Source organism: Triticum aestivum, chromosome 3B, assembly GCF_018294505.1.
Source record: "Triticum aestivum cultivar Chinese Spring chromosome 3B, IWGSC CS RefSeq v2.1, whole genome shotgun sequence".
Classification (NCBI taxonomy): domain Eukaryota; kingdom Viridiplantae; phylum Streptophyta; class Magnoliopsida; order Poales; family Poaceae; genus Triticum; species Triticum aestivum.
In genome coordinates, this window is record NC_057801.1 from 343,443,495 (window position 1) to 343,587,673 (window position 144,179).

Here is a 144,179-nt window from a genome sequence, read left to right on the forward strand (position 1 = left end):
CAAATCTGCAATGTTAAAAGTGGGACTAACCCCAAAATCTGCAGGCAGCTCAAGTTTATATGCATTATCATTTATTTGCTCCAACACCTTAAAGGGACCATCAACACGTGGCATTAGCTTTGATTTGCGCAAATCAGGAAATCTATCCTGACGCAAATGTAACCAAACAAGATCTCCAGGTGCAAACACAACATGTTTTCTACCCTTATCTCCAACAAGTTTATATTTAGCATTCATACGCTCAATGTTTTCCTTAGTTAACTCATGAATTTTTAAAATCAATTCAGCAAGTTGTTTAGCATCAAAATTAACCTTCTCCGGAGATGGAAGAGGCAACCAATCAATAGGTGCACGAGGTAGGAAACCATACACAACTTCAAAAGGGCACATCTTAGTAGTAGAATGCAATTAATGATTATATGCAAATTCAATATGAGGCAAGCATTCCTCCCACATTTTCTTATTATTCTTCAAAACAGCCCTAAGCATAGTAGACAATGTTCTATTGACTACTTCAGTTTGTCCATCAGTTTGGGGGTGACAAGTAGTACTAAAAAGCAGTTTAGTCCCCAACTTAGCCCATAAACATCTCCAAAAGTGGCTAAGAAATTTAGTATCACGTTCTGAAACAATAGTATTTGGCACACCATGCAAGCGAATAATTTCATGAAAAACAAATCAGCAACATTAACAACATCATCGCTTTTATGACATGGTATAAAGTGTGCCATTTTCGAGAATCTATCCATGACAACAAATATGCTATCCCTCCCCTTCTTTGTTCTAGGTAAACCTAAAACAATGTCCATATATATATCCTCCCAAGGAACACTAGGTACAGGCAAAGGCATATATAAACCATGAGGATTGAGTCGTGACTTAGCTTTTTAACATGTAGTGCAGCGAGCAATAAAACGCTCAACATCTCGTCTCATCTTTGGCCAAAAGAAATGTGTAGCAAGTACGTCCTCTGTCTTCTTCATGCCAAAGTGTCCCATTAGTCCTCCTCCATGCGCCTCCTGCAACAACAAAAGATGAACAGAGCTAGCAGGAATGCATAGCTTGTTAGCACGGAACACAAAGCCATCATTAATAATGAACTTGTTCCATGTTCTTCCTTCTTTACAATTCTGCATTACATCTTTAAAATTAGCATCATGCACATATTGATCTTTGATGGTCTCCAAACCAAATATTTTGAGGTCAAGTTGTGAAAGCATAGTATAGCGACGAGACAATGCATCAGCAATAACATTTTCTTTACCCTTCTTGTGTTTAATGACATAAGGGAAAGTCTCAATGAATTCAACCCATTTAGCATGTCTACGATTCAGTTTAGCTTGAATTTCAATATGTTTCAAAGATTCATGATCAGAATGTATAACAAATTCTTTGGGCCATAAATAATGTTGCCGTGTTTCTAAAGTCCGAACAAGAGCATATAATTCTTTATCATAAGTAGAATAATTCAGACTAGGCCCACTCAATTTTTCAGAAAAGTATGGAACAGGTTTGCCATCTTGTAATAACACACCTCCTAATCCAATTCCACTAGCATCACATCCAAGCTCAAAAGTCTTATTAAAATCAGGAAGTTGGAGTAAAGGAGCATATGTCAACTTATCTTTCAATACCGTGAAGGCTTCTTCCTGTGCGGTACCCCAAACAAAAGGCACGTCCTTCTTTGTAAGCTCGTTGAGAGGTGCAGCAATGGTGCTGAAATCTCTCACAAAACGCCTATAGAATCCAGCGAGGCCAAGAAAACTCCTCACTTGTGTGACCATTTTGGGCTGCGGCCAACTCTCAATAGCTTCAATCTTGGCTTTGTCAACTTCAATTCCTTGTGGAGTAACAACATAGCCAAGAAAAGATACTCGGTCGGTGCAAAAGGTGCACTTCCCAAGGTTACCAAACAAACGTGCATCACGTAGAGCAATAAAAACAACACGTAAATGTTCCAAATGTTCTTCCAAAGATCTGCTATAAATCAATATGTCATCAAAGTAAACTACCACAAATCGTCCAATGAAAGCATGTAAAACTTCGTTCACTAATCTCATGAAAGTACTAGGTGCATTAGTTAACCCAAAAGGCATGACTAACCACTCATATAATCCAAACTTAGTTTTAAATGTTGTTTTCCGTTCATCTCCCAATTTCATACGAATTTGATGGTATCCACTACGCAAATCAACTTTGGAGAATATTGTAGAGCCACTCAATTCATCAAGCATATCATCTAGCCTAGGAATAGGATGACGATAACGAATAGTAATATTATTAATGCCTCTACAATCAACACACATACGTGATGTACCATCCTTTTTCAGCACTAGAATAATAGGAACAGCACAAGGACTAAGGGATTCGCGTATATAACCTTTGTCGAGAAGCTCCTGTACTTGACGCATAATCTCCTTCGTCTCCTCTGGATTGGTACGGTATGGTGCACGGTTGGGTAATGATGCACCGGGAATTAAGCCAATCTAATGCTCAATCCATCGAATGGGAGGTAATTCCGGTGCCACGTCTTGTGGAAAGACGTCAGCGAACTCCTGCAAAATGTTAGTGACAGCAGGAGGCAAAGAGGAAGGCACGTCCTCGAATGAAAATAATGCCTCTTTGCACACAAAACATAGCAAATAGATTTGCTGAAATCTAGCTCATCAATATCAGATTTAGTGGCAAGTAAACATGCACTTTTCAATTTAATTTCAGAAGCAACACTAGATGGTTTACTATTAGGCGTCATTTGTTGCTCAAATTCTTTTGCCACAATCTAATTTTCACTCTTATTTTTCTCCTATTTTGCTTTATTAGATCTATTAATATCATCTTTCAAAATGGAATCAGGAGTCATAGGAAGCAAAGTAATATTTTTTTCCTGATGAACAAGAGTATACTGATTATTTCTACCATGGTGTACAGAATTTTTATCAAATTGCCATGGTCGACCAAGTAATAAGGACATGATTGCATAGGTACCACATCACAATCAACATAATCAGCATATGTAGAGATACTAAAATGCACACGAACAGTACGTGTTACCTTAACCTTGCCGTTGTTGTTGAACCATTGGATGTAGTAAGGATGTGGATGTGGCCTTGTGGTGAGAGATAGCTTCTCCACCATCTCCATGCTAGCCAAGTTGTTGTAGCTCCCTCCGTCTATGATGACGCGCACAGAATGTTCCTTCACAACTCCCTTTGTATGGAACAAATTGTGCCTCTGATTTTGCTCAGCTTGTGTGACCTGCACACTCAAAACACGTTGAGCAACTAAACATTCATACCTGTCAGCGTCTTCAGGAGCCATGTATTGCGTCTCATGATCAGAATCATCTCCACCATGTTCTTCACGTGTAATAAGAGCCAAAGTCTCCTCATCATAGTCACTAGCGGACTCATACCCACCATCCTCAGTAGCAATCATCACATGCTGAGATTTGTATTCTCTCGCATAATGACCTCTTCCCTTACAACGACGACAAATAATATCACTTGTGTGCCCTGTTGATGCCATGGAAGTAGAAGAACTCTGTGGAGGCCCGGCAGGTGCGCTCTTGGCAGATAATGGTGGTTGTGCCTGCTTTCTTGTATCACGGCTGGAGGTGGCACCTGATGGAGGTGCTGGTGCAATTGAAGTAGAAGATGCACTCGGTGTCCGTGATGAAGGTCGGCCTGCAGAAAAGTTAGTTCGCGCCAATGCTTGTCGATCCTGCACTTCACGTTCAGCTTTACAAGCAAGATGGAATAAACGACTGATATTAGTATACTCCTTATAGTCTAGAATGGTCTGAATCTCTCTATTTAATCCACCCATAAAACGTGCAATCATAGCTTCATTCTCCTCAACAATACCACATCTAATCATGCCAGTTTGTAATTCCTGATAATATTCTTCTACATAATTTTTCCCTTGTCTTAAGCGCTGCAATTTTTGAAGCAATTCACGTTGATAATATCGTGGAACCCAACGAGTACGCATAGCAGTTTTCAAAGCAGCCCAAGTAGTTGGAATAGGACATAATCTACAATGTTCAGACCACCATACACATGCAAAACTAGTGAAAGCACAAACAGCAGCGGCAACCCGTCTCTCCTCGGGATATTGTAAACATGTAAATCGTTGTTCAGTTTCTAACTCCCAAGTAAGATATATATCAGGAACATATCTACCCTCAAATGGTGAAATATTCAATTTCAGTTTAGGAAGATGGTCATGATCTCATACCTAAGGGAGAGCCCTACCATTGTGATTATTTGCATGTGGACGGCCTGGTGGTTGTGGTGCAGGTGGTTGCACGTAGTTCTGATTTTGATCAACCTCATCCCCGTAATCTCCCACATAATCATCCTCCTCCACATCAGCAGCAGGAGCCATAGAAGTATCAACAGCAGCACCAATAGTTTGGCCAAACGAAAGAGGGACACGGCTCGCTCGGCGGAGGGCTGTTTCGCGACGTGGAGGTAGTCGTCGTTGTTGTTGTTGTTGTTGTAGAGGTGCGTTAGGTGCAGCGGGTGGTGGTGGTGGAAGACGCGCGCGCAATTCATTAAACTTGTTATCGAGCTTTGTTTCGAACGTCTTCTCCATGCCATCTATCTTCTCCATGGCCTCTTCAAATCTGATTAGCACATCTTGCACCTGTCCACTCATCATTTGCTGAAATTTATCAATGAACTCCTTATTCGTCATGTTCTCCCAGTCAGTCTCGTCGGCTTGTGATCCTGGCATGGTTAGTAGCAATAGAAACACACAAGAATATGATCCTACAGACTACTAACAAGAGGTGGTGGTGGGTGTCACAAATCCGTCAAGCAAATCTGAAATTCTTACTAGTTCTTACCCAGCAGCAGGCGGTGATCGGCAACCATTGTAGTCAAAACTCTCAAAGCTTGGATAGAGTGATTTCCAGGGAAAGTCAAACGCACGACGTAGATGTATGTGGAGCTGGGAAGGCTTATAATATGGTAGCCAAAAGGGTCAGCAATAATCAATTCAGAGATGCAAAGTTGAATAAACGCTCAACGACGGTACGGTGCTGGTCCTAGGCTAGACTGTGCTAGCGACGCGAGCCTAGAACACCAACAAAATCACGGCGCGGCACGTAAACAAGGGAGGAGCACACTCTAAATTTTTTTTCTCTTTTTTCCCTTTTTGTTGCACTTTTTTTCCTCTTTTTTTTTTGCTCCGCAACAACTTTTTTTCGAAAAAGTCTACAAATGGTCTAGAAACTGCCTAGCCAGAATTTTCTAGACTTAGTTTTTTTTTGGAGTTTGGAACTATTTCTCTACTGCGGGTGGCACGGAAGTTGGGGAGTCCTTCTCTATCACGACTCGGAGTATGGCGTGATCTAGAAATCCAAAACAGAGTAACAAAATACTGGACTCAGAATAGGACTGGTGGCGGAGATGAAACTGGTGGAACTCGGACTGGTGGCGGAGATGAATCTGGCGGAACTCGGACTGGTGGCGGATATATGTTGCAGGTGGACTCGGATTGGCGTGATGGCGGCGGATATGTGGTGGCGTATATGGACTCGGATTGGCGGTGAATATGTGGTGGTGGTATATGGCAGCAGCGACGATGATGATGCAGTGGTGATATATGGCAGCGGTGACGTGACAACCTGTGAACAGAACTCGAAACTCTAAAGGACTAGACGCTAAGACCAGCAACTTGACACGACGATGCAACCACAAATTCAACAAAGCAAATACAGAAAAGATTTTGCAAAGGCTCAGATTGGTTCGGATGGGATGAACTAACCCTAATTTTTTGGCTTTTTCGTGGACTATAGGTATGAAGAACAGACTCGATCTAAACTACGAAAAACTGTAAAATCTCACCGAGCAACCTGCAAATCTAATATCACTTGATACGGGCAAAGGTGTCCCGATGTTTCGATGATATAGCAATCGTTTTCTGTGGGAGTCGACTTTGACGATCCGACTACGAACGTGCGAAGACGTCGCGCCTTAGCAATCGCTAAACCAACTTCCGAGGGGTTATTGACCACGCCGGAGCATGATCAACCTGACCACGAGGGTCTATTTCCTGCGAGCAAACAAAGAACAAGCAAGAAACTGAGATTGCAATCTGGATATTGCGAATAAAATAGGAAAGCTTTATTAATGAAGGTGGGGTTCTGTGACGTCTTGGTCTGGTCATTGAACACAAACAAAGTACGCAAAGTTGCAGCTATGGCGAACTTTTAATCTAAACAAAACCCAAAGTCTAAATGACGCCCGAAGGGATGTATATATGGAGGAAGAGGGGGGAATTTCGTGGCCCTTGGAGGAGGGGTCCGAAACCAACCCTAACTCTTGTTTCCCCACACATACGGACTCTAAAAACAGCCTATACTTAAGTATTTCGAAAATACATGGGCCTGGCCCAATAATAAGGTGACACAGCACCTAGAATTGCCTCTAGACGAAATTTATGAAGTGGCATCTTGTATATTTCGTCCAAGGCTTCATGCACTCCTTATGGGGGCTTCAAAGTCCTGAAATCATCACTTGTAACTCCGTTCTTGATCCCCTTGCGCATGCCATCAACTCCATGCGTGTTCTTGCTCCAATGTTCATCCTTCTCCAAGCTAGGCCCTTCATTTGTAAGCAAAACAAATGTATCCAATTTAGGCAGCATCATATTCTCATGAACATTAGAATCATTACCAAGAAATGAAAGTACCTGGTAATTTAATTGGCGTGCGCGAGCTCTAGTAACTGGTCCAGTATATGTAACAGTAGGGGTTGTGGGTGTAACAATGGTATTGATGTCATCATCACCTACAGTATGACAAGGCCAATGCATTAGATATTAATTTGAAGAAACGTGAAGGCAAAAGGTTAAAAAAGAGTAAACACACTGAACGGGCCAACAACTGTACTATGATACCATCAGACCAAACACACTAAACCCATCCATGCTAATTGGCGGTTCAAGGATGCCTTGGATCTGCCGCTTTTTCCGCATGTAATGCATCGAAGCGCTACGACGCTTCACCATCTGATGTGTGCACCATCATCATATTCCCATTTGCATCTAGTTCGGTTCTTTTGCCTGTTTTGTGCCATGTAATCTGTCTGGCCGTCTCTTCGACCATGAAAAGACTTTGAAGTCTTGGTACGATTGGCATATACCGAAGAACATTAACGGGGAATTTTGTCTGCGTCTTCTCACCCATACTGTTTTCTACCACAACATACCTGGATGACTTGCAAATGGGACAATAGTTCAAGTCCACATACTCAAGCCTAAATAAGGCACATCCTTTCTCACAGGCATGTATCTTATCATAGGGCATCTTAAGAGCACGAAGGATTTTGTCTGATTAGTACAGGTTTGCATGCAGTACATGGCCTTTGGGTAGAAAGCGTCCAAATATTGTCATCATCGCGTCATACCATTCTCTACCCAAGTTGAATTGATCCTTCAGAGCCATTATTTCTAAGATGGCATCCAGTTGACAAAGCTCAGCGTGCTCGTGGAGAGGACGTTTTGAAGACTCTAACATATCATTGAAGGCCTTTGCAGATTCCTCCATCTCATCTTCCGAATCCCGAGCATCATCAAAGTCTTCCATCATGTCTTCCATCTTGGTACCATGCTCGTCGGTGCGAGGACGAACCACCTCGGCTCTGGCACGTTGGGTAGACTCACCATGAAATGTCCGGACCGTATAAGAAAGCGTAAAACCCCACTTCTCCAGGTGTTTACTCATTTCAAGCTCGTTCCTCTTATGATAGTTGTCGCACCGGACACAGGGGCACCAGGTTTTTCTCTGGCCATTTGCAAATGCGGCTCTCACAAACCCCTTGGTTTTTGTTAACCATTCACCAGTCATGTCTTCCTGACTAGTGTGACCGGTATACATCCACGCATGATCACTCATATTGCCTGGCTACTGGACACACAAGAAATATTTACATAATTTAGCAAACCATATTCATCAGTTAATGGAGTTTGTCAGTTTTATTATGTCCATGCAACCTAGATGATAATAGGTAAAGATAGGTCCTAATCCCACCCGAGTATATGTAGATTGGGTTCGTTTTCCCATTCTGTGCTCCGGATCCGACGCAAAATTTGGCAGCACCTCGCCGCTTTTATCCTGATACACGTCTTGGCAATAAGCCCTGGAGAAATTCTACATCGGATCCGGAGCAGAGCATATGGGAAAATGAACTCAATCTACACATACCCGGGCTGTCCATGGATAACATTGGACAATAAGAAAGAATCATGGTTATAAATATGCAAATGCATGCATATTTATATATGTAACCCTTTCAAACGGGAGACGCATAGTGGTCACGCATACTGATGATTGAAGACACCTATAGCTAGCAAGTTTAATTGGCACGAAGATCGGAATAGAGCAAATGAAGGGGGGAGGACGAGATGTCATTTTTGCTCACCTACGAACGTAGGGGCGGAGCTCGTCAAACACTAGACCCTTGCAGTGAAGAAACCACTGCACATTTAAATCCAAAAATGAGTAACATAGCATTCTTGTTTTTGCCATCAACCTAACTAAATATTTACAACAGGATGCCACCGCCAAGTTGTAAAAAACCGATTCGTACTGCTCATTCCTCGACCCTTGACCCCTCGATCCACGACCCCTCGACCCCTCGGCGACCCTCGACCCCTTGGAGATCCTCCACCATCGACCCCTTGACCCTCAACCCCTCGGAAATCCTCGACCCTCGACCCCTCAACCATCGACCCCTCGACTCCTCGGCGTCCCCTTGACCCCTCGACGACCCTCGACCCTCGACCCCTCGGAGATCCTCTACCATCGACCCCTCGACCCCTCGACCCCTCAATGATCCTCGACACCTCGGCGATCATCGACCCCGCGGCGACCATCGACCCGTCGACCCTCGACCCCTTGACCTTCTTTTCTTTCCTTTTCATCTTCTTCTTCCTTTTTCATCTTCTTCTTCTACTTCTTCTTTTTTTCATCTTCTTCTTCCCTCTTTTCTTCTTCTTCCTTCTTTTCTTCTTCTTTTCTTATTATTTTTTTCATCTTTCTTCTTTCTTCTTAAAAAACAGGAAAAAAACTAAACTAAACCTAAACTAAATTAAATCTAAACCTAGACCTAAACTAAACTAAACTATATTAAACTAAACTAAACTAAATCTAAAAAACAGAAAAAAAAAATAGAGGGCTCACGTAGCTCCGGCGAGGTCGGCTAGTGGAGGCAGGCCACGGGGATGGGCGGTAGAGGAAGGTGGCGGGGAGGGGCGGCGCAGCGCGTCTCCAGCAATGGGGTGGGGAAGGGCGCCACCGCGGCCTGTGTCTGCTGGGCGGGGCGGGCCGGCAACTGGGCGTGCTCTGGATGGCGGGGCTGGCTTGCGGCGATTCGGGCTTCGGGGGTGGCGCAGGCCGGCGACGGCTCAGGCTACGGGGGTGGCGTGCGGGTGAGGTGAGGAGAGAGAGAGAGAGACAAAGGGGGAGAGAGGGTGGGTCAGGGCTGAGCATTAGGTAGGGTGCGGGAGGAACGACCATTAGCTAGGTTCCTCTTTGTCGTCCGCTGGCAGACGACAAAGAGGGGGTGGGCCATTACAATGCTGGCCTAAAATGAACCCCACTCATCTCTTTGCCATCAGCAAGCAAACGACAAAGATTCTTTATCGTCAGCTAGCAGACGGCCAAGAATTGGTTCATGGCAAATTGTATCTTTGCCATCATACAGTTCTTTGCCGTCCGTTTTTTGCAAGCAGACGGTAAACAACTGGCTGATGGCAAATTCCCTGATTCTAGTAGTGACATGTGTAGTGTTACCTTACATGCATCATAATTTCTCATTCAAATAAGTGGGCAAAATGGCTCGCCCTTTCCCAATTTTGGTACAACGCCAATTGGCACTCAACTCTAAATAATCTCCTTTCGAGGTGCTCTATGGCCATAGTCTTAGATACTTTGGCACCTCTCCTTTAGACACTTTGGCCCCTCCCGACTTGCAATAGTGGCTGGACTCGAGAGAGCTAATTCCTAAGTCAGTGCACCAAAACCTCTTGCGCACACAATATTGGATAAAACGCCAGGCAGATAAAAACGTACTGATCGTGTGTTTGTCATAGGTAATCATGTGGTCCTGAAGCTACAACCCTATGTGCAAGCTACAGTTTTCCATCAGGCAAATTACATACTGGCCTTCCAGTAATTTGAACCATTCTTGATCTCTTTTTTTCGGCTGGCAGGACAGTGGGAGAGGCTCCCACTGACTTATATTAGTATGAGTCAAAATAAGTTACAACTGTACATATGGAAGTTAGAGGGGGGGGGGGGGGGGAGGGGAGAGGAGAGTATCCAATCTAATACTCCCTTCGTTCCTTTATCTAAGGTGCAACTTTTTTGACAAAAATTTCACAATGTAGTCAAAAAGTTGGTAGCAAGACAATTACAGAGAGGCTATCCTTTGTCATGGACACCATCATGGACAAATCATCCATGAATATTTGCAACCAGGATCCATGAGATGGTGCAATCTCTCTGAAGTTAGGATTCTTTCTCTCCTTCCAAATCCCCCAAGTTGCAATGGACAAGATCTCCATGAAAAATAGTCTGGTCCAAGAGTTTTTACCATCATGAAGCAGTGCCAACCTACAATCATGATCTGGCCAAGTGAAGCAAATGGTATTCAAGCATTCTACCACAAACGGACATTTAAAGAACACGTGTGACACAGTTTCCTCACGTGGCTTGGGCACAATAGACAACTATAAATGTTATTAGCTATCACATAGTGGTGCGTGACATATTTCTAGTGTTCAGTCGACCGACCAACAACAACCAGACAAAAACCGTCCGTTTGTTGGTGCATTTTGACTTCCACCCGTGTGAAGGCTTCATCGACCCGCATATCCTTGAAGCAGAACTCATAATCCATTCTTCATCTTGGACAAGATCAGGGAAGTTGCTTACAAGTTACAGTTACCGAAATCCAGCACGATCCATCCCTTCTTCCATGCTTTGCGGCTCAAACAGTTTGTTTGCCCACACCATACGGTATCTGCCTCATTGTATTCCTCTGAAGCTCATCTGCGGTTAATTGTTCGGATACTACACTTCGTTAGCCCAGTCAAATAGACGTGTGTGTGTGTGTGTGCGTGCATGCGTGTGTGTGTGTGTATGTGTGGAAGTTGGTGGCTTCGGCCAACAGATATGTAGCTGCTCTGCTGTGTGGGAGCTTGGAAGGTAAAATCCATGGCGATGAACTGTACTTTGCATTAGAGATAAGAGAGTAGCTCATAGACGTAGACGGTGATGTGGCGGTCAAACCTGCCCAACGTGCCAACTTTTCGTAAAACCGTCCAAGCGGTACGAGGGACTAAACTTGTACGATTTGAAAAGACGAGGGTCTAAGATTTGTTGATTTTGAAGTGGAGGGACTGTTTCTACGCTATCTGGAGAGTCGAGGCACGAAAAATATACTTTTCCCTATAGAAAGAGGACTATTAGTTGTTCCACTAAAACTTACTTTTTGTTTTGTTTCTGATGAAGAACTTATCCATAATTTAGTTGGATAATCCAAACAAGTTTTTAGGCTGTTATAACGGATTTTAAGTTCAAATAGGACCGGTTGTCTAGAAACTACTCCCTCCGTTTAGAAATACTTGTCGGAGCAATGGATGTATCTAGATGTATTTTAGTTTTAAATACATATATTTTTGTGCAATTCTCCGACAAGTATTTTCGGACGGAGGTAGTAGTTGCTATCCAAACAACATGTAAAGCGAACCAACATGTGGTTGGATGGTTAGAGGGACTGTGGTATCACCAACCCACCAGGGTTCAAGTCGTGGTGCTCGCATTTATTCATGAATTTATTTCAGAATTTCTGACGACGCGCATTCAGTTGCAGGAGACGTTCTCGTCGACGACAAGGTGCCTACAGTGACTTCGTAAAATTCAAGATGATATATCGGCTCAGTCTTTCGAAGGTGCTCATAGGGATAGAGTGTGCGTGTTCATAAGGGTAGTGACGAAGCTACGTGAGGGCAAAAGGTGACCATGGCCCGCCCAGCCTAAGAGCAAAGCACTCGCACTTTGCTTGAAGTGATGGCCAGCTCAAGAGAAATTCCCTTCAGATTGGCCTGCCCGGCCCGCCCAGTTTTTCGCTTCAAGCTCCGCCACTGCATAGGGGTGAGTATATAGGCGTGTATATGAACGTTTGTGTTTGTACTGTGTTATAAAAAACCCTGTAAAGAAATACTCTGCACTGTCTATGGACCGTACATGAATGGCCGGCTCCCCTTGCGAGTGCATCATTACCGCCACATGCCCGCATGTTTGTAGAATGTAGTTAGGCACGAGTAATGAGATTGACACAAAGATTAGTGATTACACGGTTGAAAGTGGCAGCCATGCACGTAATAAAAACGAGCTTAATTATGCCTCTGTCTGTTCCTTTGCTGTGAATCCACACAAAGTTGAACAGCTCCGGGATCGAGCAAAAGAGGAAACCAAAATGCTCTCTAAATCCTGGACACTGAGATACGGCTGGGCCCACATGAGCGACTCCGAGAGCTTTGAATTAACTTTTGCGGAGCAAGAGGTGAGGATCCATATGATTACTGGAGTATAGTAGTGATCACTACTAGTAGAACAGCCACAGCTAAGAGGGCATTATCAAAAGTTTAAAGAAAACAAATACTCCTGCTCCTGCCATTCCATGCACGGTGGCACAGTTTCATGTAGTACAAGAATGAAGGAAGCAGCTCCCTAGGGGCTGGATTTGCTTGATACGCTGCAGGTCTGAGCTCTGACGACAGACTGAAACGGGAACTTTGAAATTATGTTTCACGCGTGTGCACACGGACTGGGTACATATACAAGATCTGCTGGATCCAAACTATCGGTGTACGCGTGTAGACATTGAAATTTCGTTTTGGTTTTGTCTGCACCGGCTTGGGTTTAATTTATGTTCTGATGCATTTTTTTCTGTTTGTATATTGTGATGGTCCGTTGTATATTTATGTTCTGATGTATTTCCTCATAGAGGAGAGTGGAGTTGTCACTGCGTAGTTGTGGTGTTTTTACATGCAGTGGCACAGCCAGGAATAAAATGTTCGGTGTGCACACTCCAATACAATTGATTGGGCTATTGACTAGCATGATTGGGGGCCATTTAAACGAATTAATTTGGCAGAATTCCTATATGGTAAAAAGTATACCTCAAAATTCTAGGTGTGCCACGGCACACCTGGCACATCTGTTGGCTACGCAACTGCTTACATGTTCAACAGTGGTGTCAACTGATGGTTGTTGTGTGAGCCTCTCGGGAGCTTATTTTTTTAATCATCTTAGAACCTCCTATTCTACATTGAAATCACGCAATTATTGCTATTACATTCATATGGTCAGCCCATGGAGCTATGGTTCGCTTAGCTTGGCTCCCTGCCCCACTCGCTCGCCTAGTTCGTTTTCGCTCGTTCCACACGCTAGATCATAAAAAGGCGGCTACCTTTTCTTATCTAAAAACGTTCGGTAAACCAGAATATGTTCACATATTTTTTACAAAAAATCTTGAATTTTTGAACCTTTGTAAATTAAAAACCATTACTTTTTAAAAAGACATAGATTTTAGAAAGGTAATTTTGAAATAAACTTAGCAAATTTTAAAATGTACGCAAACCTAAAGTTATTCATGAACTTTAAATTAAAGAATGATTTTCGCGCTGATTAACATGATCCACTTGAAAAGAAAATACCCCAGCTGTCCCACGGCTTCAAATCCTGGGAGCTTAGTAACTTATTAATTAGTAGATATCATAGGAATAGCAAAATAATAAAAATGAGGTGACACGGGCCGGTGATAGATCCACAGCAGCCCCCACCCCCGCGTCGAATCCTTTGAGGCGACTCAGGGGGTACCCTGGCCGCCGCCGCCCTCCTCCCTCCCCCTCCCTGCCCTCCGCCGCCGCCAGAGGTGTCCTCCGTCTTGCGCGCGCGACACCAATTAAGGTGGTGGCGGGGATCCGGCGGCTCCACCTTGTGTGGAGGGCCTCGGCAGCCGGGCCGGCGGCCCCGGGCGGTGCGTGCGGTGTGGCCCCTGCAGCGGGTCACGCCCGCAGGTGCTGGTGAGCCGTCAACCCTCGGTCCGGGCTTTGGTGAGCCGTCTTCCCTCGGTCCCCGCAGGCCTGCCGGCGTTCATGTGAAGCTACTCCTCCCTCTCACCCTGATATGTTCCTTCCCTCGCCGGATCCGGGCTCTGGTGGCGCTAGCCGCTGACTCCGAGTGCTGGATGCGGGATGCTGGTTGGGTGGGTATGGATCTGGGGGAAACCCTTGGCCAACGCGACGGCCACATCAAGGTCGACGCCTTGGGCGCCGTTCTCCTCCATGGGGGCTCTGGTGAGGATCCACACCCTCTCATCCCCACCCCCGCGAAACTATTTCGTGTTCCTTCTTGGAGGTCCGTTCGGGGATCGCAAGCATGGCGACGGAGCGGTGGTGGGTGTGGGGGTGGCGAGCGCCAGCTTGGTGTTTGTCTTCGGCATCTTTTCATGGGCTGCTAGTATGGAGGCTCCCTGCCAAGGTCGCCAGCGGATCGACGCCCTCGTTCTTGGGTGAGAGGGGATCGGGTCCCCCTCTGTGGCAACAACGATACGCTAGTTTGGTGGGAACTATCTGCTGCGACTAGTCCTGCTATTAGCCTCTGTTTGGTGCTATCTCTACGTTTAGGTCCCGATGCTTCTCTAACTTCGGTGACAGCTCTTGTCCGGTTATGTGACTGAGACGGAGACGACGAGGGTGCTCTTGAGTATTGTGGTTTGGGTTTGCAGGTTTTGTTCAAGTTTCTTCTCATTCACAACTTGGGTGTCATCTATCTGGGTTGTAGGGAGAACCGACATGTTGTCTACCGGTGCGGCACCCTCCGAACCAGCGTGAGAGGGTAGGGGCCTTCTGCGGCGACAGATCCAGATGATGGTCATGTCCATGTTTGGTCATTCGATGGTGGCTGCGGCATCAATTCAAGCACGACAGTGCATTCCTTGGTAGTCCTTAGTGTGTTCAGCTGGTGTAGATTGTACCATAGGGCAATAGCCATGGTGTAACGATGCTTCTGATTGCTTATACCGAGGCCTTTGAGCTATTGATTTGTGCACCTTGTATCAGCCGTGTGTTTTTTCCTTTTTTCTGTTTCGTTCTTGTAAGTTGTTGGCAGTTGTAATCCTGGCCAATTGATGGCTTTGTTAATTCAAAGTCGGGTACAACTTAAGTCTTCTTTCTAAACAAAATGAGGTGACACGTATCTCAATTACTATAGGGAAAAAGATGTCATTTGATGAATACACTACAAAAAATAAACTTCCGTGATGATACGTGTTTGTCATAGTAGGTCGCGTTTTTTGTCATGCATGTACATCTATGACGATTTTATGACAGAATCAAGATAGTCATACCCGTGCTGTCGTAGAAGTGTTCCATGACATTACCAAAATTATCATCACGGAAGTGTCCACTTCCATGACGATAAATCGCGCGTCACAGAAGTGCTTTCATCAAGGGTGACCGACACATGGCATCCACCGTAACGGAACGCCGTTAAGCTATCGGGTCGGGTTTTGGATCCAATAACCCGTTAACAGCCCCGACCAATGGGGATTTTCCACGTGTAAAATCATCATTGGCTGGAGGAAACACGTGTCGGCTCACTGTTGGGACAGATGTCATCCGCTCATTGGACCGAAGGCGCCTATGATACGGCGACACGTGGCACGACCCAACAGAAGCCCATTCCTATGAAAAGGCCGGCCCGCTTGACTTGGTCAACAGGTGGCAGGCCGGCCCACGGAAAGCCTGTTAACGGCTTGTTTGCATATAGCCCATTTACAATCCGCTAACCCAGGGCCTGTTATGCCCTATCCGAATTAGGCCCAGTAGCGTCATCCGGGCCATCCGATATGATTCATCCCGTTTTAACTTCCGGACCATGTGTGGCCCATGACTCTTTCGGTCCATATGAGGACCTTTGTAACTCTTGGCCCATTAACAACCCGTGGTGAAACTGGCCCGTAATGAACAGTGTATCACTTTATACCCATTAACGGACCATTATTCCATTGGGCCGTTTCCAGCCCAAGTTATCTTTCGGCCTTCTCGGGACCCATTGATTGTTGGGTTCATTTGCAGCATTCGGTTACATACGGCCCGTTACTGTCATTTTCTGCTTGTGGGCCAAATTCAGCCCGTCGTTACAGTCGGCCCGTTTGCGGACCGTTAATACGTTGGGCCATTTTCATGTCAAAAAAACCGGTTGGGCTGTTTTCATAGAGTTATCAAATACGGCCTATTAACGGCCCGTTATGGTCCACGAATAGTACGTCCCATGATTGGCGAAATGATGATACGCCCCGTAGAAGGCCCATGGATCCTACGGCCTGTATGAGGCCCATGGATAGTACGGCCCGTAGAAGGCCCATGGATTGTACGGCCCGTAGAAGGCCCATGGAACCTAAGGCCCGTATAGATGGCCGATGGATCCTACGGCCCGTATAGAAGGCCAATGGATCCTACGGCCGGACGAAGGCCCATGGATCATACGGCCTGCAGGAGGCCCATGGTTACAACAGTCCGTGTGTTGCCATGATTATTTTGGCCTAGTTACCAAAAATAGGCTATTGTGGCCACTAGAAAAAAAACAGAAAAAGAACTGGAATGACTACAAGCAAACAACTAAACAAGACAATAAGGAAATAAATAAGCAAGCAATTAACGCTAGCATATTACCGCTATTACACATACTACATCCACTGGGCATCAAAGTTCGCCACCAGTGCAAATATAGGGAACAAAGCAGCACATTACATACATTGGCCGTCAAAATTTGCCACGAGTGCAAATAAACGCGGCAGCAAAACAAGAGCATAACTGAAATAACTTCAGAAGAGCTCAAGAAACGTTATCCTGGGTATCCACCATGCTGGCAATAAGCTTAGCAAGCTGATTACCTTTGTCCTGTTTGGCGCTAAAATCCTCCAACGCTTGCTGTTGCACCAGAAAGTATGCATCTGAATGCTCTAGGGACTTCTGCAGTCCTTCCGCTTCTTGTTGCAGCACAACTGATCAATGTCTTTCAGCTTGTAGTTGAGACTCAAGAAACCGAACTGATTCAGACAGTAAGTTTGAATAGCTTGTGCAAGCGGTAGTGACCAGTAACTCGAACACTAAACCAAGACAGGACTTTGGGTTGTCTCGCTGTCTTCAAGATAGTCTTCCTTAGCTGTTTTATCAGCTTTGTTGGAGACCAACAAGGATATGTCACTATCCTGAACCTTATCTGCATTCCTTCCTTTACCATTACTTAATAAGGCACTCTTCCCCAATATTCCGTCAGCATTCTAAAAGAAGAAACAAGCAGACACATAACAAGTTTAGCATGTACTAGTATATGAAACTTATTTTGGTGAACCAATTCATTAGTAAGGTGGACAAGATTAAACTACCAAGTCTTCTATTGCCAAGTACTAGTACATAATAAAAGCATCAAAACATATGTCTATGTCCTATGGTCACTGCATTTTCTTGCCAAATCAAAATAGAGACACGGTTCAAATCATATCAGTTCAAGACAAAGTAGCAGTGAAAGAATACAAAGCGTGGGAAACTACACGGCACAACAAGATTTCAGATGGGTACCACGGGTCTACATGTACAACAACACTATTGGCTCTGTTGTGATGCTAGTAATGTGCATGATATGAAAGTCAATTGTATACACAATTGAAATTGAAATCAACAGAGCTATTGATAAGAGCAAACCTGTTAAAGAAACATGCTTGAACATACCTGATGTACCATTGGAGTTTCGATTGGATCCTTCAATTTAAAAATAATTTTGTATTAGTAAATACAATGATACAAGAGCAAAGCAATCATAGTTAAAAAAAGGCGCGCCTAGGCTCTAGGCGTTGGCAAAACGCATTGCGCATAACTACGCTTAATCTGTGCATAACTACGGATAAGCATGCGCTTTGGTTAGTAAAGCGCAAGGCGGTGGCAAAACGCACAATTAACGCCTAGCGCTTTTTTGAACTATGATAGCAATGGAATCTTAAATTAGAACAGTTGTTCTTTAGGTTTAGGCACTTGTACTACATGAACAGAGTACAGTAAGACGCAAGAATATAATACTTAAAAATAGAAAATGAGCTCATAGACCTTACCACATTCTTGGTTCGGGACCAGTACAGAACAAGGCGTTCCCAGTCATCGTCCAGTAAATGTGTCTCAGGAGAACGTAAGGAAATTTGAAGAGTTTCTTTACCGGTGAAGTATGTTTTCTTCAGGTAATTCCGATACTGCCACCAAGCATTCTTGAAGATAGTAGAGGTATTAGCATAGGTTACCTCATCCTAAGTTTCCAAATCGGTCCTTCTCTATAGAGAAAAATGGGAAATCTGCTGTATTATAACCATCATGGAGGTAGGATGTATGGGACGAAGCAAAGTAATTTCCATGAATAACATTACTTGCACATAACTCCTGGACAAACACCTGCAACTGGCATTTTCCATCATCTTCAGTATAATATTTCCAAGATGGGAAGATACGCACATACGATTTAACAACATCAAATGCGATAGATGCTAAACTATGACTAGCTGGTTGTGCTTCCTCCACAGTAATAGGCGTACTAACTGGTGGAGTTGGGGTTCGCCGTGATAGTACTGGCCCTTTGGGCACTAGAGCTGCCTTACTATCTGCTCTTGTTTGGGAGCTCTGTGGTGGAGATGGTGCTGTGTCAATAGGAACTGGGTTACTATCGTCTGGGGTTGGGGTTAGATTGGGTGAAGCTGGTTCTCTGTCCATCACGGTAGGGGTACAATCTGCGAGAGTTTGGGTTATATGTGGTAGGGCTGGTTCTTGTGCATGTACAACCAGGGTGCTATCTCCACCAAGAGGTAGCACTGTTTTATTTGAAGACCGTGTTTTTAGTCCTCTAGATACTGGCATCAACCGCTCCAATTCAAATGGTTGATAAACAGGAAACATGGTAGAATGTACAAACATTGTATGAGAGACATATGCAATAGATAGTGTGGAAAAAAGAGGGCATGAAATAGTTGACATGTATATTGTTTAACTAAAATGGATAGCATGACATAATTTCACATATATGATGTCTATCTAAACTGGATAGCATAGCATAACATAATTCAAAGATATGATGAATAACTAAACAGGATCGCATGACATAATTCACCTACATGTTATCTAAGTAATCAGGATCGCATCATTTAATTCACATATGTGATTTATATGCTAAACAGAGAGCATTCGATATGATGTCTGAACTAAGAACATGGTGTTGAATATTGTGTATATGATGTCTAAACTATGCAATGCAAGACACCGTATGCATGATATGAGCAGTATAACCGTGCCAAGTTAGAACATACACCTCAGTGGGGGAATAGGACTGGTCATCTGTCTTTGAATCCATCTCTGAGGATCTATCGGGACCCAACAAGAGATCTTCTTCGACAGGTAGCACTGTCTGCTCTGAAGGCCTTGTTTTCACTCTAGATTTTTCCATCTCCCACCCAAATGGCTGATTCACGAGAAGAGTAGTTTAATGTATAAACATTTCGACAAATGCAAATGTAATGAAGAAAAGTATGGGCAAGGTATCATTCAAATATATGATGCTTGGTTAAACAGGATGGCATTGCACATTTCACATATATTATGGCTGGCTAAAAGACATGAGACTGCATAATTCCCATATATGATATAGAAACTAAATAGGTGGCATTACAGAACATGTCTAAACTAAGCAGATGACATATATGATGTCAAAAGTAGGCACTGCAAGATAACATATGCATGATATGACTAACATCATCATGCCAAGGTAGAGCAAACACCTTAGGGGGTAAATAGGAGTGGTCAGCGGCGTCTGAATCAGCCTCAGAACAGATATCTTCCTCTGGATTACAATCTGGAGAGGGGTGGAGAGGGTTTGCCATTGAACCCACCATGGAGCAATGTCTGCATGACATTGTATTGCCGCGCAAAACTCTTCTCTTTTTCTCTACATGTTCAGCATGACTGTGTACAATATCTGACATGCTTATGAAAAAAATATGGTGAGATTATGTAAGGAGAGCATGCAGAAATTTAGAGTGATGGTAACAACCAGTGGATCGACGTTTTTCCGTTGAACCAAAATAGCCCTAATGGATCGACGTGAATGTATAGTAATAAGTGATGCAACAAGTGTACAACCTCTTTGCCGTAGCCGTGTCGACCTCAACATCATTGGGTTGGTCACTGAAGCAGTTGAGGCAGAGGTGGCTGTCGGAGGTGTGGAAGAAGATCTGAGGAATCTGTAGACGGCGTCCAGGGCACTGCTCTGTTGTGATGGATCATTCTATCGTTGGAGCAGCTCCGGTGAGCCGTAAGACGTCAAGGCTAAAGCAGCACAAGACATACATCGTCAATCTCAAGTGGGATTCTAATAGCATCTCCAATAGATGATGTAAAACGGGTGTAAAATTAACATCACCAAAAACCACCTGACTACAACAGATGAGGTAAAAACTGTTGACTCTGAACTTAACTGTCGAAATTAAAATTTACTATGGAATCTGAATGCTACTGTCGAAACTGAACGCAATGGTAGCAGAGAGGCACTTGACATGTAGTTTAGGGAGGGCCTGCAGTTCATCTTCAATCTGCACCCCCCCTGAGCCGCCAGCCACCACCGGCAGAATCGTCGGCCCCAGCGCCGCCTCGCCGCCCCGAAACAACTCGCCACCACCGCCCCGGCCAGCCCTCTAGCCCCCCCGCCCCTACCCTGAACCCTAAGATAGATAGTGGGGTACCTCTCCGGCGAGCCCGCGTCCCCGCTGCGGGTGGTTCTTCCTTAACTCCGGCGAGCCCCCCAACCCCTGAAAATCGATTGACCCAAAAGTCGATTCAGTCGACTGAAGTGTGGCTTAATCGGAGCAGAGCAGCAGCACGAGCGAGGGGGAGAGCAGCAGCAGCAGCTGGGAGAGCGAGGATCAAGCGAGAGCCGGAGCAACAACAGCAGCGTGAGCGAGCGAGCGAGAGCCGGAGCAGTAGCAGCAGATCCAGCTGGTATGGACGCCGCTGCCGAAGGGGCCTCGCACTGGGGGAGAGCCGCCGTGGAGATGTCGCCCGCGGCGCCGGCTTCAAGGTAGCAGCTCCATGGGGGTGCGGGGTGGATCACCGTCGGCGCCGGGAGGTCGAGTTAAGGAGAAGGTGCGATGCGATGAGTGTACAACCTCTTTGGTGGCGCCGAGTAGGTCTCGGCTTCTTCCGAGGAGTCGGTGAGGACGCTGCGGTTCCGATGGAGCAGGTTAAGGCGGCGCTGTGGGGATGGAGCAGCCGCGATAGACGAGGTGATCGTCGGAGCAGCTCCTTGGAGGTGGAGGACGGGGCGGCTGAACCAGCGGGACGGCGAGATGGACGACGGATCCTCATCCGGGGAGGTGGACGAGAGACGTTGAGCTGTTGCGGTGGACGACATCGTCGGGGAAGAGGCTCCGGCTGGGCAGCGGTGACGTGGCGGACGGAGAAGGGTGGGTTTCGCGGCTGGAGCAGAGAGGTTATGGCGGCCTGGGATTTCGACTGGCGAAAAGGGGGCGATGGGAGGGGGTGAAGCATGACTTAGGGACGCGCTTGTCCAAAATGTAGGGTGTGTTACAAAAGTACCCCCCACCGATTTGAACTAGCGGCCCTTTCGGCTCAGGGTTAGAAGGGGGATTTTGCTTGTCGGGATTTGGCAGTTGGAGGGAGTTTTCGCGCGTTGTAATTTCGGGATAGCAAGGCGCGAGTTGTGAAGGAGCCAGTTTTGGGAGCACGATGTCTGAATTTTTGGGATATAACAAGACGCGGGTTGAATTTTAGGGACAAGCCTAACGTGTAGTACTATTGTACTTGTACGTACCAAATCAATTTGCACTTCCCTCAACCAAAAAGAAAACGAAAAAAATAAAACTATTCACACCACACAGAGAGAGAGTCTTGCCCCATTCTACTATACAAATGCTATTCAAAGCTACTCCCTCCTTCCATCTATATAGGGCCTAATGCGTTTTTCGATGCTAACTTTGACCAAATATTAGAGCAATGATATATGACATGCAACTTACACAAAGCACATCGTTAAATTTGTCTGTGAAAGGTTCTATCAATGATATAATTTTCACATTGTGCATGTCATGTACTATTAATCTTGTCAATAGTCAAAGGCGGTCTTAAAAATCTCATTACGCCCTATATAGATGGAAGGAGGGAGTATGAATCCATGTTATGTCCGATTAAATTTTTTCGCTTGCTGTATAATGCATGTAACCTACTCATACCAACATTTTAGTGCATTCCAAATGTCTATACTACTGCTGCAATTCGAACTAAATTTGAATTCGTTTCTCTATTTCAATAAGAATCTACAATCATGATTGTTGCCAACTTCAACCATCATAGTTTCCTTGCTATCCGCCAGATATAAATCGGATGGCCTATAATGCAGGATGGCCGGCACACCATCATCAACAACTCCGTTTTTTATAAGAGTAGAGATAAAATATATTAAATGTAGTATAACATGTTCATGACCACACCATGTGTATCACCATTATATATATTCACACATGCGTCGGTTTAAAACACTATGATAAATTCTTCAAATATCCGAATTCGCTTTTTATAATGAAGTATATATGATCTCTATTCGTCTTTTACACCCACACAACCCTCTTATCTTTGTAGCTAGTGCTAACTTTCTCTTCTGCATGCACACGCCCACATCCCTCTCACCCTCCCTCGGCATTCTCTAGCTCCATCGCGCAAATTTGTCTTTTCACTTTAGGTCGTTCACCCACGGTGTGTAGGCCCCCCAGCTCCTTCTGTACGGCACACCTCGGTCGATATGCCTCTCTAGCCAGGTGTGCCTAGCACAAACACAAGCTTCCCCTCTTCTCTTGTCACCGTCCATGCCTCACTCCCGCCACTCGTTTCACCGTTCTCGTACTCGCACACTCCTCCCCCCTCGATATAGTATGCCTCTCGTACCACCTCCTACATGCATCCCTCTCTCTCTATCCTTCTCCTCGTGCCTCATTTGCTTCTAACACACACATGCATGTATACTGATCGATCTCCCAACATATACCTAGATCGACTTTAACTACCCCCCCCATCGATCGACGTACCTCAGAAGTTATGTCTCTCCTTTCTCTAACAAAGGGCGATTGATCTTCCTATGTAGTTAGGTCTGCTTACCACAGCCACATCGTTCCCCCTCATCATTCGTGCATGCCTCCTGACCCGTCTCTCACACGCACGTGCACAGACAACAAGCAGCCATCTCCTCTCCTATTGATATTGCGGGCATGCCCTTCATTTGTCTAGCAAGCCTATCCCACCATTTGTTAGAAGCAACACCACTACCACCCCCTCCAACACTCTAGCTCTGTCTTTCTCCCAACCTTATTCCTCTCCTGCACATATACATGGATTCCGATCGATCTCCCCTAATACATGAGGCAGATCGATCTCCTTAATACACGAGGTAGGCCTCTCTCCTCCTCCACACATATACCAGCCATTATACCTCTATAGTTAATTGGGCCTCCCTCTTCCCCCACCACACACCGATAGTCGAGCGCTGCAGGTAGGTATCCATGCCACAGAGACAAACTGCACATGTCCCCTCTCACGTTCCAGTAGGCCAGCCACTCAATATCTTTGACGTGGGCACCCACAAATTCGATGGCATTCTTTATCGATCGCGGGCGCACACACACACACATCATCCCTATCTTCGATTCTATGGACACCTCAAGCCGATGATACCTCCACTCTCTTCTCGTGGATCGCCCCCTCTATATATATGTTATATCCAGGACTCTATTTCACACACATTGCATATGTTACATTTTTTGATTGACCCCCCCCAAAGACTCTCAAGAACCCACACACTATATCTCTTGAGGTTTGTATCTCTCTCACACAATCCCATGTAGGTGGTGTACGTATACAAGAAGAGAATAGGTGCACCGTGCACATACTCACGCTTCGTGCCCAGCCACACCCGCGCGGGTACACGGTGGAGCTCATTTCTCTATGAAATGGCAGCCCACGTGCTAATTTGAACGCCTGTAGCGGTTGTTTACCTAGAAAGGTCGTGTACCAAGCGTGCACGAAACAAAGTTTGACTTGACCCATTGCTGCGATATTTTTAAATAAAGTTATAGCGCTCAATGGCACATACACAGAATATAAAATGATTTTTATGGAGAAAAAGGTAGTCCGCTACTATATACAATGGAGCCTGCCTGCCTGGTTTGTCGCTCTTCAGAGTATCTCACACAAGGCTACTGTGGCCTCTCTCTCTCTCTCTCACCGTTGGTCACTGATTCGGCCGCATCCCGTCCGCCGGGGGAAAGGGAGTGCGGTGGCCTCTCTCTCTCTCTCACCATTGGTCACTGATCCGGATGCATCCCGTCCGCCGGGGGAAAGGGAGGAAGTGCATCGTTTCTCCGTTCGACGGCGCCGAGGCAGCACGTCCCGATCTGTGGTACACGTCGTTCTCTCTGACCAAGCTCTGGTGCGGCAGGGCCTACGCCACCTGCTCACAGATTCCGCCCGCCGCTGCTCACCTAGTTACATCCCGATGACCTCCAGGTATCCCATCAGGCCTTGCTCCACTGCCCGTCTTCCCACATCGCTGCATGTGGATCTTCCATAGTTCTTTGCCCAAAACGTAGCTCATTCGGCGTACTTTCCATATTGCATTCTCATCCTCACACCGTTTTAGACAAACACAACCGTGTTGTTATCTTCCCTTAGGACAAGGAATATGCTTCTTTTTTGTCGTCGCATGTGTCACCAACTGTTATTGGCCAGTAATTGTTTCCTTTCTACCTCTTTTTTGCAAACAGGGCTATCCATTTCACCTCGTTGCTATTGCGACCTTTTGGTGAACTGCACAAATCACTTTTTTCTTAAGAGTGTTTTGTGCAGTTGTACTAAAATGTCACACGGGTAACGTCTCTACATTTCAGTGTGACTGCACAAAGGGAGATTGGTTTTGCTCTATCCTCCTCATCCAACTCCGAGCCTAATCTTCTCCAACTAGTTAGTCTTAAGAGAGACTGCAAAGGTGACCGGCTTCTATTTGTGTGTTTATTGTTTCATCAGCAGTCCTCTATTATCGTAATCACACTTAATATCTTTGGAACAGGGACGCTCAGCTCTATTTTAGTGGAACTGCACAAAATGATCGGAATGTTGCATGCTCCAGACAGCTACTTTTTTCCCAACATGCCTTGTTGATTTAGACAGAGCTGGGGGGACGTTGCTACCAATGAAAGCATGGATCAATTTTAATTTAACACCTTCTCACAACTCTGTCTTCAGTTGTGATGTAATTATTAGCTCTGATCTGCTAATAATTGACATGCATTTGCAAGGAAGTTAGTTTTTTATTGTTTCTGAAAGAGCATCGATGGCAAGACACGCGAAACAAAGGTGAAAGCTCACACCATTGTACAATTTCATGTCGCTGGAAAATTATTTGTATAGTACGTCAATTATGTAAACAAATGATGGAAGCTTGATAGCATTGCTAGAAGCCTCTTCATCATCCGGGTCCATGTGCCATGCACAAAATTATACTCCTTCGTTCCTAAATATTTGTCTTTTACAAATTTCAAACGGGCATATTTTAGAGTGTAGATTCACTCATTTTGCTTCGTATGTGTACTCCCTCCGTTCCTAAATATTCTATTGTCTTTCTAGAGATTTCAACAAGTGACTACATACGGAGCAAAATGAGTGAATCTACACTCTAAAATATGTCTATATACATCCGTATGTGCCAGTCCATTTGAAATCTCTAAAAAGACAAATGTTTGAGTAGTCACTCGTTGAAATCTCTAGAAAGACAAATACTCCGGGGTATATTTAAGAACTGAGGGGGTAGTGCACAACCGCATAGGAGACCCAGCCCGTTCGTTGCGCCACATTAATAGTGAGTAATGAGCAGTCAAATCATAAGCCCCACCTTTCCCACTGTAAGTTGCTCTGAAGAAGCAACCATCAATACACTCTTCTTTGAATCCGCTCATACTACTCCATCCATCACTGTTTATAGAACGCGCTTCAGAAAAAAGAAAAAAATCTGTGGGACCAAGGTGACTAGCAATCGGCCTGAAAAATAGCATTGGTAGTTATAGCACGACGTCTATTACTAGAGGGAATAATGCGTACACACATGCATGCAGTGCTTCCACCCCGGGTACACACATGCATGCACTTACTCCACCCCGTAGTAGTACAGTACATGGAGAGAAAATTGTGGACTTGATTGCGGTTACCACGCCCTAATTAATTGAGCAATAAACCAAACGCGTCTAAAGTCTCTCTGGTGGTGGAAATGCATTGAGAGAAATGCATCATAATGAAGCGCGCCGTGTAAACTGTGACGGAGGGAGGAGTAGTATGAAGGTGCAAAACCAAGTACGCGTATGGCCAGTCGGTCAACGCACCTCCTCTTGGCATATCACTGACATGTGGGACAGGAGTGTGAGCAAACCGATCTCAATTGACGGCAAAGAGCCAACCCACCCTTCCTTGAGAGAGACGAGGAGCGAGAACATATAGACGGGCTCGCACGGAGGCCAAGATATATTCGAGCATGGTTGGTTGATCGATATCATTCATTACATGTTGGGCTGCCATTTTCCGCCCTTCTCCGGAATAAACGTGTACTTTATGAGAGATAAAAAAATAAGAGTACAGACGCTCACCATGCAGTTCCAGTAGTAGTACTACTCGTACTACTGCGCTTGGCTCTTCGCCTCTTCGTGAAGTCGAACAATGATGGTACTCCGCATGTTGGGTACTACAGTGTATGCCTCTAACAATCTGACACCGAATGGACTGATGCATGTCCACCGAGGGTAGGTTGCATTAGTCAAAAGGCGTAAGCGAGCTTCACCTTGTCCTACAAGCTTCTCCTCGTTCTGCGAGTTGATAGGACACACCAAAAAGTAGTGCTAGTCCATACTCCCTCCTTTCCGGTTAATATGGCTTAATCTTTTTTGCGGGTAAATGAGAGAGCTTTATTCATATATAAGCATTCTTAGGACGATCATCCAAGACACTGATCACTAGGAAGCGAGGTACCCCGCAAAAAAAGAAGTAGGAAGCGAGGTGTTTCATCAAGCCAGCTCTCAGCCACATTCAAAGTGTAGTCTTCTCCTCATTCGGCAAGTTGACGGGACACAACAAAGTAATGCTAGTCCATACTGCCTCCTTTCCGGTTAATATGGCTTAATTTCAAATGAGATAAGTACACTGTCTGCCACTGTATATTTGTAAAAATACGGCCAGTGGACTTCATAATATGCTCATTGCGCTCAATATATATATTTTCCGGTGTTTATACGGTCACTAGCTCACCATGACTGAGTATGTGTGTGCATGCACATGTAGGTTGAGCACTTGAGCGTGACCGTGTGTGTTCCGTCGTGTGCTCGGACATGCATGCATTAGGGCGTCGCGCGCATTTTGGCATCCATGTGTACGTGCGACTGTTGCATACACGTAGGGGGAGTACGTGTAGGGGCCACTAAGGAGCAGTCAAATCACACAGTAAGTTAGTCGGAAGAAGCAACCATCATTTCACTCTTGAATGACATGTACGCAATATAAAATGGTTGATATGGAGAGCAAAAGAAAACCACTATATATACACTAGCAGGAGCCTGAGCTACAAGCCTGCTTGCTTAGGTTGCTCTCTTTACAAGCATAGAACGACGGGCCTGATCCCGTAGCTGGGGGAAGGGAACAATGTCTTGCGTAGATGCGGTCGACATCGGCGAGGGAGAAAACCCACAGTCGGTGCGTCCCAATCAGGGGTCACCGCGGTATGGGCCGATGCCGCGTCCCAACCGCCCTTCTAGCTACAACTCGATGTCCCAGGTAGTTCATCTTCCTTTTGGAGCCGGCTTGCTCTACTGCCATAGCTCCATCTCCATGTTGATCTTTCTCTACTTCTACCGGCTTTCTACTTGTGATGAGTTTATGTCTCATGAACTAGTGCCAGTACTATTATTCTAATCACACTTCTTCAATATCTTTGCCATCAGGGATGCTCATGTCGATTTTAGTGGAACTGCACAAAAGCATCGTATGATCCGAGGGTGCCAGCCGTCTTTCCTTCGAAGGGTTCTACCTGGCCAGGAAATTAAATCATGTTTAGGGTTTAGGATTTAAGTCGTAGTGACCCCATCAGTAGTTTTTCTTTCGTACACGCTCTCACAACTTTTTTATTTAGTTGTGAAGGAAATATTGGCTATGATCTGTGAATCATTGAGATGCATCAGCATGCATGTTAGTTTTCCTTTGTATTTTATGCAATGTTGTAACGGGCCAACCTTGGAATAGGAATGAAAATGGAGTGGAAAGTTTCCGTTTTTCCAAAGAAAAATGGAAACAGAGAGAAACCAACGTTTCATTTCGTGGATCACCCCATCGAGCAAAACCAACGTTTAAATCACGTCTGTCGTGTTCGTGTCTCACCCTCCTCCACGGCTCGACCCCACACGGTCGCTCGACATGCCACTCACCGCAAACCGAGTATACGATAACTTTCCCGCCTGCTTGTCGATGGATCGCGCCATTGAGTACTAGCACCACTGGAAGTGATTGACGAGTTGGGGGAGGACAGCTAGCTATAGCACGGACTCCCAAGAACTTTTTACATGCATGTTGTAGCCGACTATTGTGACCTTTGAACGCGGAGCAGCCGCGTGCACCCGGAAGCGGTGCGGGCGACGCTCTCTCGGCCGGCGCGCTGCTTCAATGCCGGTGCCAGTGAGAGGTCGCCTCCGCTCTGGCCGGGCATGAATGCGGCACTGACCGTTTCGGGCGGGAAGCACACACGGGTGATGAAGAGGGTTCGAGTTGGTCAGGACCGGCCGTGGCAGCGGTCCGGACATGCGCAAACAAGAGATGTTGTATGTTAATATTGCTGCGTATATAATTAACAATGTAAATAATGTGCCAGTTGGACAAATATGATTGGAGATGGAGATGGAAATGGAATTTTACGTAAACACGGATATGCATGTCTATGTCTATGTGTGTGTGCGCGACGCCTCTCGCGACCTGGAAGCGGGGGCGTGTTTTTTTATCGAGTTTTCTTTCTTGGTATGTTAGAAAATCAGTTTGTCTAATTCACATCTAGATGTTATTTAAGGATATCACATCTAAGCTCCCACAAGTATATAATGTAGCAACAAGAAACAAAAGAACTAGGAAAAAAAATAGGCCACAAACAGAGTGGACATCAACTTAGATGTGACATAACTATGTCACATCTTGGTGTATCCTAGACAGACCCTTAAAAAATTATCCGCCAGTTTTCGTTTCTTTTTTCCGGGAACACGCGTATTCTATTTAAAACCACTGCTATGGAGATTTTTTTTACTCCACTATAGCCTCTTGTTTGATAGAGTTTCTCGCATCTCACTCTCTCACCCTCTCGATATCAAAACAAGATGACAGTATCCACTCTATCTCTCTCCTCACCGGTGGTCACAGATCCGGCAGAATCCCGTCCGCTGCGGGAGGTGAGGAGGCACTACAAGAAATATGTCAACTTGTGACCACCACTATTGGTCACTGAAAGGTCACAAATTTTCATTTACGACCTTTTTGTGACCAAAAACAGAAGGTCAAAAGCTGGGCGTCGTAAACTAACTATAGCGACCTTTCTTCTGGAATGGTCAAAGACGTTTATGACCAAAATATTCCTACTGTGGCGTTTTGGTCACTAGCAACCTCCCCCAGGCCACGTAGGCATCCAGCGTGGCAAGCTGATGTGGCACAAGATTCAGCCCGGTCCAATTCGATTTTCTACATGGGTCGAGCCCAACAATTCAGCCTATTTGTGTTTTTTTTGTCTGTCAATTTTGGGTTGACTTCATGGGCCAAGCCCAACATTGCAGCCTTTTTATTTCCAGGGCGTGATCCTTTTTAGACCATTTATTTTTTGTGTCACATCTATTTCTCAATTGGGCCTCAGCCTTTTTACAGTCCATTTCCTTAATTTTTAGTTTTTTCCCTATGAATATTATTTGGAAAATGCCCATTTTAGATGCCAAATACTATTAGGCCCCACTTGTCAGGTTCTAATTAAAGACAAACCAGGTTTCAATTTCCACACAATTATTTCAGTCAGAACAGCAAAGAAATGAAAATTTTCAAACCACATGCCAATTTTGGCTAAGAGCACAATCTTTACATAATTCATTTCACCATCACCATTACATGTGATACTATCACAACATATAACTACTACAACTACACTCCTGACTTTTTCACTTTCACTTTTAGGCTGGAGCTTCTTAATTGAGAGGAAGCACCATTTCTCGATATGTTCATACACGCTGAACGAAGGCACCTACCAATAAATCAAAAGAGTTAGAAAAAAATAAAAAAATATAGAAAGCAGCTAGGGACTAAATCATGAAGCATCTCTACATATTCATTTTCAGAATGAGACATGTCATATGATTGGAATTTGGTACCAGAAATGACATCAAGAAATGCAAATAGATTTATGCACATAGTATCTTGTTGTATCTCAGTTGTAAGAATACGAACAGATTCATGCACAAAAGCTTTTGATCAAGCAAACAGCTAATTTACTCAAATATCAATGGCACGTATGCTGAAGAGCAATGGTATGAACAATGATATCATTAGTATTAGCTTTGATGTGCATTTGTTTGTCAATTGCAATTACACAAAACTGGATATAATGTTTCCTTGGTGCAGAACATACATGTTTTGCAAGGATAGAACTGGTCGACTACGAAATAAATAGGGAAACACAAACAAAGATGGCCCAGTAGGATACGAAGCAACTGGGCATTTTAACTGCTTAAAACCGGTTACGAGTTCGACAAGAAAAATATTAGCAGTGCCATTTCCTAATATAATCGGTGAACCACAATAGAGTGTAATTAATGGAGAGTGCTGGCTGTACTGAATGCAAAACATGCATGGTCGAATCGAAGATCCGCTGCAGCCACGACATCGATCAACCTTCATTCAGTTGAGAACAACCTTGTAAACTACTGAAATGAAAACATTCTGGAGCAGAAGCTTACTTGAAGGGCAAAGAACTCAGTGTTGAGGTTCTGGGAGTTCTACAGGATGTGCACCACTTGCAGCCACATCTCAGGGTTATTTTGCAGATCCCACAGTATCAGATCAGCGGCACTCCTCTGAAACAAAGCAGCCCATTTTCAGTCAACATAAACCACAACAGTAGTAACACAACAGCAACACTGCACACCCAGACCCATCTACGATAGCATGCAATCAGTTCCCAGGATGGAGAAGTAGAAACAATTGTTCAGAAAGGAAGCACATTTGACTGAAGTACCAACTTTCAGAGTTTGTGTAGCATCATGAACAGGCAACTGTATATCATATGTTACCACACTAGAATGCTATCTAGAAAGAAAGATACAAGGTAGGCGCCTATCATTTTGCACATAGACACACTAACAGAAATGAAACAAGCAGATTGGAAGGCTTGCTGCACATCCTGTGCAGGGGCATCACCGTAAACATAATTGTAGACAAACTAGGGTGGTGCTATTCTGTAGCAAACAAAATTATTGGATCCATACAAAGTAAAGTAATTAGGCAGCCTTGAGGAACCCAAGCACCTTGCTGCTGCCCATCGCACGGTAATTCATCTCAATTTTGTGGTCTGCGTAATGAACAAACAATCAAGCATCAGCATCTCTATACACTCAGCAAGCAACAATAATAAAAGCAACAAGGCCAAGCACGGGAAGAAGCCAACAGTAGCTGCCCAGGCCGGCCCCTTCAGCTGGGGTAGTGCACTGAATTTTGACCAGTACAACAGTAATTTTGCACAAGCATGTATGAATTGAACAGACATAGATTATAACTAAACCTTTGCCAATACAGCAGCACTTCTTCACAAAGATATATGAAGTAAACTGAACACACATAGATCCTAACTGAACTCTTGCCAGTACAGCAACATTAAGTTCTGAAGATGAATAGTATAGACGATCTCTCTATTTCTTCACCAGTGCACATCAAGAGCATGGAACGGAGCTTATAATTGCGGATGCGGGTGGCCGTGTAACCGCACGAGGAGCAGGTGCTCTTCTAGAGGTGGAAGCTACGACGGCCGTAGCGGATGCAGAGCGGGTGGGAGAGAGGGCCTCTCTGGGAGGGAGGGGAGGATCTTGGCGTAGCGGCGGGGGCCGGCTAGATCCAGTCGATGAGGTCGCAAGATCCGAGGCGGAGCTTCTGCTGGTGGCGTCCATGGCCTTGGCTAGAGCTGCTATTCATTCCCTGTGAGACACAGAGGCCGCAAGGTGACGGAGAGGGAAGGGAAAGGCAGAGGAGGAGGAGGAGGAGGAGGAGGGGATGGGGACAAGACGAACCTCGCCAAGAACGTCAGGGAAGAGACGGCATCCGCGGCGGCGGCTAGGGTTAGCCGCGTGCTGGTGGGTGGGTCGCGCGAGGAGCACCAAATCCGGTCGATGGAGATGGTGCAGTGGCCAGAGGAGAGCCCGGTGGAACTGCTCGATCTAGATGGGGAGACGGTACAGCGGGCAGAGGAGCTGCTCGATCAAGATAGGCGGCGGCGTCTCGGATCTCATGGTAGGAGGGGCTATGCGCCGCCCTGATCCTGGATCCGGCAGCCTCTAGCCTCGCCGTCGCCATCGCCGGTGGCTGCTCTGGCTCGCGCCATGGGTGGTGGATCGGGGAGAGGGAGGTGGAGGTGGCGGCGGCAGGGAGGAACGGAGCTCTAGGGTTCGGGCAAGAGGGAGAGAGGCTGGATGAATGGATCGATGGATGGATGCTTTCTGCGGTGGGCTGGATGAATTGATCGATGGATGGATGTTTGCCACGTCACTGATCCATGCCACACCAGATTCCACCAATCATCATTCAGCTTGTGTAATTTTGTTTTTTCTTTTGTTTTTTTATATTTTGTACCCTCTTATTCTAGGTAAACATTCAACATATTACCCGCTTATATTTTTTAAAATGACCCAATATTTTGCACAAGTGTGTATCTTGGGACGACAAACAATGTTGATTTTAGGGGTTTTCGTTTTCTTTGCACAAAAAATCATTTTTAATTTTTGGAGTGCCAATAATCGGGTTTTTTCTGAAGGATCTACCATATATTAGTTGCAAAATTAGACCAAATAATTTTTCTAAAATACTATGCCATATTTAATTCATAATTGACCAAATGATTGGTGTCAAAAGATTCGAGCAACCTCTAGTGAAAAAGACAAATTTCTGCCGATTTAGTTGGAAGCGGGTCAAATTTGAACTGCGGCTGCCTCATAGTTTGCTATTTATTTTTCACACAAATCATTTTAGGTACAAAAGTATCTATTTAATCAAAGAAACACCAAAAGTTTTCCAATATTCAACCACTAGCTAGGAACGGTCAAGCCCGCCGTTTTGACCATATTTTGAAACGGGCATAAAAAATTCCAAAAAAATCAAAAAATTTGTCACATTCATGGCATAGTTTGTTCAAATGATCTCATATTGTGCACAAGGGTGCATATTGGAATGGCAAACAATGTTGCCTAAGGAAGTTTTCATTTTCGTTGGACGAAAAAACCATTTTCCATTTTTCGAGTGCCTGAAATGAGGTTTTTTTGTGAAGGAACTACCAAATAATTGTTGCAAAATTGGACCAAATCATTTTTATAAAATACTAGGCCATATTTAATGGACAATTGACAAAATGGTTGGGTGTCAAAAATTTTGATCCACCTCTGGTGAAAAAGACAAATTCCTGCCGATTCAGTTGGAAGCGGGTCAAATTTGAACTGCAACTGCCTCATAGTTTGCTATTTATTTTTTCCAAAAATTATTTCTAGGTACATAAGTATCTATTTAATAAGAGAAACACCAAAAAAATTCCAATATTCAACCACTAGCTAGGAACGGTCAAGCCCGCCGTTTTGACCGCATTTTGAAACGGGCATAAAAAATTTAAAAAAAATCAAAAAATTGGAAAACCTTCGTATTGTGTCATTATATGTGAACAAGTTTCCAGGAAAAATAATAAACTTGTAATACGGAAATTATTTTAGAAAAGTGTTCTCAGAAATGAGCTATCAAGTGTGAAGATTCATGGCTTTCAAGCCAAATGATCAATCTTATGGCCACATTCATGGCATAGTTTGTTCAAATGATCTCATATTATGCACAAGGGTGCATATTGGAATGGCAAACAATGTTGCCTAAGGAAGTTTTCATTTTCGTTGGACGAAAAAAGCATTTTCCATTTTTCGAGTGCCCGAAATGAGGTTTTTTTGTGAAGGAACTACCAAATAATTGTTGCAAAATTGGACCAAATCATTTTTTATAAAATACTAGGCCATATTTAATGCACAATTGACAAAATGGTCTGGTGTAAAATTTTTGATCCACCTCTCGTGAAAAAGACAAATTCCCGCCGATTCAGTTGGAAGCGGGTCAAATTTGAACTGCAGCTGCCTCATAGTTTGCTATTTATTTTTTCCAAAAATCATTTCTAGGTACATAAGTATCTATTTAATCAGAGAAACACGAAAAAAATTCCAATATTCAACCACTAGCTAGGAACGGTCAAGCCCGCCGTTTTGACCGCATTTTGAAACGGGCATAAAAATTTAAAAAAAAATCAAAAAATTGGAAAACCTTCACATTGTGTCATTATATGTGAACAAGTTTCCAGGAAAAATAATAAAATTGTAATACGGTAATTATTTTAAAAAAGTGTTCTCAGAAATGAGCTATCAAGTGTGAAGATTCATGGCTTTCAAGCCAAATGATCAATCTTATGGCCACATTCATGGCATAGTTTGTTCAAATGATCTCATATTGTGCACAAGGGTGCATATTGGAATGGCAAACAATGTTGCCTAAGGAAGTTTTCATTTTCGTTGGACGAAAAAACCATTTTCCATTTTTCGAGTGCCCGAAAGGAGGTTTTTTTTGTGAAGGAACTACCAAATAATTGTTGCAAAATTGGACCAAATCATTTTTATAAAATACTAGGCCATATTTAATGCACAATTGACAAAATGGTCTGGTGTAAAAATTTTTGATCCACCTCTCGTGAAAAAGACAAATTTCTGCCGATTCAGTTGGAAGCGGGTCAAATTTGAACTGCAGCTGCCTCATAGTTTGCTATTTATTTTTTCCAAAAATCATTTCTAGTTACATAAGGACCTATTTAATCATAAATACATGGTTTGGTGGCGATACGTCGAGGTTTGGGCGGTGGCCGAGGGCCCCAACTCTAGAGCGCGTAAACTCGCATGCCCGCCGCATGGTCACCGCGTGACCGTGGCGTTGCCATGTGTTCTGGGCGGCCTAGGCATGTCTAGTGGGTTGGGCACTCCCCAGGTTGGTGCTAGGAAGAAAATTACAACATAAGATTCTCACGAGGAGACCAATCGATGCTCAAACATGAATTAGCAGCCAAGTGTTTGATTAGCAGTACGGGAAATGTACATGGCTAATGAGCGTGAGTTTTGGCTGAGGATGATCAGTTACTAAGAAGACTGTTTTCACAAATTTTCAGCTCAAAAGGAGGAGCCTAGGTGGTACTTTCTTCGCAAACCACCACACTGGACATAAATACGAATGTTGAAGCTCAGCTCAAAATAATGAATGGATTGAGCTAGAGTTTGGTGGAGGATGGTTATTTGGGCATAGGAAAGCACTGTAGAAAATGGATGCTATTTGGACATGCCAAAGTGGTACTTCCTTCACAAACTGTTACTCTAAATAGAATAGGAAAATGAATATTTCTGAATTATTTTTGAACTAGGCAAGGAAGGTTTTTACATATTTGATGAAGATATGACCCAAAGAATTTATGAGATTTTTTTGGGAATTTTGGGAATGACAGAAATATAGGTTGCTTCACAACCTAGGGCAAAAACTGCCACATGGACATGACACATAGGCAAAACTGATGAGGTGGCGCCTAGTCATAGCAACCCACCATAATTTACAAGGCTATGACCATCTATATTGGTCGTTAACAACTAGAAATAAGGCAGCGGACTAGTGCTGTTAGCTTTATGACCATTTCATATAAGGAAATTATGACCTTTCTGACCAAAATGGTCGCAATGGTTTCGGGTTTGGAGCCCCTCGAACAGCTTTTGACCAATTGGTCTCAAATGGTCATAAATCTATGACCAATTCTTCCAGGGTCACTGACAGAAGGTCATAAGTTGACATATTTCTTGTAGTGAGGTGCAGCGTTGACGTTGTCGCTGTCGGCGACAGAGGAAGCCGATGCACACCGTCCTATCGGAGCCAGCGCTGGCGCGGACAAAGATCCTCCGCACCCTTGTTCGCTGCCGTCGTGTGGGCAGATCCCGCCTGCCCGCCTAAACGACATCTCGCCCACCTGAGGTATAACTTCTTGTACTGGTTCAGCTCAACGGGTCGCTGCGTGCGGGTTTTCTTCTATGCGACTACTCCCCAGCTCCCCATGCATAGTAGCTAGGGTTCGTCGGCTGGTCCAACATCACCTACTAGTACTATTATAGAGGAAATGCCACTCGAAAAGTTGTCCTGATTTATGCCTCGGTGGAGGTATGCATGTTGTTTCGACAAAAAGTACATGGTAGTTGTGCGGTCATTGTCCATTTGGTGGTAGTACTATCACTAGTTAAATGAAGAAATGCTTTTTTTCTTGGGTATCCTGGTTTAGTTCCCATCAAGATATAATTATGATGCTTCTGTTTGTTGGTGTACTTTTCATTAATTCTTAGTGACAATTGAGATGTCGTTGCTAACCCTTTTTTATATTTTTGGAAACAGTGATGCGTGTCTCCATACCCGGGCAAGTCTTCCTCAATTTTAGTAGAACTGCACAAAATTGGATGGCCATTGTTGTTCCGCCTCACTGTCCTCTACCACGTGGTTCTTCCTTCCTCGAGCTTGATTACTGAGAAGAAACAGACCACAGTGAGGATTTGTCGAACTTCATAGGTGCCTCACCCAAACTTGATGCCAAATGGATGATGCATCACCACGATGACCTATCGATGCTCATGGTTGCGTCGGCTGGTGAAGCTGCTCGATTTTCAATGAAAAAAATGTTGTCTTCCATCAGTGCTCTTTGCTTGTTACGCACAAAGATGATATCCTTCGTCAGTTCACCTTGGTTGCATTGGAGACGCAGTCGTCTTTCACGTTGGTGCAATTTTATCACACAATTGGCTACGAACCAAATGTTTCCTCAAAGAAGGATCGACGTTGGTACTAAGAGCATAAGTTTTGTATTGATTTCTAAGCCTTCTCACAACTTTGTCTCCAGCTCCCCTGTAATTTTATTTGTCCAGCTATTAACTTTGATTTAAAAAATGATGTGGACTAAAAACCCAGATGGACGTAGTAGCCCTCCATTTTTATTTACTCCGCATATTAGATTTGACTGAAGTCAAACTTTGTAATACTCTCAAACCTTTCTGATAATTGAAATTAAAATTCTTTATCTATACACACTCTCACACGTTTCCGATAATTTGGTGCATTTGTGGTTGTTCACTTAAGGGAGGGTAGTGTAACACACGTGAAGGACAGGAAGTGCGACCAGGACGCGTGGGCGTGGATTGTTAGTTCATCGGAAGTAGTACTAGTTTTCTTCACTGTACATTAAATAAAGAGTTTTGTTTCGTACTTACACAATTTAAAATGATTGTTATGGAGATAATAAGAAAACCACTCCACTATATATTAGTCGTATACACGAGAGTACTATATGGATGCAGCTTCATTGACTTAGTGCACCTGCCTTTGGGTTTATGACAGGTGGGACCAAAATGTGGCTGGCTCACCTGTCATACAGCCAAAAGCAGGTGCAGTGAAGGCACCGGAGCTCAGTCCGTACTAAAGTAGTATATATATAAGCGGGAGCCTTAGCGCTTGTTCGCTAGGGTTTTCACTCTCCACACGCTCGCCGCACTACATATATGTCACACGAAGGAGGCTCAACGTTCATTTGCTAGGGTTTGCTATATTCACAGTCTCTCACCCTCTCTTCACCAGATCTAAACAAGACTGCTTCGACTTCTTGTCTCTCTCTCCCCCCTCACAGCTGGTGAAGGAGGCATCCGTATCCCGTCGCAACCCACTGCCGGCTGCGATGTTCTCTTTCACCTAGCGCCTGTGCGGGAGGGCCACCGCCCCCTTCTTCCTCGCTGCCGTACGTAGTGTGGGCAGATCCGCCCTCCCGCCATACGCCTTGCCACATCCCGACGACCCTAAGGTATAAGTTTCTTTGAAACAGTCGTTGCTCTAGCTGCATGTGGATCTTTTTCAATCTGTAGTCAAATATAGGTCTTGGTTCAAAGAGGAAAGAAGGGTGCGGTGGGTTAGAGCAAGAATCTAGGACGTGGTTCAATGAGGAAAGGAGGGGCGGAAAGTAGTATAGACTGGCTATCCAGCCGCTTTGTAGGTCGAAAAGGGAAAAAGGGGGTAACCCAGTACACACATATGTAAGGAACCAATCTCTTTGTTGAAAAGGGAAAGAAACTAGGGGGTCGGGTAGTTTTGTGCAGGACTAGATTTGCTGCCCTCACATAGGAAAAAGGTTCAGAGAGAACAAATATGGGACCAACGCATATATGCTGCTTGGCTACATACTCTGCATCACACATTTATACGTGTGGACACACATGGTGCTGGCATGTCCCATACAGCTATTTTGCTGTTGTTAATCTAAGAATGCCGCCGGAAAATTGAAGCAATGCCACAGTTAAAAGTAAATTACATTTTTTAACGAATGTTGTTTCAAGAGAATGTCTCTGTTAATATGAATCAATGCAACCGTTTTAGAAATGCTACTATCCTACTTTGTTTTCCATCAAAGATAAGTTAGATGCTTCTTTCTGTCACCGTTTGTTCCATCCTCCTTTATCGGCAAGTAATTGTTTCCTTTTTTGCCTCTATTAAAACAGGGGTATCGATTCAACTTGTTGCTATTGCGACATTTTGCTTCGCTACTCGAAACACTTATGTTTTAAGAGTGTTTTGTGCAGTTCAACTTGAATGTCACACCGGTGACTTTCCTTAATTTTTGTGGAACTGCACAAAAGGAGATTGAGATTTGTTTCCAGTCTTCGTGGCGAGTTGTTTCAAATCTTGGTCTCATCCACATGATGTGCAGTGTGCTTTGAGATGCTGTGCTACTTGTTTTGGTACTGTTTTAAATAAATGTTGAATTGAAGCTATTGTATTGCTGTCTTTTCCCATTAAGTAGTGAACAAAAATGGGACCAATCCAGACATGATGCTTGTTGCTTTGTTACAATAAATTCAACATCACCCCCTTTATTAGCCAGTAATTGATGCCAGTCTCAGAATTAACTACTGAATCTTATTTCAAAATTGCAACACTTGTTAGGGATTGGCGGGATTACCATTTTTGTGGCCGCATGTTTCATCCTCCTTTATTAGACAGTAATTGATTCCTTTTTTGCCTCTGTTTAAATAGGGATATCTATTCAACTTGTTGCTATTGCGACATTTTGCTTCGCTTCGCGAAACACTTTGCTTGATTTGAGTGCAACTGCACAAAACAAGATTGGATTTCCTATTCGTGTTGGCAGATTCGTATTTTATCCTGGTGGTCTCATGAAAGGTCAGTACAGGCCTTCATCCACATGATTGTGCAGTGTGCTTTGAGATGTTGTGCTACTTGTATTGGTATTGTTTTAAATAAATGTTGAATTGAAGCTATTGTATTGTTGTCTTTTCCCATTAAGTAGTGAACAAAAATGGGACCAACCCATACATGATGCTTGTTGCTTTGTTAAACCAAACTCTGCATCACCCCCTTTATAAGTAGATGGAAGCACATACTTTTGTTGCGCCCACTCTCCCTTGGAACTGTTTATGCTTTTCGTTAATCTAATGCCGCTGGTAAAATTAAGCAATGCCACTCTTAGAATTAATTAACTACTAAATCTTAGTTCAAAACTTCAACACTTGTTAGGAATGGTACTATCCTTCTTTGTAGTTCTTTCTACATGTTTAACCAAGGTATTGTTAAGATAATGTCTCTGTTAAAATGAATCAGTTGCATTTTTTAGGAATGGTACTTTTCTGCTTTGTCGTTCTTTATACATGTTGAAACAAGGCATTGTTAAGATAATGTCTCAGTCAATATGAATGAATCACACTGATGGAGAATTGCTAGTCTCCTGCTTTGTTTCCCATTAAGATAAAGTAGATCAGTAGATGCTTTTCTTCTGGGAGTACAAGTCATCAACCGTTATTTCTCAGTAATTGTTTCCCTTATACCTATTGTTGCTTACATGGATATCAAAATTAAAGCTCGGTTTTATTCCGACTTCGATTTTAGTTGAACTGCACAAAAGGAGCCAATGTGTCCAAGGCAAACTCCTGCATTACTGGGTCCAGTTGGTCGTTTCACTTTGCAGAAAGAAGCAGTCACTGTTTGCGCTACATTACAGAAGGAATGACCGAGAAGCTTTACAAAGTATTATTAGACATTGGTGACATGACTAGTCTGCAGAGAGCATTGGCAATTTAACAACACGTGGAGTGCCCTAGGCAAAAAGTGCCCAAACAAGTACAAGAAGCTACGACAGGACTCCAAGATCATAGGCATTACATATTTTGAATGGGAAAACTTGTCAAAGTTTAATCATTGATGTTAGCAAGAAGACATTAGTTTACTATATTGGAATTGGAAAACCTTGTCAAAATTTGCTCATTGATGTTAGCCAGAAGACATGCATTTGATATTTTTGAGTGGGATGCCCTTGCTGTGAGCAGTGTCGAGTGTTTTTTCCTATTCCTGTGTTCGGTTTAGAAGTAAATAGTTACTCTGCTGAGATATTCCTGTGTTAAGAGTTTGTTCTGAATATTGTCTATGTAATGCCAGGCCTTGTGTTTGATTGCAAAGTTGAGCTTGGAATGTTGTGGCATGCGGCATCACGAGCTGTTCACCGTGCCTCCTGAGAATAATGCTTCGTATTGTTTTGCATGTCGATATAATGCCAACGATTTGCTTGTTAAGAAGATCATCCTCTTATGTTATTTCCGTGCTTAAGAAGTTCATCGTCTGATGTTTCATTCATAGCCTATACGACAAGTCGGGTAGGTTAGACGTGAAACCATATGATCTTCCAACCAACTCGTGATATTAGGCCGTGATTGGATCGTCGTTTTCCAACCAAAACCGCTTGTAAAACTGACGCTTTTAAATTAAAGCAGATGGTCTCGGGCGAAGGCCCTTCATTGGTCGATTTCAACTAGTAAAATATCGGAAGTACTTCACACACGATAAAAACTCTGAACGAAACTCGGACGATTGCTAATCCAGCCGTTAGCTGATGTTTCAGCCTTGCCCATGGATGGCATGATACGCACGTCGTGCATGTATCGTCTGGTAATGTCGTCCATGTAGCAGTGCTCGTAAAATATACACTGGTCTCTCAAATTACACGCGTAGCCCGCTAGTTTTACTTACAGTCCTCGTTCCCTCGGTTTCATTACGCCTCTATTTTGTTGTTTCCGATGACGAGTAAATTACACTTGTATGTTAATACAGGTTTCAAATAAACCAGAGCTCCCAAGCGCGGCCTTATCATTTCATGCCGTCTCAATTTCTCGAAGGTGCTCATAGGTGTCCGATGATCCTGGCTTCCTGAATGAGCAGCAGGCACTGTATCAGACCATCCGTAGGGCCCGCGAGGCCCTCTCCGTTGTCCTTCGAGTTGTTGCGCTCGCCGTGGCGCCGAGCATTGTTAACATCGTCAACGAACATGAGGATTCAGGAGATGACTTTATTTTGACTGGATGACACTAGGGACCCACTAGGGCCATAGCCATACGTACGCAAGTGCCTCTTTATTATGTACAACTATATTTTTTTTGCTTTCTCCTGGTTTCCTGACATCACGGTCCCACACCATTGTCAACCTATGTAGTCAATATAAACGAGAGAATTGCACAAGGTGCGGCCGACAGCTCGAGCAGTATTTGTATTTTTTAGGTGTGAGCACTACAGAGTTTTTCTTGGCGATGATTTCGTTGTTGTTTAGAGGAGAGCAGGGTATTAACTGGGCGGGCTGTGACCCGTCTAGCCCAGGTCAGATATCCAGCCCAGATACTAATTTTTTCAAGATGAAAATGGCTAGCCCAGCTATACGTCTTTTTGAGGAATACCAAGGCAAGGTCAACTTGTTATTCTCCACCCCGCTGGGCTGCAAATCTTTCCTAGGAGGGATGCATTAGGCTTAACAGGAAAATGGGCTTTAAAAAATAATAAATGGGATGTAATTATAAAAACTAGGCAGTAACTATAAAAAAGGCACCAAACACGAAATTAGTTTATAAAATATTATTTATGGATATTGAAAATCTTAAAGTTTCATTGTTGCACGCGCAATGTTTCGTTGGATTTTTACGTAATAAAAATTTATATTTAATCCAACTAGAAATTTCGAGATAAAAATATTTCGGATCCCATCAAAATGTGGGAAATTTTATTGAATTCTGTCTTCAACGGTTGGTTGAAATTATTAATCGTTGTCCTAGCTAGAAAATGGGTTGTGCTTTTAACAAACTGTAAATGGGCTGTTGTAAATTCCATTAGAATTCAAAAATGGGTTGTACATTCTTACAAAACGCAAATGGGCTATAAGTTCTCTGCCACACACTTGTGGGCCTACTAAGTGACGCGTCCCCTAAAAAAATAAGTTGACGCATATGCAAGGCTTTGTCAACTTACTATAGTCAACACACGGTTCTAGCAGCAGTGGCCGTTGGATGTCTATCCAACGGATGTCGTGCTTCTTCTTCAATCTCGGATATTCTTAGCTTCGGCCGCCCAAAAAATGATTCCTCCCCCTGAAATCTGGGGCGCACCGTTTCGGAGGCTGACCTATGGGCCTACTAAGTTGGAGCGTACCAAGGGCTTTGTCAACTTAGTCAATATAAACGATTCTAGCTTCAGTGATCGTACGATGTCCATCCAATGGCCGTAGTGCTTGTTCAACCTCTGGTCTTCTTGGTCCAGCCGCCCAAAGCAGCGCCGGTCGTGCCGCTTGCTCCTGCCTCCCGTGGCCGGCTGTGCTGCTGCAGAGGCCTCACCGCCCCCATACTACTCACACCGTTGGCTAGGCCATCCCTCCACTCACCCACACCCCCTGTTATTCTGTGGCGACGGCAGCCTCACACCGCAGCCGAACCAGTGAACCTGCGTACCCCTCTCCGCGCGGGCTTCCACTGCCGCGTCTTCCCCGGCTCCGTGTCGTCCCCTTCCTAGGCCTCGCCATCGTCCACCGCCCAGTTGCTCTCGGCGCGGCGTGGTCAACGTGGTCAACGACCAACTTCCATCGGAAGAGTACTGTACGTGGAGAGGCTGACAGCTGGGTCCATGGCGGCCGCAAGGAAGTGCCTCCTTATTACGCGCAAAATAATTATTCCTCCACCTGACAGCAGGGACCCTCAGGACGGGCCACCTTATTTTGCGAAAAAAATGTTTCCCCCCTAACTGCTGGGACCCACCGGACGGGCCACCGTATTTCTCGAAAAAAAACATTTCCCCCGCTGTCAGCTCGGACCCACCGGAAGTGCCTCCTTATTACGCACAAAAAAAATGAATACTCCCCCTGCTATCTGGGACCCACCTTGGTGCGAGGCTGACTTGTGGGCCTACTAAGTTGACGGGGACGGAGGGCTTTGTCAACTTAGTTAATATGAATGATTCTAGCTCCAATGACCGTACGATGTCCATCCAACGGCCGTAGTGCTTCTTCAACCTCTGGTCTTCTTGCTCCAGCCGCCCAAAGTAGCACCGGTCGTGCCGCCTGCTCCTGCCTCCTGTGGCCGGTTGTGCTACCGCGGAGGCTTCACCGCCCCCTACTATTCCCACCGCTGGCCAGGCCCTGCGGCGACGACAGCCTCACACCGCAGCCGAACGAGTGAACCCTCATACTCCTCTCCGTGTGGGCATCCACTGCCGCGTCTTCACCGGCTCCGCATCATCCCCTTCCTAGGCCTCGCTGTCATCCACCGCCCTTGTGCTCTTAGCGCGGCGTGGTCAACGTGGTCAAGGAACGACTTCCGTTGGACGTGGACTGTACGTGGAGAGGCTGATAGCTGGGTCCACGGCCGCAGCAAGGAAGTGCCTCCTTATTACACGGAAAATAATGATTCCTGCACCTGACAGTAGGGACCCACCGGACGGGCCACCGTATTTCACGAAAAAACATTTCCCCCTGACTGCTGGGACCCACCAGCTACACCTTCGCACGCAAGGAAGTGCGTCTGGGCAAAAAAAATGATTCGCCTCCCTGATTGCTGGGACCCACCAGCTACATCTTCGCACACAAGGAAGTGCCTGACAGTTGGGACCCGCCTGGTCGAAGCGTACGTAGCGTTGTCATTCTGGTCGCGAATGTGTACGTACATATCTACTGGTCGATGTAGAGGCGCGCACGTGTCGTAGTAGAGGCGCGCATGTAGCATGTACACGTACGTACAGCGTCCAGGGTGCAAGAAAGAAAATACGGCCACGTACGTACATACGGGCAGGGTTTCGAACGCCTACTCGCGCATACGTACATGGCTGGGTAGGAAAGGAGAAACAGCTTCTTCGTCGTGTTCATGGGGAGCCAACCGGCTGGGTCGGAACGAAATGCGTGGTCGTGTTCGTCGGGAGGGCTTGGACGGATCAGACGATGGAAACGAGTCCTGGCGTACCGCAGAACGGAGGAAACGGACCTCCTACATTCGGAACGAGGTCCTGTTGATCGGGAGTGGTGTGGCGTACCGCAAAACGAAGGAATCGGACCTCCTACAGTCGAAATGGGGGTCCTGTTGATCGGGAAGTGTGTGGCGTACCGCAAAATGGACGAAATGGACCTCCTACGTACGGTTGAAATGGGGGTCCTGTTCATCGGGAGGTGTGTGGCGTGATACGTCCATTTTGCATCATGCTTTTATATCAATATTTATTGCATTATGGGCTGTTATTACACATTATATCTCAATACTTATGGCTATTCTCTCTTATTTTACTAGGTTTACCATGAAGAGGGGGATGCCGACAGCTGGAATTCTGGCTGGAAAAGGAGCAAACATTGGAAACCTATTCTGCATAGCTCCAAAAGTCCTGAAACTCCACGAAACAACCTTTTGGAATTAATAAGAATATCTGAGAAAAAGAAATACGCCAGGGGGGCCACACCCTGTCCAAGAGACAGGGGGCGCCCCCCCCCCTATAGGGCGCGCCCCCTATCTCCTGGGCCCCCTGGTGGGCCTCCGGCATCCATCTTCTGCTATATCATCACTTTTACCCTAGAAAAAAATCGTGGGCAAGCTTACGGGACGAAACTCCGCCGCCATGAGGCAGAACCTTGGCGGAATCAATCTAGGGCTCTGGCAGAGCTATTCTGCGGGGGACACTTCCTTCCGGGAGGGGGAAATCATCACTAACGTCATCACCAACGATCCTCTCATCAGGAGGGGGTTAATCTCCATCAACATCTTCACCAGCACCATCTCCTCTCAAAACCATAGTTCATCTCTTGTATCCAATCTTGTATCAAAACCACAAATTGGTACCTGTGAGTTGCTAGTAGTGTTGATTACTCCTTGTAGTTGATGCTAATTGGTTTACTTGGTGGAAGATCATATGTTCAGATACTTTATGCATATATTACTCCTCTGATTATGAACATGAATATGCTTTTTAAATAGTTACGTTTGTTCCTAAGGACATGGGTGAAGTCTTGCTATTAGTAGTCATGTGAATTTTGTATTTGTTCGATATTTTGATGAGATGTATGTTGTCTTTTCCTCTAGTGGTGTTATGTGAACGTCGACTACATGAAACTTCACCATTATTTGGGCCTAGAGGAAGGCATGGGGAAGTAATAAGTATATGATGGGTTGCTAGAGTGACAGAAGCTTAAACCCTAGTTTATGCGTTGCTTCGTTATGGGATGATATGGACCCATATGTTTAATGTTGTGGTTAGGTTTACCTTAATACTTCTTTTGTAGTTGCGGATGCTTGCAATAGGAGTTAATCATAAGTGGGATACTTGTCCATGTTAGGGCAGTACCCAAGTACCGGTCCACCCAATTATCAAATTATGAAAGTACCGAACGCGAATCATATGAACGTGATGAAAACTAGCTTGACGATAACTCCCAATGTGTCCTCGGGAGCTCCTTTATCATTATTAGAAATTGTCCAGGCTTATCCTTTGCTACATAAAGGATTGGGCCACCTTGCTGCACTCTTTTTACTTTATTTACTTGTTACTCGTTACTATTTATCTTATCACAAAACTATCTATCACCTACAATTTCAGTGCTTGCAGAGAAAACTTTACTGAAAACCGCTTATCATTTCCTTCTGCTCCTTGTTGGGTTCGACACTCTTAATTATCGAAAGGACTACGATTGATCCCCTACACTTGTGGGTCATCAAGACTCTTTTCTGGCACCGTTGCCGGGGAGTGTAGCGCTTTTGGTGAGTGGAACTTGGTAAGGAAACATTTATATTGTGTGCTGAAATTTTCTGGTACTTGTCACTATGGAAACTAATCCTTTGAGGGGCTTGTTTGGGGTATCTTCACCCCAACCAGAAGAGCAAAGAGTTTCTACTCAACCTACCGAACATTATGAAAATATTTACTTTGAGATTCCTTCGGGTATGATAGAGAAACCGCTAGCTAATCCATTTGCAGGAGAAGGAACATTGCATCCCGATTTACACCTTATCTTTGTGGATGAAGTTTGTGGATTATTTAAGCTTGTAGGTATTCCCAATGATGTTGTCAAAAGGAATGTCTTCCCTTTATCTTTGAAGGGAGATGCATTGACATGGTATAGGCTATGTGATGATACGAGATCTTGGAATTATAAGCGATTGAAGTTGGAATTTCACCAGAAGTTCTATCCTATGCATCTTGTTCATCGTGCTCGTAATTACATATATAATTTCTGGCCTCACGAAGGAGAAAGCATCGCTCAAGCTTGGGGGAGGCTTAAGTCAATGTTATATTCATGCCCCAATCATGAGCTCTCTCGGGAAATGACTATTCAGAACTTTTATGCTCGGCTTTCTCTTGATAATCGCAACCTGCTCGATACTTCCTGTGTTGGTTCTTATATGCTGTAGACTATTGATTTCAAATGGGACTTATTGGAAAGAATTAAACGCAACTCTGAAGATTGGGGTTCCGACGATGGTAAGGAGTCAGGTATGACACCTAAGTTCGATTGTGTTAAATCTTTTATGGATACCGATGCTTTCCGTGGATTTAGCTCTATGTATGGACTTGACTCTGAGATAGTAGCTACTTTTTGTGGATCTTTTGCTACTCACGTTGATCTCCCTAAAGATAAGTGGTTTAAATATAATCCTCGTGTTGAAGTGAAAGTAGTTGCACCTATTACAGTCGAAGAAAAGACTATTACCTATAGTTATCCAATTGTTCCTACTGCTTATGTTGAAAAACCTCCTTTTCCTGTTAGGATAAAGGATCATGCTAAAGCTTCGACTATTGTTCGTTAGAGTAATACTAGGACTTATATACCTCTTGAGCAAATTGATGTTGAACCTAGTATTGCTATGGTTAAAGATCTCTTGGATGAGGATTTAGATGGGCACGTTATTTCTTATTTGGGTGAGACTGCCAATATTGCTAGACCTGATACTAAGACATGTAGACCAGTCGTAGGCATGCCTGTTATTTCTGTTAAAATAGGAGATCATTGTTATCATGGCTTATGTGATATGGGTGCTAGTGCTAGTGCAATACCTTATAATTTATATCAAGAAATTATGCACGACATTGCACCCGTTGAATTAGAAGACATTGATGTTACTATTAAGCTTGCTAATAGGGATACCATTAAACCTATTGGGATTGCTAGAGATGTTAAAGTTTTGTGTGGGAAGGTTAAATACCCTGCTGATTTTCTTGTTCTTGGTTCCCCACAAGATGATTTTTGTCTCATTATTTTTGGTTGACCCTTCTTGAATACAGCTAGTGCTAAGATTAATTGTGAACAGAATATTGTCACTGTTGGCATAGATGGTATGTCTCATGAGTTTAATTTCGCTAAGTTTAGTAGAAAACCTCGTGAAAAGGAACCACCTAGTAAGGATGAGATTATTGGTCTTGATTCCATTGTTGTTCCTCCAACTGATCCGTTAGAACAATATTTGCTAGACCATGAAAACGATATGTTTATGAAGGAAAGGGAGGAAATAGATGAAGTGTTCCTTAAATAGGAACCTACGCTGAAACATAACCTTCCCGTTTAAATTCTTGGGGATCCCCCTCCACCCAAGGGTGATCCCGTGTTTGAACTTAAACCCTTACCTGATAATCTTAAGTATGCTTATCTTGATGTAAAATAAATATATCATGTTATTATTAGTGCTAACCTTTCAGAGAAAGAAGAAGAAAGATTATTGAAAACTCTGAAGAAGCACCGAGAAGCTATTGGATATACTCTGGATGATCTTAAGGGCATTAGTCCCACGTCATGCCAACACAAAATTACATTGGAGGACGATGCCAAACCAGTTAGAGATCCTCAAAGATGACTAAATCCCAAGATGAAGGAAGTGGTAAGAAAGGAGATACTAAAGCTCCTTGAGGCAGGTATTATTTATCTCGTTGCTGATAGTGAATGGGTAAGCCCTGTTCATTGTGTCCCTAAAAAGGGAGGTATTACCGTTGTTCCTAATGATAAAGATGAATTGATCCCGCGAAGAATTATTACAGGTTATAGGATGGTAATTGATTCCCGTAAGTTAAATAAAGCTACGAAGAAAGATCATTACCCTTTACCTTTTATTGATCAAATGCTAGAAAGACTATCCAAACACACACATTTTTGCTTTCTAGATGGTTATTCTGGCTTCTCTCAAATACCTATGTCCGCGAAGGATCAATCTAAAACTACTTTTACTTGCCCTTTTGGTACTTTTTCTTATAGACGTATGCCTTTTGGTTTATGTAATGCACCTACTACCTTTCAAAGATGCATGATGGCTATATTCTCTGATTTTTGTGAAATTATTTGTGAGGTATTCATGGATGACTTCTCAGTTTATGGATCCTCTTTTGATGATTGTTTGAGCAACCTTGATCAAGTTTTGCAGAGATGCGAAGACACTAGTCTCGTCTTGAATTGGGAAAAGTGTCACTTTATGGTTAATGAAGGCATTGTCTTGGGGCACAAGATCTCCGAGAGAGGTATTGAAGTTGATAAAGCCAAAGTTGATGCTATTGAAAAGATGCCATGTCCCAAGGACATAAAAGATATAAGAAGTTTCCTTGGTCACGCCGGTTTGTTTAGGAGGTTCATTAAGGACTTTTCTAAAATCTCTAGGCCTCTGACTAATTTATTGCAAAAAGATATTCCTTTTGTCTTTGATGATGATTGTGTAGAAGCATTTGAAGTACTTAAGAAAGCTTTGATCACTGCACCTATTGTTCAGCCGCCTGATTGGAATTTACCTTTTGAAATTATGTGCGATGCTAGTGATTATTCTGTAGGTGCTGTTTTAGGGCAAAGAGTCGATAAGAAATTGAATGTTATCAAGTATGCTAGTAAGACTCTTGATACTGCCCAGAGAAATTATGCTACTACTGAAAAAGAGTTCTTAGCAGTTGTGTTTGCATGTGATAAGTTTAGACCTTATATTGTTGATTCCAAAGTTACTATTCACACTGATCATGCTGTTATTCAATATCTTATGGAAAAGAAAGATGCTAAGCCTAGACTCATTAGATGGGTTCTCTTGCTCCAAGGGAGCTGAGAACCCCGTTGCAGATAACTTGTCTAGGTTAGAGAATGTTCTTGATGACCCACTGCCTATTAATGATAGCTTTCCTGATGAACAATTAGCGGTTGTCAATGCTTCTCGTACTGCTCCTTGGTATGCTGATTATGCTAATTACATTGTTGCTAAATTTATACCACCTAGTTTCACATACCAGCAAAAGAAAAAGTTCTTTTATGATTTAAGACATTACTTCTGGGATGATCTACACCTTTATAAAGAAGGACTAGATGGTGTTATTAGACGTTATGTGCCTGAGCATGAACATGAATAGATTCTACGCAAGTGTCACTCTGAATCTTATGGAGGACATCATGCTGGAGATAGAACTGCACACAAGGTACTACAATCTGGTTTTTATTGGCCTACTCTCTTCAAAGATGCTCGTAAGTTTGTCTTATCTTGTGATGAATGTTAAAGAATAGGTCACATTAGTAGACGTCAAGAAATGCCTATGAATTATTCTCTTGTTATTGAACCGTTTGATGTCTGGGGCTTTGATTATATGGGACCTTTTCCTGCCTCTAACGGTTATACACATATTTTAGTTGCTGTTGATTATGTTACTAAGTGGGTAGAAGCTATTCCAACTAGTAGTGCTGATCATAACACTTCTATTAAAATGCTTAAAGAAGTTATTTTTCCGAGGTTTGGAGTCCCTAGATATGTTATGACTGATGGTGGTTCACATTTTATTCATGGTGCTTTCCGTAAGATGCTTGCTAAGTATGATGTCAATCATAGAATAGCATCTCCTTATCATCCGCAGTCTAGTGGTCAAGTGGAGTTGAGCAATCGAGAGCTCAAATTAATTTTGCAAAAGACTGTGAATAGATCTAGAAAGAATTGGTCCAAAAAACTTGTTGATGCATTATGGGCCTATAGAACTGCATACAAAAATCCAATGGGTATGTCTCCATATAAGATGGTTTATGGAAAAGCGTGTCATTTACCCCTTGAACTTGAACATAAGAAATATTGGGCTATCAAAGAGCTCAATTATGACTTCAAACTTGCCGGTGAGAAGAGGTTGTTTGATATTAGCTCACTTGATGAATGGAGAACCCAAGCCTATGAGAATGCCAAGCTTTTCAAAGAAAAAGTCAAAAGCTGGCATGATAAGAGGATACAAAAGCGTGAGTTTAACGTAGGAGATTATGTGTTATTATTCAACTCTCGTTTAAGATTTTTGGCAGGAAAACTTCTCTCAAAATGGGAAGCCCCCTACGTTATCGAGGAGGTCTATCGTTCTGGTGTTATAAAAATCAACAACTTCGAAGGCACAAATCTAAGGGTGGTAAACGGTCAAAGAATTAAACACTATATTTCAGGTAATCCTATCAATGTTGAAACTAATATTATTGAAACCGTAACCCCTGAGGAATACATAAGGGACACTTTCCAGAATGTTCCAGACTCCGAAAAGGTATAGGTATGTGGTATGGAAAGTAAACCGACTCCAAAACAACTCTAATGGCAATTTCTATCAGTTTTGGATTATTTAAGAATTTTAGGAAGGAAGAAGTAGTCTGAAAGGGACACGAGGCTCCCAAGAGAATGGAGGGCGCCCCCCCTGTAGGGCGCGCCCCCCTGTCTCGTGGGCACCTTGTGTGCCTCTCGGACTCTGTTTTCTTGCACGTTACGTACTTTGGTCTGTAAAAATTCATTATATATAATCCCGAAGGTTTTGACCACTTTATCACGCAAATATCCTCTGTTTTCGTTTCGAGCTGTTCCTGTTGCAGATTTGGAGCAAGATGTCGTCCCAAGATTCAGAGGGAGAAAGCTATATGGCTGATTATATCGCAAATCCAAAAGCATATGGGGATGTGGAACATTGTGGCTGGACCACGGAGGAAGAAGAAGATTATGATCCCAAGGGGAAGGAGGAGACAAGCTCCGATGAAGAGGACGATCCACTACCTCAACCTGGCGATATGCATGTGGAGTTCAAGAAGTCAAGCCTCCCTAAGGTCCAATTTGTCCCACCACATTTTTTGCAGGACAAAAAGGCGTCATTATGCAAAAAGATAATGAAACTTGAGCTCGAGAATGAGGATCTCAGGGAGGAAAATTTTAGCCTCAGACAAAAGCTAGAGAAGAAAAATGCAACAACCCCACCATCACCACCTCCGAGTAAATAATCACATGGGTATGGGCACTCCCCTTGGCAACTGCCAAGCTTGGGGGAGGTGACCTGGTATCGTATCACCATCACACTCCTATCTTTACCACTTTATTTAGTTTGATACTTTTAGTAGTATCTTGATCTAGTAGATTGAAATTTAGATATCAAGTAGTTTCGAGTTTTAGTTTGTGATCTCTTTTTGTATTCGAGTCCGTGAGCTATCTATAATAAAGATTAGTGTGGAGTCAAGGGCTTTGCTATGTTGCTATGATCTTGAGAAAGTAGAAAAAAATAATGGAGTTCATATTGATCTTATGGATAATGATAACTTCACACATAGAAAGTATGAGGCATAAAAATTGTTGAGAGGTGATAAACTTAGCCTTGGCCATAGTTGCAATTAATAGGAAGTGATAAGGAAAGAGGGGTTCACATATAAATATATTATCCTGGACACCTTTTATAATTGGGAGCACTCATTAAGTATGACATGCTAGAAGACTTGATGTTGGACAAGGAAGACAAAGTAATGGTTTATGTTTTCCGACATCTCAGTTAAAGTATATTGTCATTGACCTTCCAAACATGTTGAGCTTTCCTTTCCCCCTCATGCTAGCCAAATTCCTTGCACCAAGTAGAGATACTACTTGTGCTTCCAAATATCCTTAAACCCAGTTTTGCCATGAGAGTCCACCATACCTACCTATGGATTGAGTAAGATCCTTCAAATAAGTTGTCATCGGTGCAAGCAATAAAAATTGCTCTCTAAATATGTATGACTTATTAGTGTAGAGAAAATAAGCTTTGTACGAACTTGTTGTGGAAGTAATAAAAGCGATGGACTGCATAATAAAGGTCCACATACAAGGGGCAATATAAAGTGACGTTCTTTTGCATTAAGATTTTGTGCATCAACCCTAAACGCACATGACAACCTCTGCTTCCCTCTGCGAAGGGCCTACCTTTCACTTTATGTTTTTACTTTATGCTTGAGTCAAGGTGATCCTCACCTTCCCCTTTTTCATTTTATCCTTTGGAAAGCTCCTCATGTGTGAGAAAAATATCCAATTGGATGTAAGTTAGCATGGGCTGTTATTGTTGACATCACCTAAAGGTGAATACATTGGGAGGCAACACAATAAGCCCCTATCTTTCTCAGTGTTCGGCTAAAACTCTATAACCACAAGTACTGCGTGAGTGTTAGCAATTGTAGGAGACTACGAGATAGTTGAGTAGGTGAGCTTGCTGAAAAGCTCTATTGTTGACACTTTCTGATGTTACGATAAATTGCAATTGCCTCAATGACTGAGATTATAGTTTGTTAGTTCCCAATGAAGTTTCTGAAGCATACTTGACATTGTGAATTGATTGTTACTTAAGCATAAGAAATCATATGACAAAATCTATATGTTACTGTTATTAGAATGATCATGATGCCCTCATGTCCGTATTTTATTTTTATCGACACATCTATCTCTAAACATATGGACATATTTTTCGATTTAGGCTTCCGCTTGAGGACAAGCGAGGTCTAAGCTTGGGGGTGTTGATACGTCCATTTTGCATCATGCTTTTATATCAATATTTATTGCATTATGGGATGTTATTACACATTATATCTCAATACGTATGGCTATTCTCTCTTATTTTACTAGGTTTACCATGAAGAGGGGGATGCCGGCAGCTGGAATTCTGGCTGGAAAGGAGCAAACGTTGCAAAGCTATTCTGCACAGCTCCAAAAGTCCTGAAACTCCACAAAACAACTTTTTGGAATTAATAAGAATTTCTGAGCAAAAGAAATACGCCAGGGGGCCCACACCCTGTTCAGGAGACATGGGCGTGCCCCCCCTATAGGGCGCGACCCCTATCGCCTGGGCCCCCTGGTGGGCCTCCGGCGTCCATATTCTGCTATATCATCACTTTTACCGTAAAAGAAATCATGGGCAAGCTTATGGGACGAAACTCCGCTGCCATGAGGCGGAACCTTGGCGGAATCAATCTAGGGCTCTGGCAGAGCTATTCTGCCAGGGACACTTCCCTCCGGGAGGGGGAAATCATCACCAATGTCATCACCAACGATCCTCTCATCGGGAGGGGGTCAATCTCCATCAACATCTTCACCAGCACCATCTCCTCTCAAAACCCTAGTTCATCTCTTGTATCCAATCTTGTATCAAAACCACAAATTGGTACCTGTCGGTTGCTAGTAGTGTTGATTACTGCTTGTAGTTGATGCTAATTGGTTTACTTGGTAGAAGATCATATGTTCAGATCCTTTATGCATATTATTACTCCTCTGATTATGAACATGAATATGCTTTGTGAGTAGTTACGTTTGTTCCTGAGGACATGGGTGAAGTCTTGCTATTAGTAGTCATGTGAATTTGGTATTCGTTCGATATTTTGATGAGATGTATGTTGTCTTTTCCTCTAGTAGTGTTATGTGAACATCGACTACATGACACTTCACCATTATTTGGGACTAGAGGAAGGCATGGGGAAGTAATAAGTAGATGATGGGTTGCTAGAGTGACAGAAGCTTAAACCCTAGTTTATGTGTTGCTTCGTTAGGGGATGATATGGACCCATATGTTTAATGTTGTGGTCAGGTTTACCTTAATACTTATTTTGTAGTTGCGGATGCTTGCAATAGGGGTTATTCATAAGTGGGATACTTGTCCAAGTTAGGGCAGTACCCAAGTACCGGTCCATCGACATATAAATTATCAATGTACCGAACGTGAATCATATGAACGTGATGAAAACTAGCTTGACGATAATTCCCAATGTGTCCTCGGGATCTCCTTTATTATCATTAGAAATTGTCCAGGCTTATCCTTTGCTACATAAAGGATTGGGCCACCTTGCTACACTTTATTTACTTCATTTACTTGTTAGTCATTATTATTTATCTTATCACAAAACTATCTATCACCTACTATTTCAGTGCTTGCAGAGAAAACCTTACTGAAAACCGCTTATCATTTCCTGCTGCTCCTCGTTGGGCTCGACACTCTTACTTATCGAAAGGACTACGATTGATCCCTACACTTGTGGGTCATCATGGCGTACCGCAAAATGGACGAAACGGACTTGTGTTGGAGCGCTACGGTCGAAACGGGGGTCCTGTTCATCGGGAGGGGTGTGGCGTACCGCAAAACGGGACTCCACGGGATACTGTTCATCTCCACCGTCGACCTCCTCCAGCATCCACTGGCTACCGTTGACCTCCTACAGCCTCCACGGGCTCCTGTTCATCCAGCCTCCACCGCGCGCTACTCCACTGGCTACTGTTCAACCACCCCTCCACGGGCACCCCCTCCACTGTCTACTGTTCATCCACCCCTCCACACCACGGGGTCCTGTTCATCCAGAGGCAATGCCACCGCTCACTGTTCATCCACCCCCCAACAATCATTGTTCATCCAATCGATCGGCTTCAGTTAGAAGCAGTAGCGAAGGAATCGCTCGATCGGGTTTAGTTAACAGCCATCGATCGATCGCTCGGGTTCAGTAACGCGTAGCTTGCAATGCAATCGCTCGGGTTCAGTTAGAGCCCAATGCCTCGCTCGGGTTCAGTTAGAGCCAACGCCTCGCACACACGCGTGTACATGTATGAGAGAAATGTGCATCGCTCATCCCCCGACCTCCCACCGTAACCGGGAACTCCCCGAAATTTTCCTCCCCCTCGCTTCTACCATGGTTTTTTCCGTCATGGATGGCCCAAAGAATGTCATGCAGCTGCGTCTCCGGCCCGCCCAGGACAAAAAGCCCATTTCCTATCATGATTTTTTGTCATAGAAGTAGGAGCCCACCACATCTATGATGATACCGGGTTTTGTCACAATTATCGTCATAGAAGTGTCATATGTATGACAGAAAAAAAAATTGTTCAACCCAAAATGTCACGGATGTGTCTTTTTGTCACACCCTAGCTAGTTCAGGCATTAGAGTGTTGCATCATGTCTATCCTTTCATCAGAAACTTGAAATGGGGATGTCAGAACCCCGAGCCCCCTCTGAAACCAACTAGGGTTTACTAAAAACTTTTTCAATGAACCTGAAATGCCCTTCTAAAATGTCCATCATTTTTGTCTTGGTTCAGAACCTCTGCCAAAAGTGTTGCACAATTTTCTAGGTCATCTTAGGGTCTTTGAATTAAATGATAAGTATTTGAATTTGGGCATTTTAAATTATATAAAATATTTCAAATCCTCAAATATTCCTAAACTGAAATGTTTCATGTTGGAAATAATCCAACTATGGACCAGAAGCAGTTTGGTGATTTTAGGAGTTGCCTAGGTATTTTTAAAAATTCAACAAAGTTGCAGAAAAATAGAAAAAGGAAAATAACAAAAAGACTTACCTGGCGCCCGCTAACCGGCCCACCTGCCGGCCCAGCCCTGCGCCGCGCCAGCGAGCTGCTTGCCCGGCCAGGCAGGCAGGCAGGTGCTCGACGGCGAGCACCGCATGGGTGCCACGCACCTGCTCGCCTCCTCGCCGCTCCACTCGCCCGGCTAACGCCGTGGATCGACCCCTCTCTCTCCCCCGAACCCCCCAAATGTCCCCTCTCCTCTCCAGCTCCTCCCCCTCGCGCTCCCCAGCCATGGCCGACGCCATCGCCGCCGCTCCATCGCTGTAGCCGCGCTCCCCGCCGCCCGTGCGTCGTCTCGTCGTGTCCAGGAGCTCCGCCGCCGTCCACTTCGTCGAGCTACCCGAGCCCCGTGTGCTCGCAAGGCCCGAGTCCACCGCACCGACCTCGCCCGAGTCCGCCGTCGCCGGAGATCCCCTTCAACGCCGTCGCCGCATCAGCTCGTCCCCGACACCGCCGGTGGCCTCTACGGGTGCTCTGTGAGCCTAGCTACCCCTCCTACTCTTCCTCTCTCGCCCCCGAGCCGTGTAGCCACCGCACGAAGATCACCCGCACGCACCGCCGTGGATCTCGTCGCCGACGTGCTCCCGGCCATCCTCCGGCCACCTCACGGTGTCCAACGCACTCACCACGTTGCGTTGGGTCCAACCGTGCACTCCCCGCACCTCACCGCACACCCTAGCCTCGAGTTCGTCCCCAATCGAACTCCGGTGGCCGCCTAGGTCGTCGCCGGCGCCAACTCCGGCCACCCCGACCCCAACTGACTCCACCAAGAGCCGCGGCTCGTCCACAGCTCCACCCCGATGCGCTCCGCGACCCATTTGGTGGCCGGAACGGCCAAAACCACTTCCGCCGCTGCGTCGGGCTCGCCGGCGGCTAAACGCCGGTGCAGCCGTGTTGACTTTGACCACGGGTGGGCCCTGGTTGACTCTGTTGAGTCAATGACAGGTGGGGCCCCCTTCTGCTAATTATCCAGATTAGTTTAAACTAAATTAAATTAGTTAATTAGCCACTGACACCCTGAACCCACGCGTCAGGTTTGACCTGGACCGGGTCTGTTGACTTGCTGAGGTCAGCATGACCTCATGCTGACGCAGTAAACCTTTTCTGGAATTAAAATAAATCTAAAATGATTTATAAATTTCAGAAAATAACCCAAACTTCAAAAATTCATATAAATTCAATCGTAGCTCCAAATCAAACAAATTATCTATGAAAAATGATCAGAAAAATCCAATCTATCCATCTGTACTAGTTTCATGCATGTTTAAACAAACTAACTTGAGGTTTAGTGCAGAACAAGATAAAACACTTTAAAGGGCCATTTATGAGTTTGAAATTTGAATCTTTGGTTCAAATTGATTCAAACCCATCTGGTTTTAGTTGCATTAGCCCAACACACTCATATTGCCATGCTTCATGCATGCATCATATTGTCGCACATTGTTTGGTGATAGTTGTGTATCGGTGTTCTTTGCGGCAGGTTCTGCCTCCGAGGAGTGCCGTGATTACCCCAGCGAAGAACCATATCCGTGCATCGATCCATCAGGCAAGCAACCAACCAGTTGATCATATCGATACAATCCCATGTTCTCGCTCTTGCTCTCTTTTACTGCATTAAGACAACGCGTTTCAAACTACTGTGTGCTACGGTAGTTGAACCCATTTCCTCTGCATGACCTGTCATTGCCATAGTAACTAGATGAAACCCACTAGCATGTGTAGGAGTTGATTGAGCCATATGTATGTGTTGTTCCTACCTTGCTATGCCTGCTATGCTTAGGGTCGTGTCAGGTCTGGTTCATCTGGGTGATGGGCTAGAGTGAAATGATCATGCCGGTATTGAGAGTGATGTGGTGAACATGATTTGGTAAAGGTATCGATGAGAGGCCATGTAGGAGTACATGGTGGGTTGTTTCATTGAAGCCGACCTTAAGCACTGAGATCTGTATGTGTGATTTAAGAATCAGCTACTACCATGCATTGGGCCCGAAACCAATGGACCCTCTCGGCTTCTTATTCACCCTAGTTCTCTGTCCAGGAGTTGCAAGTAGTTTCTGGTGTTTGTAGCCTACTGGAGGCCGTGGACAGCGCTGACCGTAGGGGTGGGCTGTGATGCGGTAGGTACGTGGCACGGTGTACCGGATACCCGTTAGGTATCTCGGAAACCCTGTACACATCGTTCGGGGCCGTATGGGAAACCTCGGCCGGACTCCCTGCGGATGGAACCTGGATAGGCGATAAATCTGGATTGGAGACTTAGGTGATTAGGTAGGTCGTGGCCGACACCCACGTTGGGCTTCCGCTTGAAGGTTGCCGAGTACATGTCGTGTAAACGACGGTAAGTGGTGAGAGCGTGTATGAAGAAGTACACCCCTGCAGGGTTAATCTAATCTATTCGAATAGCCGCGTCCGCGGTGAAGGACTACTTGGTTGCCTATACAGTTCATAGACAAGTAAACTGGAAACTACTAAAAGCTTCAAGATAAGCGTGAGTGCCGAGGATGGCCCTCCGTAGGAAGACGGAGGTGGATCCTCGGTGGTGTATTGAAGTTGTGAGTAGTGGACTCGTGTACGCAAAACCATTTCAAGTTGGAATCTCGTAGGATAGCTTAGCCAAGAGTCAAAGCTGGCTTGCTGCAATAACTCCACCAACCCTTCTTGATAATGTGCATGTATGTAGGATCTGACGTAAGTCTTGCTGGGTACCTTTGTACTCATGTTGCTATAATTTACATTTTACAGAAGACGCTGCAACCCCTTCTGATGGGTTCTTCGTAGACGTTGACATCGACGAGTAGGCTAAGGCCCAGGTGGTAATCCTGAGCTTGTGAAGGTCCACGTAGTATAGCTAGGCTTTCCAAGCCTCTTTTATTTTACTAGTTGTCTGTACTCAGACAAGTTACTTCCGCTGCTGGTTTGTATGACTGTATGACTTGAATGTGGATCGTGTGAGCCGTACTTGTATGTATGTTATGTATGGCTCTCTGAGCCTTTTAAATAAAGTACTTGTGTTGTAGAGTCATGTTGTGATGCCTTGTTGTATTTGCACATATCGAGCATATTGTGTGTATGATTGAAATGCTTGGTATGTGTGGGATCTGACTATCTAGTTGTTTACCTTTAGTAGCCTCTCTTACCGAGAAATGTCTCCTAGTGTTTCCATTGAGCATGGTAGCTTGCTACTGCTCCGGAACACTTAGGCTGGCCGGCATGTGTCCTTCTTCGTTCATGTGTCTCTCCCTTCGGGGAAATGTCACGCATTGAGTACCGGAGCCCTGTTAGCCCGCTACAGCCCGGTTTACCGGAGTCCTGCTAGCCCAATGCTACAGCCCGGACCCACTTGCTGATGAACGACACGTTCGATGCTGGGTCATGGATGCCCGTCCCTGTAAGTCTGTGCCACTTTGGGTTTACGACTAGTCATGTCAGCCCGGGCTCCTTATCATATGGATGCTAGCGACATCATCATATACGTGAGCCAAAAGGCGCAAACGGTCCCGGGCAAAGATAAGGCGACACCCGTGGGAATACCGTGCGTGAGGCCGCAAAGTGATATGAGGTGTTACAGGCTAGATCGATGTGACATTGAGTCGGGGTCCTGACAGCGTTGGTATCAGAGCCGGACTGCCTGCAGGTTCTCCAAGCCAAACTGGTCGATGTTGAGTCTAGAAATGCTTTAGTTATATGTAGGGGAATTGATTGTGGGATGGTACGTAAGGCTCTTTTTACTTATTTACCTCATGGCATTCTGATCTGAGTCAGTCCATTCTTCTACCGGGGATTAAGGATTAGGATCTTCTCTCTCTATCAGGTTCACGTGTTACGAATCAGTAGTACCTTATAGGTTTGATGACTACAAGCCTAGTTTAGTTCTACTACCTTGTTATGCTGATAAGTTGAACCCAGAACCTTGATATGATATTATTGGTGTCTATGCAATTTTTTTGATAAATGTCTCAAACCCTTCTTGAGCATTTACAGCCGTTATGCTGTCGAAATTTTGCTAGAAATTCTAATGCCTTTGCATTATGATTGTGATTTCAGATGGCCACTCGCGACCAAAATCAAGTGGTTCGCCTGACCCGATGCATTGGTGTGACCGGTCATACGGCCATGTTAGTCCGAGTGATGATCGAGACGGGTTACCGTTGGTATCCCGAATACACGGTCGAAGAGCAGTTTCGAGATTTTAACCAAAGCCAGTATCTTTGCACCGTCCGGATATTTCCCTCTTATCCCGGTTCTACCGAGGCTCTTCACTGTTCCTATGGGCTCGGTGTTACCATTGAGATGGTTGTGCAAGATGCGGCTTATTCTATGATGACCATCATGCAAGTCAGGACTGGCCTGCTTCGCAACACCGACTTTTGGTATATGCCAGCTTCACTTCCTGGAGCGCACGGTTATCTCCGGGCTATCTATGCTGACCCCAGTCAGGAGGACTCACTAACTCGCACCACTGCTGAGTTGCTCGAGGATAAGGACCGAGAGAATCGGGCCTTGAGAATGGAGCGTTTCAACACCCGCGCCGATCATTGGGCCACCTTGACTCGGTTTGCACCGGCTGTGCAAGCTGGATGCATGGATATGAGAGATCTGTATCCTGTTAGGTCTGCTCTGCCGGACATGATGGATTGGCGTGATGTGGGAGGCATCACCCCACCTCGTGGTCATCGCAGGCCACCGTTTGTTGGTCCAAGACCTCACCCTAGCCCTTTTGGTCCATAGGCTCCTCAGGACCATTTGTTTCCGGATGCTCACGTTGAACTTCCAGGCTATGGAGGAGACTTCTATGAGAACTACTACGGAGATGACTGAGATAGTAGTAGTTCCACTAGGTATTGTAATAGTTGTATTTCCACCGTCCTGCGTGACTTGTGGAATATGACTTAGCGTGTAGTAATTCCGGGGGTGTAAGAAAAATAATGTATAGGAGCTTGGGATGCCTCCGATGATATGTAATCCTCCTCTCACCGTAGTGGTACTTGTTGGTCTTGTACTAACCTCGTATGGTGTGTATGACGATGGAATAAAAGAAGTAGTTTCTGTATCTACCATGTCATACGGATGATCATCTTGCATTCTGAGTTGTCCATTACATTCTACATTCTATGTCGGAATCTTGTCATGTTGGACTAAACCATTGTCTTGTTTTTCCTAGGATGGTCAACACCCGCAACAACCCTGCTCCCCCAGAGCAGGCCGAAGGCAGCAGAGTTGGGGATACAAATCTGCCTCACCCTCCCTCTCTGGCAGAAGTTATGCTAGAGGCTGAGAGAAACAAGCGGGAGACCAACCGCTTGTTGGAGCGTATTGAATAGAACACAGCACACCATCATAGGACTAACTTGGTGTCACTCAGTGATTTCATCAAGTTACATCCACCCACGTTCCACCACTCCGTCGAGCCTCTCGACGCTGATGACTGGCTTCGCAGTATTTCTCACAAACTGCGTTCTGCGCTAGTAGCTGAGGCTGACAAGGTCACCTTTGCTGCATATCATCTCGAAGGCCCCGCCAGTCTGTGGTGGGAGAATTATGGAGCTATGCGCCCAGCGGACCATGTCACTACTTGGGCTGAATTCAGCGACGCTTTCTGTGAACATCACATTCCGGAGGGTCTCATGGACCGTAAACGTGAGGAGTTCTGTAGTTTCACTCAAGGTCGACTCTCTGTTGACGCTTACAGCAGGGAGTTTGGTAACCTTGCCCGTTATGCAACGGAGGAAGTTTCTACTGATGCCAAGAAGTAGGCAAGGTTCCGTAAGGGGCTTAGTCCTGAGCTTCGCCGCGACCTCCGTCTGCATGAGTGCACATCTTTTCAGAAGCTTGTTAACAAAGCCATCAGTACTGAGACTGGTCAGACTGATTATGAAGCAACACGCAAGCATGGCCGTGACTTGGGTTCCTCATCCGGTGTTGGTTCTCAGAAGCGCCGCGTATGGTTGCCTAACACTGCTCTGCCACCCAGGTTTACACCGAGGCCATCCTTCCAGGCGCCTCGCCCAGCTCAGCAATATGCACCAGCCAAGCCCTATGGTGGTCCAACCAACAATGCCCCTCCACGTACCAGTTCCATGACTTGTTTCAAGTGTGGGGAATCAGGCCACTATATGCGCGAGTGTCCCCAGACCAACCCCAACCAATCTGCAAAAGCTGTTGGCCGCGGCAAGCCGACAGGGAAAGTGTCCTACGCCAAGCCGGCCACCACTGCTCGTGGCCATGTTAATTGTGTTTCTGCGGAAGAGGCTCAAGAAGATCCCAACGTCGTTCTCGGTACGCTTCTTGTTAATTGCCACCCGGCATCTGTTCTTTTCGATACAGGAGCATCTCATTCATTTATATCCGAAAGCTATGCTCGTCTGCATAACACCACATTCTGTGAGATGCCCACCTCTATGGTAATTCAAACTCCGGGATCCAAATGGCAAACTTCTAGAGTAAGCCATGGAAATGAAATTCAAGTTAATAGACTTGTTTTTCTCGCATCTTTGATAGCCCTCAAATCTTCGGATATTAATATCATCTTGGGTATGGACTGGATGTCAGCCCATCATGCCAAAATTGATTGCTTCTCTAGGACTGTTCAACTCACCCATCCTTCGGGGAAGATACTCAATGTCTTGACCCGAATAGCCAAGCGACAGTTATATTCTCTTAACGCCAGCCCTTTGCCAGACCTTGAGGACGTTCCGGTAGTCCGTGATTTTCCGGATGTCTTCCCAGAGGAATTGCCAGGTGTTCCACCTGACAGAGATGTCGAATTCGTGATAGATCTCATTCCAGGAACTGTCCCGATTTCCAGAAGACCCTACAAGATGGCACCTTTTGAACTAGCCGAGCTTAAGAAACAACTCGAGGAGTCCTTGAAAAAGGGTTTCGTCCGACCTAGTTCATCTCCTTGGGCTTGCCCCGTCCTCTTCGTCAAGAAGAAGGATGGTACAGACCGGATGGTTGTAGATTATCGACCTGTCAACTTGGTCACAATTAAGAACAAGTATCCGCTCCCCAGGATCAACGACCTGTATGATCAGCTCGCTGGATCCTCAGTCTTCTCTAAAATGGATTTGAGGTTGGGCTACCATCAAATCAAAATCAGAAACGGGGACATTCCGAAAACGGCCTTTGTTACTCGTTATGGCCAATACGAGTACACCGTCATGTCCTTCGGTTTAACCAACGCTCCAGCCACCTTCTCTCGGCTGATGAACTCAATCTTCATGGAGTATTTGGATAAATTCGTCGTGGTTTACCTCGATGATATACTCATCTACTCCAAGAACGAGGAAGAACATGCCGAACACCTAAGGCTAGTGTTGAAGAAACTTCGAGAGCATCGCCTTTATGCCAAATTTTCTAAATGTGAATTCTGGTTGTCAGAAGTGACCTATCTTGGACATGTAATTTCTGGTAAAGGCATTGCTGTTAACCATGAGCGAGTTCAAGCCGTCCTTAATTGGACTCCACCTGAATCGGTCAAGCAAGTTCGCAGTTTTCTGGGCTTAGCGAGCTATTGTCGTCGCTTTGTCGAGAATTTCTCCAAAGTTGCCAAACCTCTAACTGAACTCCTCAAGAAAGATAAAAAGTTCGAATGGACTCCACAATGTGAGCACAGTTTCCAGGAATTGAAAAGACGTTTAACCTCTGCTCCTGTACTGGTACCACCGGATTTTTCCAAGGATTTTGTTATCTACTGCGACGCCTCACGACAAGGACTAGGCTGTATTCTCATGCAAGATCGACACGTAATTGCTTATGCTTCATGGCAATTACACCCACATGAGGAAAACTACCTCACTCATGATCTAGAGCTTGCAGCTGTAGTCCATGCACTCAAAACATGGCGACATTATCTTCTCGGTAATCGTTGCGAAATCTACACTGATCACCAAAGTCTGAAGTATATATTCACCCAACCGGATTTAAATCTCAGGCAAAGACGTTGGGTCGAGTTGATCACAGATTTCGACTTAGGAATAACTTACACCCCAGGGAAAGCCAACGTCATGGCTGATGCGCTAAGTCGTAAATCTTATTGTAACAACCTGATGTTACAACAAAGTCAACCGCTTCTCCATGAGGAATTTCAGAAGCTTAACCTTCACATTGTTCCTCAAGGATTTCTTTCCACCTTGGTGGCGAAACCTACCCTTACGGATCAGATCATCAAAGCACAGAAAGTAGATCCAGGAATTTCCCGCATCAAGAGAAACATCAAGAAAGGAGTTGCGAATTGTTTCTCCATCGATGATCAAGGAGTCGTATACTTTAGGAATCGGCTAGTGGTCCCCAAGGTGCGAAACCTGAGGCGATTGATCCTTAAGGAAGCTCATGAATCTCCTCTCACTATTCATCCCGGTAGCACTAAGATGTATCAGGACCTACGCCAGAGGCTCTGGTGGACTAGGATGAAGAGAGAAATTGCTCAGTATATTGCTAATTGCGACGTCTGCCGTCGTGTAAAAGCAGAGCATCAACGGCCTGCTGGCACCCTTCAACCCCTAGCTATTCCTAAATGGAAATGGGATAAAATTGGTATGGACTTCATTACCGGTTTTCCCAGGACCAAGAGAGGGAATAATGCTATCTTCGTCGTTGTCGATCGTCTTTCCAAAGTGGCCCATTTCTTACCTGTTCGTGAGAGTATAACTGCTAGTCAGTTAGCAGACTTGTACATCTCCCGAATAGTGTCTTTCCATGGTGTTCCTTTGGAAATTAACTCGGATCGAGGAAGTCTTTTCACCTCTCGATTTTGGGAAAGTTTCCAAAATGCTATGGGAACCCGCCTTTCTTTTAGTACCGCTTTCCACCCTCAATCAAGTGGTCAAGTAGAACGCGTCAACCAGATTCTAGAAGACATGCTTCGAGCTTTTGTTATCTCATTCGGAATGGAGTGGGAGAAATGCCTTCCATTTGCCGAATTTGCTTATAACAACAACTATCAATCCAGCTTGGGCAAAGCCCCTTTTGAAGTTCTCTATGGACGAAGGTGTCGAACGCCTCTTAACTGGTCAGAAACCGGGGAAAGACAATTCTTTGGCCCGGATATGATTCAGGAAGCAGAAGAGCAAATTTGCATCGTTCGTGAAAAGTTGAAAACAGCCCAATCTCGTCAAAAGAGTCAATATGACCGAAAACATAAGGCTATGACTTTTGAGGTTGACGAGAAGGCTTACCTTCGGGTTACTCCGCTGAAGGGAACCCATCGTTTCGGTATCAAAGGCAAATTGGCTCCTCGTTACATTGGACCCTTTCGCATTCTCGCAAAACGAGGAGAAGTTGCCTACCAATTGGAACTACCTCCGCATCTCTCCAGAGTCCACGATGTCTTCCACGTTTCTCAACTCAGGCGTTGCTTCTCGGATCCTATCCGTGGAGTAGACTACGAAACGCTTGATCTCCAAGATAATCTCACGTATCGAGAGTACCCCGTTCGTATCCTCGATCAAGCTGAGCGTACCACTCGACGTCATAATATCAAGTTTCTCAAGGTTCAATGGTCGCACCATTCTGAGAATGAAGCAACTTGGGAAAGGGAGGATCGTCTTCGACTCGAGTATCCCGCCTTCTTCCTGGAGGAACCCAAATCTCGGGACGAGATTCTTTTGAGTGGGGGTGAGTTGTCACACCCTAGCTAGTTCAGGCATTAGAGTGTTGCATCATGTCTATCCTTTCATCAGAAACTTGAAATGGGGATGTCAGAACCCCCAGCCCCCTCTGAAACCAACTAGGGTTTACTTAAAAGTTTTTCAATGAACCTGAAATGCCCTTCTAAAATGTCCATCATTTTTGTCTTGGTTCAGAACCTCTGCCAAAAGTGTTGCACAATTTTCTAGGTCATCTTAGGGTCTTTGAATTAAATGATAAGTATTTGAATTTGGGCATTTTAAATTATATAAAATATTTCAAATGCTCAAATATTCCTAAACTGAAATGTTTCATGTTGGAAATAATCCAACTATGGACCAGAAGCAGTTTGGTGATTTTAGGAGTTGCCTAGGTATTTTTAAAAATTCAACAAAGTTGCAGAAAAATAGAAAAAGGAAAATAACAGAAAGACTTACCTGGCGCCCGCTAACCGGCCCACCTGCCGGCCCAGCCCAGCGCCGCGCCAGCGAGCTGCTTGCCCGGCCAGGCAGGCAGGCAGGTGCTCGACGGCGAGCACCGCATGGGTGCCACGCACCTGCTCGCCGCCTCGCCGCTCCACTCGCCCGGCTAATGCCGTGGATCGATCCCTCTCTCTCCCCCGAACCCCCCAGACGTCCCCTCTCCTCTCCAGCTCCTCCCCCTCGCGCTCCCCAGCCATGGCCGACGCCACCGCCGCCGCTCCATCGCCGTAGCCGCGCTCCCCGCCGCCCGTGCGTCGTCTCGTCGTGTCCAGGAGCTCCGTCGCTGTCCACTTCGTCGAGCTACCCGAGCCCCGTGTGCTCGCAAGGCCCGAGTCCACCGCACCGACCTCGCCCGAGTCCGCCGTCGCCGGAGATCCCCTTCAACGCCGTCGCCGCATCAGCTCATCCCCGACCCCGCCGGTGGCCTCTACGGGTGCTCTGTGAGCCTAGCTACCCCTCCTACTCTTCCTCTCTCGCCCCCGAGACGTGTAGCCACCGCACGAAGATCACCCGCACGCACCACCGTGGATCTCGTCGCCGACGTGCTCCCGGCCATCCTCCGGCCACCTCACGGTGTCCAACGCACTCACCACGTTGCGTTGGGTCCAACCGTGCACTCCTCGCACCTCACCGCACACCCTAGCCTCGAGTTCGTCCCCAACCGAACTCCGATGGCCGCCTAGGTCGTCGCCGGCGCCAACTCCGGCCACCCCGACCCCAACTGACTCCACCAAGAGCCGCGGCTCGTCCTCAGCTCCACCCCGATGCCCTCCGCGACCCATTTGGTGGCCGGAACGGCCAAAACCACTTCCACCGCCGCGTCGGGCTCGCCGGCGGCTAAACGCCGGTGCAGCCGTGTTCGGCCCTGGTTGACTCTGTTGAGTCAATGACAGGTGAGGCCCCCTTCTGCTAATCATCCAGATTAGTTTAAACTAAATTAAATTAGTTAATTAGCCACTGACACCCTGGACCCACGCGTCAGGTTTGACCTGGAACGGGTCTGTTGACTTGCTGAGGTCAGCATGACCTCATGCTGATGCAGTAAACCCTTTCTGGAATTAAAATAAATCTAAAATGATTTATAAATTCCAGAAAATAACCCAAACTTCGAAAATTCATATAAATTCAACCGTAGCTCCAAATCAAACAAATTATATATGAAAAATGATCAGAAAAATCCAATCTATCCATCTGTACTAGTTTCATGCATGTTTAAACAAACTAACTTGAGGTTTAGTGCAGAACAAGATAAAACACTTTAAAGGGCCATTTATGAGTTTGAAATTTGAATCTTTGGTTCAAATTGATTCAAACCCATATGGTTTTAGTTGCATTAGCCCAACACACTCATATTGCCATGCTTCATGCATGCATCATATTGTCGCACATTGTTTGGTGATAGTTGTGTATCGGTGTTCTTTGCGGCAGGTTCTGCCTCCGAGGACTACCGTGATTACCCCAGTGAAGAACCGCATCCGTGCATAGATCCATCAGGCAAGCAACCAACCAGTTGATCATATCGATACAATCCCATGTTCTCGCTCTTGCTCTCTTTTACTGCATTAAGACAACGCGTTTCAAACTGCCGTGTGCTACGGTAGTTGAACCCATGTCCTCTACATGACCTGTCATTGCCACAGTAACTATATGAAACCCACTAGCATGTGTAGGAGTTGATTGAGCCATATGTATGTGTTGTTCCTACCTTGCTATGCCTGCTATGCTTAGAGTCGTGTCAGGTCTGGTTCATCTGGGTGATGGGCTAGAGTGAAATGATCATGCCGGTATTGAGAGTGATGTGGTGAACACGATTTGGTAAAGGTATCGATGAGAGGCCATGTAGGAGTACATGGTGGGTTGTTTCATTGAAGCCGACCTTAAGCACTGAGATCTGTATGTGTGATTTAAGAATCAGCTACTACCATGCATTGGGCCCGAAACCAATGGACCCTCTCGGCTTCTTATTCACCCTAGTTCTCTGTCCAGGAGTTGCAAGTAGTTTCTGGTGTTTGTAGCCTACTGGAGGCCGTGGACAGCGCTGACCGTAGGGGTGGGCTGTGACGCGGTAGGTACGTGGCACGGTGTACCGGATACCCGTTAGGTATCTCGGAAACCCTGTACAAATCATTCGGGGCCGTATGGGAAACCTCGGCCGGACTCCCTGCGGATGGAACCTGGATAGGTGATAAACCTGGATTGGAGACTTAGGTGATTAGGTAGGTCGTGGCCGACACCCACGTTGGGCTTCCGCTTGAAGGATGCCGAGTACATGTCGTGTAAATGGCGGTAAGTGGTGAGAGCGTGTATGAAGAAGTACACCCCTGCAGGGTTAACCTAATCTATTCGAATAGCCGCGTCCGCGGTGAAGGACTACTTGGTTGCCTATACAGTTCATAGACAAGTAAACTGGAAACTACTAAAAGCTTCAAGATAAGCGTGAGTGCCGAGGATGGCCCTCCGTAGGAAGACGGAGGTGGATCCTCGTTGGTGTATTGAAGTGGTGAGTAGTGGACTCGTGTATGCAAAACCATTTCAAGTTGGAGTCTCGTAGGATAGCTTAGCCAAGAGTCAAAGCTGGCTTGCTGCAATAACTCCACCAACCCTTCTTGATAATGTGCATGTATGTAGGATCTGACGTAAGTCTTGCTGGGTACCTTTGTACTCATGTTGCTATAATTTACATTTTACACAAGACGCTGCAACCCCTTCTGATGGGTTCTTCGTAGACGTTGACATCGACGAGTAGGCTAAGGCCCAGGTGGTAATCCTGAGCTTGTGAAGGTCCACGTAGTATAGCTAGGCTTTCCAAGCCTCTTTTATTTTACTAGTTGTCTGTACTCAGACAAGTTACTTCCGCTGCTGGTTTGTATGACTGTATGACTTGAATGTGGGTCGTGTGACCCGTACTTGTATGTATGTTATGTATGGCTCTCTGAGCCTTTTAAATAAAGTACTTGTGTTGTAGAGTCATGTTGTGATGCCTTGTTGTATTTGCACATATCGAGTATATTGTGTGTATGATTGAAATGCTTGGTATGTGTGGGATCTGACTATCTAGTTGTTTACCTTTAGTAGCCTCTCTTACCGGGAAATGTCTCCTAGTGTTTCCATTGAGCCATGGTAGCTTGCTACTGCTCCGGAACACATAGGCTGGCCGGCATGTGTCCTTCTTCGTTCCTGTGTCTGTCCCTTCGGGGAAATGTCACGCATTGAGTATCAGAGCCCTGTTAGCCCGCTACAGCCCGGTTTACCGGAGTCCTGCTAGCCCAGTGCTACAGCCCGGACCCACTTGCTGATGACTGACACGTTCGATGCTGGGTCATGGATACCTGTCCCTGTAAGTCTGTGCCACTTTGGGTTTACGACTAGTCATGTCAGCCCGGGCTCCTTATCATATGGATGCTAGCGACATCATCATATACGTGAGCCAAAAGGCGCAAACGGTCCCGGGCAAAGGTAAGGCGACACCCGTGGGAATACCGTGCGTGAGGCCGCAAAGTGATATGAGGTGTTACAGGCTAGATCGATGTGACATTGAGTCGGGGTCCTGACACTTTTTTTGTAGTGATAGGATATAAACCTTTTCACTGTGTCTAGGTTGATGTTTTTAGTGTTTTGAAATAAGAAGGATTGGTTGATTCCCATCCTACATAATAATAGAAATCCGTTCCTACTAATCAAATAGTTCCAAAGGATTTTTTATTCTTTGAAAATCCTATCTTCTAGATGTCCTACAAAGTTCGTACAAACCAAAGGAGGTCTTAAGCACAAAATTAATGCAAAACTTGCCACCAAGCTACCAATACTACTGCCCTTCTTCCTACACACTTTCTTTTTTGCAGGGATTCATCCTATATACTGTGCCGCATCAAGGCACAAAAAGTGACATGTTGGCAAGGTGGAGATGAAATTTGTCTGCTTGCAGATAAACCTCGTCGAAGCCTTTCTTTCGAATGTAGACTAGAAAACAAGTTAGTTGTACTACTCTATTAGCATTGTAGAGGTCCTAGGAAGCAATGAAAGCAAGGACATTGAGGACCACAAATCCATGCCTCATGCTACTATAGTAGCAGCACAAGAGACTTAACATTACTTTTTTTATTTGAGTCAAAGAGACTTACATTACTAATCACTACTAATGAAGCAGATGGAGCAGTTCGTAGCCTGGTACAGTTTATTTTCGTCCGGTTTTACTTCGTCCCACTTCCCACCAGCCCCTCCCACTGGTTTTTCTCCCTCCCATTAAAAACCAAATCCCATTAAAGGTAGATCTTGTTTCATGCTTCCTCTGGTAGGTGCTCATTCAATTCAATCATGTAAACAATAAGTAATTAAGATTTCAGAAATTGCACCACATATATGAGAGCACCTTCCTAAAAGACAGACATAATATTTTCTCGATAATCATCCATAATAAAATAAGACATTCCAAATACAAATCACTAATCCCGCGCGCTATGCTTGAAAATCACAAGTTTCATATGGGCGTACGCATCCGCGCGCCCCTGCGGAGGGACGTCATGCAGGACACCATGGAAGATATATTGGCTGGGCCTAACGGTCGAGAATGACAGGGCATGGATCACGGCGTCGAGGATAACCGTGGCGGGAGGCAGGTCGTCAGACCGCCATCTGGAAGCGGTCATATTATATTTTTTGTCAGTCAAACAAAGAACCAGACAGACTACATTCTCAAATCAAGTGTGTCCATTTAAATATCAAGAAATTTGTTAAGGGAATGTGTCCTACATTACTCGGTAGTCGTCGTCATAATCGTTTGTAGCAGTCATTCATGCAAAAATAATTTAGAAATTGAGCACTAAATCAATTTGGAAATCAAACCATTGATGCAATTTTTTTGCTAGACAGTTAATTACGTATGCAATTAATTCTTTCCATTTAAATAGAATTTTTTTTCTGCACCAAATCAATTTGGAAATCGAGTCTTTAATGCACTTGGTAGCCTGGTACGGTTTATTTTCATACGGTTTTTCTTTGTCCCACCTCCCACCACCCCCTCCCATTGGTTTTCCCCCTCTCATTAAAAAGCTAAATCCTATGAATGGTCAACTCGTTTTGTGCTTCCTTTGGTAGCTGTTGATTCAGTTCTATCACGTAAACATTAAGTAATTAAGAGTTCGGAAATTGCACCATATATGTGAGATCACTTCCCTAAAAGATAGACATAAGATTTTTCTCGATAACCTTCCATAATAAAATAAAATATTGCTTCATAACAAATTGTTAATCCCCCGTGCTTTGTCATTTATTATTATCATTATCTCTACTATTAATTGACAGTCACAAGCTTCTTATGGAAGTACGCATCCGCCCGCTCCTGCTAAGGGACGTCGTGCATGACACCATGGAAGATGTCGTGGCCGGGCCAAACCCTGGCGTGATGCTCGAGAATGACAGGGCATGGATCACGGTATCAAGGATGGCCGTGGTGGGAGATGGGTCGTCGGACCGCCATGCGGCCGCGGTCATATTACATTTCTTGTTGGTCAAATAGAGGGCCAAACGGCTACATTCTCAAATCAAGTATGTCCGTTTAATTGTCAAGAAATTCGTTAAGGGAATGTGTCCTACATTACTCAGTAGTCGTCGTCATAGTTGTTTGTAGAAGCCATTCATGCAAAAATAATTTAGAAATCAAGCACTGAATCAATTTGGAAATCAAACCACTGATGCAATTTATCGGCTAGATGGTTAATTACGTATGCAATTAATTAGGTCCATTTGAATAGGAATTGTTTCGCACCGAATCGGTTTAAAAATTAAGTCATTAATGCAATTAATTAATTTGTTAGAAAATTCTTTATGCCTACAGATAATTAGAAGTAGGGATTTTTTCCAGTTAGTCATTTTGAAAGCGCTCGTGGGCAATAACGATCAACAGTCTCTCAGCTACATGGCCAAGCATCAAGCACCGCTTGCCAACACGGACAACGGCCACGACGCACTCGTGACATGGGCGACCTAGCGTTCACCAAGACGGATGAAGTCTATTCTCCACGGGATGTCCACATGCTGACGGTTGCCAAAATGTTCGCAGGTGAGGACGACACGACACAACACTGGCCAGGTGGTTCGTGCTATAATAAAAAGGAAGAGTGTTCCAAGAACAAGAAGGAAAAAGAACTAAAGCCACCAAGTGGTGCATGGTGTTGGAGAAAGAAAGAGTGTTCCAAATAATAAGAGAAAAAAGAAAGAAATAGTATGCTAGGAAATAAGTAGGAACGAGAACTAAAGTTGGCGAGTGTCGGTGTTCTGGGAAAGGGGGTCCCTAGACTTGCCTACCTGCGGCCTGCAGCGTGGCTCAAAGGGGGCCCAGCATGGCCCATCTTCATCAACACAAGCTCAAGACCCTCGCGAGGGGCCAAGCCTCGCGGGGCGAACGACAGGGAGCTTCCTCAGGCACGGCCTCGTCGGGCTGGCTCACGAGGAGGCGGAGAGTTCAAGGCGGGGTACCTCATGAGGTTCCCATGACGCAAGCCATGACGACCAAGGGCGCCAGCCCGCGCAGTGTCCTTCTTTCCTCTTTGGTGCAAGGGGAGCAAGCGCAGGCGAGAGCATCAAGCAAAGGCATCCATTTCGGTGCAACAAGACCAAGACCAGTCCAACGGTAGGATGGAGGTCACCATGGAGCCCAAGTCGGCGTCACCACCAGAGCCTTTGACAGGCGAGGACCAACTTTAGTCAGGAGAAGTGTACTAGATGTTCCCCTTCAAAATGGCCAATTGTTGGCGCCCTTCCCGCTCAATATTTGGGAAGAGGCCCAGGGCCTTTGCCTATAAATAGGACTAGCCACCCACAGGGTAGAGGGATTTGGAGAGGAATCTGGAGATAAGATAGGCATCTGGAACCAACCCCTCCAAAGGGACAACACCACCACAAGAACAGACCCTCGCGAGGCTGTTCTTCCTTGTATTGTTCATCATCAGCCCAAGAGGCAACCCACCACGCCACACACTGGAGTAGGGTATTACACCACAATGGTGGCCTGAACCAGTATAAACCCTGTGTCTCTTGTGTTGTTCTTCTTGTAGTTTAGATCCTAGCGATTCGGCGAGGAACAGGTAGGTAGAAGGCGAAACCTCCGCGCGCACCCCAGCGTTCGAACCTCAAGGGTCTGCCGGAACCCTAGATCCGACAGCGAGGAAGGAAAAAGAAGAAGAAGAGGCGTCGATGACGAACACACTAATGTTGACTTGGTGCTGGTTGCCGCCAATGAAACGGGTTGGCAAAGAGGCAAGGAGTAGAAGAGTTAGGGAAAGACGAGGAAGAGAAGAACAACAATTATCCCTTCTAGTATATGTGGGATGGAGGTGGAGCTTGTTGGTGACTAGGAATACGTTCACGTTGCCACTTTCCTCCAATGTCAATTTGCATTTGCAAAGTTGAATAGACCTTTGAGAATGATCTCTGTAGTTATTTTTTGTTTTATGTCAATTGTATGTGTTAGTTTAACCCACTCTATTATATTGTAAACATGAAAATTTCATCCTTATTGCAGTGCACGGCGAAGATGAGGTGGATGTCATCTGCTTTTAAAGGAGGTGGCTCCAGCGAGAAAAATCTCTACTCCTAATGGAGCAGTTGGTAGTCTGAGACGGTTTATTTTCGTCCGGTTTTACTTCCTCCCAGCTCCCACCAGCCCCTCACTAGTTTTTCTCACTCCTAGTAAAAAACCAAATTCCATTAAAGGGAGATCTTATTTCGTGCTTCCTTTGGTAGGTGTTGATTCAATTCAATCATGTAAACAATAAGTAATTAAGAATTTCGAAATTGCACCATATATATGAGACCACCTTCCTAAAAGATAGACATAGATTTTTCTCGATAATCTTCCATAATAAAATAAGTCATTCCTTCATACAAATCACTAATCCCGCGCGCTATGCTTGACAATCACAAATTTCATATGGGCGTACGCACCACGTGCCCCTGCGGAGGGACATCATGCAGGACACCGTGGAACATGTATTGGCTGGGCCTAACGGTCGAGAATGACAGTGCATGGACCATGGCGCCGAGGACAACCGTGTCGGGAGGCAGGTCGTCAGACCGCCATGTGGACGCAGTCATATTATATTTTTTGTCATACAAACAAAGAACTAGACTAGCTACATTCTCAAATCAAGTGTGTCCATTTAAATGTCAAGAAATTTGTTATTGGAATCTGTCCTACATTACTCGGTAGTCGTCGTCATCATTGTTTGTAGCAGTCATTCATGCGAAAATAATTTAGAAATTGAGCACTAAATCAATTTGGAAATCAAACCTGTCGGGGAAACTGATCCACGAACACCTATGGGGCCGGCGGACCGAGCCCCTTTCGGTTCGGCAGGGGGGGGGGAGGTCGCACGAAGAGCGGATCGAGGCGAAGCACACGAGCAGTTTACCCAGCTTCGGAGCTCTCCGGAGAGATAATACTCCTACTGCTGCTTGTCTGATTGTATTATGTTCTTGCTCGAGAGTGAGCTAAGTGTTTCTCTGGCTTCAGAATCATCCGAACCCCCTCTATGTTGCGCATGGGCCTCCTCTTATACGCTCAAGGGGTCACCGACAGGTGGCAACGCGGAGAAGGGTAAAAAAAGTAAAAAGAGAGGTGGTTGGTACAGTTACTTGTACAGTTCACCCTACCTAACCCTGACGGCAGGGGACAAGGGCATTAAATGCCCGTCTGCGTCACCCAAACAGTGTAGAAAGGTACCGTCAAGGACGCCACCGCTTGCCACGATGGCAGTCTTGTCAGCTTCGCATGCCACTGCGCACCGCTGGCTGCACAGCCTTCTGCCACGCACGCCTGGAGAGGCCCCCAGAGCGACACGTTGGTGGATGCGCTGGAGTGTGAGCGCAGAGTGGCCGCCTGCCGCGACAAGCGCCTTGCCGCGGCCATTGTCTTGTCGGGTCCGGAAGCTTGTCGCTCACTGGGCCCTGATATGCCTTGGTTGGTCTTCTCGGCAAGCTCCTCTTGCCGGGCCTTGTTGCCTTGCCGGGACGCGTGGCGCGTCGCGGCAAGCTCCTTGGGATGCCTTGGTTGGCCTTCCCGGCAAGCTCCTCTTGCCGGGGCCTTGTCTTGAATACTTTGTTCTTGAATGGGTCCAAAGGAACCATGGAGGACCTTGGCGGTCGCCCGGCAAGCCTTGCCGCGGGGCGCTGCAGGTGCCCGTGCACAAGTTCGGGATACTAGGGTACCCCTATTCTAGTACACCAACAGGAGCCCCCGGGCCTGGGCCATACATGGTGCCGAGCGCTGTTGGGCCAGGCCCAAAACAGGGCACGGGCACACGCGGCCTGGCTTACACCGTATCTGACTCCGTATCCACCGCGCCCTCCCTAACGGCACGCGTCGAATGCGGCGTCGTGGGAGAGATCGTGGGTGGATTCTTTATTCGGAAGGACGAAACGTCCGCCTCCTCCCTCTTTATAAGCAGGGGAAACAGGGGCAGTTTGTTCCCCCCCCCCCGCTGGTTGCTACTACTCCATCTTCGCAAACCTCCGCCGCTCCCCCCTCTTCTCCAAGCCGAGAGAGAGCAGCGCTCCGCCCCCCATTGCCACCAGCATCACCAACGCCGTCGACCTCCCCCACCACCTCCGCCATGGCTCCAAAAGCCGACAAGGGGAAGGGCGTGAAGTCGGCCAGGCGTAGCGGCTCGCGGCGCTGCGGAAGGAGCGGGCGATCTTCTCCCCTCAGCTCGGTGTGCAGGAGCTGAGGGAGTACTACTACCTCTTCTGGTCGACGGAGACGCGAGCGCATCCGCACACGAGGGTACTCCCGGCCGCCGCTTCGGAACTGGCTCCAAACGGGTACCCATTGTTCGCACTGTTCTTCTATTGCGGGCTCTGCCCGCCCTTCTCAGAGTTCTTCTGCGACATAATGAACACCTATGGGCTCCGCCTCCTTGATTTCACCCCCAACGCCGTTCTGACCATGGCAGTTTTCGCACATTTGTGCGAAAACTTTGTCGGAGTCCACCCCAATGTAGCCCTTTTCCGCCACTTCTTCATGCCTCGGGGCGAGAGAGGAGAGCCGCTTGCCGGAGGGATCGCCTGGATCTCGAGAGTCAGCAAGAAGGAAGCATATCTGGAGGGTGAGCTTCGCAGCAAATGGGAGGAGTGGAGAGCGGAGTGGTGCTGGATCGTCGAGGAGAACCCGCAGCCGTTCACTGCCCTGCGCCAAGCCCCAATCGTGCGCGGCAATGATTGGAGCAACGTGGCCCCGGAAGACGACAGATTGAAGATCGCCGTCACCCGGATCCTTCGCCTGAGGCTTGCCGGGCTCACCGTAGGCGCCGTTGGCGCGGATTTCCTTCGCCGCCGCATCGCCCCCCTGCAGGAGAGGGGAGACCCGCCTGGGAGTTCAAGAACTCGGCGGATATAATGCGGCTGTGTCCGGGCCTCAACTTCAACTTCACCGTCGTGGAGTTGGATGCAATGCTTCTGGAGCTGTTCAAACGCGACCCCCAGCACCCATTAGTTTTGCCGAGGAGCGTCGTTCCATTGTGCAATAATTCATCGCTTGACCGGATCCGCGCCATGATGCCGTTGTGCGATTCCCACGAAATCGTTCCAACTTGGCAAGAGCCTGCGGATGACATCGTGCGGGCGTTCTTCGACAACTTGGAAGAAGTGCCGGTCCGCGCCGACGAGCAGAAGAGCCTCACCCATGACACCACCGACGCGGAGCTGCAGCGCATCGCCACCAGGACAGAGGAGGCTGCGGCAGCAGCTGCCGCGGGCGCGTTCGGGTTCACCGTAGAGGAGGCAGAGGCGGCAAGCCTTGACGAGCGCGAGGAGTTTGCCCGTGAGGAAGATCTTGCCGGCCCTGAAGCTGAGCCGAGCGAGGCCGGCGAGGAAGAGCCAGAGCCTTCAGATAGCTTACCGCAGGCGGAGCCCCCGGCCCCGCCAAGAAGGCGTCTCCGCAGGGCCGGGGACGTAGCGGGGTGGCAAACGAGCCAACAGCCGCCAAGCCGTGCGACACGCTCTACCGCGGCAAGCAATGTTGCCGCGGGAGCGCCCCACGCTGCTGCGGCAACTGGAGCGGGATCTTCCCGGTCCACCGCCACCGCCCCTGCCAAGCGGGCAAGGGATCCTACTCCTCCGCCTCGCCGCATCGGAGGGGAGCCGGACTTCGATCTCTCCGCGCTGAGCTCCGACGAGGAGGAAGAAGAGTAAGTTTCTTTGGTGCTCTTGTAGTTCTTCAATTCTTGCTATTTTTGTCTTGTATCTGACTTGCTTCGATCTGAATCCATTCCTTTTCAGGACGCTGGCCCAGAGAGCGGCGAAGATAGCCAAGGCCCCGGTGATTGTCATCGAAGATGATCCCACCGTGTCAGCAGGTGGTGTGTCTGAGACCACCTTGACGGACCCTGCAGCCACTCCCCAAAGCAGCCCCCAGCGCAGCCCCCAGCGTAAGTTTGTAGTTTACTTCCTGCTGTCGGGCGCGCATGGGTGCTCTTTTCTCTACTGATATCTTGCTTGTTGATTTGTGCAGGAGCAGAACAGCCTCAGCAGGAGGGCCCGGAAGCCACCCCCGAAGTTCCATCCGCTTCGACTACGCCGCCAAGGGAGGAGTCCCCGGCAAGGGAGCGCTCTCCGGCAAGGGAGAACTCCCCGGCAAGGGACAATTCTCCGGCAAGGGACGGCACCAGCGATCCTCCGGTGGTCGAGACCGCGACCGCAGATCCTAGCACGGGTAATCTTCTTGCCTGAAATCTTCCCTTGGTTTCTTCTTCTGAATTCCCTTTCTTGGATTTTTGCTTGATTTTTCTCCCTTCTTCGTTCTTCAGATCCATCTGCCGCGGAGCGAATGGAGACTGAAGACACCGGCGAGGAAGGCGCGTGCGGCAGCAACGACGACGCTGCCGCCAACGAAGAAGGGGCCGGGGCTGATGAGCCCGCTGGCGAAGAGGCCGCCAAGGCTGCCGCCGCAGAAGCTGGCGAGGGGTCCGGCGATCGTACTGACGGCCCTGAGGCCGCAGGAGCGCCAGGTGCTGCACCGACCGCCGATCCCTCCGCCGCTGCTGCGGAGCCAGGCTCTGAAGAGCCTCAGCCCGGCGCCTACTTGAAGGCCGGCGACGTCATCTTCATCAAGCTCCCCTGGGCATCGAGCTCCAGGGCGCCGGTCGAAGGAGAAACTTTCGATGAGGAGCTGCTCGCCTCCGCCGGGCTGTCGTTGGTCGACGCGCCAAGCAGCAGCAGTGGCGAGCCTGAGGAGGAGCAGCTGCTGCGGAAGCTGCTGTCACTCTACCGCGCATGACAAGCCAAGCTAGCTTCCCGGGAAGCGCTTGTCGCGAAGGCGGGAGTCGATATGGAGAAACGCGCGGAGGAGCTCCGGGGCCTCAATCAAGAAACTCTCTGGTCCCTGGCACAGGAGCGGGAGCGACTCACCGAGGAGCGTACAGCCTTCCTTCTCGAGAAGGCCGAAGCTGAGGAGGAACAAAGACTTGCTGCCGAGAAGCAGTCCGCGCGAGAAGGCGAGTTGGTGCAGCGGAAGGCCCACCTTGATAGCTACGAGCAGGAGCTTGTCGCGCGCGAGGAAACACTTGGCGAGGCTCTCAAGGAAGCAAAGGATGCTGACGCAACTACAGAGGCCGCCAAGAAGGAGCTGGAGGTGAAGGTGGCGCAGCTGGAGGCAGATCTCAAGGCGAGCGGCGAGGAGCTTGCCGTGCTCAAGCGCGAGCGCGAGAAGGACGCTGCCGCTCATGGCGAGCTGCAGGGTCTTCTCGCAGAGAGGAGCAAGGAGCTCAGCGCCGCCAAGGATTCCAAGGCGGATCTCGAGCTGAAGCTGGCCACGTTGACTCAGACGCTGGACGCCGCCAGGGAGCGAGAGGTGACCTTGTCGGAGAAGGTCAAGGCCGACGAGGCGCTGCTGGCGAATGCTACTGCCGCCCACGACGCCTTCAGGAAGACAGTGGAGCATTGGACTGAAGGTCTTGTGGATGCTGCCGCTGCCATAGACGGGGAGTTGGCGCAGCTGGTGATAGAGGATTTTGGGTATCCCTCCGACGAGCATCTCCAACCCAGCGCCAAGCTCAGCCTGTTCTTCAAGGGCGTGGCGACGACACTCCAGCGGCTCCGGGAGAGGATCCCAAAGCAGCTGGCCGACGAGTCGCGCAGGATTTGCACGGGGGCTCTCCAGAAGGTGCTGATGAAGGTGGCCTTCCGCAATCCAGGCCTCAACCTCACCAACGTCCTCAAGTCCTTGCCGCCGGATGCTGATCGGGATGCGCTCAAGGCCCTTGTCGCACCCATCGTGGACAAGGTGAGCGAGATCAAGAGGGTTGAGGGCGATCATGTAGACTAGGCCGCCCATTTCCTTTCCTCCTTGTCGCTGCTGGCCATATTATGAGATCAATCTGTTAGGCGCTGCGACAAGTTATCTTGTAATATAACTCTATTTCTGTTATCAATTGCTACGTTATTTCCTTTACTATATTCCTTCCTTTGTATGTTTTTACCCTACGCTTTTAGGGGACTTGTCGGCGCAGGCACCCGAGCTGCGAGCGCTGAGTGCGGGACATCAACAGCCTGCTGGCGGTGCCACTTCCGACAAGAAACCTTGTCACGACTAGTTGCAGCACACTTAAGTTGTTGAGCGGACTCGAAACAAAGTAAGGGCGCAACTAACTACGAGTTGGTTCCTCCGCGCACTGGTTTTCCATACAAAGCATGGTCGTTCAAGGAAGATAACTTAAAATTTTAAAACTGATTGCTCAAACTTTGGCAACTTAGCTTTTCTGTCGTTTGCTTCCCGGCAAGGTTTCCGTCAAGGCGAAACTTTCTTGAACGACGCCTGTTCCACATCATTATCTTCTCCTCCCCCCTGGCAAACTTGTGCGCGAGGGAATCTTCCTTCCTTTGAGAAAAAGAAAGAAGAGAAAATAATGATATGGAGCCTTACGGCTCGTTATTGCTTACCGGGGGTAGGTGCTGCACAAAGTGTCAGATAATGCATGCAAGAAAGAATATAATGCATGAAATTGACAAGATGTGCGGAGCACATGAGCTTTACTTATGCACGGGATCTGCGCCCGGCTTTGTACAAAGGATTACATGCAACATCGGCAAGACTTGTACAAAAGGTGGTTGCCGGAACAGGTTCCGGCAACCGCGCCCTATGGGTAAAACTTACGAAGATGCTCAATGTTCCAGGAGTTGCTCACCGGAATGCCATCTTCGGTCTCAAGGCGGACAGCGCCGGGCCTAGTGACTCGTTTCACCCGATAAGGGCCTTCCCACTTCGGCGTCAACTTGTTGGAATTCTTGGCGGACTGAACGCGCCGAAGAACAAGGTCGCCTTCCTCGAAGCTTCTGGCTCTAACTTTGCGGCTATGGTAGCGGCGCAAAGCTTGCTGGTATCGAGCAGCTCGTACAGCAGCCTGAAGACGATCTTCCTCAAGGAGCAGCGCGTCATCTTGTCGCAGCTGCTCTTGCTCAAGCTCATCATAAGCGAGCACTCGAGGTGACCCGTATACGAGTTCCGTGGGGAGAACTGCCTCCGCTCCATAGACTAGAGCGAAAGGTGTCTGGCCAGTGGCTCGATTTGGCGTCGTCCTGATCGACCAAAGAACCACCGGCAGCTCCTCGATCCAGTTTCTTCCGCACTTGTGCAGCCTATCGAAAGTTCTGGTCTTGAGCCCGCGCAGCACTTCAGCATTTGCCCTCTCCGCTTGACCGTTGCTTCTCGGATGAGCAACAGAAGCGAAGCAGACCTTGGCGCCAAGATCTTGGACGTACTGCATGAAGGTGCGGCTCGTGAATTGCGTGCCGTTGTCGGTGATGATCCTGTTAGGGATCCCGAAACGGCAAACAATCGACCTGAAGAACTTGATTGCTGACTGTGCTGTCACCTTCCTCACTGGTTCCACTTCCGGCCACTTTGTGAACTTGTCGATTGCTACGTACAAGTACTCAAAGCCCCCGACAGCTCGGGGGAAGGGGCCGAGGATATCGAGCCCCCAAACCGAAAATGGCCAGGACAAAGGGATCGTCTGGAGAGCTTGAGCTGGCTGGTGTATCTGCTTGGAATGAAACTGGCACGCTTCACACTTGGTTACTTGTGCAGTTGCATCCTGGAGGGCTGTCGGCCAAAAGAAACCTTGCCGGAAAGCTTTGCCGGCAAGTGCTCTTGCGCCAATGTGGTGACCACATATGCCTCCATGTATCTCTGCCAACAGCTTTTGTCCGTCTTCCCGGCAAATACACTTCAATTTCACACCGTTGAGTCTTCTTCTGTACAGTATGCTATCGACAAACTGGTACATACTTGACTGCCGGGCTACTTTTTCCGCTTCTTCTTGCTCTTCGGGAAGTTCTCCTCTCTGAAGGAAATGGACAATCTGCTGTGCCCATGCTGGAGCTTGTGGCTCGACAACAAGGACTAAAGGCACATCTGCTGCTGTGGGAACACCCGCTTCTACGGCGAGAACCTGCGGCTCTGCCGGAGCTTGATGTTCCCCGGCAAGCTTGCCGGAGCAAATCTTGTTGGGAGCGTCTGTTGCGACGGAACAAACCATAAGGCTTGCCGGAGCAGACTGCTCCTCAACATCCTTGGCGTTGATCTTGGGGACCTTCTTGGCGGCGGCTTCAGGGAGCTCTGCCGGAAAATAGTCACCAGAAATCTTCTTGTTCTGTCCAGTTGATGGCGTTACGGGCGGTCGAGTCAGCTTGAGCACAAAGATCCCTGGTTCCACAGGTAACTTTAGTGCGGCGCACTTCAACAGGCCATCAGCAATGTCATTCTGAGCTCTTGGAACATGCTCCATCTGTAGGCCGTCAAAGTGCTCTTCTAGCTTTCTCACTTCATCAACATATGCTTCCATCAATGGACTCTGATAGTTCTTGTTCACTTGGCGGACGACAAGCTGTGAGTCACCCCTGACAATGAGCTTCTTGATCCCAAGGTCCGCTGCGATCCTGAGACCGGCAAGCAATCCTTCATACTCTGCAGTATTGTTGGTTGCTTGCTCCTTGGGAAAGTGCATCTGGACTACGTACTTGAGGTGCTCTCCGGTGGGTGCGACAAGCAGCACGCCCGCACCGGCGCCTTGCAGCGAGAAGGCACCATCAAAGTACATCAGCCACTCTTTGCTCGCTTCCTTGACGGGGATGCTCGTCTCTGGAATTTCTTCATCTTGTGTCGGCGTCCACTCTGCTATGAATTCTGCCAATGCTCTGCTTTGGATAGTTGAAGTACTTTCAAACTTGAGGCCAAAGCTTGACAGTTCCAGCGCCCACTCGACAATCCTGCCTGTTGCTTCTGGATTTTGCAGTATCCTTTTCAACGGAAAGCGAGTGACAACTGTGATCTCATGTGCTTGGAAGTAATGGCGCAGCTTTCTCGAGGCCATGAGAAGGCCGAAAAGCAATTTCTGCACACCAGAGTACCTTGATCTAGCCCCCTGCAGAATGGAACTGACAAAGTAAACTGGGCGCTGCACCATTCTCTTCTGCATGTTGTCATGCTCCTGCGCAGATCCATCCTTGTCGGGACCAGAGCTTGTCGGCGAAGCCCCCTGCTTGTCGCTGGATGCATCTACCGTGGTTGCCGGCTCATCATCTGCCTTCCTCTCCGCCACTAACGCAGCACTAACCACTTGATTGGTTGCCGCTATATATAGCAGCAACTTCTCTTGTGGCCTAGGTGCGACAAGTGTTGGAGTGGAGGACAGGTATCTCTTCAAGTCCTGCAGCGCAGCCTCCGCCTCCGGAGTCCATTTCATTGGACCTGCCTTTTTCAAGATTTTGAAAAATGGCAGGGCGCGCTCAGCAGATCTAGAGATAAACCTGCTGAGAGCAGCCACGCAACCGGCAAGTCTTCGTACATCCTTGACGCGCTTCGGTGCTTCAATCTGCTCAATGGCCTTGATCTTGTCGGGATTGGCTTCAATTCCCCGCTGAGACACAAAGAACCCGAGAAGCTTGCCGGAAGGGACTCCAAACACGCACTTCTCGGGGTTAAGCTTGAGGTTGATCTTGCGCAGATTTGCAAATGTTTCGTCTAAATCTTGAATCAGGGTCGCCCTGTCCTTGCTCTTGACCACTATGTCATCCATGTAGGCTTCCACATTTCTGTGCATCTGTGGCTCAAAAGCGTGGTGGACTACCCTTGCAAATGTTGAACCAGCATTCTTCAAACCGAAAGGCATCCGTACGAAACAGTACGTGCCACACGGGGTGATGAATGCGGTCTTCTCCTCATCCTCTTCTGCCATGAAGATCTGATGGTATCCTGAGTATGCATCAAGAAATGAAAGCAAATCACATCCGGCCATGGAGTCAACAATCTGATCGATGCGCGGCAAGGGAAATGGGTCTTTGGGACAAGCTTTATTGACATCAGTGAAGTCGATACAAAGCCTCCATTTTCCGTTAGCCTTGCGCACAACTACAGGATTGGACAACCACGTAGGATGGAGCACTCCTCTGACAAGGCCTGCTGCTTCCAACTTCTTGATTTCTTCTGTGATGAATTCTTGGCGCTCCACTGCCTGTTTCCTGACTTTTTGCTTGACGGGCCGCGCATGAGGACAGATGGTAAGGTGGTTCTCAATTACTTTCCTGGGAACATCGGGGATGTCAGACGGTTGTCATGCAAACACGTCGACATTCGCCCGCAGGAAAGCAACGAGCGCGCTTTCCTATTTGGGGTCAAGAGTGGCACTGATGGTGAAGGTACCACTAGTGCTGTCCTCCTTGGCGGACACCCTCTTGGTCTCAGGTGGAGCTGCCATTGCCTTCTTACACTTGCCGGTGGAGCTCGATGGTGCGTCCTCGACGGTAGCGCAGCACTCCGAAGAGGTGCGCTTGCCGGAGTGGGCATCAGAGCTCTTGCCGGACTTGGTCTTCTTCTTCCCCCCTGGAGCTTCAGCGGCAAGTGACTTGCGATCTGTTGCGGCTGTTGCCTCCCGGTAGATCTTGTCGGCACAGATAAGAGCATCCTTCTTGTCGCCAGGGACAGAGATGACACTTATCGGGCCTGGCATCTTCAGTATGTTGTATGCATAGTGAGAGGCTGCCATGAATTTGGCGAGCGCTGGACGGCCGAGTATCCCATTGTAAGGCAATGGGAAGTCAGCAACGTCAAAAGTGACCCTCTCAGTCCTAAAGTTCAATTCGCTGCCGAATGTTACCGGCAATGTGATCTTTCCCTTTGGCTTGCTCCTACCCGGATTGATTCCTTGGAATGTACCGGTTTCTTCGAGCTCGCTGTCAGGGATCTGGAGTTTCTGGAGCACCGCGGAGGAGATCAGGTTCAAGCCGGCCCCGCCGTCAACTAACATCTTAGTGACCTTGAGGTTGCGGATAGTTGGTGAAACCAACATCGGCAAGCACCCGACCGCAGTTATGCGATCAGGGTGGTCCTCAATATCAAAGATGATAGGCGTGCTGGACCATTTCAGAGGCTTGCGTGACTCGACGGGTGGTTCTGCTGCATTAACTTCCTGCACCCATTGCTTGAGCTGGCGGTGCGAAGTATGCAGAGAAGCACCGCCGTCAATGCACAGGACCTCTGTGGCTTTCTGGAACTCCTGCTCATCAGTCTCCTCATCATCCATGTCTTCATCGTCGTCGTCATCTTCATCCTTGTCGCGGCCGCGAGGGGGTCTGTCTCCTTGCCGCTGCTTGGCCTTGCCGCGGCGTCCTCCTCGGCCGGGACGTTTCTTGCCGGATCCTCCAGCACCTTCCTGGGCCTTCTCCTTGTCGCGCCGCTCGTATTCAGCTTTCTGTTGCTCAACAAGCTGCTCGACTTTCTTGCAGCTCTGGAGATCGTGGCCCTTAGTGCGGTGGATCTTGCAATACTGCTTGCTGGTACCGTCCTGCTTGTCAGCAACTGCCACCTCTGCGGCAACCTCCTTGCCGGAGCTGCCAGCTTTGGGCGTCTTGCCGGACTGCTCAACGACCAGCACCTCTTTTCCTTTCTTCTTCCTATTGTTCCGCCGCCGGTTTTTCCTTGCCGGGGCTGCATCCTCACTGTCAGATCCTCCTGCTCCTATGTTCTCTCCGGGGAGTCTCCTCCCTTCCTCAGCACGCGCGCACTTGTCGGCCAGGGCATATAGCTCACTTACGTCTCTGATCTTGCACATCGCCATTTCCTCCCGCATCCTGCGGTTTCGCACGTTCTGATGGTACGCGCTGATCACCATGGCAGGGTGGATGTCTGGGATGTTGTGCTCTACACTGCTGAATCTCTGAATGTACTTGCGCAGGGGCTCTCCTTCCTTCTGGGCGAGCAGATGAAGGTCACTCTCTTGGCCATGAGGCTTGTGGCCGCCTGTGAAGGCGCCGACAAACTGATGGCATAGATCGGCCCAAGAGGATATGGATCTGACGTTGGGCTTGAGCACCAGCGGGAAGTAGTTGGCAAGGATCTTGTCATCCCGTCCCCCGGTAGCCTGCACTGCAATGGTGTAGATGCTGAGGAACTCCGACGGATGCGTCTTGCCGTCGTACTTCTCCGGTACGTCTGGCTTGAAGGTCTTCGTGCTGGGCCACTGGACTTGCCGCAGCTCACGAGTGAACGCAGGGCAACCTACCGCGTACGGCAAGTCGCCTGGTTCCCCTGGCACATGCATGTCGACAGAGGGCCCAGCGCGCTTGTCGGATTGACGTCGCGCTTCTCTGCGGCGCTCGATGCGAGTACGAGCATCTTCTTGCTGTCGATCATGAAGAACTTGGCGCTGATCGCGACGAGCTCGTGGATCCGACGAGGCGGTGGAGTCGCTATCGAGGTGGATCTGGCGAGTCAGCGATCTTGGCCTTCGGGGTGGTGATTGCATGGTTGTTGCACCCCCACCAGTTTCGTCGCCACCGGCTCGCGCGTGGCAACCCTGCCGCGGCAGCGACGCGCTCGGCTGCCGCGGAGTGTCGCCGTTGGCATAGCCGATGAGACTCTGAATGGTGGCCCTCCATTCGTCGATCTTGTCCGATGTTGGAGGGTAATCCAGGAGCAGTTGAGCTCGCGCCAAAGCTTCTGCCGGAGTGGTGGGTGGCAGTGGCGGACGGCGCGAGGAGCGGGATGTGCTCGGACTTCTAACTATGTTAGAAGGAGCATTATCCCGTCCGGGCGACCGTGTCTCGCTCATGCTGGTACGCTGGCGTGCATGCTGATCTTGAGCTCCCCGGGATCCACCAGCTCGATCTTGGCCCAACAAACGTATGGTACTGCGAGTACCATGACACTGTCGTTCCTGCGCCTCCTGAGATGGGCGCGGAACAAGCGCGGACGTCGAGGTCTGCGCCGCCTTGCCCTTGGACCTGGCAGCATCGTGAGCTTCCTCGTCGACGTCCGTCCTTCCGCCGACGTCTACCCCACCACCCGTTTGCTCCGGTGGCGGTGGGATCGACGTGGACGGAACAGCTGCCTCCGAAGCCTTCTTCGTCGGTGGCATGTTGATGAAGAAAATGAAGATCTAGCTCGTGTGGACGCCAGATCAGGTTCACGCAATCTCGACGCCCCCTACCTGGCGCGCCATAGATGTCGGGGAAACTGATCCATGAACACCTATGGGGCCGGCGGACTGAGCCCCTTTCGGTTCGGCGGGGGGCGGAGGTCGCACGAAGAGCGGATCGAGGCGAAGCACACGAGCAGTTTACCCAGCTTCGGAGCTCTCCGGAGAGATAATACTCCTACTGCTGCTTGTCTGATTGTATTATGTTCTTGCTCGAGAGTGAGCTAAGTGTTTCTCTGGCTTCCGAATCATCCGAACCCCCTCAACGTTGCGCATGGGCCTCCTCTTATATGCTCAAGGGGTCACCGACAGGTGGCAACGCGGAGAAGGGTAAAAAAGTAAAAAGAGAGGTGGTTGGTACAGTTACTTGTACAGTGCACCCTACCTAACCCTAACGACAGGGGACAAGGGCATTAAATGCCCGTCTGCATCGCCCAAACAGTGCAGAAAGCTACCGTCAGGGACGCCACCACTCGCCATGATGGCAGTCTTGTCAGCTTCGCATGCCACTGCGCACCGCTGGCTGCAAAGCCTTCCGCCACGCGCGCCTGGAGAGGCCCCCAGAGCGACACGTTGGTGGATGCGCTGGAGCGTGGGCGCAGAGTGGCCGCCTGCCGCGGCAAGCGCCTTGCCGCGGCCGTTGTCTTGTCGGGTCCGGAAGCTTGTCGCTCACCGGGCCCTAATATGCCTTGGTTGGTCTTCCCGGCAAGCTCCTCTTGCCGGGGCCTTGTCGCCTTGCCGGGACGTGTGGCGCGTCGCGGCAAGCTCCTTGGGATGCCTTGGTTGGCCTTCTTGGCAAGCTCCTCTTGGCGGGGCCTTGTCTTGAATACTTTGTTCTTGAATGGCTCCAAAGGAACCATGGAGGACCTTGGCGGTCGCCCGGCAAGCCTTGCCGGGGGGCGCTGCAACTGCCCGTGCACAAGTTCGGGATACTAGGGTACCCCTATTCTAGTACACCGACAAAACTTTGATGCAATTATTTAGCTAGAGTGTTAATTACATATGCAATTAATTATGTGCATTTAAATAGAATTTTTTTCCACAACAAATCAATTTGGAAATCGAGTCATTAATGCACTTGGTAGCCTGGTAAGGTTTTTATTTGTCCCACCTCCCACCACCCATTCGCACAGGTTTTCTTCCCTCTCATTAAAAAGCTAAATCCTATTAACGGGCATCTTGTTTCGTCGTTCCTTTGGTAGCTGTTGATTCAGTTCTATCACATAAACATTAAGTAATTAAGAATTTAGAAAGTGCACCATATATGTGAGATCACTTCCCTAAACGACAGACATAAGATTTTTCTCGATAACCTTCCATAATAAAGTAAGATATTGCTTCATAACAAATTGTTAATCCCCCGTGCTACGTCATTTATTATTATCATTATCTCTACTATTAGTTGACAGTCACAAGTTTCTTATGGGCATACGCATCCGCGCGCTCCTGCTAAGGGACGTCGTGCACAACACAATGGAAGATGTCGTGGCCAGGCCTAACCCTGGCATGATTCTCGAGAATGACAGGGCGTGGATCACGGCATCAAGGACGGCCGTGGTGGGAGATGGGTCGTCGGACCGCCATGCGGACGCGGTCATATGACATTTCTTGTTAGTCAAATAGAGAGTGAGATGGCTACATTCTCAAATCAAGTATGTTCGTTTAAATGTCAAGAAATTCATTAAGGGAATGTGTCCTACATTACTCACTATTCATCGTCATAGTTGTTTGTAGAAGCCATTCATGCGGAAATAATTCAGAAATCGAGCACCGAATCAATTTAGAAATCAAACCACTGATGCAATTTATCAGCTAGACAGTTAATTACTTATGCAATTAATTAGGTCCATTTGTATAGTAATTTTTTGCACCGAATCAATTTAAAAATTGAGTCATTAATGCAATTAATTAATTTGTTAGACAATTCTTTATGCCTACATATATTTAGAAGTAGGGATTGTTTCCAATTAGTCATTTTGAAAGCGCTCGTGGGCAAGAATGATTAACGGGCTCTTAGCTACATGGCCAATCATCGAGCATCGCTTCCGAACATGGAAAACAGCCACCACACGCTCGTGACATGGGTGACCTAGCGTTCACCAAGATGGATGAAGTCTATGCTATGCGGGATGTCCACACGCTAACAGTGGCCAAAATGTTCGCGAGTGAGGACAACACGACCCAACACTGGCCAGGTGGTTCATGTTACAATAAAAAGGAAGAGTATTCCAAGAACGAGAAAGAAAAAGAACTAAAGCCACCAAGTGGTGCATGGTGTTCGGGAAACAAAGAGTGTTTCAAGTAATAAGAGAAAAAAGAAAGAAAGAGTATGCTAGGAAATAAGTAGGAACGATAACTAATGTTGGCCAGGAAGGAGAAAGAAGAAGATGAGGCATCGTTGATGAACACACTAATGTTGACGTGGTGGCGTTGGCGCCAATTGAAACGGGTTGGTGAAGAGGCGAGGAGTAGAAGATGTAGAAAAAGACTAGGAAGAGAAGAATGACAATTATCGCTTCTAGCATATGTGGGATGGAGGTGGAACTTATTGGTGACTAGGAATACGTTCACGTTGCCACTTTCCTCCAATGTCAATTTGCATTTGCCTAGTTGAATGGACCTTTGAGAATGATCTCTGTAGTTATTTTTTGTTTTATGTCAATAGTTTGTATTAGTTTAACCCACTCTATTATATTGTAAACATGATTTTTTAATCCTTATTGCAGTGCACGGCGAAGATGAGGTGGACGTCATTTGCTTATAAAGGAGGTGGCTCCAGTGAGAAAAAAAACGAGAAATGTCCCACTACGGCGGAAAACTGATCGAGATTGTGAGGTTCCGACGGAAAATGGGAAGGTGTGTCATTGGATGGGGTTTCTGTGTTGAACCCGGGTGTTACATATATTGCAGATAGCCCATAGCAATGCACAGGCGTTCTGCTAGTAGTTGTAGTACTACTACTAGTAGTAGTAGTAGTAGTAGTAGTAGTAGTAGTAGTAGTAGTAGTAGTAGTAGCAGTAGTAGTAGTAGTAGTAGTAGTAGTAGTAGTAGTAGTAGTAGTAGTAGTAGTAGTAGTAGTAGTACGATTGAAGTGCAGGCATCTCAAGATTTACAAGTTCTAGATTAGCCACAGACGAATGTGTTGCTTGTTTGCCCTAGAACAACACAGTGGAAAACATTGAAAATAGGAAGGATAGCAACTGGTGTTGGAGAAGCGGCCATTTGGCTGCAGAGCTCATATGCTCCTGGCATTAACTGTTAAATAATGAAAATACTCGAAAAATTCAAAGAAATCTAAAGTTTTTATTTTTTGCCCGAAATATGCTTAGGTGTGTGAGGTTCACGTCAAATTTTAACTCGTTTGGACATCTAAGTAGCTCTCAGCAAAAAAGAAAAATTTAAGGTACATGAAACACTTTATTGTACATGTATTATTCTGACACATTTTTTTCAGTCAGCTACTCAGATGTCTCAACGACCTGAAAAGTTTGGCACATACCTCATGCACTGTTCACTAAGTAGAGCAGATGAGCCCGGACTCAGAAATAGATATTCTCTGGTGTTCCTTTGTTTCCCTACAATGATAACACATTATGCAAGTGTTGCAGGAAGAAGACATACTCATCCACCGATGGATACCGTTCCACACCCATGCCAGTGTTGTAGACATGATCCATCACGTTTGCAGATACAGATGATGTATGTATCTAGCCCTTGCAAATATAGATGATTTATTAAAATATGCCTTTGTCATAAGAGAACACCAAATAAAATCATGCATTCGCATGTCAATCTATCAGTAGTCACCACGAAGAAAGTAAAAGTGGAGATGCAAAATAACAGAAATCATGCCCACGTGAATCTCTTTAGGGCAAACTCTAATGTGGATAACCAAATTGCCCCTAAATGTTAGGACCTGACAGTTTGTATATTTTTGGTCATCCAGGTCGTCATATTTGACCTAAAAAGTCCGAACGACCAAAATTCCACTAACCAAAATCAAACTAAGGAAGTTTGAAGTCCTGATGTCCGCCATGTTGAACTCCGACAACTCGGGGCTACTGAAATATCCTATATATCCCTCCACCCCACATTCATGTCCATCATAGCCAACATGACATTCATGTTGGTTGATCAACGCGATATTCACACCAGGACAATAACTCAAAAGCCCACTCCAGCCATTGCCTACACTGAAGCAGCGTCGGTCCGCCTGCCCCGGCTATTTAAGCCAGCAGATCGCGGACGCAAACACTACACCAGCACACTGTCACCTCGCGTCTCCGCTCCTCTCCCAAATTTGCACACCTCTAGCATCGGCCGCCGCTATGGGCATATCTGATGCCTCAAAGTGCACTACTACATATTAAAATACTTCTGATCCCACATCACTCACCCACAAGCATGTATCAGGCAGAGATAAGCCTCATCCTTGACCAACCACGAAATGCGTGTCACTGGTGACTGTTTTGGACTAGTCATCACTGACCGACCAATTCGCGGCACCTCATCATTGGTCAATCGTTCCATATGAAGGGGGGTGTTGTTCCCACACTTTAAGAATTTTCCTACCCATCCCACAATGCCTAAAATGATCTAACCTACCAATTTTATGCCTGATGACCCAACAACCCACCACTGATACAGCGAGCACCTATACAAACGGTTTTAACCCCTTCCGCGATGACATTCTGAACCGTCGCCAAGTGAGTGTGTGCAATAGGGGGATCCTTCCCACATGACCCAGAAACCGTTGGGTATAGGCCCTCCGGTCACACAAGTTGGACAAAATGATATCACGTGCAATGGGCGAGCAATCAAATATAATTATACAAGCCCAATCAGTTTCGATCGTAAGTACATCCCACAGAGTCAGTCCTAAACAAATGTTCCCATTTGTTATGTACATTCCGCACAGTCAATCCAAGGAATATGCCGTTCTTATGTACATCCCACACAATCAATCCAAGAAGTACGTTTCCGTTTGTATATACATCCCACACAGTCAATCGAGGGAAAATGTTTTTGTTCGTATATACATCCCACACAGTTTTATGTATAGCCTCATGTGTGATAGGTGTAATGATCACACATGATCTGCCTCAGTTAACCGTTTGCTTTTATTCAACTACATCACACACAATTTGATGAAGAAAACTGTATGGCATTGGGCTATCCATCACAACCACTTTTACTGCTAGAACCACTTGCAAAGTTACATGACCCATTTAGCAGGTTTATTAGTTTACAATTAATAATTCCAGTATTATGCAAATTCACATTTCATATCGAACAATTCTTTGCCAATTTCATATCAGGCACATAAATAAATTTTAACATCACAATACAATATCTAAGTCGATGAGGGAGAACAATATTAGCTAGTTTTATCCCATATCAGGCACCGTTGATGAAGAAGAACAATATTGTTCTACCTTAAAACATCATATAGCTAGTTCACCTTCATAAGAACAATATTGGAACAATATATTCAATTCCCTAATCAAGGTCATCCAGGCTCATCTTATCCACCTCTGCTTTCAGTTTAGTAAGAAACTGTTTTGCACTGACCAACTGGGAAAGTGCCTCCTCCTTCCCCAACACCATCTTGGCAAAGTCTAATTTAAAAATCTGAGCTCATTCTCCATCTTCCTCTTTTCCCCACATCTTGAAATATTCTTCAGTGTTGACAACACTTTCTCTAAGCCTACCTCTGTTCTCTTCCTCATACATGCTCCAAATGTTTGCTAGGCACATCTTCAAAGACTGTGGCCACGGTTGATCAACCCACTCCAGATAAGAACACTTCCATTCATCCTATAATATTTAAAAGTAGATTAGTAACAATTGTAGGGGAAATGGGTTTCTAGCAACATAGAAAATCACCAAATAGATATTTTGAAAAATTGAAGAAACAGGTTAATTGTGACATATCTTCTCAAAACGATCAATATGCAAATGAATTAATTTCTATTGAGACAACAACCAAATTCTGAATGACATCAAACTGATACTAACAGGTGTATACATGCACAAATTTAGTAACATAGAACTAATAGCACTAAGATCGTCCATTATTTATGCCAAAACCGGTGTCAAGACAACTGTTGCTACATTTGGCACCGGTGCCCTGCACTGGCGAGCCGATGCAGTGGAAAAAAAATCAGGGAACCGGACTCTGGAGCACCTAGTTGCTCCGATGCCTAGTTCCTTCGTGCCATAAAGATTTAGTATTTTACTGCTTGGCTACGTGTATGTGTGGACAAAGTTGGCCGCACAAACTGCTGAAGCGGTGCCAAATAATTTTCTAATGGCACCACTGATGAGATGGCAACATTTTTAGATACTAGGTACAAACTGTGACACTGTATTAACATCCAGAATAACATAGCACAATGACAGTTTATGAATCACATCTAACAAATGATTTGTAACAACGAAAGTGGGGCTAACATTCTCTGCACATTCCAGAAACTTCCTCCCACTGTCCATAGATTCAAACGCAACCAACTTCACGCATGGAGATTGATGGTGACAACGAGTAGGCAGATCTTCAGCCACCTGCTCCATTCGTTGCAACTGATAGTCCTAGGGAGCTACAAAAGGAAGAAATGACTCAAATCGACCACCGACTTAAAATCCTTCATTCCAAGTCATAACCTGAGAGAGAGAGAGAGAAGAGAGGCATACCCGGGTGGTGAAAGAATCTTCCTCGGAGGAGGAACCGCTGGAGAAGAAGACCATGGAGATCGCGGCAGTAGGATGCGAGACGGCGAGAGCAAGGAAGCAAGGAGGAAGCGGATATAGCTTCAGAAGAAAGGAAGGAGGAAAAAGGGGAAATGTGAGTTGTGGTCGTGGAGAAAAGGGAGTGGGGAAGGGGGTATATATTTCGGCGGTAGGCCAAAATTTTCGAAATGTGGAGGGAAACTTTGCGCGCGGTGCCGCTGGACACCATTCACTTTGAACGAGTGTGTGCATCGCAAACGATTCTTCTGCTTTCCGCACATGGCATGAGTTTGATAATTCAAATTTTGGTGGAAATTTCCATAGGTACTTTCCTCATCCACATCATTGCATAATTAAACATCGGTTGCTAATTTGGACACAAAAAAGAGCGTACAACAGATATACCACACTGACTGAATCGAGCAATTTTAGTAATTAAACAGAGACAGTTGACCTAAACATTGCTCTAACAAAAGACTAGCATCATAAACAAAGCCTAAGTACGCATAATTTTAACAAAGCCGCCGCCGCACCTGCCTATGCATCGCCGGTGTGAGATGAGACGTCGATGACTTATCTTGGCAACATGCCGCTGTTGGTGGACTCCGCATCCCCCTGCTGAAGTTGACTGCGTCCTCGTACTCGTCCTCGGCGCCGCCCTCAAGGTTGTAGTACTCATAGTATTGGCTGCGCCAGAGCTCGCGTTGGTACTCAACCGCTGATTCCTCGACGGACAGACTCTTCTCTACCTCGACCTCGACCATGCGTAACTCCTCCTCCCGGCACTCATCAATCTCCTCCGCCTCTTGCATCTCTATCTCCCGCTCGGCGATCTCATGAGGATGCAGGTGCTCCATGGCCACTGCCACCTTTTTAGATGTGGGTTGCATGCTGGATTCTGAGGTGGCCTGGAATATTGTAACACCCCATATGTAGTCCTCCCAATTTTGTAATAAATCCAACTTGGTTTTCATCTAGTTCCATGTGGGTTCCTTCATTATGGCTTCATTTGTTTTGTTTCATTGTTTTACTTATTGCATTGCCATGCTCATCACTTGTCATTTTGCATTGATGCTATCATCATATCTGTAGATCTTTGGAACATGTTCGGTAAGGCAGTCTTGTTAAGTGCATTTAGTATAAGCTTGCCATGCTTATATTTGCCATGAAAAGCTCATGTTGCATGTAGTTTGCTAGATCGAAACATTGCATCCTAAATCTTTTTTCTGCCATGAATTGTGTTTTTAGCAAGTCTAAAATATGTACCACTTGTCAGTTTGCCATGCTATTTTCCTAATGATCTAAGAAGTCTTAGAAATAGTTCAGTAAGCATGTTTTGTAGTCAATCTTATGCACTATCAAGCCATGTCAGTTGTTCCCTTGTTTGAGTTATGCATCATATTTAAATGTTGCATTCGAATTGCCATGTTGCTGTTATGGACAGATTGGCATAGCATATTGTTTTACTTACCGTTTGAGCTCCGTGCATCCGTTTTCGATGATATTTATATCGATTTCAGCTGAAATTTTCCAATCTTTCCAGTGTCATTCTTGTTTATCAAGATTTTTCCCATATCCATTTTGTCTTCACGGTTTCCTTCCCGATGACGTATCCCTTGTTTTGGTAGAACCGTAGCTCCGTGCATAACGATCTTCATATGCATTCATGATAGAATTGCATGTAGTATATGTTCATTGACATGCCTTGTTTGTTTATTGCATGCTTGTTCTCTCTTGTGGGTATTTCTAGGAGATGAGTTCAAATCCAAGGACCATGTCGAGTACGTTCACGAGGAGCAAGGTTTCGATACCACTGAGAAAATTTCAGGCAAGATGCTCATTCCCCCGATATCACTACTATCTCTGCTTGCTAGTTGTTCGTTGCTATCGCTATGTTGAGCTACCTACCACTTGTTTATCAAGCCTCCTAAATTGCCATGATAAGCCTCTAACCTCACCTTCCTAGCAAACAGTTGTTTGGCTATGTTACCATCTTGCTCAGCCCCTCTTATAGCGTTTCTAGTTGCAGGTGCAGTCAGGTTGTTCCATGTTAGGATGTGGATCTCAGGGTATATCACAATATCTCTTATTGAATTAATGCATCAATATACTTGGTAAGGGGTGGAAGGATTGCCTTATTGCTTGGTGTTTTCTTCCACTCTTGCCGCCTTAGTTTTTGTCATACCGGTGTTATGTTTCTTGATTTTGCGTTCCTAACACGGTCGGGGTTTATGGCCCCCCTTGACAGTTCGCTATGAATAAAACTCTTCCAGCAAGGCCCAACTTTGGTTTTACCATTTGCCTAATAAAATTAAAATTTGCATAGGGAGTAATTAACCTGAGGATTCTTAACCAACAACCCGGGCCAGTGCTCCTCATGAGTGTTGGTGCGAAATAGAGTCGTTTGCGGCTTCCCCCGAGGAAACTCGGGCCTCAGTTGCTATATGCTGTGCTCATCCAATCGTGGCCTGATTTCGAGATACGCACTTCTCCAGTCGGGGTGTCAGCACATTGGGAGGTCTTGCTGGTTTTGTTGTACCATTGTCAAAATGTCTTGTGCACCGGGATCCCGAGTTTGATCGGGGTGTCCTGAGATGGAGATTTTCCTCCACGGATTGTGAGAGTTTATAAAGGACTAAGTTGGGGCACCCCTACAGGGTTAAATCTTTTGAGAGCCGTGCCCGCGGTTATGTGGCACATGGGAAATTTATGATATCCGGTTGTAGTGAACTTGACACGGTGGGGTTATGATTGCAACGTAAGTAGTTTAGGATCGCTTCTTGATCATTACTAGTTTGCGACCGTATGCATAGTCTCTCATCTTATTCTTGTATTCGTAAGTTAGCCACCATACAAATTCTTAGTGCTTGCTACAACCTCACCACTTAACCTTCCATACCCTCTTTGTTAGTCTTGACACCATGGGTAATGGAATTGCTGAGTCCCCATGGGTCATAGATTACTACAAACATAGTTGCAGGTACCACCGAGATAGACACATGAGATGCCACTGAGCTTAAGTGGGAGTTTGACGAGGATCGTGGGTGTTTCTACGTCTCGTTTCCGGACGATCAGTAGTGGCGCTAGTAGGGTTATCCAGGGATTGTAGCAGGGTGGTGTTTTCTCATTTATCTTGTCCTTAGTCAGATTCTATCTATATGTTATGGATGATTTGTATGATGATTGTTATATTTATGCTATTCTGGGGCAAGTATATGCCTTGATCTCGTATTTCTATCTATTCTTTGGTTGTATGTATATGTTTGCCACCTTGCTAAGCGATCCAGAACGGGATTCTGCCATGATCTCGAATTCATCACGAGACCGCGATAGAGTTTCGTCTTGGGAGTGACAAATATCTTGGTGTGCGCGTCCTCGATCTTGGCGTGGATGGCCTCGACCCGGGCCTAGGCGAAATTGGCGGCACGGACGGAAGCTCGAGAGATCTCGGCGTTTGCAGCCGCTGTCGCAACAGCCGTCTTGGCTGCTACGGCTGCCCTATCGGCTGCTGCAAATGCCCTCTCGGCAGATTCGGCCGCGCTCTCGGCGCAGGCGGCCATGCTCGGGGAGGCGAGCCTTCATGAAGCGTTTCCATGGTGTCGCCTTTGCAGGAAGGGGTTACGAGATTGGGGGATCGGGATTCGTGGATTTGGGGTTTGCCGACACTTAAGCAGACAAAATCGGAGAAGTTTAAGAGGAATAACTGAATAGGCCCATGAATTTTCGTCACAAACGGTTCCTACAAAAAACTGTGTGTGATGTTGTTGATATTTTTTATTAGTTGTGAAAGATGAATTTGGAGTAAAGTGGCAACAAATCTTGTTTGAAATGTACGAGAAAATTTGTAGTACTAATACAACTGTCATGTCAAAATTTGCAAATTTTCAGTGGTCATTTGACCTTTTAAGACATTTAAGTGATTTCTAGCCATTTAATGACCATAATTAAAATTTGAACTTCATGTACATGCAATAGCTAACCATAATGGTTTTAAAAGTCATATTTGTGTAGTTGTGTGCGAGTTAATTCCATCTGCAGTAAATTGGAAGAAATTTCCAAACATATTGGTCTCACGGCTATGACAGAAAGCATGGAGTGCCATGGCATTTAAATTCAAACAAATTAAAAAATGATTAGGAACACACGAAACCTTGCTTGACGTAATGGCATGGAAACAAGATGGTGTGGTAAAGAAATTGGCTTGTTTGATGGAAGTTTGGACACACAGCCCTCATCAACTGGAGCAACTCACTAGAAGGCTCGTGGTTCCGAGAGGGAACAATGCATGTTTGATGACGAGCGGGCGATAGATTCCTCTTATGGCCATTAAACAAAATTCTATAGTTAACATGCACTGATACAACTGTCATGTGAAAATTTGGAAAATTCCAGGGGTTATTTGACCTTTCTAGGACATTTAAGTGATCTTCTAGCCATTTAATGACCATAATTCAAATTCGAACTACATCTACCTGCAACATCTAATAACGGTTTGAAAAATCATATTTGTGTACTTGTGTGCGAGTTAATTCCATGTGCAGAAATTGGAAGGAATTTCCAAACATATTGCTCTCACGACCTAGACACATGCATAGAGGGCCATGGCATTTAAATTCCAAAAAATTAAAAAAAATAAGAAACACATGAAACCTTGCTTGATTTAATGTCATGCCACCAAGATAATGTGGTAAATTTTTTGGCATGTTTGACGAAACTTTGGACACACACCCCTCACAAACTGGACCAACTCCCTAGAAGGCTCGTGGTTCCAAGAGGGAACAATGCATGTTTGATGACGAGCGAGCAATAGCTTCCTCTTATGGCCTTCAAAAGTTTTGTACAGTTAATGTGCACTAATACAACAGCCATGTGAAAATTTGGAAAATTCCTGGGATCATTTTCCTTTTAAAGACATTTAAGTGATTTTTTAGCTATTTAATGACTGTAATTCAAATTTGAACTACATCTAGCTACATGCAATGGCTAACCATAACGGTTTGAAAAATCATATTTGTGTACTTGTGTGCGAGTTAATTCCATGTGCAGTAAATTGCAAGGAATTTTCAAACATATTGGTGTCATGGCCTGGACACATGCATGGAGTGCCGTGGCATTTGAATTCCAAACAAAATTAAAAATGATCAGAAACCCATGAAACCTTGCTTGATGTAATGTCGTGCCACCAAGATGATGGCATGTTTGACAAAAGTTCGGACACACACCCCTCACAAACTGGAGCAATTCACTTGAAGGCTCGTGGTTCCAAGAGGGAACAATGCATGTTTGATGACGAACGGGTGATAGCTTCCTCTTATGGCCTTCAATTTTTTTCAACATTTAACATGCACTAATACAACTGTCATGTGAAAATTTGGAATTTCCAGTGGTCATTTGAACTTTTAATACATTTAAGTGATTTTCTAGCCATTTAATGACCGTAATTCAAATTTGATCTACATCTACAAGAAACAGCTAACATAACGGTTTGAAAAGTCTTATTTGTGTACTTGTGTGTGATTTAATTCCATGCGCAGTAAATTGGAATGAATTTTCAACCATATTGGTGTCACAGCTTGGACACATGCATGGAGTGCCATGTCATTTAAATTCGAAAAAATAAAAAAATGATTAGAAACACACGAAACCTTGCTTAACCTAATGGCATGCCACCAAGATTATGTGGTAAAAAAATTGGCCTGTTTGATGAAAGTTTGGACACACACCCCTCACAAACCAGAGCAACTCAATAGAAGGCTCGTGGTTTCGAGAGGGAACAATACATGTTTGATGACGAATCGATGATAGCTACCTCTTATGGCCTTCAAAAAAATTCTAAAGTTGACGAGCACTAATACAACTATCATGTCAAAATTTGGAAATTTTCAGGGGTTATTTGACCTTTTTAAGACATTTAAGTGTTTTTCTAGCCATTGTAATGACCGTAATCCAAATTTGAACTACATCTACATGCAACGGCTAACCATAACGGTCTGAAAAATCATATCTGTGTACTTGTGTGCAAGTTAATTGGAACAAATTTTCAAACATATTGGTGTCACGGCTTGGACACGTGCATGGAGTGCCATGGCATTTAAATTCCAAAGAATTAAAAAATGATCAGACAATGTAAATATCTGGTGTTCAAAAAACAAAATGTAAAGATCTGGCAAGACAACCGAGCCCCACACGATTGGAGCTCTATTTCGCGCCTCGAGGTTTGGAAGGTGTTTGGCGCGGGTTATTAATCAGACCCGGCTGTATATTGGATACCATCCTCTATTAAGTTTGCACGCGGCTTTTGCTACGGGAATCGTGTGTAATTCGAACTACATTACTCGTAAATTCCGGCGACCGCCGAGTGTACTATTTCCGTCGATCTAGATTCTGGCCGCCAATAAATACTATCTTGCTCACGCTGTCCCACCTGCATTCTCATCTACATCCTCCCCTCTCTCTCTCTCTCTCAAATCTCTTCCATGGCACTCCGATCTGCCCACACATCGACGAGGAGGCGGAGCCCCCCGAGCAGCGACGAGGAGGACCCCTACACGCTGTCGGACGAGGTTGCGCTGGACCCCCCAACTTTGGAGTGGTTTTGGGGACAGTACAATCATGGTCTGTGGAAGTCGCTGCCGCCGGCTGAGAAAGCCTGGCAAGTGGCGTTCAAGAAGGAGATGGCGAAGGAGGAAGCCAGGTACCAGGTGGCATGTAAAGCCCGTGATGCCGCCTGAAAAAACGAGGCGGTGGAGCTTTGGTGGCGGGCGCGTCATCGTGCGGAGGAGGTGTACGAAGACAGTTACTTTGCAAGGAAGTTCAAACGCACTAGGCGCCTCATCACTGCATGGAGGTGGGCCAATAAGCTCCAACATGCCACCAACGAGGAGCTCCGGTGGGCACCGAACAAAATGGCAAGATCGTTTGCGCTCGTCCGCCAACAAGAGGCAGATCGACACGTCAAGCGTTGTGAGGCAGAGGAGGCAGAGTACTGCCTCCACGCTGGGAAGACGCCGCACACCAGGGAGCTGCTGGCGAGGGGCTATCAGAATAATGCCCCTAGGTGGGATTATTAGTTTTAGCATTGTTCGTTTTACATTTTATGCATTGTACCTACTAGTTAAGTATCATCACGTATATGTGATGATATTATATATATTCTGTGATGAACTAATGAACAATTAATTTATATTATGACTTCCATTTTCTATCTGTTTTCGTATACTAATTCGTATGCAGCTGTTATCATCCACATATACAAAATGGAAAGCGTATATACACACATTGAAACAGAACATATAAGAACAGAAAAAGAGTACACACGTTGAAACAGAGCAACAAAATAAAATGCATCCATGAGACCATGACCAGCAGCCCTTGCCTACGATAGCTCTTGGCTCTTCCTGAACTCATGCAAGCGTTCGTCCAAGCGGTCGACACGCTCATGTTACATCTGGAGCGCGATCTCGAGCTCCAAGTTGGCTATTTCATCAGAGATCACCAGCTCGAGGATGCGACGGGCATGTTCCTCTACCGCGCCCAGGTGGATACCTGGGCCAAGGAGGACGTTGAGCCTAGCGACCAGGGCGTTGGCATCGAGTAGACCGCGGACAAGGAGAACGGTGCAACCCATGCGAATGGCGCGGCGGGTGTCCGGTGCAAGTACGTCGTGGCCGACCTCTAGTGCAAGTACGGTGAAGATGGTATCTTCTCACTCCTGGCAAGAAATGGTGGTACTGATGGGACATGTACCCAGTTGCGATGCCCTGTCGACAGCAGGCAAGCACCGATGGATCCGCCTTTTGCTATGCGGCGTGCCGCGCCTCTTGCTCTGCCGCGCTCCAACGGTCTCGCTGTGCAGTGAGCCAAAGCCTATCGGTGTAGATGCGTCTAGCTTGCTATGCGGTGCACCATCGATCATGTTATGTGGCGAGCTATAGCCTCTCGGCGCTGACATGCCTATCTTGATCCGCAGCACTAAAGCGCCATGCGCCAAAGGGTCTGCTCAACCCTGTCGAGGATGCGCATCATGGTGTCGTCCATCGTGTTGCCGGGGAGTGCCTCGGCCTCGATGGGCCATGGCGTCTTCTCGTTTTCCTCGTCGAGGATGATGGCAGAGGCGACGGTTTTGTGGGTTGGCATGCTTGGAAAAGGTGGATGTGCTACAGGCTGTGCTTGTTGCCTCGATGCGTCACACGCCGCCTAGTTTTATGCGCAATATCGCTTGGTGGCGGCAGGAAACCGGAGAGCAAATGGCAGGAAATGGCGGCATGTTCATAAAACGCCATCAACTAATGGAAACTTAGCACAGAAGGAACATCGAGCTAGCACGACACGTGCGGGCACATTTCTCGCCCAAGGCTAATATCCATATACTTGTGTGCCTGACACAGGACACTATTCATAGTAAAGAATATTATTTCGTTTATCCTAGTAGAGCAGTGGCGGAAAGCGTCACAAGAAGTAGATGATCATTTATCCTAGTTAATTATGAATGTAATAGTTAACTTTGGTGTGTGGAAATGTCATGTGTGTACTAGCCACATATGTAATTAGATGTTTGTCACGTATCACACACATCTTGTTTACACGAAATGTTTCTGTTCCCTTGGTTAAACACAAACAGTTTATCGGAATGAACTATATGCCCTCCATTTTACACACCTTGATCTAGCTAAACCGTTTCGGTTGCATTGCCTAGTCGAAAATAGTTAAACTGAGTGAACCGTATGTCGTATATCGCACACACCTTGATCTGGCTGACCTTTTATTTTGTGTTGCCTAATCACAAACAATTCATTTGAGTGAACTGTATGCCATACATCGCACACACCTTCATCTGGCCACCCGTTTCTGTTGTTCCACCTCATCACAAATAGTTCATCCATTTGAAGTGTATGCCATCAATCGCAAACACCTTGATCCAGCTGACCGTTTTTGTTGTGTTTCCTAATAACAAACAGCTAATCCGAGTGAACTGTATGCTGTATATCACACACACCTTCATCTGGCTGCCCATTTCTGTTCTTCTGCCTTATCGCAAACAGTTCATTGAACTGAACCGTATACCCAGCATCGCAAACACAACTAAAATCTGAACCGTGTTTGATGTATCCGCCATCGCAAATGTTTTGCATCTTTGTTGACATTTTTTCATCACCGTTTGCGATTAATGCATCGGACACAGTTTCGTCGAAGGGTCTCTGATGGTAATGTCACGTTAGCAGCATCCTGCAGTAGTGAACCCCAATGCCCACCTCTCTCTTCCTCTCGCAGTGGCGATAGAGCCCACACCCCCATCACCATCTTCCCATGCCCTCACTTATCTCGTCATCATTACTTTTCCCTCCCTAGTTGTGGATCGTCCTATCCCCGACGATGGACATGGCTAGGTCCAAGTGATGGTGCCGACTAGCACAATGATAGGAGGATGGTGTCACTCCAGATATGACTGGAGGAGCACATAGGTCGGAGCACAGCAGTGCTCTCCATTAGTTACTGCTCCTCTCTCCCCTGAACAACAACACTCTTTCTCCCACTTTTCATAGGCAGAGAACGACACTGCCCTCACTTCCACCTCTCGTCATATCAAACTTTGTGAGGGCTTGAAAACATAAGGTTGGTGTTTCTTTCTGTGCGATCGATCTTCTACCATGGTCTAACGATGCCTTCTCCGTTGTTCCTGCGCAACTGCGTAGTCCAAATATGATGTTGGTTTAAGGAATCCCGCCCCCGCCGTGTAGCTATTTTAGCCACAACCAGGAGATGGTGCCACCGTCCCGCCCCCTCACCAGCCCAGGAACTAGCGGTGAGCGGTTGCTTTTAAGAAGGTGGAGTCGTCCACTTCAATAATCGCCAAGGCTTGCAACCACCTTAGCTACTACCTCGATCATTGTGGCTCGTGCTCCTCATTGGCAGTGGACAAACAAAATGTCTCCCTCTTAGCAATATAGGGGTAGGGTGGCGGTGCAAAAACCGATAGATCTTGAGTACGGGGTTCCAAGCTTGGTGATCAGAGCTAGATGGTAACAAGGAGAGTAGGAACACGATGTTTTACCTAGGTTCGGGTCCTCTTCATGAGGTAAAACCCTACTCATGCTTCTTATATATTGAATGTGATGGGGGTACAAAGTACAGATTGATCTACCTTGAGATCGTATAAGTTTGTCTAAGTTCTAACCCCGTGAATGAGTATGTGTGTCTATATGGACTAAATCCCATGGCTTACATAGACGCTGGAGGTACCTACGGTTTACAAATGTCCAGTTCAATCTTTAGAGATAGGCATGCCTATTTAAGTAAGCTTGAAGTTGTCGGGCGGTGATCTCCGAGACCGGGGTTCAAGCATACCGCGTTGTTAATTCAGCCAGGGGTAAAAACACGAAGTTAATCAACTCTAAAAGATCGTGAAGGAGAGCATGAACACATACAGATTTATACAGGTTCAATCCGCCCTCGTGGCGTAAAATCCTATGTCCTATTGATGTTTCATATAAGCTTGAGAATAAAAGTGTTGGGATGTACTGAAGAGGTGGTCGGGTTGAGATAAGTTGTGGTCGAGGTACTAGGTAGATTTCCCGAACACTCCTCTTTGCATGTCTACCTTCTCTCTTTTAACTATTGTTGAGCACGGAAGTAGAGTTGTTTGTGTGTGCAAAGTTGCTTGTCCTCTATTCGACCACGACCCTCCCCTTATGTCATGGTTTTGTCACAAGAGATGTCCTCGAAAAAGGACTTGGTCCTTAGGACATCGCAGCTAGGTAGTAGCTTGAATGGGGTTGATCGGAATCGAGAGACACGAGTTTACCTAGGCTAGGGTTCTCAATGCGGAGGTAAATTCCTACTTCCTGTTTGTTTGATTATTACATGAGATCTCGATTACAAGGGTGCGAATTTGGCTAACCTAGTAGTTGAGAGCTTGTAAGTTAGTTCTTTCTACCTCGAGGGCTCCCCTTTATATATAGGTCGAGGCCCCGAGGTTACAACAGAGTCTGGGTCGAACTACAATCTGTGCTCTATTTTACTTGTCCTCCAATTATTTTCCGTTACTCGGCCTTGTTGAGCTGGCCCGTTAGTTAAGCCGAATCTTAACTATTTTTCTTCTACGCCTTCATTATTAGGCCATCAGGATGAAATGACCCACGAACAAACATGTTCTGGGTCGGGTTAGTTTTGCTGTCAGGTTAAGATGTCAGGGAAATATACACCGTGCATGCTCTACGGGACGTGTGCAAGTAGTCCGCCACGTATGCTCGATGGGACGCGTGCGACCTGTCCACCGTGCAGGCTCGACGAGATGCGTGCAACCTGTCTGTCGTGCATGCTCACCTAGAAGCGAGCTCTTTTACCTCCATCCACCAGTCGCCCACTTCGCTCACAACTTCTCCATTAATGGCGGCCGAGCCGCTGTTTAACATGTGGTTAATTAAAGCACCTGGTCGGAGGGTGTTTGCTCATGATCCTATGCCCCGCTCAATGTTAGCATTTGCTTTGTTTGTGCCTCGCTGAAAATGTGATTTTATCTTGTTTTCAACTCATATTACAAATAATTTAAAATTCCACATGCGGCAACGAATATTATGACGATAAAATAAAATGGCAACGGAAAATACGAAGACAAATTTTCAATGGTGCGGATAATAATTGTCTTACATACTCCGGATAATTTCAAATGCCACATGCGGCCACGCTCGAAAGACACAGGGGCAAGAGAAGGAGGAAATCGCAGATAACGATCTGGGTCGCTACTGTCTCAACTCCTCGATGGATAGCTGGGCCACGAGTTCCTCCAGCTCCTTCTTCAAATCCTCATGAGTTTTCTTGACAGAAGCCATGAATTCCTCCATCTCCAGCGTGCGCTCGATGCAGAGATTCATCAAGTCACCCATAAGTTCCTCGACGACCACTTTCAGCATCATTGCCAAGGCACTGCTCTGCTCATGCAGCTTATTCTAGTCGGTGACCTCCTCCTCCATCTTGGAAAGCTCCTTGTGGCATTGCTAATCTCGTGTAGCTTCACCAAGCTGTCGACCAGCTCCTGCTGCTTAATTAGCCTAGTGTCACTGTTGTCATCCCTGGCAAAGGGCTTGTCGTGATTGACGATGCTGTGAGTGCGCTTGTGAGAGCCCTCGCCTAGTGATGAGAGCTCATTCGAGGGCTCCACGACACGCCAGGACATCATAGTTGCGGCTGCTCCGTAGCGGAGGGACCACTCTAGTGCTTACACGGCCTTGGTCTTTGCTCCCTGGTTATATGTCGACCCGAAACTCCTCCTACCGGTCATGCACAACGACTTGACAAGAAAGACCTGTTTTTTAGGTGATGAGGAGAGGAATTGTGAAGTAACTTTTGAGTGGGTAGTTTTTATAGCCCAGTGCTAAGTGGGAACACGTTTAGGTTTGATTGGTGTGAACAGATTTGCAATTATTTATTTCATGGTAATCTGGAATGTGACGAGAAACAAGCTCAAAATTTATTGATGTATCTGGGTCGATGCCCGGAACTGTTCCTGGATAGCATATGTGGGCTCGCGTTCTCAGATGTGTACATGTCTGCCCACTATCACACATGGTCTAGATATCACCATCATGTCCGATGGATGGGTCGTCACGCCTCCCACGGGGTGCCAAAAGGTTGACCAGAATTGCAATATGTAGGTGTGGTTGCTCGCTGTTGAGGCGGACGCGACGCGCTCTGCTTGCGGCCCCTGCGCACTCTGCTCGTTGTTGAAGCGGCTGCGGGGCGCTCCACTCGCCTCCGTCCGTGCGTTTTGCTCGCCATTGAGGCGTCCATGGCGCACTCCACTCTAGCGTCCCTACGCGCGCTCTGCTCGTTGTTGAGGCAAATTTACAATGGAAACAATTAATAATTGCCTTGTATATTCAGGATAACTTAAAATGCCACATGCAACAACACCCAAAACACACACGAGCTGCATATGCTTAGTGACTTAAAATGTCGATATGCGACATTTGCATATAGTTATACTGAAATATAGGCTAAAAGGCTGAGTTGGCGGCCTTCCGACGACGTTCTTCTCAGACTACATGATCAGCATAGCACCCTTGCGGCAGTTCATTTCGAGTGTCCTGACCCGCAACCACGCTACACATCTCCGCCTACGAAGTTGTTGGAGTTGGGAGGCTCTTGGGGATGTTGGGCCTCTTCCGGTAGAGCATGACAGCGTGCAATCGCGCACATTACATGCCTGCGGAACCGCTCCATTTCCATGTGTCTACCCTGGTAGAAAATTCCGTCCATCACCTGCATCCTCAAGATATCACTTTGGCATGTTCTACTTCATCGGGGACGTCAACTCCACTAAGGATGCGCTCGAGCCTACCACCACATCGTCGGGATCAAGGTTGACATGACCGCCGCCGGCAATGATGAAGTCGCAGACTGGTTATCTCATAACTGAATCACCGAGGTCCTCTGCCCATTCTTGGCGGGGCAGCAAGCTCTCCATGAGCACCGGTGACTGCGACTCTTCGGGTGGGTCATCGATCCTGCCGCCACTACTTCAGGATGCTCCTAAAGCGACACTACAATCAGAGACCCTTTGCCAAAATTGTGTGCAATGCATTAATCGCATAACGGTGAGGTAAATAAACCGTAAAAAATAATACGAACCATTTGCGATGGCGGAGACATCAAACACGATTCACATTATAGTTACATGTGCGATGTGGTGGCATATGGTTCACTCCAATGAACTGTATGTGATGAGGCAGAACAACATAAACGGGCAGCTAAATGGAGGTTTGTGCGATATACGTCATATAGTTCACTCGGATGAACTGTTTTTGATTAGGAAAATCAACAAAAACGGTCAGACAGATCAAGGTCTGTGCGATAGAGGGCATACAGTTCACTCGGATGAACTGTTTGCAATGAGCCAAGAAACCAAAAACGGCTCAACTTAACAAGATGTGTGTGATACGCGGCAAACTGGTATGTAACCCGAAATGTGTGCGAAGACCGATAATATCACAGATGATTGCTGCTAATAAGGCGTGTGTGTTGTGGGATGTGATTGCATACAGAACAACAACACACACACACACACACACACACACACTTATAAGGACATGGTTGCATAACCAAATAAACATCCAATTACATAGGTGGATACTACACACATGACATTTGCACACACCAAAGTAAACTATTACATGCATAATTACATAGGTGGCTACTACACACATGACATTTGCACACGCCAAAGTAAACTATTACATGCATAATTACATAGGTGGCTACTACACACATGACATTTCCACACACCAAAGTAAACTATATATTACATGCATAATTAACTAGATAAATGATCATTTAATCATCATCTACTTCTTGTGATGCTTGCCGCCACTGCTCTGCTGGTGGCTCGACCCGGCCTTATCAATTTCGGGAAGGAGGCACTTCCTCATGTCAATGATCCGCTTGTTCATCTCGTAGAATGTGTAGATGCTCTTGGCCACGAAACTGAGGTGAGGTTCATCCAGTTGCTGCAACCAGGCCCTGTGCCAGGATACGGGACAGTTGGCATCCTACTTCATCTTTTCGTAGTAGGGGTCAACGATCGACGGGGTGAGTTCAACTAGGGAGTCCTTCTTAATGCTGCCCCAGACCATGTAGTGGTCACGGATTTCGACAAGGTTCTTGCAGGCCAAGCTTGTAACCTTGAGCGCTTTTACATCGTTTGAGGTTTCCATCGTAGAGAACTTGTAGTCGGTGCTGTTGACAAACCTGGCAAAATGGTCGCAAGGCTCTGTGGACATGCAGTAGTGGTAGTTGAGGACATGATGGCGCACACACAACTGGGCAAAGGTAACCTTCTTCTCTATGCTGGGATGAACGAGGTGTACTGGAGGTTGTCGCCGACCACCTTGTATATTACTCAAGCAAGCAACTGCTCCACGGTGTAGATGTAGTCCTCCACCACGGACGCGAGAGATCCGTCTCCCTCGCGTGGGTTTCCACTTTATGCTCGCCGAACTCCAATGGAGCGCCGCTAGATATCTTTGTTGTAAGTGTCGTCGTGGGTGTGCTTGTTGTGTTGTGGGGCGCGATTAAAAGGTTGAAGAGACTAGGGTTATAATGGCCGCGGGAATTAATGGGGAAGCTGGACGGCCTCGAATATCAGCACGCCCGGATGGCAGTTCTAATTTTCAATGCATAACTCCATCTGTCGCAGGTAACTGCATTGTGGCAACGCACGCGGTGCACCCGCATGGATATGGGGCCCCCAACATGATCGTGTGCACGCCCCAACCACTGGCAGAGCGCGCGATGGCGAGCAACCATATATATGCATATAGGAGTTGAACACACAAGAAAAAGTTGCCCATAAGCCGAGCGCGTGGAGGTACGCGAGCAGAGCGCACCACGGCGCCTAACGGCGAGCAGAGCGTGCTGAGGGACGTGAGCAAAGGCCGGCGCAATGATACATGGCAAATAAGACGAGCTGTGCGAGCGATGGTAGAGACATCAAGCACGATTAAAATTACTGTTGCGTGTGCTATACGTGGCATACAGTTGATCCATCCGAGCTGTTTGTGATGGAATAAGCCATATGTGTTGTGGGCAAACGCTTGCTGGTATACAATCATCTACGATTGATGAATTCATCACCAACGGGTTCCCTAGTGTGGTCTGTGTGCGATGGGATATGCTCTGTCTGCAAAACATCTATGCTGTGTGTACAGAAGAATAACATGATTGCAAAACCAAATTAAACATCCAATTACGCTATATAAAAAATACCATAAATATTGCAAGGTTCAAATTCCAGCATTACAAGGCTCAAATTCAAAGAATACAAGGTTCAAACAATTCTGACACACAAAATCATCTTCTTCACAATCTTTTTCATGCATTATTTTTGCGAAAGTATCAGCCACCGAGAAGTCATATAGCGGCTCGATACAGTGACTTCCGAATAATCTGTCATATGAAGTTACAAACTGAAATTGAGCTTCTATAGAGCCTTTTCCATTCAGCTGTGGAAACATGCACTCTTTAGCAATCCATTCACCTGTGCGCAGTAAATATAGGGCAAACCTCATTACCTTGAGCAACCTTGCTTTCTCAACAAAGAACCGGGCGAATTTAAATTTTGGTGTGGTGCCTCGTTACCTTGAGCAACCTTGTTTACTCGTTAAAAGTTATTTCTGTGAGATGATGACCAAGGCATTCAATGGGATTGTTATATTCCCCAACATTTTCTACTTTTGCGTCTGCTAGTATCTTCAAACGAAGACAATAAATCCTTCTACATTTGTCATTGTCATCATGGGTAAAAGTAACAACAAATTGAGCTTCGCTGTGGTTAACAATTAATAGGGAAAGAGCATCACCTCAATGTATAGCTTCTCAGTGCAAGGAAAGCATCTAAGTAATCTAACAACTTCATCCAGATCGGGGGCGACATATTGTAGTGCCAAGATCTTGTGCACATAGGCCGAGTTAAGGTTGTGGAATCATTTTCAGGATGACAGGTGAACATATAGATAAAAAAAATTAGATAAATGTGTTGTCCAATAATATATAAGAAGGAGAAGAAGAAGACTGTTGTACCTAAACGGATAATGATCTAGTAACAAGTTTGTTGAATTCAGCAAACGAATAGTCCAACACTGTCAATTTCGGGCATGAATGACCCTGATTCTTGCTGGACCTAATTTATCAAGTACATACAATCTCTCAAGGAAAGGTGCATTATCAATGACCATATCGTAAAACACCTCAACTAACAGCCTTGGCGGCTCCAGCAATGCACATAAATCGCAGAACATTCATCGAGGTGATGTGGAGGCTACTGAACCCATCCATCACATGAAGACGAAGGTACTCGAGCGCTGTAGAGCCGACAAGCAAATGCTTCAAATCCTCCTTTGAGATGTGGATGGCAATGCGCTTGAGGTGCTTAAGTTTAGGGAGATGAAGAGAGCGCACCACATCAACCTGGGGGAAATGTACTGCCTGAATGTAGCGTGGTGTAGCATAGGCGCGAGGTGGAGAGCGGACAGCAGCAACGAGCGCGGACGCCTTGCATGAAAGTTGAGATCCTCTAGCCGATCTAGGGCTGGGGATAGGAACCAGTAGTGAGACCTGGGGTCGGCCTTGCAGTTGGAACTGAACTTGCCGATAGCAATAGCAAGGCGTCTAACCGGCCAAGGGTGCATGGAGAGGATGTGGGACAATGCATCCAGGCATTGGCACTCCCCACTGTAGAGCTCACCATCGACGATTAGGTCCATGGGGTGGAGTGCCAGAGGGGGCACCACCGCTGCGAGAGTACCGTGGTCCGCACGCCAGATTTGTTGGGGAGGTGGGATATGATGGTTACGAACATCTCATCAGGGAGGCTGCTAATGAAGTCCACGCTCATTGGACGCTCTTGCGGTTCTTGCTCGATCCGCCCCTGCTTGTTGGCTGGCTCGTCCTCCATCTGCAGCAGGCGGTGATCCTTGGCGGTGGTGCTTGTAGATGATAACAGAAGACTGTTCTATGTACCTTCCCGAGGCAGGCGAAAAAAGTCCAAAACTAGAAATAAATTGCAGCACTTATGGCCCACTTCCCGGTACAGCGAGTGTCCACGGCTGACTGCTCATAGTCGTCCCATCTAATCAAATAGCTGTCCGCGGTAGTAAATGGTTACTTGAACACCCACGGTTGGAATAATATGACCATTTGCGATAATAACATGGTGGCTATTTGTTAAAAATGCCTAGGAAAATCAATGAATAAAAGGAAAAATGAGCCTTGTACAATTTCATATTTTTAGCATGACACTCCTATAGTTGCATGTTGCCTCTGTAAAATAAATCAAGGGGGGGAAGACACATCGTATGTCATTTCCCACACAGATCAGGTGACCAAGTTCCCTCTCGGAACCATGAGGCTTTTTGAGAGAATCTCCGGTTTGTATGAAACAAAATATGGGTCAAAGGCGAGTTGAAAAGGGCAACAATATCTAACTCCAACTTACAAAAGGTCAAAAAGCACGAGGATTAATTGTTCATCAGGTTTACACAAAATCCAGATTGAACATGACAATAACATCTAACTCAACCAAAGTTTTCGGTAGTCACAATCAAATACATCAATCTGATCCACAAAATCAAGATCCTGGGCCAGAAAATCTACCATTACATGAAGACAAGTTGTTGTAAATAGAAGTGGAGCACGTTTAGAAGCCCTTTTGTCCACCTAAAACTTCTTTATATGTTGTTCAACATGTCCATCCATGAGAAAGTTTTTGTTAAAAACCTTAATCCTCACGGATAATAGTACCCTCGCATTTAACCGGAAGAATGTGACAAACCAAGTGTTTGAATGGTTGGATGCATATCCTTCCAGTGTTATTGTCCTCAAATGAATCTCATGAGAACTGAGAAAATCCTGACGCTTCTTATGCCACCGATTGTTTATACCTTTTTGTCCATGTGCTTTTGCCTAAATAGACATGAAGAATGAAAACAGTTAATGTCTAAAAAAGGGTATGTTGAAAGAGCGAGAGCTGAACTGATCCGGAGCATCCCTCGACTACCCGCAAGCACCGAGAGGACCAATGACAAGAGCATGCACACGCGCCATCGAGAATGAGGTGAACTCCTTCCTCTTCGAGCTCCATTCAAATTCACATGAGAGTTGGGTCCTATCTCAAATGGAAGTATTGTGCATGATTAGGTATCAAGATGTTAATCATGAATAGGCTAGCACAAAGACCCAAGCACCTACGTACGAGAAGAAGGAGGAAAGGAGTGACACAAGTGAAGAGGAAGAGGCCCTGGACACCCCAGGTGCCCGGAAGGAAGGACCCCGGGTGCTTGGACACTCGACCACGGGAGGGGTCAATCCCCTCTGGACACCCTAGGTGCCCGGTCGTCTCGGCCCCTGCCTAGGCTATGCCTCAGCCGACCCCGGGTGCCCGGCCCTTGGCCCCAGGTGCCCGACCAGGAGCTGGGCCGCGCCCCCTGCCAGCCCCGGGTGCCCGAGCCCTCAACCCCGGGTGCCCCCCCCCCCACCTAGGGAAGAATCCTTTGGATTGTCAAGGCCTTCTCTTGTAGAAGATCATCATCAAGACCTCACCTAGTGGGAAGAACTTACCTAGTGCTATTTTCCTTGAATTGTTCATGTAATCTTGTGGATCTCAAGTATGCTACTCTAGTGGATGTGATATTTGGGTTTGTTTGAGTGTTTTGTTCCTAGTGTTCTTGAGTGTTCTTCCTCCTTTCCCCCTCTAAGTGTGAAAAGAACCCTCTAGGGTTTCACCCTACAACATCTTGGTATCACGAGCAAGGTTGATTCACATCTTGGAGTCCCATCCCCCCATTTTCTAGCTTGATTTTCTTGTTTTTCGTCCAAATTCGAAAATCCCCACAAAAATAGCCCCATTTTTTTTTCTTGCAATTTCTTGGATCTTGTGAGATTTGGTTGTTTTGGTCCATGGATTTGATGTTTGGCAAGTGGATCTAGCCCTTCCCCAACTGTAGCGACCAGACCTCAAACAGTCTTATCTCTGTGCATCAGTGTCATCCCTAGATCGGTAATGCTGACACGCACAGTACTTGCAGGATTTATAACAGAGTAGCAATCACACACTTATTTCATGAATGTCTCAAAAGAGAACTTATTACAACAAATATGGCTTAAGGCCATCTAATAACGATAATAGCGGAATGCTTGGAAGATAAGCGAGTCCATCAACTCCAACGGCATCACTGAGTATAAGACTACGACCTAAGGCACCTTACTCGTCATCTGAAAAGTCTGCAACATGAAGGTTGCAGCCCGAAAACGGGTCAGCACATGGAACATGCTGGCAATGTAACACATAGAGAGTAATGAACAGAATAATGCTATACTACATGCATATATGGCTGGTGGGAAGCACTATGGTTACAGTTTTGCATAAAGCCAATTTTTCCCTACAACAAAGGAATAAATTTTATTTAACTATCTTGGTGGTTGTTAAACATCGAGAAGGTTCCTCCAACTCAATCCCAATTAAGCATCATCATTAACCCAACAAAATTAAATTAAGTAACATGATGAGATTCACATGATAATCCAGGTACTAGATACTCAAAACGTCCATAACCGGGGACACGACTAACCATGATTAGTTTTTACACTCTGCAAAGGTTTGCGCACTTTTCCCCGCAAGACTCGATCTCCTCCATTTTATCTCTCGCACTACATGGTGTTTGAGAAACGGATGACCGAGACACAGTCTTTCAGAAGCATTAACTCTTTACTCTGGGTAGACAGTACCATCCTACATCCCCTACATCTGCTAGTCTACCACTGAAAGAGGTCACACAACTTAATCAACTATGATAGAGCCCATAATAGCTTGCGGCTGCACACGGAAGTTTATAGCATGAATAATCTCATGATCCCTTTGAGCCTGGGTGGCGGTCCATAGGAGAATCACACGTTACCCCAAGATTTCCAAAAAATACAGGCAATATTGGGTTCCCCAGGTGCCTCAATCCACCCAAATGTGAATTTAAGTTGCCACCTTAATAAACCACTAATTAACCATCTCACATCTGTCATGGATACACTCACCCAATCCATGTCTACTAGCATAGCATGGCAATATAAGCAAACGTAGAAGTAACTCCCATAGGTTTGATATTAAAACAGGTAATAGGTACTACCTCATCTACTTCCCAATACCTACATGTTAAACAGATCCTAATCATGCAATTGTTTGAGGATTGATCTAATGCAATAAAACTGGGTAGTAAAGAGGTATGATCAAAGTGTTACTTGCCATGTTGATGATCCGTGAAACCTAGTGATTCGAAGTAGCAAGCGGCGCACTCCGGGTACTCTATCGCAAACAAACAAGCATATGATAAGCACTCATCTAATGCATAGGTAAAACTCAAATAAGAGATCTAACCAGAAAGTTCAACATAAGAACTCCGATTTGCAAAAAGAATCAAATCAAACGAAGCAACGAAACTCAAACGGCGAAAGAAACAAGCTTTGTTTACTAATCTGGATCTAAGTCAAATTTTACAGTAGCAAAAACTTGTTTGAGTTGGTTAAACGGAAAGAGGGTTTTGAGACGAAACTCTAGGCGCTTGAATTGCCTGATTCCGATAAACGAGCAAAAAGTTATACTAGAATGAAAATCGGATCAGAAATCGCGATCAGAAATAATCGCGGAAAATCTGAGAAAAAGAAAAACGGACGAACAGGCTAACGAATGAACGTTCGTTTTCTGCGGATAAAAGACGAATACCGTTCGTTAAAATGAACGAACGAACAGGCGTTCGCTAATTAAACTAATCGTGAAGAAAAAAATAAAACCGATCTATATAAAAAAATAAACCGGGTTCCTAAAAAAACCAACGGTTTTCTCTCGAAAACCGCGGCGGCGACAACGGCTACCTCTGGCAAGGGCGGCGGGTGGCGGCGGGGTGCGGGGCGGCGGCGTCGGGCGGCGGCGGCGGCGGCAACCGGCGGCGGCGCCGGGATCTGGCGGCGGGGCGGCGCTAGGGTTAGAGCGGCAGCGGCGGCTGGGCTGGGGCGATTCGGCGCCTCGGGCTTTAAAGGCCCGGCCGGGTCAGTGTCCCAGGCGGACACGACCCGGTAAAGTCGGTTCATTTAAAAAAAAATTCACGCAGAAAAACAATTAAAAGGAATACTAAACGGACTCCAAAAATCCCGAAACAAATTTTCCCCGTCCTCTAAAATCAAGTCGGACAAGGTGAACATTTATTTGCGGCCAAAATGCGCATTTTTCCTAATTCAAATAAAATAGCGATAAAATTTCGAAATAAAATCTTATTTGATTTTATTATTAAATCCTCAATATTTCTTTATTTTGGGAAAGTCATTTTATTCCCTCTCTCTTATTTTTATAATAGAAATAATTGAAGATAAAATAATTAAAATCAAATGATCCTATTTTCAAAATTTCAGAAAACTCAAATATGTAAATAACGAAATCCCCAACTCTCTTTGTGGGTCCTTGAGTTGCGTAGAATTTCTAGGATCAAGCCAAAATGCAATAAAATGTGATATGCAATGATGATCTAATGTATAACATTCGAAATTGAAAATTTGGATGTTACAAACCTACCCCCCCTTAAGATGAAGCTCGTCCTCGAGATTCAGGTTGGCTAGAAAATAGGTGAGGGTGGTCCTTTAGTAGATCTTCCTCTCGCTCCTAGGTGGCTTCATCTTCGGTATGGTGGCTCCACTGAACTTTGCAAAACTTGATAACCTTGCTGCGCGTGACTCAGCTGGCAAACTCAAGAATCTTCACTAGTTTCTCCTCATAGGTCAAATCACTATCCAACTAAATCGCTTCCAGTGGCACTGTATCTCTCAGCGATATATCAGCCATCTCTGCATGGCACTTATTTAACTGGGAAACATGGAACACATCGTGAACACCTGACAATCCTTCGGGAAATTCCAACTTGTAAGCAACCTCTCCCAGACGCTCCAAAACTTTGTATGGTCCTACAAAACGTGGCGCTAACTATAACGCCCCGGATCCGATGTGCCAGGTGTCCTCCAGTTATACGCCATCGTTGCCATGTCATTTGCTTGCGTGTTGCATTTTGTCATGTCATCATGTGCATTGCATTGCATACATGTTCGTTTCATGCATCCGAGCATTTTCCCCGTTGTCCGTATTGCGATCCGACACTCCTATGTCCTCCGGCGTTCCCCCTCCGTCTCTTGTTGTGAGCGGGTGTTAAACTTTCTCGGAATGGCCCGACGTTTGCTGAGTGGCCTTGGTATATCACCGGTAGACCGCCCGTCAAATTTCGTTCCATTTGGAGGTCGTTAGACGCCCCAACGGTTAACCGGGTAACCGCAAAGCCTTCTTTTGTGTGCATCCCAACACCCCCTCCAAAGCAGCCCATGAGCCCATCCAAACTCCCTCCATGTTCTCGGTCGTTCGATCACGATCGTGTGGGCGAAAACCGCTCCCCATTTGGACGCTCCTAGCTCCCTCTATCTATAAATTTGCATCTCCCCCCGAAATTCCGGGTCCAAACCCTAGTCTTCTTCATCTCCCCCACCGTCGGACATGTCCGCCCGTCGCCCCGTCCAATAGAACGCCGCCACGTCAGCTCCCCGCCACCTCCACCGCGCCTCCTCTCTCCTCCCGCCACCGCCGGCCCGCCCGAGCCCGCGCGGGGCCCGCCGAATCCCATCAGGACCCGGGTCGGCCCGACCCGCGCCGCCGCCTCGCCTACCCGCCCGTCGCGCGCCTCCCGAGATTTGTCTGCCGGCGACCCTCCGCCGCCCGAGCGCCAGAGCACGCCGCCGCCCGGACCCGCCGTCGCCGGAGTCCGGCGCCCCGCCACCTCCTACGCGTCCAGCCGCGCCACCGTCCCACGCTTGTCCCCGCCTGCGCCGCCCGTGCGCCGCCGCCCGGCAGCGCGCCGCCGCCCCCGCGGCCGATCCGCGCACCCGGCGACCCTAGCCGCCGCCCGCTCCGCCACCGGCGCCGCCGCCCCTCGCCGGCCTCGTCCGACCTCCTCCGCGCCGTGCCCTCGCCGGAGCTCTCCTCTGGACAGATCCACCGCGGATTGGGACGAGATCCATCAGTGCATCGAACCAAATGCGGCGTCCCCGTCCTGGATCCCTCTGTCCCTTTTCTCCCCGCCCCGTTTCGCGAGAGTATATTTCTGCCAAGTCCCAAGTTTTCCATCTTATGTTGCATACTTTGACATGCCATATCTCCATGATTATAGCTCCGTTTTGTGCATATAATATGTCAAAATGTTCATCATGAGATGATCTTCATTTTGCGAAATTGTGCCATGCTTGTTTCAATCCATCTTGATGTCCTAATCATCATTGCAAGAGTGCTAAATGATGTTAACTAATGTCTGTTAACAGAACTTGGGTAATTGTCTTTTTCATTGCATTTTGTGTGTGCATTCTATGAGCTTGATGTCTACATGAGTTTTGAGCTACATCATGCCATCTTTATAGTGGTGCAATCCATGTATTTTTGTGAGTCTTGTTATGAGTGCATCGAGCTAATGAAGTAGGGTACTTGCTGTTACTGTTTTGCTAGGCTGAATCTACTATATCATGATGCTATGTAAACCTGCTTCTACAAGTCATTATATGCATAATCTGGAGATGTTCACTAAGGATGTTTTGTTATACATGTCATTATCTATCAACCCATGCCCATGTTTGCATTTATAACCTGCTGTAGCTTGTTTTAATCTTGCTCTCAAATTGCTAAATAATGTTGTTGTCAGCCTGTTAACATTAAGTTCAGTTTTGCCATGAGCTTTGCTAGTGATCCATGCACCCTATGAACTTGCTCTTGCCATTCTTAGCTTCACAAACATGTATTCTTACTGTTGGTCACCTTTTCATTCCATGTGTTGCTCTGTGGTAAGTGGTACAAGCTCACCAACATGCCTACTTATTGTTGTTCCTGCCATGTCTGAATCTGTCATATTACTTGCCATGTTTGCATGGATGCTACCATCTTTTCTGTTGATCTTTGGAATTAGTTCAGTAAGGGAGTTTTGTTCTTTGTCTTTAGTATTAGCATTCCATGCCTTTTTTTGCCATGTTAAGTTCATGTAGCATGATGTTTGATAGCTCTAAACATTGCAACCTGATGTTATTTCTGCTAAGTCTGAAACTTTTATTATTTGCAATCTTGTCATGTCCTTTTGAGCATGTTATAGTGTTTTCTCGAGATAGCTCAGTGTTCTTGTTTTGTAATGCTTTACCTGTACATCATGCCCATGCATTTTGTTCTTACGTTGAGATGCTGTAGCATATTGTTTTGATGCTTGCTAGATGCCTAGTTGCTGTTTTGGACAGCTTGTCCTTCAAACTTGTTTCATGTGTATGTGTTGAACCGTTGCTCCGTTTTGAGTATGCTCTATATGAAACTTGCTTAGAATTGCATGTAGTTTCATATTATCATGTTGCATTCATGTTTTGAGAGTGTTTGTTTGATGTTTGTATGCATTTTGCATCAATCTATGTTTAACTTGTTTTGCTCATATCTTCTAGGCCGTAGCTCCGAATTAAACGAACTTTATATGTAACTTGACTAGAATTTCGTGTAGATCATCTTGGTGCATCTTAACTTTCTGGTTAACAACTTGAACATAAGGTTTATTCAGTTCTGGACCAATTTCTAAATATTCATACGAGGACTCATTTAAACTTGCTTTGATGTGTTGCTCCTGTATGCATCATCACTTGCCATGGTAGCTTCATGTAGTCTTGTCTTTCATCATACTTGGTTGAGCATCGTGTCATGTATATGTGTGGTGTGTTTACCATGTTGTGTGGTTCTTCTCGGTAGTTCCTGTTTTGTTGCGATCGTGAGGATTCGTTCGTCTATGCTTGGTTCGTCTTCGTGGCTTCATCTTCTTCATGGACTCGTTCTTCTTCCTAGCGGGATTTCAGGCAAGATGACCGCTACCCTGGATCTCACTACTATCATTGATATGCTAGTTGCTTCATTCTATCGCTATGTTGCGCTACCTATCACTTGTTCTTCAAGCCTCCCAATTTGCCATGTCAGCCTCTAAGCTTTTCCACCCTTCCTAGCAAACCATTGTTTGGCTATGTTACCACTTTTGCTCAGCCCCTCTTATGGCGTTTCTAGTTGCAGGTGAAGTTGAAGATTGCTCCATGGTGGATAGGATTATGATTGGGATATCACAATATATCTCTTATTTAATTAATGCATCTATATACTTGGTAAAGGGTGGAAGGCTTGGCCTTATGCCTGGTGTTTTGTTCCACTCTTGCCGCCCTAGTTTCCGTCATATCGGTATTATGTTCCTGGATTTTGCGTCCCTAACGCGGTTGGCTGATTTATGGGACCCCCTTGACAGTTCACCTTGAAGAAAACTCCTCCAGCAAGGCCTAACATTGGTTTTACCATTTGCCTACCACCTATACCTTTCCCTTGGGAGTAATTAACCCGAGGGTCATCTTTATTTTAGCCCCCCGGGCCAATGCTTGTCTAAGTGTTGGTCCAAACTAGAGCACCGTGCGGGGCCATCCCTTGGCAACTTGGGTTTTGTCGGTACCTGTACGCTTCGCTTATCTGTTGTGTCCTGAGAACAAGATACGTGCGACTCCTATCGGGATTGTTGACACATTGGGCGGCTTTGCTAGTCTTGTTTTACCATTGTTGAAATGTCTTGTAAACCGGGATTTCGAGACTGATCGGGTCTTCCTGGGAGAAGGAATATCCTTCGTTCACCGTGAGAGCTTCTGATGGGCTAAGTTGGGACACCCCTCTAGGGTATAAACTTTCGAGAGCCGTGCCCGCGGTTATGTGGCAGATGGGAATTTGTTAATGTACGATTGTAGATAACTTGACACTAGATCCGAATTAAAATGCATCAACCGTGTGTGTAGCCGTGATGGTCTCTTCTCGGCGGAGTCCGGGAAGTGAACACAGTTTTTTGGTTATGTTTGACGTAAGTAGGAGTTCAGGATCACCTCTTGATCACTGCTAGCTTCACAACCGTTCCGTTTGCTCTCTTCTCGCTCTTATTTGCGTATGTTAGCCACCATATATGCTTAGTGGCTGCTGCACCACTTTACCCCTTCCTTTCCCATTAAGCTTTGATAGTCTTGACACCCATGGTAATGGGATTGCTGAGTCCTCGTGGCTCACAGATTACTACAACAACAATTGCAGGTACAGGTTATGCGATGATCATGACGCGAGAGCGATGTTTGCTTGTTTTGGAGTTCTTCTTCTGCTTCTTCTTTGATCAGGGGATAGGTTCCAGGTCGGCAGCCTGGGCTAGCAGGGTGGATGTTGTTTGAGTTTCTGTTTGTGTTTCGTCCGTAGTCGGATGGTGCCCTTATGTAAGATGATGTTGTATTCGTGTTGCATTGTATGCCTTATGTATGTATCCCTATCTATTATGTAATGTTGATGTAATGATATCCACCTTGCAAAAGCGTATTCAAGATGCGCTTCTATCCTTGGTGGGACCTTCGAGTTCCTTTAGGATAGGATCGCATCTTGGGCGTAACAAGTTGGTATCAGAGCCTCGACCGACCCTAGGAGCCCCCTTGTTTGATCGTGTAGTTTGGCCGTTGTTGAGTCTAGAAGATAACTATTTTCGGAGTCTAGTTATATCAGAGAGTAGGAATTCTTTTTACTCCTCTGCCTCTTCGTCGCTCTGGTGAGGAATCTTGACGTAGGTGTTTTGAATTACTTCTCTTCCCCTTCAAATTTTCTTTAGGATCACGCAGTTGGTTTTCTGATCGTTGGTTCTGAGCTCTTTTCATCCGGTGCATTTCTCGGCAAGCTGATTCGACCCTCTTTGTCTTTGGGAGATCAATCCTCAGCTCTTTTCAATCGATGTTGTTTTTCCCATTCGAACTTGTATCTGTTTTTTCCCACCCGCACACCCTTTTCTTGTCGAATCCGGAGTACGTAATCGACTATCCATTCTACTCGTGTGAAGCCTTTGCATTCTCTCCTCAATCATTTCAAACGGTGTTTTCTCTTCAAGTTATTCGTCGGTTCCCCTTCCAAGTTTCCTTTGTTTTCCCGTCCTCCCACCCTCTTCTTCCTAGAGCTTGAGTCTGTTTCGACCATCAATTTCATCCGTGTGGAGCCTCTTCAGTCTTTCCTCAATCATTTCAACTGGTGAATTCTCTTTTGTTTGACATTCTTCATCTCTTTTTCTTTTTCCGGTTCACTCAATTCAAGTTTTTCGGGTTGATCATATTCTTTCCTCGGCTCAAGTGTTTTCCCTGCTCGTTTGCCTCTCGCCGGTTCATCCTTCAAGAGTGCTCAAGACATCTCTGGAGATTCATCTGTGTTCGAATTAATTGAAGGTTGTCACCTCATTCAAATTTTTCAATCGTTCTGGTACATCATTTCTCATTCGATAATCCTTTCCTACGTTGTTTCTTTTCAGTGGGCCCTAACCCACAGGTCTTTTCCCAGGATCTTACCTGACTCTTCTAATTATTCCGGAGTTATTCTCAAATTCTTTTCAAGTGTGACGTAGGAATGGATCCCATCAGTCAGATGCTTTTCCAAGGTTGATTTCAAATCATTTTCATTGTTGGCTCAACCTCTTCGTTTTTCATTCTCCCGGAGTATCTCAGTAATTTTGGTGGTGTTTCTCGTCGTCATTTGAAGACCGAAGAAGAGTTTTTCCTCTAAACCTTGTCTGTTCTCTCAAAGTTTCTTGGTTCTAGCTTAATGTTATCCTCGCAAATTATTCCATGAGTCAGATATTCTTTTCTCACCCATCCGGAGTATGTCAGAAGTTGTTTTCCCGTTTCTTTTCACCAGAGGCCATCATTCCAGAAGAATTCTTTGTCCTCACATTTCAGCTACCGTTATCCATTTATCCCGGTGCTTCGTTCAAGTGTTCTTTAATCAGCTCATGATCTCTTTATTCTTTTGCATCTAAATCCCCTCAAGCATATTGGTTCTTCTAATTCTTCCCGGTGATTCACTCTCTTTCATCAGTCATTTTCGAATTCTTACGGTGGTTCGTTCAAGATTCTTTTTCTTTGGTGATCATATCAATACAATCGTTCCTTTCCAATCCTACCGGTGGTTCATGAAGACCTTCCCAAATTTGGCGCTATATCTTCCCTTAATCTTTTCCCAATGTGAATGAGTAGTATGCAAATTCATTGCTTCGCATCAATTTAAATGGTGGAGGATAAGCATAACATAATTCTTATTCTCTTCCATCAAGTTGATTAATTCCTTCCTTCGGAGTTTGTTCATCCTATCACATTCTCGGTTCCAAGTGTTGTCATCTTTTCTCTCCCGGAGTTCAAAGCTTCCTCGACCATCTCGCCGGAATCTCTATCGGAATCATCGCGTGGCTTTAATCTTATCACTTCAATTTTATCTCGTCATCCTTTTGTTACAGGAGTTCTTCATGGTGGCTCGTCATGATCTAATTCATTCTTCAAGAGTTCATCAAGATTCTTGTTGGTGGAGTTCAAGTATCTTTTCTTCTCGCGTCTCGAAGTGTAATTAATTCTCCGTATTCTTTTGAAGTGGAGTTTTGCATTTCTTCGTTCTTCTAAGCTATCCAATCATTTCCGTTTGTGGCTGGTTATCACCTTATGATCTTGAGATGTTACCTATAAGACCACAACAAGCTTATTCTTTTCATTGTTGATTTTCTCAACAACTCCGTTTAAACCTTCCTTCTAAAGATGCTTTCAATTCCATTCGAGGCACAAGTTGTCATTTTCTTCTCCGTTCTTTCATTCAACTCTTTCAATTCTTTCCGGAGGTTTTTGTGTCATGTCTTCATCAAGTATCATTCCATCCTCTCAAGCTCGTGTTCTATTCCTCCATGTTTCAGTCGGAGTGCTGCCTAAATCCTTTCAGTCTTATTCGTTTCTTATCTCGGTCTAACCGGAGTGGTTTCATAGTCTATCTGATTCCGTGAGCTTTTGATTCCCGTCATTCTCGTAGTTCCTCTCTTCTTATCGAGTGCTCTCGATTCTTTGCTTCTTCTCTTGAGTTTTTGATTCACCTCATCCCTTTTTCCCTTCCGTCTCGGTCCTAAGATCTCGGGACGAGATCTCTTGTTAGTGGAGGAGTGTTGTAACGCCCCGGATCTGATGTGCCAGGTGTACGCCAGTTATTCGCCGTCGTTGCCATGTAATTTTATTGCGTGTTGCATTTTGTCATGTCATCATGTGCATTGCATTGCATACATGTTCGTTTCATGCATCCGAGCATTTTCCCCGTTGTCCATTTTGCGATCCTACACTCCTATGTCCTATGGTGTTCCCCTTCCGTCTCTTGTTGTGAGCGGGTGTTAAACTTTCTCGGAATGGCCCGAGGTTTGCAGAGTGGCCTTGGTATATCACTGGTAGACCGCCCGTCAAATTTCGTTCCATTTGGAGGTCGTTAGACGCCCCAACGGTTAACCGGGTAACCGCAAAGCCCTCTTTTGTGTGCAGCCCAACACCCCCTCCAAAGCAGCCCATGAGCCCATCCAAACCCCCTCCATGCTCTCGGTCGTTCGATCACGATCGTGTGGGCGAAAACCGCTCCCCATTTGGACTCTCCTAGCTCCCTTTATCTATAAATATGCCTCTCCCCCCGAAATTTCGGGTCCAAACCCTAGTCTTCTTCATCTTCCCCGCCGCCGGACATGTCCGCCCGTCGCCCCGTCCAATAGAACGCCGCCACGTCAGCTCCCCGCCGCCTCCACCATGCCTCCTCTCTCGTCCCACCACCGCCGGCCCGCCCGACCCCATGCGGGGCCCGTCGAAGCCCATCGGGGCCCGGTTCGGCTCGACCCGCGCCGCCGCCTCACCTACCCGCCCGCCGGCGCGCCTCCCGAGCTCTGCCAGCCGGCGACCCTCCGCCGCCCAGACCCGCCGTTGCCGGACTCCGGCACCCCGCCGCCTCCTGCCCGTCCAGCCGCGCCGCCGTCCCGCGCCTGGCCCCGCCTGCGCTGCCCGGCAGCCCACCGCTGACCCCAGGGCCGATCCGCGCGATCCGTGCACCCGGCAACCCTCGCCGCCACCCGCTCCGCCACCGGCGCCGCCGCCCCTCGCCGGCCTCCTCCGATCTCCTCCGCGCCGTGCCCTCGCCGGAGAACTCGCCGGAGCTCTCCTCCGGCCAGATCCGCCGCGGATCGGGACGAGATCCATCAGTGCACCGAACCAAACGCGGCCTACCCGTCTTGGATCCCTCTGTCCCGTTTCTCCCCGTCCCGTTTCGCGAGGGTATATTTCTGCCAAGTCCCAAGTTTTCCATCTTATGTTGCATACTTTGACATGCCATATCTCCATGACTGTAGCTTCGTTTTGTGCATATAATATGTCAAAATGTTCATCATGAGATGCTCTTCACTTTGTTCCATTGTGCCATGCTTGTTTGACTCAATCTTGATGCCCTAATCATCATTGCAAGAGTGCTAAATGATGTTAACTGCTATCTGTTAGCAGAACTTGATGATTTGTCTTTTTCATTGCATTTTGTGTGTGCATCCTATGAGCTTGATGTCTACATGAGTTTTGAGCTACATCATTCCATCTATACAGTGGTGCAATCCATGTATTTTTGTGACTCTTGTAGTGAGTGCATCCAGCTCGTGAAGTAGGGTACTTGCTGTTACTGTTTTGCTAGGCTGAATCTGCTATATCATGATGCTATGTAAACCTGCTATATCATGATGCTATGTAAACCTGCTTCTACAAGTCATTATATGCATAATATGGAGATGTTCAGTAAGGATGTTTTGTTATACATGTCATGGTATATCCATCCATGCCCCTGGTTGAATTTATAGCCTGCTGTAGATTGTTGTAATCTTGCTCTCAAATTGCTAAATAATGTTGTTGTCAGCCTGTTAACATTAAGTTCAGTTTTGCCATGAGCTTTGCTAGTGATCCATGCACCCTATGAACTTGCTCTTGCCATTATTAGCTTAGAAAACATGTATTATTACTGTTGGTCACCTTTTCATGCCATGTGTTGCTCTGTGGTGAGTGGTACAAGCTCACCAACATGCCTACTTATTGTTGTTCCTACCATGTCTGAATCTGTCATATTACTTGCCATGTTTGCATGGATGCTACCATCTTTTCTGTTGATCTTTGGAATTAGTTCAGTAAGGGAGTTTTGTTCTTTTTCTTTAGTATTAGCATGACATGCCTTTGTTTGCCATATTAAGTTCTTGTAGTGTGATGTTTGATAGCTCTAAACATTGCAACCTGATGTTATTTCTGCTAAGTCTGAAACTGGTATTATTTGCAATCTTGCCATGTCCTTTTGAGCATGTTATAGTGTTTTCTGGAGATAGCTCAGTGTTCATGTTTTGTAATGCTTTACCTTTAAATCATGCCCGTGTGTTTTGTTCTTACATTGAGATGTTGTAGCATATTGTTTTGATGCTTGCTAGATGCCTAGTTGCTGTTTTGGACAGCTTGTCCTTTAAACTTGTTTCATGTGTATGTGTTGAACCGTTGCTCCGTTTTGAGTATGCTCTATATGAAACTTGCTTAGAATTGCATGTAGTTTCATATTATCATGTTGCATTCATGTTTTGAGAGTGTTTGTTTGATGTTTGTATGCATTTTGCATCAATGCCATGTTTAACTTGTTTTGCTCATATCTTCTAGGTCGTAGCTCCGAATTAAACGAACTTTATATGTAACTTGACTAGAATTTCTTGTAGATCATCTTGGTGCATCTTAACTTGCTGGTTAAAAACTTGCACATAAGGTTTATCGAGTTCTGGACCAATTTCTAAATTTGCATATGAGGACTTGTCAGAATTGTTATATGTTATTTTCGGCCCTCATTTAAACTTGCTTTGATGTGTTGCTCTTGTATGCATCATCTCTTGCCATGGCAGCTTCATGTAGTCTTGTCTTGCATCATACTTGTTTGAGCATCGTGTCATGTATATGTGTCGTGTGTTTACCATGTTGTGTGGTTCTTCTCGATAGTTCCTGTTTCGTTGCGATCGTGAGGATTGTTCGTCTATGCTTGGTTCGTCTTCGTGGGTTCATCTTCTTCATGGACTCGTTCTTCTTCCTAGCGGGATTTCAGGCAAGATGACCGCTACCCTGGATCTCACTACTATCATTGCTATGCTAGTTGCTTCGTTCTATCGCTATGCTGCGCTACCTATCACTTGTTCTTCAAGCCTCCCAATTTGCCATGTCAGCCTCTAACATTTTCCACCCTTCCTAGCAAACCATTGTTTGGCTATGTTACCGCTTTTGCTCAGCCCCTCTTATAGCGTTGCTAGTTGCAGGTGAAGTTGAAAATTGCTCCATGGTGGACAGGATTATGATTGGGATATCACAATATATCACTTATTTAATTAATGCATCTATATACTTGGTAAAGGGTGGAAGGCTTGGTCTTATGCCTGGTGTTTTCTTCCACTCTTGCCGCCCTAGTTTCCGTCAGATCGGTATTATGTTCCCAGATTTTGCATCCCTAACGCGGCTGGGTGATTTATGGGACCCCCTTGATAGTTCGCCTTGAATAAAACTCCTCCGGCAAGGCCCAACATTGGTTTTACCATTTGCCTACCACCTATACCTTTCCCTTGGGAGTAATTAACCGGAGGGTCACCTTTATTTTAGCCCCCCGGGCCAATGCTTGTCTAAGTGTTGGTCCAAACTAGAGCACCGTGCGGGACCATCGCTTGGCAACTTGGGTTACGTTGCTACCTGTATGCTTCGCTTATCCGGTGTGTCCTGAGAACGAGATACGTGCGACTCCTATCGGGATTGTCGAAACATCGGGCGGCTTTGCTGGTCTTGTTTTACCATTGTCAAAATGTCTTGTAAACTGGGATCCCGAGACTGATCGGGTCTTCTTGGGAGAAGGAATATCCTTCGTTGACCGTGAGAGCTTGTGATGGGATAAGTTGGGACACCCCTGCAGGGTATCAACTTTCGAGAGCCGTGCCCGCGGTTATGTGGCAGATGGGAATTTGTTAATGTTCGGTTGTAGATAACTTGATACCAGATCCGAATTAAAATGCATCAACCGCGTGTGTAGCCGTGATGGTCTCTTCTCGGCAGAGTCCAGGAAGTGAACACGGTCTTTGGGTTATGTTTGACGTAAGTAGGAGTTCAGGATCACCTCTTGATCATTGCTAGCTTCACAACCGTTCCGTTTGCTCTCTTCTCGCTCTTATTTGCGTATGTTAGCCACCATATATGCTTAGTCGCTGCTGCAACCTCACCACTTTACCCCTTCCTTTCCCATTAAGCTTTGCTAGTCTTGATACCCATGGTCATGGGATTGCTCAGTCCTCGTGGCTCACAGATTACTACAACAACAATTTCAGGTACAGGTTATGCGATGATCATGACGCGAGAGCGATGTTTGCTTGTTTTGGAGTTCTTCTTCTGCTTCTTCTTCGATCGGGGGATAGGTTCCAGGTCGGCAGCCTGTGCTAGCAGGGTGGATGTCGTTTTAGTTTCTGTTTGTGTTTCGTCCGTAGTCGGATGGTGCCCTTATGTAAGATGATGTTGTATTCATGTGGCATTGTATGCCTTATGTATGTATACCTATCTATTATGTAATGTTGATGTAATGATATCAACTATGCAAAAGTGTCTTCAAGATGCGCTTCTATCCTTGGTGGGACCTTCGAGTTCCTTTAGGATAGGGTCGCATCTTGGGTGTGACACTAACTTTCCCTTAACTCCAAAATGCTTAACTCCTCGTAGTGGAGATACACGAAGATAAACTCTGTCTCCGACTTCATAAACTGTGTCCTTGCGTTTAGAATCTGCGTAGCTGTTCTGCCTGGACTAGGCTACCTTAAGCCTATCGCGAATTGCTACGTCTTGAGCTTGCGTCGGTTTTCCTCGAAGAGGAGAGGGTGATGCAGCAATAGTAGCGTAAGTATTTCTCTCAGTTTTTGAGAACCAAGGTATCAATCCAGTAGGAGGCTCCTCAAAAGTCCCACGCACCTACACAAACAAACAAAGAACTCGCAACCAACGCAATAAACGGGTTGTCAATCCCTTCAAGGCCACTTGCGAAAGTGAGATCTAATAATGATAGTATGATAAAATAAATATATTTTTGGTATTTTATAATATAGATGCAAAAAGTAAAGATGCAAATAAAAGTAGATTGGAAGCAAATATGATAAGAGATAGACCCGGGGGCCATAAGTTTCACTAGTGGCTTCTCTCAAGATAGCATAAGTATTACGGTGGGTGAACAAATTACTATTGAGCAATTGATAGAAAAGCGAATAATTATGAGATTATCTAGGCATGGTCATGTATATAGGCATCACGTCCGTAACAAGTAGACCGACTCCTTCCTGCATCTACTACTATTACTCCACACATCGACCGACTCCTGCCTGCATCTAGAGTATTAAGTTCATAAGAACAGAGTAACGCATTAAGCAAAATGACATGATGTAGAGGGATAAACTCAGGCAATATGATATAAACCCCATCTTGTTATCCTTGATGGCAACAATACAATACGTGCCTTGCAACCCTTTCTGTCACTGGGTAAGGACACCGCAAGATTGAACCCAAAGCTAAGCACTTCTCCCATGGCAAGAAAGATCAATCTAGTAGGCCAAACCAAACTGATAATTTGAAAAGACTTGCAAAGATAACTCAATCATACATAAAAGAATTCAGAGAAGATTCAAATATTATTCATAGATAAACTTGATCATAAACCCACAATTCATCGGATGTCGACAAACACACCGCAAAAAGAGTTTACATCGAATAGATCTCCACGAGAGAGGGGAGAACATTGTATTGAGATCCAAAAGAGAGAAGAAGCCATCTAGCTAATAACTATGGACCCGTAGGTCTGTGGTAAACTACTCACAACTCATCGGAGGGGCAAGGATGTTGATGTAGAAGCCCTCCATGGTTGATTCCCCCTCCGGCAGAACGCCGGTGAAGGCTCCAAGATGGGGTCTCGCGGATACAGAAGGTTACGGTGGTGGAAATTGTGTTTGGTCTGCTCCCTGGATGTTTTCGGGGTACGTAGGTTTATATAGGAGGAAGAAGTACATCAGTGGACACCCGAGGGGCCCACGAGACAGGGGGCGCGCCCTATAGGGGGGGGGGCGCCCTCCTATCTTGTGGGAGCCTCAGCTGCTTCTTGACTTGCACTCCAAGTCTTTTGGATCACGTTCGTTCCAAAAATCACGCTCCCGAAGGTTTCATTCCGTTTGGACTCCGTTAGATATTCCTTTTCTTCGAAATACTGAAATAGGCAAAAAAACAGCAATGCGGGCTGGGCCTCCGGTTAGTAGGTTAGTCACAAAAATGATATAAATGTGTAAAATAAAGCCCATAAACATCCAGAAGGGGTAATATAATAGCATGGAACAATCAAAAATGATAGATACGTTGGAGATGTATCAAGCATCCCCAAGCTTAATTCCTGCTCGTCCTTGAGTAGGTAAATGATAAAAAAGAAATTTTTGATGTGGAATGCTACCTAGCATAATTCTCAATGTAATTTTCTTTATTGTGGCATGAATGTTCAGATCCAAATGATTCAAAATAAAATCTTAAAAAACATAAAAATAATAATGCTTCAAAGCATACTAACAAATAATCATGTCCTATCAAAATAGCATAGCCAAAAAAAAGCTTATCCCTACAAAATCATATAGTTAGGCCATGCTTCATTTCCATTACACAAAATACTCCCATCATGCACAACCCAGATGACGAGCCGAGCAATTGTTTCATACTTTTTACCGCGCTTCAGCTTTTTCAACTCTTACGCAATACATGAGCGCAAGCCATGGACATAGCACTATGGTGGTATATGGTGGTGGTTGTGAGGACAAAAAGGGAGAAGATAGTCTCACATCAACTAGGCGTATTAACGGGCTATGGAGATGCCCATTAATAGATATCAATGTGAGTGAGTAGGGATTGCCATGCAACGGATGCACTAGAGCTATAAATATATGAAAGCTCAACAAAAGAAACTAAGTGGGTGTGCATCCAACTCGCTTGCTCACGAAGACCTAGGGCATTTTGAGGAAGCCCATCATTGGCATGTACAAGCCAAGTTCTATAATGAAAAATTCCCACTTTGTATATGGAAGTGACAACATAGGAGACTCTCTATCATGAAGATCATGGTGCTACTTTGAAGCACAAGTGTGGAAAAAGAGATAGTAGCATTGTCCCTTCTCTCTTTTTCTCTCATTTTATTTTTTTGTCTTTTTTTTATTTTCTTCTTTTTTCTTTTTTTTCTTTGGCCTTTTTTTGGCCTTTCTCCTTTTTTTTTGAAGTCCGAAGTCTCATCCCGACTTATGGGGGAATCATAGTCTTCATCATCCTTTCCTCACTAGGACAATGCTCTAATAATGAAGATCATCACACTTCTATTGATTTACAACTCAAAAATTACAACTCAAAGCTAGAACAAGATATGACTCTATATGAATGCCTCCGGCGGTGTACCGGGATATGCAATGAATCAAGAGTGAAATGTATGAAAATTATGAAGGTGGCCTTGCCACAAATAAGATGTCAACTACATGATCATGCAAAGAGCAATATGACAATGATGGAACGTGTCATAATAAACAGAACGGTGGAAAGTTGCATGGCAATATATCTCGGAATGGCTATGGAAATGCCATAATAGGTAGGTGTGGTGGCTGTTTTGAGGAAGGTAAATAAAGGGTTCATGATACCGGCGAAAGTTGCGTGGTAATAATAAAGGCTAGCAAAGTGGAAGGATGAGTGTGCGTATATCCATGGAGTCACATTAGTCAAAAAGAACTCATGTACTTATTGCAAAAGTCTACTTAACCCTCGAAGCAAAGTACTACTACGCATGCCCCAAGAGGGATAGATTGGTAGGAAAAGACCATCGCTCGTCCCTGACTTCCACCCATAAGGAAGACAATCAAAAGAGCACCTCATGCAACAAATTTGTCACACAACTTTTACCATACGTGCATGCTACGGGACTTGCCAACTTCAACAAAAGTATTTCTCAATTTCATAATTACCCACTAGCATGACCCTAACATTACTACCTTTATATCTCAAAACAATTATCAAGCATCAAATTGATCATAGCATCCAATTCTCTTCCTATGATAGTTTTTATTATACCCAACTTGGATGCTCATCATTCTAGGACCAACTTTGTAACCATAGAAAATACCATGCTGTTCTGAAAGACTCTCAAAAAGATATAAGTGAAGCATGAGAGACTAGCAATTTCTTCAAAAATAAGCCACCACCGTGCTCTAAAAGATATAAGTGAAGCACTAGAGCAAAAACTATCAAACTCAAAACATATAAGTGAAGCACATAGAGTATTCTAGCAAATCCTAATCAAATAGGCTTCTCCCAAAAGGTGTGTACAGCAAGGATGATTGTGGTAAACTAAAAAATCAAAGACTAATATAATATACGACGCTCCAAGCAAAACACATATCATGTGGCGAATAAAAATATAGCTCCAAGTAAAGTTACCAATGAACGAAGACGAAAGAGGGGATGCCTTCCCGGGGCATCCCAAGCTTAGGCTTTTGGCTATTCTTGAATATCTTGGGGTTCCTTGGGCATCCCCAAGCTTAGGCTCTTGCCACTACTTATTCCATAGGCCATAAAAGCTTTACCCAAAACACGAAAACTTCACAACACAAAACTCAACAGGAAATCTTATAAGCTCCGTTAGTGAAAGAAAACAAAACCACCACATAAGGTACTGTAATGAACTCATTCTTTATTTATTTTGGTGTTAAACCTAATGTATTCCAACTTCTCTATGGTTTATAAACTATTTTACTAGCCATAGATGCATCAAAATAAGCAAACAACACACGAAAAACAGAATCTGTTAAAAACAGAACAGTCTGTAGAAATCTGTAACTAACGGAAACTTATAGAACTCTACAACTCCTACCAAAATAGGAAGTCCTGGAAATTTTGTTTATTGAACAGAAGCAAAAAGAATCAACGCAAAATCACGTTCCTGTGATCTAACAAAATTACTCGTGCATGCAAAGTTTCTGTTTTTCAGCAGAATCAAATCAACTATCATTGTAGGTTATCCTATAGGTTCTACTTGGCACAAACACTAATTAAAAGATAAAAACACATCTAAACAGAAGGTGTATGCAAGATTTATTACTAAACAGGAGCGAAAACAAAAAACATAAAGAAAAATTGGGTTGCCTCTCAACTAGCGCTATCGTTTAACGCCCTTATCTAGGCATAAAAGCGAAGATAGATCTAACGAGTGCCATCTTTGGCACTAAATTCATAAGTAGCCCGCATGATAGATTCATAAGGTAATTTGACTTTCTTTCTTGGAAAGTGCTCCATGCCTTTCTTTAATGGGAATTGGAATCTAATATTCCCTTCCTTCATATCAATAATCGCGCCAATCGTTCTAAGGAAAGGTCTACCAAGAATAATAGGGCAAGAAAGATTGCAATTTATGTCAAGAACGATAAAATCTACGGGCACCAAATTTCAATTTGCAACAATAAGAACATCATTGATCCTTCCCATACGCTTTTTGATGGTGAAATCCGCAAGGTGCAAATTTAAAGAGCAATCATCAAGATCATGGAAACCTAGAATATCACATAAAGTTTTCGGAATCGTGGAAACACTAGCACCCAAATCACACAAAGCAAAACACTGATGATCTTTAATTCTAATCTTTATAGTAGGTTCCCACTCATCATTAAGTTTTCTAGGTACAGAAACTTCCAAATTAAGTTTTTCATCATAAGATTACATCAAGGCATCAACAATATGTTTGGTAAAAGCTTTATTTTGACTATAAGAATGAGGAGAATTAACAACGAATTGCAATAAGGAAATGCAACCTTCTAAAGAACAATTATCATAATGAAATTCCTTGAAATCCGAGATAGTGGGTTCAATGCTATTTAATGTTGTGGCCTCTCCAATCCCACTTTTACCAAATTTAGCATCAAGATCTAAAAACTCCGAATTCTTGGAACGCCTTCTAGGCAAGGTTGATTCATCATCAGTCCCATAATTATCAAGATTCATATTGCAAAACATAGATCTAATAGGAGACGCATCAATAACTTTAAGATCGTCATCATTATTTTCATCTAACTTTTTTGGTTTAGCGGCCATCTTATTGACTAAGGTAGCTTGCTTATCAGAAATTTTGGCTATAGCATTTTCAAGCCGGGTAATTTGAGCATTAACACCATAAAATTCTTTATTCATATCATCAAGCTCTTTGTTCATAAACCCCAAAAAACCTTTTTGTTCCTTCAGCTCTTTTCTAAAGAAATCATTATGCTCAAATTGAAAATTCATAAAGCTTCTAATATTTGATTCAATCTCTTCCATCTTTCTGAGAAGGTGGTCAGGACCCTTAGGCGAAGCCATAAGGTCAAACAAGCACACAGAAAAAGGCAAGGAAAAAGAGAGAGGAGAAGATTGGGAAAGAGAGGGCAAATAAAACGGCAAGGGTGAAGCGGGGGAGGGGAAAACGAGAGGCAAATGGAAAATAATGTAAATGTGAGGGAGATGGGTTTGTGATGGGTACTTGGTATGTCTTGACTTGAGCGAAGACCTCCCCGGCAACAGCGCCAGAAATCCTTCTTGCTACATCTTGATGTTGCGTTGGTTTTCCATGAAGAGGAGAGGGTGATGCAGCAATAGTAGCGTAAGTCTTTCCCTCAGTTTTTGAGAACCAAGGTATCAATCCAGTAGGAGGCTCCTCAAAAGTCCCACGCACCTACACAAACAAACAAAGAACTCGCAACCAACGCAATGAAGGGGTTGTCAATCCCTTCAAGGCCACTTGCGAAAGTGAGATCTAATAAAGATAGTATGATAAGATAAATATATTTTTGGTATTTTATAATATAGATGCAAAAAGTAAAGATGCAAATAAAAGTAGATTGGAAGCGAGCTACTGACTTATTGGAAATAATACATACTGATGTATGCGATCCGATGAGTGTTAAGGCTCGCGGCGTGTATCATTATTTTCTGACCTTCACAAATGATTTGAGCAGATATGGGTATATCTACTTGATGAAACATAAGTCTGAAACATTTGAAAAGTTCAAAGAATTTCAGAGTGAAGTGGAAAATCATCGTAACATGAAAAATAAAGTTTCTACGATCTGATCATGGAGACGAATATTTGAGTTACGAGTTTGGTCTTCATTTGAAACAATGTGAAATAGTTTCGCAACTCACGCCACTTGGAACACCAAAATGTAATGGTGTGTCCGAACATAGTAATCGTACTTTATTAGATATGGTGCGATCTATGATGTATCTTACCGACTTACCACTATCATTTTGGGGTTATGCTTTAGAAATAGCTGCATTCAATTTAAATAGCGCACCATCTAAATTCGTTGAGACGACACCGTATGGTTTAGCAGTAAACCTAAGCTGTCGTTTCTTAAAGTTTGGAGTTGCGATGCTTATGTGAAAAAGGTTTCAACCTGATAAGATCGAACCCAAATCGGAGAAGTGCGTCTTCATAGGATACCCGAAGGAAACTGTTGGGTACACCTTCTATCATAGATCCGAAGGCAAAACATTCATTGCTAAGAATGGATCCTTTCTAGAGAAGGAGTTTCTCTTGAAAGAAGTGAGTGGGAGGAAAGTAGAGCTTGATAAGGTAATTTGTACCTTCTCCCGAATTGGAAAGTAGTTCATCACAGAAATCAGTTCCAGTGATTTCTACACCAATTAGTGAGGAAGCTAATGATGATGATCATGAAACTTCAGATCAAGTTACTAGAAAACCTCGTAGGTCTTCCAAAGTACAGTCTGCACCAGAGTGGTACGGTAATCCTGTTCTGGAAGTCATGTTACTAGACCATGATAAACCTATGAACTATGAGGAAGCATGATGAGCCTAGATTCCACGAAATGGCTTGAGGCCATGAAATCTGAGATGGGATCCATGTATGAGAACAAAGTGTGGACTTTGGTGGAGTTGCCCAATGATCGGCAAGCCATATTGTATAAATGGATCTTCAAGAGGAAGACAGATGCTGATAGTGGTGTTACTATCTACAAAGCTCGACTTGTCACAAAAAGGGTTCTCGACAAGTTCAAGGTGTTGACTACCATGAGATTTTCTCAACTGTAGCGATGCTTAAGTCTGTCTGAATCATGTTAGCAATTGCCACATTTTATGAAATCTTGCAAATGGATGTCAAAACTGCATTCCTTAATGGTTTTCTTAAAGAAGAGTTGTATATGATGCAACCATAAGGTTTTGTCAATCCTAAAGGTGCTAACAAAATGTGCAAGCTCCTGCAATCCATCTATGGCTGGTGCAAGCATCTCATAGTTGGAATATACGCTTTGATAAGTTGATCAAACCATATAGTTTTATACAGACTTGCGGTGAAGCCTGTATTTACAATAAAGTGAGTGGGAGCACTACTGCCTCTCTGATAAATATATGTGAGTAACATATTGTTGATCAAAAATGATGTAGAATTTTTCTGGAAAGCATAAAGGAGTATTTGAAAGGAGTTCTTTAAAAGAAAGACCTCAGTAAAGCTACTTACATATTGAGCATCAAAATCTATTGAGATAGATCAAGACGCTTGATAAGTTTTTCAATAAGTACATACCTTGTCAAGATTTTGAAGTAGTTCAAAATGGAACAGTCAAAGAAAGAGTTCTTTCCTGTGTTGCAAAGGTGTGATATTGAGTAAGACTCAAATCCTGACCACGGCAGAAAATAGAAAAGAGAATGAAAGTCATTCCCCATGCCTCAGTCATAGGTTCTATAAAGTATGCTATGCAATGTACCAGACCTATTGTATACCTTGCTCAGTATTTGGCAAGGGAGTACAATAGTGATCTAGGAGTAGATCACTGGACATTGGTCAAGAATATCCTTAGTGAGGACTAAGGAAATATTTCTCGATTATGGAGGTGAGAAAAGAGCCCGTCGTAAATATTTACATCGGTGCAAGTTTTTTACACCGATCTAGATGACTCTAAGTCTCAATATGGATACATATTGAAAGTGGGAGCAATTAGCTAGAGTAGCTCCGTGCAGAGCATTGTAGACATAGAATATTTGCAAAATACACACGGCTCTGAATGTGACACCCGTTAACTAAGCTTCTCTCACGAGAAAAACATGATCCCACCTTAGTACTCTTTGGGTGTTAATGGCATAAGCAATGTGAACTAGATTATTGACTCTAGTAAATCCTTTGGGTGTTGGTCACATGATGATGTGAACTATGGGTGTTAATCATATACAAATATGAATATTGGTGTTAAATCACATGGCGATGTGAACTAGATTATTGACTCTAGTGCACGTGGGAGACTGAAGGAAATATGCCCTAGAGGCAATAATAAAGTTATTATTTATTTCCTTATTTTATGATAAATGTTTATTATTCATGCTAGAATTGTATTAACCGGAAACATAATACATGTGTGAATACATAGACAAACATAGTGTCACTAGTATGCCTCTACTTGACTAGGTTGTTGATCAAAGATGGTTGTGTTTCCTAGCCATAGACATGAGTTGTCATTTGATTAACGGTATCACATCATTAGAAGAATGATGTGATTGACTTGACCCATTCAGTTAGCTTAGCACTTGATCATTTAGTATGTTGCTATTGCTTTCTTCATGACCTATACATGTTCCTAGGACTATGAGATTATGCAACTCCCGTTTACCGAAGGAACACTTTGTGTGCTACCAAACGTCACAACGTAACTGGGTGATTACAAAGGAGCTCTACAGGTGTCTCCGAAGGTACATGTTGAGTTGGCGTATTTCGAGATTAGAATTTGTCACTCCGAGATTAGAAAAACAGAAATTTTGCACGCACTAATATAATTTTGTTAAATCACAGGAACGTGCTTTTGAGTTGATTCTTTTTGCTGATGATCAATAAACAAATTTCCCAGGACTTCCTATTTTGGTAGGATTTTTAGAGTTCCAGAAGTTTGCGTTAGTTACAGATTGCTAAAGACTGTTCTGTTTTTGACAGATTCTGTTTTTCGTGTGTTGTTTGCTTATTTCAATGCATCTATGGCCAATAAAATAGTTTATAAACCATAGAGAAGTTGGAATACATTAGGTTTAACACCAAAATAAATAAATAATGAGTTCATTACAATACCTTATGTGGTGGTTTTCTTTTCTTTCACTAACGGAGCTTATAAGATTTCCTGTTGAGTTTTGTGTTGTGAAGTTTTCATGTTTTGGGTAAAGCTTTTATGGACTATGGAATAAAGGGTGGCAAGAGCCTAAGCTTGGGGATGCCCAAGGCACCCCAAGATATTCAAGGATAGCCAAAAGCCTAATCTTGGGGATGCCTCGGGAAGGCATCCCCTCTTTCGTCTTCGTTCATTGGTAACTTTACTTGGTGCTATATTTTTATTCGCCACATGAATTGTGTTTTCCTTGGAGCATCGTGTATTATATTAGTCTTTGCTTTTTAGTTTACCACAATCATCCTTGTTGTACACACCTTTTGGGAGAAGCCTATTTGATGAGAATTTTCTAGAATACTCTATGTGCTTCACTTATATCTTTTGAGCTTGATAGTTTTTGCTCTAGTGCTTCACTTATATCTTTTAGAGCACGGTGGTGACTTAATTTTGAAGAAATTGCTAGTCTCTAATGCTTCACTTATATCTTTTTTGAGAGTCTTTTTGAACAGCATGGTATTTGCTATGGTTTTAAAGTTGGTCCTAGAATGATGAACATCCAAGTTGGGTATAATAAAAACTATCATAGAAAGTGAATTGGATGCTATGATCAATTTGATGCTTGATAATTGTTTTGAGACATGGAGGTAGTGATATTGAAGTCATGCTAGTTGGGTGATTATGAATTTAAAGAATGCTTGTGTTGAAGTTTGTGATTCCTGTAGCATGCACGTATGGTGAACCGCTTTGTGATGAAGTTGGAGCACAATTTTATTTATTGATTGTCTTCCTTATGAGTGGCAGTCGGGGACGAGCGATGGTCTTTTCCTACCAATCTATCCCCCTAGGAGCATGCACGTAGTGCTTTGGTTTTTGATGACTTCTAGATTTTTGCAACAAGTACATGAGTTCTTTTGACTAATGTTGAGTCCATGGATTATACGCACTTTTACCTTTCTCACCTTGAGAGTTGGTGCAAACTTCGCCGGTGCATCCAAACCCCGTGATACGATACACTCTATCAGACATAAACCTTCTTATATCTTCCTCAAAACAGCCACCATACCTACCTATTATGGCATTTCCATAGCCAATCAGAGATATATTGCCATGCAATTTTCCACCGTTCCGTTCATATGACACGCATTACTTTTGTCATATTGCTCTTTGCATGATCATGTAGTTGACATTGTATTTGTGGCAAGGCCACCTTCATAATTTTCATACATGTCGCTCTTGATTCATTGCATATCCCGGTACACCGCCGGAGGCATTCATATAGAGTCATATCTTGTTCTAGCTTTGAGTTGTAAATCCATAAAAGTGTGATGATCTTCATTATTAGAGCATTGTCCTAGTGAGGAAAGGATGATGAAGACTGTGATTCCCCCACAAGTCGGGATGAGACTTCGGACTTTACAAAAAGATAAAAAAGGGGAAAAGAAAAAAAGAGAAAGGCCAAAAAAAGGCCAAAGAAAAGAAAAAAAATAGAAAAAGAAAAAAATATATAAAATGAGAGAAAAAGAGAGAAGGGACAATGCTACTATCTCTTTTTCCACACTTGTACTTCAAAATAGCACTATAATCTTCATGATAGAGAGTCTCATATGTAGTCACTTTCATATACTAGTGGGAATTTTTCATTATAGAACTTGGCTTGTATATTCCAATGATGGGCTTCCTCAAAAGTGCCCTAGGTCTTCGTGAGCAAGCAAATTTGATGCACACCCACTTAGTTTCTTTTGTTGAGCTTTCATATATTTGGAGCTCTAGTGCATCCGTTGCATGGCAATCCCTACTCACTCACATTGATATCTATTAATGGGCATCTCCATAGCCCGTTGATAAGCCTAGTTGATGTGAGACTATCTTCTCCTTTTTTTGTCTTCTCCACAACCACCATTCTATTCCACATATAGTGCTATGTCCATGGCTCATGCTCATGTATTGCGTGAAAGTTGAAAAAGTTTGAGATTATTAAAGTATGAAACAATTTCTTGGCTTGTCATCGGGGTTGTCCATGATTAAATAATTTGTGTGATGATGATAGAGCAACAGCCAGACTATATGATTTTGTAGGGATAACTTTCTTTGGCCATGTTATTTTGAGAAGACATGATTACTTTGATTAGTATGCTTGAAGTTTCACCATTTTTCATGTTAATATGAACTTTTATTTTGTATCATTTGGATCTGAACATTCATGCCACAATAAAGAAAATTACATTGAGAATTATGCTAGGTAGCATTCCACATCAAAAATTTCTTTTTTATCATTTACCTACTCGAGGACGAGCAGGAATTGACCTTGGGGATGCTTGATACGTCTCCAAAGTATCTATAATTTTTTATTGTTCCATGCTATTATATTACCCCTTTTGGATGTTTATGGGCTTTACTTTACACATTTATATCATTTCTGGGACTAACCTACTAACCGGAGGCCCAACCCATATTGCTGTTTTTTTGCCTATTTCAGTATTTCGAAGAAAAGGAATATCAAACGGAGTCCAAACGGAATGAAACCTTCGGGAGTGTGATTTTTGGAACAAACGTGATCCAGAGGACTTGGAGTGCAAGTCAAGAAGCAGCCGAGGCCTCCACGAGACAGGAGGGCGCGCCCCCCTGTCTCGTGGGCCCCTCGGGCGGCCACCGATGTACTTCTTCCTCCTATATAAGCCTACGTACCCCGAAAACATCCAGGGGCAGACGAAACACAATTTCCACCACCGTAACCTTCTATATCCGCGAGATCTCATCTTGGAGCCTTCGTCGGCACTCTGCCAGAGGGGGAATCGACCATGGAGGGCTTCTACATCAACATCCTTGCCCCTCCGATGAGTTGTGAGTAGTTTACCACAGACCTACGGGTCCATAGTTATTAGCTAGATGGCTTCTTCTCTCTTTTTGGATCTCAATACAATGTTCTCCCCCTCTCTTGTGGAGATCTATTCGATATAAACTCTTTTTGAAGTGTGTTTGTCGAGATCCGATGAATTGTGGGTTTATGATCAAGTTTATCTATGAATAATATTTGAATCTTCTCTAAATTCTTTTATGTGTGATTGAGTTATCTTTGCAAGTCTCTTCGAATTATCAGTTTGGTTTGGCCTACTAGATTGATCTTTCTTGCCATGGGAGAAGTGCTTAGCTTTGGGTTCAATCTTGTGGTGTCCTTACCCAGTGACAGAAAGGGTTGCAAGGCAAGTATTGTATGGTTGCCATCGAGGATAACAAGATGGGGTTTATATCATATTCCTTGAGTTTATCCCTCTACATCATGTCATCTTGCTTAATGCGTTACTCTGTTCTTATGAACTTAATACTCTAGATGCATGCTGGATAGCAATCGATGTGTGGAGTAATAGTAGTAGATGCAGGCAGGAGTCGGTCTACTTGTTACGGATGTGATGCCTATATACATGATCATGCCTAGATAATCTCATAATTATTCGCCTTTCTATCAATTGCTCAACAGTAATTTGTTCACCCACCGTAATACTTATGCTATCTTGAGAGAAGCCACTAGTGAAACCTATGGCCCCCGGATCTATCTCTTATCATATTTGCTTCCAATCTACCTTTATTTGCATCTTTACTTTTTGCATGTATATTATAAAATACCAAAAATATATTTATCTTATCATACTATCTTTATTAGATCTCACTTTCACAAGTGGCCGTGAAGGGATTGACAACCCCTTTATTGCGTTGGTTGCGAGTTCTCAGTTTGTTTGTGTAGGTGCGTGGGACTTTTGAGGACCCTCCTACTAGATTGATACCTTGGTTCTCAAAAACTGAGGAAAATACTTATGCTACTATTGCTGCATCACCCTCTTCTCTTCGAGGAAAACCAACGCAAGCTCAAGACGTAGCAATACCCACCAAAACAAGATTGGAGAGTGATACTAATCGTGTGACAATCCAAACGAAACCGAGCGCGACAAAAAGAAACCACCGAAGTGAAGTCACGTCGCCAAAAACCAGGGGAAAACACCACTAGATGACCAAACTTTTGCCTCATTGAGTGCTGAAACTCTTTACTTTGAGCAAAGTTGAGCGCAGGAGGCTCCATAGTCAACTCCCGCGGCCCTCCTTCTCCCGCAAAGAGACGAAAAAAAGGTGGTGGAAGCCACCCATAGGGAAACAAGATCAGAGAAGTTGTGGCCGCCGGAGCCGGAGTGGCAACCGGCGGGCGGGGGAGGTGGCTGCCGGGGCCGGAGTGGCTACCGGCGGTAGCCGCCTTGGAGGAGCCTAGAGGAGGAGCCTAGAGGAGTACCAGAGGAAGATATCTGTTCTATGTTCGACCTTTCAGTCTCCAGTGTTCCCTCACTATGATTTCTCACGACCTAACCTCTACTCCGAGTGTGTTTTGTTCTTTGGTGCTAGGTCTCCTACATGAAGACATGCCTATCCTCGACGAGTCCATACCTCCAATGGAGATGACGATGGCCATGGTGGAAGATGATGCACCCCCCACATGGTTCCAAAAAGATGAAGATGACAACGAGTGGATCTTCAACACCTCACCTACAACACATGAGCGATGCTCCAAAGGTAACATAGGTGATGGTTCTTCTCTTGTCCCACTAGTGGACTCTCTTAACATTGATTCCTCCCATGATGATGAAAACCTTATGGATTCACCACATACTATGTCTTCTACATGCTTAGATATGCCACCTATTTATGATGAATATGATGATGAGCATGTTGATTTGCCTAGTTGTGATACTATGCTCTATAGGATATCTTGTGAAAATTCTAGCGGTCACGTCATATTTGACTCCATTAAACTTGTCATATGCTATGGGTGAGATTTCCCATAATTGCTTGCATCATATGCATACCATTGATAACAATGCTCTAGATATCACTAGTGATGCATTCCACAATTTGAGTCTCCATTATGCCATACATAATAACAAACCTCTCATGATTGATGACATGTTTCTATATCACGCATCTCATTTGAGCAGTGGCTATTTTGTGCTAACCAACACATGAACGTGGCGCATCATAAGGGATGATGTGTACATATACCACGAACACACAATTTTCCCTTTGTCTTTGTTTTGTGTAGGTACTCATGTATACTCTTCAACCTCTCAATCCCAAGAGTTTACGAACCGAGCTCTTGAGAGCAACGATGATTTGGTATCCCGTGGGTTATCCTTACCAATGCTTCCTTCACGCAAGGACCCACGCTTCTCTTTTACTTCGCTCTCACGTGGCTTTGGGATATATATCACTTGTTACGTTATGCACATTTTCTCATGTTCACTTTGCATGCTATGCCTCCTTACTTGCCTTTGCCATGCAATTGTGACCCTTGCTTGCACTTATATATGATTCACCATTATACTACTTCTATGTGTATTTGCATGCTTGGTGGAGATACTTGCCGCTATTGCAATTTTTACCATGTGCCACATGCTATTGTTGATTCTTGTGTTGGGAGAGTTATATTGTTCACTTGCTATTTACATAGGTTTCTTGCCAATACAATGATGATACATTACTCATATCTTGCTTCCATGCTTGTGATATGTCATGTGCATTATATATGCTCACTATTTGCACACATGACATGATTGCCATGATTACTTCTAGTATGTTGCACCTTCGCACTACTAGCTTACCTGACTTGATCACTATGATTGCTTGCTTCATCGCATCACCCATGTTCCATTCTTATGCTTTCTTGGGTTGATGACATATATGCTCATGCCTCTCACTTGATTTGTCTTGATCATTGTCTATTGTCTCCATTAGTTGCATCTCTCATATCACCTTGTATTGAGTGCCAACTTGCTATGCTTCTTGATCATAGAGACTTGGACATATTACTTGTGATGCATGCTTGTTTGATTGAGCTTATTGTCTTCGGTTGTACTCGCATCATTTGCTTTCATACCATACCACACCTTGTCCTTCCGTATGATAAGAATGATGAAAACACTTGTTGGGTATCTCACCACGCGGATGATAGGTTTTGCAGTTTCGCTATCCTCATTTGTTTTTCTGAGTGTTTGTCACGTTCTTTCATTTTGAAGGATTCACAAGGCGATACGATAATGGGACATTTTGGTTACGTGAAGGCATACATGATGTGCAACTCCAACATCCTCGAGAAACTCATAAAGGCGAACTCCTTCCCTTTGAGCCATCCTCAAATACACATATTGGATGGGTCATTCTTTCATTGTTGTTTCCTTCTTGTTGTCTACATGATACATCTCACGAACGGAGGAGAAACATTGGTGAGTGGCTCTATGCACCTTTACATTGAGGAACGCTCAGACTTATTGGATGCACCTTCAAACCTCCACTCATGCCACGACATCGAGCATTGGTACATCAACACTCCTCTGACACATTGTACCAACACCTCCATAGTTGTTGATTGTATTCACACACCTCCATAGTTGTTGATTTGTACATCAACACTCCTCGGACATATCATACTCGCCACAAGTTTGCACCCCATGCATGGATTGACTCACATTATGCTTGCCTTGTTGCATCTATTCCCATGTCCTTCATGATATATGAGCTTGTGCATTTCCTTAGCAAATTTGTTGTGATCTTCCTCGATGGAATATTCATACATGATGATAACATTGTCCACTATCAATTGCATCATAACATAATCACATTGAGCACCAATTACCATGTTCATGCTTTTGATACTACTTCACATTATGACATCATTTTGCACAATGGTAGAATTCGGCACCATGACAAGTACCACAC